The following is a 144,179-nucleotide window of genomic DNA, read 5'->3' as shown; positions in this document are numbered from 1 at the left end:
AACAACATCCTGCCCTAGGACTACAGATGCAAATTAGCTTAATAGCATACTCTGGCACAGCATGGCATGGAAATGAACAAATGTATAAATAAATGAAATATAAAAAATAAAATAACTCTGGGATGGGTCTCTTGCCATTTACCTGTTTAAAAATGAATTCCCGAATGCATTGAGTTTGCGGAAAGGTTTCTTGGGGTCCACAACCAAGGCATTTCCAGGAACCACCCCCTCATTATCGTTGTACATCACAGCTATGAATCCATCTGTTGTTGGTTCTGGGCCAATTCTCATCCCTGGAAAATCCTGCTCCAGAAGATACCTGCAGGATGGAGAGGTTAAGTATTAGCACTCCACTACTTAGTGAACAGGAGCGGAATGATCACGTGAAAGCACATGACAACCAAAAAATGCCTCTGTTGCTTAAGAATAAAAGAATGGAGTAAATGCTTCCTACTTGCCTTTAGGATGAAAAACAATGTAGTTTGGAAATACTGAACCTAAACAGTGGCACCTAAAGCTTAGTCAATTGTGAAAACAGACCTATTCATCAGTCTCACTCTTCTTTAAACTTCCTACAAATGCCACAATTCCTACCACATCCTGCCAAAGGATGAGAAAGTGTCAAAGGTTTCCAGGCAAAGAAACACACATGGCTTGTTGTTAAAACCTAACATAAACATGAGGGAACTATAAATCTGATTACAGTCATGGTTAAATATGGCTCAATTTTTCTTAGTACACATGTGCAGTGCAGACGGTCCTGCATTTTGGGGGGCAGCATGAATGAAATCTATCTTAAAGTGCGAGTAGTGAAAAATACAGTACAAATGTACTGTAAAAATTGCTGACAATTTACTCACCCACAGGCCATCCAAAATGTTGGTGATATTTTTTTAGCAGAAGAAAATTAAAGATGACTTTAGCTAAAAATTATGGTACTTTGTGGTTTAATAACATACAAGTCACTTGCTACCAGTACTTTGAGAGTCTAGAAAACATCTACAGGCAGAAACAAAACAATGACAATAAATCAAGTTCTTACCTAACAGCCAGAGGTGTTCATATTGTTTTGCCTGTATGTTTTTCCTTACTACGCATACCCATTGACTTGGCATGGAACAATAACTGGTTTAGAGGTTTACCGTGGTTTGGAAAAGTCAAGGTTTTGAAACTAAACATTTTCTTTTAAACCCTTTCTAAGGTATATGCAAGTTTTTTTATGTGTGTTTTACAATTTCATTAGGTTTTTTAGGGCAACAGTATCTACCAAGACTGTGCGATTTGGAGAAAATACCAAATTTTGACATATTGCGATTACGATTTGAATTGAAAATAGTCAAGCTTCAGCTCAGTAATCTGTACTGTAGCTTCTTACAGCTAAAAAGCAGTGAGTGTTAGTTAAAAAAGGAACTGAAGAGATATTAACTAACTCCAACATTTATTCAAATTTATTTTTTAATATTCAGAAATGAAACACTCATTTTTCTCTAGAGCAAACAGTAAACAAATAAAATGACATTACCTTTCTGTAAACAATTTGAATTTAAATTAGGGAGATATAGCTTATTATATAGCTTATATACCTATATAGCATATTAGATAAGATGGCTTATTATAAAAACAAAAAATAATAATATTTACAAAAATATAGAACACTCAGCCAACTAACATGGCTGAAACATCTGTGAAATTGTACTTTGCGTTGTTGCTTGCTACAAGATTGAGTGTCACTGGCAATACTTTCTGTTGACTTTTTAGCAAAACACTCATTACTCAGTTGTGCTCACTCAATTGGTTAGTTAGACTATCACACACAGACGGCAGTCACGCATTTGCTATGGGCCAGGGAAAATTAAATAATACAAATATATTTCATTAGCTAATCGCAACGTTTCAAATCGCTATTGCAAATCATTTAAATTGCACAGGCCTAGTATCTACAGCAAAGAACCCTCCAAATTAAAAGCTACTGGTCAGCACATGATTCAGGAATTGTTTGAAAATAAAGTCACTTATACACCAACATACAAGCATGCTATAGAGCTGAACAGTACTTTACTTTATATCCAAAGAAAAGATATCCAAAAATGCCTTTTCAATTTGTAATGAAATTGATGCTTTTGAAACTAGTAAGAGATTTATATAAATTGCTTAGCCTGACATATTTAAAATAAAAAGCTAAAATATTTAAAATGTTTCTTAAAACAAAATATAATGTATTCAATAGGAGATTTTTTTTTAACCAGATATTTTAAAATAACTAATCACAATACTGTGAAACAGTAAAAAAATTATCAAAGGTTATCATGCTGTCAGAATCTTACACCGGCCAATGTCTATTAAGGACTTGCATTTTATGAATTACCAAGGACCACAGTTTCAGCTAATAACTTAAATAAAGAACAAAAAGGTCACCTACAGCCTCTTACATGGCCTGAGGCTGAATAAATGAACAGTAAAAACTTTTTTTCCATTAACAACCCCTTTAAGAAGTCATTATTTCCTTGTATTACCAAGAGCTGAGTTACTAATAAACCAGTTCCAGTTTGAAAGAAGCTCAACATGACACAGATCTATTGGGCTTTCTTATTCATTCATAAACTTTAAATAGCAGGACCTGATGAGCAACATCACAGACATCAAAGCTGGATGATTTTGACCTACAGCAAAAAGTCAATGAGAAGGATAATGATGCTTTTATTAGTTGTTTTCATACACCCCAGCATTCTGAATCTCTTCACAGATGAATGTGAGCTCGCATACGCGCTGTTTTTACACACCCTCAGTCCTCAGCAAGGTTTACAGCAACCACAAAGAGCTGACTGTACTGAAACTCACACGTGTACATGATGCTCTTATGAAATAAAATAACTAATAAGAATGGTTTAACATATTAATAATAATACGGTAAAGCCTTCAAAAGTTGCCTTTCACACACCATCCAGCCAAAGCAACTGTCTTACCTTATAAAAGTGGTCTTCCCAGTGGAGTACTGTCCGACCAGCAGGACCATGGGTTTGCTCTGGAAGTCCGCCTCCTCCAGCGCCGGTGAGTGAAAGTCATGGAAGAGGTAGGTTTCCTCCAGAGGCAGCAGTTTTTTAGTGTAAAGACTCTGAAGTCCTTCGGTCACTGTTTGAAACATGTCGCCCTCCTTGTTCCTTCCACCCTGTTCCTTATTTACCCAAGTGAACATGTTGCCGTTGTTCTTGCAGTCCTCTTTTATACTTGAGGCAACCCTAGTTCCCCTTTTTGTTTTGAAGGAATTGAAAACCGTTCCAATGTTTTTTCCTTTATTTGTCTTGAGTGTTGACACAAGACCGTCCACTGTCCAGCTGTGCGTGTGTCTGACTGCCGCCGCCGTGACCTCACCTGTATCCTTTTATGTGACGCTCTTTCTCATGACGCTCGGGTTGAATATTCATGAGCTGGCAGCGGTAACGCGCGGAGGGTGGAGCTTGTTTGGTTGCTGAGTGTGGCACTGCCTGACTGACTGGCTGGCTGGCTGCTTCTGTCTGTGGAAACGAGCAGGACAGAAAGCTGCTGACATGGACAAACTCAAGACCCACAATTTGAGAAGTGAAAAGCGTTCTTGATTTTAGCGCGCGTTATAATTAGTTAACTTCTTTGACAATGGATATTTGAACCATTTTTGGCAAAGCTGAAAATTTTATTAATTGCCACTCTGTGTGTTATATACAGCCATGAGAGAAAAAGCGAGCCCTTCATTTTTGCAAAGTTTTGAGGTAAAGTTGATTTTATATTCGCACATTCGTTCAGTGACAGCTCCATACAGGGGCGTAGCTGGCCGTTATGGGCCCTATGACAGCATTCTGATGATGTCGCGGACGAAAGTAAACATTAGGGGGGATTTTGGTGTACCTGAACACAAAACATCATTGACATATAAAGGGGAAAATGTGATTGGCTTCGCTGCTTTATTTAGGATACTACTTAAGTGGGAATCGGCAGCCCCACCTAAAGCTTCAAAGTGGATGTGTGATCTGGTTTTATATTTGAAACTGGAGAAAATAAAATATTTAACTAAGGGATTTGTGCAAAAAATGTATGAGACATGGCAACCTATGGTCACATACTTTGAAAAAAGAAAGACTTTCTCCTTTAAGAGATCTATATAAAGAAATTTGTGTAAATGAAATGTGATCACTAATATTGTTTGACTCCAAACGCATGTAAGACCACTCTAAACATGTCAGCTTAATGATTTGTTTTATCAAGTATGTATTAATTTATTTAAATTATTTTTACAATTGATACTAACTGCAAATGTATACAATACTGTAAAGTTTTTTTTCTCACCGTTCTTTTTTTTTATTTAACTTGTTTGTTAATTTATTTCAGCGGCAAGGGTTATTATGGTAAGAAATACAACCTTGACTGTACAAAATGTTTTGTTACAAATAAAATATATGTAAAAAATAAAAAATTAAAAAAGACATCAGGGGGGCCCTAATAGTAACTCTGGAGACCCCAAAACGGCGTGGGCCCTTAGAATCATAAATTTCTGTATTTCTGTAAACATGTAATAGCATTTGTTCCTAATTTCAAAAATAAATGTAATTTAGAGCCTTTTCCATATAAATTATTCATTTTTAGATAACACAATACAAATTTTGTTTAACAGAGAAATTAATATTTCATAACCCTGATTTAGTCACAATAAATAAACTTACTTTAAAAAACTGTGTCAGGTCTTTATTTATATATATATATATATATATATATATATATATATATATATATATATATATATATATATATATATATATATATATAAACATACTAGGTACTCCATAACTAGTAAATCCAGAGAAACAGTATTATCCAATAGTCTGGTGTAGTGATGTCCAAACTAGGGCCCGCAGGCCAAGGTTGGCCCATGGCAACCTTTGATTTGGCCCACCATCCCTTCTGAGATGAGGAGAATGATGGGGATGGTTTTGAGATTGTCAATTTAAATTTTATGTAAACCTTTGTTTGTTTTATTGTTACAATCTACCTGAAATTAGGTTTCAATCAAATGATGTAAATTAATCAGATTTTTAAATGTACACACCCAATCACCCGACAATGCAGAGACTTTGGTGAGCAAATCAAGGCAAAGGCAGATTCTGCTTGACTAGTGTATTCAGCATTGAACTCCACTGTGTTGTTAACGTGACTGTTTGTTTTTACTGCAATGAGTGTTCATTTAAAAAGTTATACTGCATTAGTTAATACGATTTAAAGTTATGTTTTGTTTATTTTGAATTATTAGTAAAATGAACTACAGCAACTTTAATGTAATATAATTTAGTATATTTGCTTTTGGCCCACAGCCCTTCACACTAAAAGGTTTGGGCACCTATGGTCTAGTGTGTGTGTGTGTAAAGGATATGGACTGGCTACATTGTGTCACTGTGACTGAAATTCCCCTGTTATATCAGCGAGATAAACAATGATCATTCAAGCTTGTGCGTTTACGCCACCTAGTGGTCAATCCTGAATAAAGCATTTGCAGAATAAACGCTAGAATAAGATTTGCACTGGGACATTCAAAGTGGGGTTAATAATTCTGATTTCACCTGTATTTCCTTTAAGATTCAACCAATCAGAAAAGACTGACATTTCTGAAATGTTTTTGGTTTTGTGTACATCAGACATGAGTGTGGCGTTTGAGGCTGTAACTCGACCTATTAAAGACGTTATGCAAAATTAAGTTCCCTTAAAAGGTTTATTGGTATAAAACAATATAAACTGAGAGCATTTCTAGCCAATAAATACAAATAAAATGTAAATGACATAAAAGCGCACATGCATCAGTGGTATAGGGGACAGGCATGCATGGCGCAGTTTTTTTGTTGTAAAAATCCTCTTTTTGGAACAAATTTCAGTTGGTGTAATTTGTATCTTAATTTTATTGTATTTATTGTTGGTCAGTTATCTATAAAACAGTTCAAATAACAAAAAAATTACGTTAAAAACAAATGTTTTCGCGACCAGTTATAGCAAGGTGACCTGCATAGGAAGGTCAATTTAAGATTTTCTCTGATAAAAAAAGGACTTCAGTTGGACACATCTATAAGAACAGAACAATTTTATACTGATATATGCATACATATATTACACATTCAAACAATACTTGTGCAAAAACCATTCCTACCATGAAAAATGATCTGGATTATTGTATGTGTCTCTGGCAGCATGGCTGGAGGCATAAAGGCATTATTTCCGACTGTTTTAAAAAATAAAATACAAAAAAAGCACAAAATAGATTTGGATGCATAGCATCTGTTAATTGGAACATTACATTAAATAATGTGTCAAAGTGGTAAACGCAGGGAAGGTTAAGTCAAGTAAGAATAGGTTTTACATGCATTAAAACTGAGGTTTTGCTTTTTTGACAATGGAACCCGTACAGGCTCACTGTTTAGTGCCAATGTAGTCCTTCATGAATGCTCATAGTCAGGTCCTTTATATCCACTACCCAGAAACACATCCACCGCCCGCCCACCCACCCACAGAAACAAGACTTTCTAGTCACAATACTCCTCTTCATGTCAACTGTTCTCATCACACCACCACAACACATCAGATGTCAGCTCAAGTACTGATTTGCATATTAAACACAACCACCAAAAAACCATCAAATACAAATCTTGTCATAATTACCAAACACAAAGGGTTACCTTCCTGACTTTACAATGACTATTAGCCCCAACTGCATTCATACTTAATGAAGGCTAACCCAATGACACACGTATACGGCTTCCTTTCACTTTGGGCTGGATGTTATTCAACTGTGCCAACCATTTTACTGGATGCACACTTAATAGTACGCAGTCTTCCTTACATTTCAGGAGTAGATTAAAAGGCAGACAAGTTTAAAATGTGTACTGTCAGTGTGCCTCCAGGAATGAGGTTGGGAAACTGATCTAGTCACCGTTCACTTTCGTTTTTTCCTCGAGAATCTCTCTTGGATTAGAGTTGACGTCTTACTCTTCGCTGCACTTGAGATGTGGTTGACTTGGGAGATTTCGTCTACTCTGTGCTCCTCTTAAAGGCTGTAACTATCTAGCCCAGCAAGGCACTGTTGTTTCCAGAAGAGCACGCCATCACCCGAGCCCAAACTCATGGTTTGGTCTGTTAGAACCCCACACTTGTGGGATGCTCCTTGCTCAGCACAGCCCTCTGAAGTCTTGGCTGGAAGGGGCTCTGCGTGACTCTTGATTTTAGTTGGACCCGCTGAAGTTGAACTCAAGGGTCAGGGAGGTCTGAAGTGTCTACAGTCACTTTTATAAAGATGGTGTCGTCTTTGATATAGGTTCCATTTTCTAGCACAGTCTGAGCCACAAAAAGCGGACAGCCTGATGCAATGTTCATTTCGCCAGTGGGCCGGCGAAAGCTACTGCTACTGGGGTCCGGTTTGAAGGCATCGCCTAAGTGTTTTCGTGCCGGCCCCTGGTCCATTAGCATTAATGTTACTTTCTGTTTGAACGGCCATGGTAGCAAGGCATCATATTCACCACGCATGACCACGAAGAAGAGCGAGAGATGTGTGCCTTTGCCCATCCCGTCTCCATTGAGATAGACGCGGGCGCACATCTTATAGCCGAAATACCCTGTGTAAAAGGGCTGGCTGTAGAGCGAGAGAGTTTTGGAAATCACAGCTTCCTGTTTCCGCCTTTTGTAGTCCCGGATCTTCCAAATGAGAGTACCGTTGAAGCTGGCCGTCTCCAGCACCTGCAGCTTCAGATCCATCTCTGCCAGCCGCACGTCATGAACGCTCATCAGGTCATCATGGCGTGTGAGCTGCTGCTCTAAGGAGGCTGAAGACAGGGTTGACAAATGTTAAAAATAATCAATGTTGTGGTCACACATCAGTACTTGTATTGGTGTATATTAGGGATGACTCAGTACACAAAGTTGATGGTTGAGTACAAAGATTTGAAGTCACGGTTTGGTATGTTTATTTTTGTTTTATTAAACAGTGGTTTGCTCAACTGTTTTATAGCTTTTTTTGCCTTTCTTATGATAGTACAGTAGCTGGACAGAAAGAGAACTTGGAGAGAGAAAGGGGGTACGGGATCAGGAAGGGTCTGCAAGTTGGGACTCAAACTTGAGTCACCCAAAGCACAATGGCACTATATGTTGCCTACAAGGCTATAGGCAATGTTATTAAAGATTAAAAACTCGTCTCTGCTAATGCTGTCATCTATATATAGAGCCATTACTTGCAGATTACTACCACTTTCACACTAGGTAGTTACAATAACTCAACAAAACTAGCCACCAGGCCCAATTCACATAGAACTAATTTGCCCTGGATCATATTTCTGGTACCAGTTTTCTGGCAAGAAAAAACATGGTCCACACAATAGTTCTAGGAACTGTGAAAAAGGTGTGGAAGCCCCTTTCAGTCATTATTTATTAGTAATAATCAATAATTGGGTCCCAAATTATATTAAGTGACCTTAACTAATACATACTTAAACTAAAATTAATAATCTGTTATAATATACTTATAGTGTAAATGCATGTGTATACATTGTACTTATGATCGATTAAACACTGTTGACCATCCCTTTCAGCTTAATCCATAGTTAAACCTACCCATACCACCAAACTTGTACCTAACCTGACCAAAATCCCACCTCAAGAGCACCAGAAGTGTTCTGCAATCCATTATATTTATTTTTTGATGTAAGTACCTAGTATTTAAGCCCACTTAATATCAAGTAGGACCAATACTTGAATAAAAAAATGCATAAATACATGTAGAGTGCATTGTATTAATGTCCAAATGATAAAAATCTAATTAATTTCTGAAACTGCAATTTATACACTGTATTTTAATGTGTTTCATAACAGATTCATGTTCATTAAATAAATAAGACATCACTGATAGTTCAAGTAAAATATAAGGAATCTATAATAAAGTGTGAAGCTGTTATATTGACCTTTTTACCAAAGTGATTAAATGAGACGAGATCTTTATTCATGTTTGTTTTGTGCTATAACCAGTTGAAAAGGGGAAGCAATTATTGCATTTGAACTGAGCATTCAATTGCCAATTATTGTTTCGTTGTATTGTATTTCCTAATAAAATAGAAATTAAAGAATAAGATTGTTCCTTATAAGATAACAAAACACAAAGCATCTTACAATTACTAGACAGAAGATGCACTATATAATGCCTAGTGAAAATTTATCCATGCATCATCTAGCACAGCATTGACTAAAAGACAAGTTATTTAAAAAAAAAAACAAAAAAACAATGTATTTATTCAGTTCACATGCATACCAAGCCAAAGGCTGACATTTTTGTAGAGTTACACCTCTAATGTATATAAAATGTTCTTACCCAGGGTATGAGAACCAGTAGTGGAACCGACACAGCCTGAGTCGAGAGAAGAGACCACTGAGCGCATGCTCTCCACGGACCCCCTGAGAGCCTCCACCTCCTCCCTCATGGCCCGCAGTGGACGGAGCTCCCGCAGCTCCATCTCCACCTCCAGCAGCTTCTCTGAGTGAGAGCTCATCAACATCTACACACATACAGTCAGAATTATTAGCCCCCTTTGACATTTTTTTTTTTTTTTTTTTTTTTTTTTTTTTATATTTCCCAAATGATGTTTAACTGAGCAAGGAAATTTTCACAGTATGTCTGATAATATTTTTTCTACTGGAGAAAGTCGTATTTGTTTTATTTCGGCTCGAATAAAAGCAGTTTACATTTTTTTTTTAAACATTTTAAGGTCAAAATTATTAGCTTCTTTAAGCAATTTTTTTTCTATAGTCTACAGAACAAACCATCATTATACAATAACTTGCCTAATTACCCTAACCTGTCTAGTTAACCTAATTAAGCCTTTAAATGTCACTTTAAGTTGTATAGAAATGTCTTGAAAAATATCTAGTCAAATATTATGTAAATCAGTTATTAGAAATGAGTTATTAAAACTAATATGTTTAGAAATGTGTTGGAAAAAAATCTCTCCATTAAACAGAAATTGAGGAAATAATAAACAGGGGGCTAATAATTCAGGGGGGCTAATGATTCTGACTTCAACTGTATATAGACAACTGCTCAGAGTGTTCTTCAGCTAACAGATGTTTCATAGCTGGGTTTCTGACTTTTAGAAATTTGTAGAAGTTTGGAGAAAAAGGGGTTTTAAATACATCTTGCACTTATTTTACACATGAAAATAGAGTGGTAACAATGTAATTACAATATGTACATATTTTATAAACTACACAGAACAGAAAGTCTAGAGTCGGTTAAATGTCTAAAATGTTTTTAAAAGTCTCTTTCTACAGTTAATTGATAAAAAACATAGAAAACAGTAAGATAATCATAATTCTCTCAGTTTCTATTTTCATATACGTTTTAATATACAGTGCTCAGCATAATTGAGTAGACCCCATTTTGAAAATGAATATTTGTATCCATTTCTCAGTGAATATAGGCGATGCATTTTGGTGCATTTAAACAAAACAGATTTATTAAACAGATATATTTATTAAATTAATACTTTAATCACCAAACATATTTAGAAATTGAAAGATAGTAGTGGTGTACATATATATGCTGAGCACTGTAAATTCTTTGATATATCGATCAATGAACCAATTGTTTATGCTTTTGAATACATTTTTTCTACTTAAAATTTTTCTTTCTTTCATTAAGTCTACTAAAATATTCAGAGCATAACTTGGATGTCATTTAAAATGCCCCATTAATTCCGGATTCAAAATATTTTGTGCATTTGAATAAATTGTAAGATTTTTATTTCACAATTACAGATGTTGAAGATGTTTTTCTGTGCTCACCCTGTTTCTAGATCTGCTACTGTTATTGCCACTATCATTTTAGCAGCATGTTTTCTTTTCTGTTCTTAATACAAGGTAAAATTGGCTATATTACAGTTATCTTGCCTTATGATAAAATTATCTGGCATCTGTTAGTGTAGGAAAAATAAAATAAAACAAAAGACATATTTATATCTGAGATTTTGATTTAACTTGTAACAAAAAACCTAAATTAAAATTAAAACTATTAATAGAGGCTACAAAACCTATTCATGCTAAAATAACACTGCTTCAGAAACATTTTTTTAAACATTACAAATAACTACTAGATTTATTTGTTAAATGTTCAAAATCCCCTAATTTTTGTTTTAATTATAGTTTCAGACTTTGAGGCACTTTAAAATATGGAAGTGTCTGTCAGACAGAAGTAGTGCACGGTACAGCAGATTTGTGTCACTTTATACAAAGTGGAAGTTATTTATAGCTTCAGCAAATGATTTAACAAAAGAAAAGAAAAGAAAAGAAAAGAAAGTGTCTTGTTGGTGACGGTCCTCACCTGCATGCTGACCAGCTTCTGCTCCAGCTGCCTGTTCTTTTCTCTCATCTCCTCATACTGACGCTCCACCTCAGCAAGACGACTGCTGAGACTCGGCAGAACTTTATAACGCTCCATCAACTCACTCTTCACATCTTCAACCTACACACACACACACACACACACACACACACACACATTAGTCAGCTTATCTGTGACTAGGCTACATGCATGGTAAAAATGTAAACAGTAAAAAGCACATTCATTTTTATACCGGAAGCAACTGGTGTTATTAGAAGAGTCTCTTATATGTGATAAATAAACAATGACATGAAGTTCATGAGAATTGTATTGACTTTTACCTTGGCTTCTAGTGTGGTGTTTCTGACTGCCATCATTCTCAGATGCTCAGACGCAAAACTGGACTCATGTTCCCTCATCTCTTGATTCAGCCCCTTGAAAAATAATTTCAATTTAATAATGGGTCAATATTGTTCACTGCAAAAACGTCATTTTAGAAGACTTCAAATAAATAAATGAAAATTTAAAAAATATTAATAATGACAAAATTAAGAATCTTTTTAAATTCTTAGTATAATCTATATTATGTATTAACAACTTCGGAAATGCTTTAAGATGCTCAAAATACATATTATTATTATTATTATTATTAATATTATTATTATTTATTTATTTTAAATATATTTTTTAAAGATGCACAAACTTTTGTAAAATATAATTAGCCTCACACACTTAAAAGGACAGAATATTGTTTGAATATTTGTTGAATGTTTGGTCATAACATGAAAACTACAGATGTCTATCTGAAAAAAAACTAACAAAAAAAAAACAAACAAAAGTGAATATATTTTGTTGGAAAAAGCTATAATAATATTTCTGTTGTTTTTGTTATTAATAAAATGGACTGTTTTTGAGCTTACTTGTAAATTCAAAAGAAATTATTCAAATGTATTAAAATAAGTATTCCAGTGGGATTAATAATTATACATTTCAAATAAAATGCTCCTAATTTTATTTCAAATATGTACTTCATATATAAGTACACCCCTCACAAATCTATCTTTTAAATTCATATTTCTAATAGGAAGCTGTACAATACTATATTTGTGCATCTACATTAGACAAATCTAAAGCTTATCTAACAAAATAACTTACAATAACAATTCAAAAACTAGTACACCCAAGTTTATATGTTATAGAAAAATATGAAATACCAATAATAAAAGATGAAAAATCAAGAGAACCAAAAAAATTGACTAATTGAGTTGAAATAATTTTTTGCAATATTTTTCTTGAATTTATTTGTATTTTTTTTCAATTTCTAAATATGTTTGGTGACTAAAACATATTTTAATAAATATATCTGTTTTATAAATCTGTTTTGTTTAAATGCACCAAAACACATCGCCTATATTCACTGAGAAATGGATACAAATATTCATTTTCATAATGGGGTGTTCTCAATTATGCTGAGCACTGTATAGAGGAAGCATTGTATCATCAATATTGAAAACGGAGCAAATAGAGTAATAACATGGTAATAACATGGTCGCATTCGATACGTTACTATACACTTCTTGTTATCACATTTATTCATTACTGCTTAGAAGTTGCTGATCAGATACAATATTAATTTATTTTTAAAATAGAAAGTTTTATACAACAATTCATCATGTTTTAGTGTACAGATTTGGATAAAGTAATGTAATATTTAATTTAATTATTTAATGCCACATCAGCATCAAAGGCTATTTTCATGGCAAGAACATTTCAATAATAAATATACAATTTAAAAAAATCAATCAACAAATGAATGCCTAAATTAAATAAGTTGGTAACACTTTAAAATAACGGTCCATTAGTTATTGTTTTTACTAACATTAACTAATTCTGAATAATTTTGTAAAGCATTTGATAATCATAGTTCAACATTAAATAATGCATTATTAAAATCCAAAGTTGTGCTTGTCAACATTAGTTAATGCACTGTGAGTTAACATGAACTAATTAAATAACATTACCTAACGTTAACAAAGATGAATAAATAGCGTAATAAATGCTTTATTAAGAGCTTGTTCATGTTAGTAAATACATTAACTAATTAACCATTATTTTAAAGTGTTACCAATAAGTTATATATAAATAAGTTATGTATAAATTTAATACATTTTATTGCTTATACAAAATAAAATAAAAAATAATCAAAATAATTTTCCTGGAGTCACTTTGCAAAAAAAATGTCCTTAAGAGAGCTTTCATTAAAAAAAATTCTTCTGGAGTCATTAAAAGCAGGACAGTCCAGTAGGATGTGTGTTTTGGAATGTGGAATTGTGCACAGATTTTGATAACACGTTAGGAATTAAATGCTTGTTTTAAAAGGGTTACAGTTGAATGATAAGGTTGAATATTAATATATTTCACACATTTTAAACCCCATTTAAAAAAAAAAATCTACCCAAGTAACAGAGACTGAAAGTCACCTTATAGGAGCATCCATAGCGAATGAAGGAACAGGTCACCTGAGCCTTTGGACAGTCATGCTGGTGACTTGACAGCTAAGAGAGACACATCCACACCATAAATATACATCACAAAAACTAAATCTGCCTAAAATAAATTACAACTCATTTTACATCATTCAAAAGCAAAACACACAAGTTAGTAAAACGCAGTCCAAGCCTACCTCACTTCTTAGAATAGAAGAAAACGAGCAATTATTAGGACATGCTACAGGAAATGCAGGACAGACTGTTTCTTTGTGTTTCTGCAAAAAGAGATGACAAAAACACTGCATTCTGACATGGTTCAAGATGCTCACACTTAACCAAACAAAAAGAAACTGTTAGTGTCTAGAGTAATAATGACAGGATTAACCAGGCGGAAAAACAAAGCATTACTGAAGTGAAAACACACATCGATCATTCTCTAAATGACAGTCTGCATAACGGGAGATTCCCCTAAGTTCCTTGTACAAATGTGAAACTTAAAGGTCATGGGACATTAATGACAGCACACAAGGGGAATACTTCTCATAGAGGAACCGAGATGTCCACTAATTCCAATCAAGGAAAAAAAAAAAACTCAATGACATCTAAAAAAAAAGCTTGCTTGAATTTCTAAGTACTTTCCATGAGATTTCAGGTCCTTTTTATAGGAACCGGGGGATTTTGGGCAAAGTGTGGTACCTGTAATTCAGTGAGGGCCATTTTGAGACTGCAGAATTCACAGGTGATCTCTCTGTGTTTGCATTTGCGGCTTAGGTGCTCGGGCATATCTTTTCTCATCATCTTCTCCTTACATTTTCCCAAAGGACACGGCACCTCGAAATATGGACAAACTACCAAATGCTCCTGTTCAAAGCAAAAAAAAGAGATTAATTTTAGCTAAAAATCTTGGCTACACTCCACATCTTCTTACACTTCTAAAATGATTTACAAGTTCTAGTCTCAGATTTCTCTGCGCTCCAGGCTGGTTCTAGTCTGGAGGAATCTACCATATGATATGTAGACTATTGTGTCTGAGAATCATATGACTTACCATGACCTGCTGTAAACACATTTGTTCTTTACATCCATTTTTCTCACTTCGGCAGTAGACCTTCAGAGCCATGATTTCCCTATTGCAGCAAACATCCCGGAATATCTTGCATGAAAAAAAAAAACAGATTGTTTTGTGTGCTGCCTGTTATCCAGCCTTCATTACTTTCACTTGGAGCTGTGTGAGTGTGATTTAATATGTAACGGAGTGGGTGTGTCCTTGTAGCTTTTGGCTTCACTTTCTTACCTTATCTTCAAAAAGTGGTAGTAGATCAGCTGGACACACTGGGTTAGGCTTACTGAAAAAGAAAAACGGGTCTGAATCCATGCAAACTTTGTAGAAGTAGTTTAAATGACTGACGTTTTATAAATAAAATCCTGGGAATACCCTAGATTATTTTGCAGGGATGTTTACATGAGTGATTTGAAGGTTAGTGTTGAAAATCAGGTTTTTCAACATGAACGGGATAGCTCTGTTTTTATTTGGTGCTTGTTTTTTTTTTACTTTTATTTTTATTTAGCTGATTTTTTTCTTTACAATACAGAACAGTAATTAAACAGAAAATAATCATGCTAACATATATCAGTACATACTGTACACACACATATAACTATATGCACATACATAATTACCTATATATACACCAGGGCTGCACAATATTGGAAAAATTTGATATTGCGGTATTATTTTTGTGCGATATGAATATAGTTTCAGAAGATGGTTTGAATAACACTATTTGATGGTTTTCTGAGGTGTCTAACAGTATTCGGGTACAGAAATTGAATGATCAAAATACAAATAAATGCTTTTCTTACTTTCTTTAGTCTCATCTTGTTTGTAGTCTAAATATCAAAAAAATTCTTAGAGAAAGTAAAAAATATTGTTTAGTTTTCACGGTCAGAAGAAATAAATGAAAAACAAGAGCTTGTTTGCTTGTTTTAAGGAAATCATCTACCAGTGAGGCAAGTGAAATCATAATTTTTACGCTTTGAAATGACTAGAAACGCAAGAAAGATTTCTTTTTTTTTTTTTTGCATAAATCATATAAATTCCATATAAATAAAGTGATTAAAATAAAATTCTGTAGCTCCTGGTCAACTATAATTCAGACTGGACATTGCATATCTTTGCGATGTGACTATTGCGGATGCACACATTGCGATATCGATGCTAAAACGATATATTGTGCAGCACTAATATACACCACATAAACTTGCATGTAAGAGAAGTAAAAAAAAAACACACAAAACAGAAATAAAAAATTGGCATAACGCATAAGATTGCTATATCTCTTCCTTGATGCTTGTTTTAAAGCTTTCACTCGCCCTCAGGCCATTCGAGATGAAGGTGACTTTAACAAAACTTTACAGAAGATTTTTAGCTGGAGCTGTGGTCCTTGGTAATTCATAAAATGCTAAATCAATGGCTAACGGCACTTGAAGAGTTAAAAAAATAGATATAGTCTGAATGTGAATAATAATGGTAATAATTCATTTTTAAATCATGTTCGGACTCTTTCACTTGGAAAAAACCCTCAGAATATCATCTGGTGCAGTGAGTATTCAAAATGATTTGCTCACTTGTGAAATTCATTATTTTTGAAATATATTTTACAAGTAATGTTTAACAGATCAAGTATTTTTCACTGTATTTCCGTCTTGTTTCTTTCAGTTTGGTTTGGAATAAAACAGTTTTTTTTTTTTTAGAAAAGGTCAATATTATTATTATTATTAGCCCCCTTAAGAATTTTTTTTTTAATTAACCAGAAACTATTATCCAGTAATTAACATAACTTGCTTAATTGACATAACCTAGTTAAGCCTTTAAATGTCACTTTTAAGGGCCACAGGTTGAATACTAGCATCTTAAAAAATAACTACAAAAATATTGCTATTATGTCAAAGACAACATAAATTAGTTATTAAAACTATTTAGTGTTTAAAGTGTGCTACAAAATGTTATCTCAGTTAATACTGGGTACATATTTTTAATCTCACACAGTAAAGGCTTAGGCCACCTGGATTTTAACCATCACCAAGGACCACATTTTCAGAAAAAAACATTGTTTTTGTTGTACAGAAGAAAAAAAAAAGTCACCAACACTTGAATAAACTGAGAGTTAATAAATGGCCAGAAATACTTCACTAGTGGGTGAACTATCTCATTAAAGTAATTGGATTTAGATCATTTTAGCAGTTGGCTTTATCACATGATGATCTACTTTATCTTATTAAAATCAAGGTGTAAAAGCACCCAAGATGGACTTTGTAGTCAAACGACTGAATCTACTGTACATTAAGTGGTGGTCAGGAATGCACTCAGCTATCATTTGATGATTGGATTTCTTAATTCTGCACTAACATTGTGAATTTTTTTGGCCTTGGAATACACTTATAGTACACTATTTTATGTTTCTCTTGCAAAATCCTATTTACAATTTTTTTTCTAAGTGTTAAAGGCAAGTTTGGTTAATTTAAAATGAACAACAATGCCACAATCCTGCTGTGCAGCGTGCACTAAACTAGTAGACTAGTGAAAATTTAGGTCACGCAAGCTTCCAAACAAACTCAGGTGCAGTTCGACATACATCAATGCAACAAAGAGAAAACACGTCTAAACTAACCAAAAAAAGCACATGGTGTCACAAGATGCAACCATAAAAAGGACAGAATGCTGAAGCAGTTTTTTGAATCATAGTGCACATCAAAGTTCACTACAGACATCAGAAATGCATCTCCTTCCTGCAGACCATTACTTTTTCTTTGACAAAGGAATACCTAGCTCTGTTTTGACTCCTTTTACACTTTTTATATAGGCCCTTTATAAGGTCTCAGATGATATACCATCGTATATACACTACGAACTCATATAATAGTCCAGCTAGTACTTTTGTAAATCATGTTTGTTTTGATTTGTGTCTTAAAAACGACAATGTGAACAGCTAAAATATAGCTTTTCCTTTCTTTTTTTGGCCAAACCAAACATCAAAACTAAACTGCAAAAATTAAAATAACTTTCTAATACAAATATTAAAGAAATCGTACAAGAAGAATTGTCTAGATACGAAAAAGTATTGTCTGCACTGAAAAAAAGTGTTGCATGCAAAACTGTTGCAAACAATGTATTTGTGTTGAATTTAAACAAACAAATTAAATTGAGCAATGTTCAACTTAATTTGTTTGTTCAAATTCAGCCCAAATAAATTGTTTACAACCACTTAACGTAAAAAAAATTGAGTAAATCCAAGGAATCATCTTTGAATCATTTTTTTCAGTGTGGTTTTAAAAAATTATTTTCCCTTAAAACAAGCAAAATAATCTGCTAATGGTGCAAGCAAAATACTCTTATGTATTTCAAAACGAAAGCAAGATTATTTAGCTTACCTTGCTGGCAGTTTATTTAGCTTGTTTTAAGGAAAAATCACTCAACATTCACATATTACTTCTGAAGACAAGACTATATTTTATGCTTGTCTAAAAAGTTCTTCTCGATTAAAGAACATTTAGATATTTAGGCTATAAACAAGACAATAACTCTATGTAAGAAAAGCATTTTTTAACCAAACTATAAGTGTAAACACACACAAAAACAAATTTTTCTTCCTTTTTTTGTCTATTCATGCAGGTTAGTGCAATCAAATCTCTATCACTGGAGACATTGAGACTGGAGACTTGAAAGGAAGGTATAAATACAATCAAGCTAAACAATATCTGTAAGCATAAAACAGCTCTATGATCAAATATCTAAATCTCACTGGCTTATTCCTTGACTTGTGATAGCACCACATTATTGTTACCTACACATTATATAAAGTATAAACCTCAGTAATAATCATTCACCCACCTGAGCAGGTCACTGATGCAGCTCTCGCAGAAGCGATGTCCACACTCAGTCTGCCGTGGGTTACAGAGAACTAGCCTGCAGGTCTCGCAGCAATACTTGGGCTCGGGCGTCGTGACAAAGCGGTCCCTGAAGCCGCCTTGCAGGGGAGAGAAGCCCGGCTCGGGCCTAGGCCGCTGGGCCATGGAGGGCATGGCAAGAGATGGAGCACGCTGCTGCAGGGGAATCTGCTGTTCCACATTACGCCCTGCGGACATGACCTGAAGAGAGAGAGTAAAAAACACAGGTTAGGGTCTTAACTAACACACCAAAACAATGAAATACACATTTTCTTAGTGTAGTTACTTATACAAAAATGTGTAAACTGTCACTGTAAACTGACATTATGATATCAGAAGGGTTTGGTGGATTTAAGGTGCGACTACTTGAGGTCCCTAAAAGCTTTTGGACATTTACGACACACTTAACAGGCATGTCAGATTATCAAACCGAGAGGCATCCGCAAACAACTGATGCTTGACTTTCAGATGTCTAACTTGACTCTTGTAATTACTTTACTGGTCCCGAGGTGGTTTTAGTGGATGAATGAGTCAGTTCCTCTAAAGGTTACACAGGTGTCCTATTAGAGGAACCGCCACTGTAATTCTTCAAATCATCTGTGGACATTTCATTTCCAAATGCTTGAAACTAGCTTTGCAGACAACTCTGTAAAAATCCTGTCTTCCACACAAGCCATTTGCATTGGGACAACATGAAAGAATTAAGTTAACTCAATACAGATTTTGCAAATTTAAGTGGATTGAACATAAAACAATTAGGTTGCCCTCAAAAGAACTTAAAAATTGTGTTGCGTTAGCTTCTTTTATATAGGTAGTTTGATCAAACATAATTTGAGTATAATATACAATATTTTGGGTGGATCATGTGAAAAAAAACACTGGAGTAATAACTGCATCATACGGGTGTAGTGGATCACGGTGTATCCGTGATTCGTACGGATCAAAGCCCAGGTTTCGGAACACACGTGACCCATGGATTAACAATTTTTTTACTTGTAGATTAATCCTAAATTTGTAACAATTACAGAGAGATTGCCTCTTACATCATTCAAATCACATGTATGAAAGCATTTAGGCTGTCCTGAAAATAAAATGATGACAGAAAAAGCAGTAGGTTATTGGGGATGTGGTGGATTTCTTAGGTTAAAGGTGTTTTCAGTCACTACTTGTTTAGCCTGCATTAATGCATTCAGTGTAAGCTGAACGATTAATCAACAGATCAGGATCTCAACATCCACGCAACATAAATTAGAAATGATGGTTATTTGCATGTTTATTAATCCAAAGAGATTCAGTCTTTAATCTTTTGGGTTAGTTATGAAATTACAAACAGTCAAATAACACAGAAGTACTGGGATAACAGTCTATAGTTTAAATAAAATTACTGATGTTTAAAGATTAAATCATCATCATGTGCATTTAACGACGCTCAAAAATGAAAGTTGTAGGCAGCAATTACATTATTTAACCAATAGGTGGCCATCAAAAATATGCCACTGAATAATTCTTCAAAAATGACACATCTACCAATGAAACAAGCTTTATGAGTGAATAACTGAATCATTTATATAAATTTGACTAAATACACATTTAAATACACATTTTATACTAAATATACACTTCATACATTTAGCGTTATCATCAACAGTAGTAATAACAGTGACTTTTTCATAGTACTGAATATTTTACAATGTATTTTTATTCAGCTGGTTATTTCTTTATTTTATTTTAAATATAATTACAGGTTCTACGTTTTGTTTGTTAAAACCAAAAGTGTCTTGCAGTAATGTTTTTGTAATAAATAGAAAGCAAATTACATTTGTCTCCTCCCCATTTTGGCAGATCCGAAAAATGGTCCGATCCATGACTTAAAAACTGTAACGTGATCCAAACTGTCATTACACCACTACTGCATCGGCATCACATGAATAAAATACATTATAGTAATACACAATCACACATACACAGAGACAGACAGCTTCATTATATTGTAATAAAGCAGTAAAATTTTAGAAAGTTCTTTCAATCTATTTATTATTTTTTAAATCCTACAGTCAACATACGTATCATATATTTTGATTATCTTAATGAAGAATGTAGTATATTATTTGCCTATTCCAGAAGAAAATGGGTAATGCAACAATGTTTTATCCAACACTGAAAATTCAAACAAGCTGATGATTGATAGTTTTATATTATGGATGATAGCAACCAAATAAATGACCCACAAATTATCGAGCATCTAAAAAAATCTCATGTCCTTAATTAATGTTTATCATCATCATACATTTACTTTTAAATCTAATCAGAATGGATTTGGGTTTGTCTATTCACCAACACAAACCTTTCAATCTGACAAACACAACAACATACAATCCCAAAATGATGTCAGCAGTGTCATTTCACAATTGTTTATGAAAAACATGACAGCAAACTCAGCCATGACTGAATCATCCCCGTCTGCGAGTAAGTGACGCGGCCGTCGTCAGACCTGTTAACCTCTAAAATGCCATCCGACATCCATATCTGTTTCACATGTTGATCCAAGCTCAGACAGACAGAGAGGCAAGTCATTTCCATATGCTAATGTCTGCTACCAAGACGACGCTTCGACATTGTGCTTACATTGCCACATCAACAGCTCCTGACCGGCAGCTCTCAGACTGGGAAATCCCTTCATAACAGGCATGGCTCGCTAGCTCTAATAATATCTTTCTATGAAGCAGCTTCATGCTAACCGCACATGCAGGAAGGTCCCGGATCTGTTGCTGAATGCTGGAAGAATTCCTTTAGGCACAGGACACCACAGTTATTCGACAAGAGTGACTGGTGCCCACCGCACATGCCTCTTCTCCAGCGCAGAGACTTTACGACACACAAGAAAACTGGAATTAGGGCTATTTATGGTGCGCTTTGGATCTTGTCCAAAATATTTCAAATTGGGAAATTAGAGTTCTTCACTGTAAAAAAAGATCAATTAGTCCTGACAGCATTTGTTTTAGTTCATTGTAATGTATTAAACTAAGTAATCATGTTCTCATAACTTAAGTTTATAAGTTACTTAAGCTGTTTTAAGTCAGTTTAACATAATATAAGTTCAATGGACTCATAAGGTTAATTTGATTCAGTTTAAAAAAATTAAAAGGCAACCAGGATTTTTTTTCAGTGTATTATTATAGTTGAGTCTAAAAAGCTTAATTCAGAAAAACTAAACCAAATAAACCAATAGTTCTTGATAAGGAAACATTATTTGTTTTGTTGTTTGCTATATAACATATTCGTGATCAGTGATTTAAACTACTAAACACAGTTTAGCAATGCAACTCATCCCACAGTGGACTGGACTACAAATGAAGATTGCGAGGCTTGTTGAATAAAGGTGTGCTACTAATTTTCTTACCAATTAGTTTCATGATCTGCACCAGATGAATGGGTAAACGGTTGAAAAAATTCCCAAAAACTTACAAATCCACATTCCCTTTTGTAACTACACACCTTTGTTTTGAGTCATAAAACCAGCACACTATTCCCCTTGACACAGTTTTGTACACCCCCAATACCCATTTAATACACTTGTAATATCCCAATATGTCATCAAATGATTCTTATGCAAAAACTTTCTGATAAGGTATTTGTGGCATATAGCATTTACGTTTGTGTCATTTCTGTATATGGTGGTAGCATGTTTTGGTAAGAAATGAAAAAAAAATAAATAAATAATGAAACATTAAAAGGATACATTATAATCTAAAAGAAAGATTTAAGCTTTATTTTTAGGAGGCATGGGATGATAACCGGTTTCAAGGTTTACCGCAATTTGGAAAAGTCAAGGACAAGGTTTTAATACCGCTAAAATGTTCTGTTATACCGTTAAGAAACTAATGAGGAGAGCAGAAGTCAATGATTTACTTTAACTATTCAGCCTGACATGTTTACTGCTCCAAAATATTATAAATGTTTCGAAAAAATAAAATAAATTGTGTTCAAGGGGACAAAAAGTTTCTTTGTTTGTTTGTTTTACCCAAACATTTTAAAAAAGCTTATTTTAGAGCAGTAATCACAACACCGTGATACCGTGGTATTTTTATCCAAGGTTATCATACCATCAGAAACTTTCACCCGCCCGTGCCTAATTTTTTTGCAATTTAATTATGTCAGTGCACTGTAGAAGTAGAAGGAGTTGATCGTATTTATTTTGATCCATTTTATGTTTAGGTCTTTCATAATATACAATATAATATCAATTACTTAATCAAAATATGATTTTAAAACTGCACAATGTTTTCAAAGTGAGAAATGGTGTGAGATGAACTCATGATCTCAATCTTGACCAAATTAATCTTTTTATGACATAACAGTGAGTCCCTCAAGGATTATGCGGGGTTATTTTGGGGGGATATTTGTGTCCTAAAATGACAGATTTTTTGATAGCTTTTCTTAAAACTTACTTTATCAGTTTCTATTACAGACCCTTTTTCACATTTCCGGCTTTCTCAGTAACGGAAGGCATCATAGTTTGGGAAACTTAGAGCGCAGTAAATTAAAGAGTACAACAACTATTTTTTTTACAATTCTGTTTGCTGAAATAATAAAAGAAAAACGCCACAATAGTGTTATCAAGACTTTCAGAAAAAGGAAAAAAAAAATAGTGTGAGCAGCCAGAGGAGAGAATAACGTCAAATTTACTCAGCCCCCATAGATGCTGCATTAGAAACACCTCACATAATCGGTAATTCATTTTTTGTAATTTGACGCAAAGGTGATATAATGCATTCATAAATGCATATGAATGTTCATACGCTTTTAAAAATGTAAATATTAAACACTTTCAAGGATTTAAGATTATGATGACCGTAAACGTGTCATGACAGTCTTCTGAAAAGGGTCCATTGTGATTAACTGTGAAAATTCACCAAAAATAAACAAAAAAAGTACAATTTTGATCTCTAGAACCATGCTGGAGGGACACAAAATCTTAATGTATCTCTACTAACAACCCAGAATATACCAGAAAGCATGCTAAAATCTATTGAATTAAATAAAGCAAAAACACTTTTTTTTTTTTCGGACAAACGCCAGTCACCTATAATTGAAACCGTTAAAAGTTTGCAGCCCAGATAAATGGCTTTGGGAGATAAATGACATCCATGTTTGGACAGCCATGTGGGACGCTCATATTTTCACACACACACACTTAAGTCACACCCATCAAATAATTCACACTCTCAGCAAGAAAAGTTAAATCCCATCTGACGTACACAACACATTACAGCCTTCATGACGGGTGTTTCACAAACACTCTCCATGGCTCAACATGCCTTTTGTAAAAGTACAACAAAAGAAAGCAGGCTTTTTCCAGCTCTACACTTACTGGACACTCTATGACTGAACAAAAAAAATCCACTGATAAAATTCAAAGGAAAAGTTCCAATCAAGATAAGTTGGAAAGTTTAGTGGAGCTCCTCCTGAAGTTTGTTTCTGTTTTACTTCAGCTACAGGTACTTCCCTTCCTTTATGTTGTGTCTCATGTTGATGTCAAAAAATAAGTCCACCTACTCCTATCTAAACTGTCCCTGAAATAATCCACAAAAAACAATACTCTCAATTTCATTAACTAAATAAAAGAAATACTCATCAGAGTACAAAAAGAAAAAATGTACTGGTGGCTGACCAGAATGTGCCGTTCTCTAGGGATTTCCAGGAATATTTAAGGGGCTTTTCCACTTGCTGCCTCATCCCTCTCTGTCACTGCTGACAATACACATACACACCCACTCATGAACGCAAACGCACACGCACACACACACACACACACACACCCATTAAGGAAACAAAGTTTGTATGGCACTGCTATAGTTTGCTATTCAAATATAAGTAGGTAAATAAATAAAATAATAAATTATATTATTAAATATATAATAAATATTTTTAAATTAATACATTTATAATAAAGAATATTTATAATAAAAAATTTAATAAAGAAAATAAATATATTAATTTACTGGTATACTGTTATATACTGTTTATTTTTTCCCCAATTTCTGTTTAACGTAAAGAAGATTAACACATTTCTAAACATAATAGTTTTAATAACTCATCTCTCTAATAATTGATTTATTTTATCTTTGCCATGATGACAGTAATGATTGACTAGATATTTTTCAAGACACTTTTATACAGCTTAAAGTGACATTTAAAGGCTTAACTAGGTTAACTAGGTTAACTAGGCAGGTTAGGGTAATTAGGCAAGTTATTGAATAATGATGGTTTGTTCAGTAGACTATAGAAAAAAATAGCTTAAAGGAGCTAATTAAAAATTAAAAACTGCTTTTATTCTAGCCAAAATAAAACAAATAAGATTTTCTCTAGAAAAAAAAAATATTATAGGAAATACTGTGAAAATGTCCTTGCTCTGTTAAACATCATTAGAAAAAAAAAAGATAATACATAAATAAACCATTGTTTATGCCAGGAATTATGTTATCCGTTATTCAAATATAAGTAAATAAATAAATGTATAAACAATATAATTTTTAAAAATAAAATAAATTTTTATTGTTTTTTTTATACATTTTTAACAAAGGCTGCATTTATTCGGTCAAAAATGTAGTATAAAAAGGTAATATTGTAAAATAGTAAACCATTGTTTATGCCAGGAACGATGTTATTCATTTTTCAAGTATAAGTAAATAAATTTATAAACAATATACATTTTAAAAATAAAATGTATTTTGATTGTTTTTTCGATATTTTTAACAAAGGCTGCATTTATTTAATCAAAAATACAGAATAAAAATAGTAATATTGTAAAATAGTAAGCCATTATTTATGCCAGAATTGATTTTATTCATTATTCAAATACATGCAAGTAAATAAATATATAAAAAATATAAATTTAAAAAATTATTTTGATTATATTGTTGTTTTTATATATTTTTAACAAAGGCTGCATTTATTCAGTCACAAAATCTGTATAAAATAATATTAAAAGTAGTATTAATGGTAAAATAGTATTACAATTGGGTACATTATTATATTGAGTATATGAGTACACATTATATACTTAATATTATTAATTTTAAATGACTATTTTGTACGTAAATATATTTACAAATGTAATTTATTAACAGCAAATCTCAATTTTCAGCATCATTGCTCCAGTCTTCAATCTTCAGATTTGATGCTCTAGAAACATTTATTATTACTTAAATATTCTTTTCGATGTTTCTTTGGCAAGTAGACAAAAACATTTTACTTGTGTAACCTTATTTATAACTTTACATCACTCTTGATTAACTCATTATTCTGCAATAATAGTGTGAAGTATTGACTTCTTTTGTAAATAATCGGTAGTGTAAATGTGTCAAACAACACAATTAAAGGTTATTCTAAGAAGAACGCTTGAAATTGTGCCCTGTTCAAAGATATGAATAGACAGTTTACCCTCCAAACCCGTGTGACTAAAAAGTTTAAGTGGAAAAGATGTTTAGCAGAACTTCCAAGCTGCTCTTCTCCACTTTTGGTTTGGAATGAAAACAAATAAATAAACAGGACAGGACAGGACAGGATTTTCACCTGCAGTTGAACTACTCCCATAAAAGCTAGAATTGTTAATTAATTAAAAAGTGCAAACAAAACAAAACAGGCACCTGAAAAACCAAGACTTACACAAGACCAAAGTAAAGCAAGCATCAGTGTCAGAAAGAACATAATAGCAGAGAAACCTGCAGGTGAAAAGTGAAACACAATCCATTCAGACTGTTAGTTTAGAGCTGAGAAGCGTCAAGGTAATACGCTTCTCTTCTTTGAATGTGCTGCAGGAGATCTCATAACAAAAATGAAAGAAAACTAAGAAGGGGAATATCGCCTCTTTCTGGCCTGACCTTTTACTAGAGGAAGACATGTGTGACTTCTACAGGTCATTTATAGGAAGGAATAAAACCCCATTTCAGATGTAAACACGTGATGATGGGGATATAGATAACAATGGGGTTGATTTTTACATGAAAATGCAAAGATGCCCTCTTCTCAGCCATCCTTTCAGCTGAAATCAAGCCTCAGAGGAGCTCTAACGGATCACAACACTTTACTGTGTTATTCTGAGAGTGAAACTAAGCTGAATTCAGTTTTGATCTTCACACAGCAGCACATGTCAGAGATTTTCAGACTTCATTTAGGCCAATGGCTGTTCTTTGACCATCGACTGATGTTTGCATTTTGTCGACCGTCACTTTTTTCGCGACTGACGTTAGCGATAAAATTCGGTAAACAATTTTCATAGTGATGATATTGTGTAATAGAGGGCAAAACCCACTTGCGCAAAACACCAGACTTATAAGTTTGCATTTAGAATTGAACATAATCCACATATTTACGACACACACTTCTAAAAATAAGCAAATTTACATTTATAGTATTTACACGTTACTATATTTGAAATGCCACACCAGTTTATTGGGTACGCTGATGGGGAGAATTTGGATTTATGGTTTAAAAACAGAATAAAACCTAATTACTCAAAGTAGTCCAATAAAATATGTTAAACAGACAGTGCATTTATTCACACTATCGTTCAAATGGATGAGTATGATTTTTTTTATTCATAAATTTTATTCAGCATGTGCGCATTTAAACAGCGCATAAAGAAATTAAATCTGAAAATATATATATTTTAAATTTTTACGCAAATAATCTTGAAAAAAATTGTGATGGTTTGGACAAAAAACTAATTATATTTACCTATTAAGCCTAACTTTTCAGCAGTGGTAATAATAATTCCAATTATGACACACTAATTCATAAGTTCTGAAGGATCATGTGACACTGAAGACTGGAGTAATGATAAGGCATTGGCCAGTATAAGTTTCTGATGGTATAATAACCTTGGATATAAATATCACAGTATCACGGTATTGTGATTACTGCTCTAAAATAAGTTCTTTATAAATGTCTGGGTAGAAAAACAACCCCCCCCCCCCCACCCACCCCCCAAATCAAAACACAAAATATATTTTATTTTAGGAAACATTTTATATAATATTTTGGAAGAGTAAACATGTCAGGCTAAATAATTGAAATAAACCACTGACTTATCCTGTCTTCATTAGTTTCAATAGCACTGATTTCTTTACAACACATAAATAAAAAAACCTTACACGGTTTTGCAGAAAATTTTAGCAATTTTAAAACCTTGCATTCCTGCAATTTTAAAACCTTGCCTTCTGCAAACCACGGTAAACCTTGAAACCGGTTAACCGGTTATCGTCCCATGCCTAGTAATGATGCTGAAAATTCAGCTATGCATCACGGTCATAAAATAAATTTAAATACATTTGAAATACATCATGTAATAAAAAACATTTTAAAATATATTAAAACCAAAATAATTATTTTTAATTAAATGAATACAAAAGATATATGATATTATATATATATATATATATATATATATATATATATATATATATATATATATATATATATATATATATATATAAAAATCACAAAACGTAATCTTTTTAAATGATATTGATGGTTTAGCTGACATTATCATGCTTACAATTAAAACTAATAAAATTAAAAACAATGGTAGTTCCTAAATTCCCAAATTACTGCTAAAAACTATTCTTTTCTGATTAAAACATTGCATATGTAAAAGCAGTATACGCATTCTCTGCCTTCATAAACTGCATCCAACAGTGGAATAGTGTGCCATCATGGTTTTTTCCATCAGTAGCGTACAGGCCTAAATCATGCAAGAATTTAGCAAGTTAGGTATTGCCCCAAAGGAATAAATAGCAAAGAAGATTAAAGAGCACATTTTTTGGTGCTGTGTGAAGGCTACAAAAGCATTAACTTGTATAAAACAAAGCCAAATAACGTTACAGTATGTGGAATTAACAGACCATTAATAGGTCAATCACTTATCACAGTGATAATGCAAGCACAAATTTCTGCATAATAAAAGCATAAATACAAAGTAACGTTTCAAGACACACACACACAAACACACACACATACATCTATGCAAAGGTGAGGAGGTCTTCAAACAGCAATGGAAGCAAAATCCCCTATCATGCATTTCTAAAGAAGCTGTTAACATCTCGACAGACCTACATCTTTCAATAACTAAAAGAATTAGAGCCCCAAAACATCCATATTTGTCCAGGAGAGCAGGTGAACATCTCTAGATCAAAGCAAGACACACTTTAAAGACTGTAGGAGAACCCATAGACTTCGGGTTTGCTTCTACGATTTACCTTTTACTATCTCAAGCTACCGTTGTTCTTTATTATTGTTTTCCATGCGGTTGTGTGAAGTCGCCATCCACTTACATGAATCAGTTGGTCAGCGATGTCGTCCGATGTTCCAACCGTGTTTCTCTGAAGAATTTCACGAATGGAGCAACGGATGGTCCACTCATATGACAGACAGACACACACCGAGACAACAACGTCCGAATTTACGCGGCCACGGCTCCGTCCTCGCTTCTCAAACAGGCTACAACGGCCGTCGGATCAAATCGGGTCATTTTGACATCAGAATGTTCCGAAACGGGCTCGGTTGAGGTGCACGAAAAGGTAGAGAAGCCGCCACTGTGGCAAGGGTGCTGTTGATATCAAGTCTAGTAACTGGAAAGCCCCTGCTCTCTGACTTCCTCAGGAAATCCCCGTCATGAAAAAATGGTAAAAGGACGCTATAGAGAAAGAATTGGACGAGGGGGCTCGTGGCCGCTGGGTGTCGCTAGAGTTTAGTCAATTGGAATCGCTTTCATTTCACCGACTATTTCCCACGTGCTTCTTCCGATAGGTGATTCGTGCATGACTTTTCAAATTTACTGACACATCGAGTCACATACCGAACTCAACTGAACCGCTTCTGTTCCAGCACACATGTACAACACGTTTACGTCATCGTATTTGATGAAACTATACGTGTCTTTTTATCAGCGGCTTCTTTTTTTAATGTTGCATTATTCAGAAATTTGAATATAACTATAATACAAATCAACATTTTACCCTATTAACAGACCCAACCCAAACTAATCCCTAACTACGACTTTAAGGTCCCGGCTTAGCTATCATTAAATACAGTTAAAGCCTTTATCTTTATATAATGAAGAGAAAATTCAAATAAAATACAATAAACAAAAAAATAATAGGTAAGCTGAGTCAATAACATATCGCATTTACACGGTCACTGTCAGTATATTTCTCACACATTACTGTTCCATTTCCAAACAGGTTAAGTACTTACATTTTATAGTATATTATAAAGTATATTTTATATTGTAATTTATAGTATATTATATAGTATATTTTATATTGTAATTTATAGTATATTATGTAGTATATTTTATAATGTAAGTAACATTTTTATAGTATGGGTTTAGCTTGTCCATTTGCTTAAGACTTTTTTAAGTTCTACTGCCCATTTTTGAAGGGAACTGGCATTTTCTGATTTCCAGCTCCTAAGAATTATTTGTCTGCCAATCAGTAAATCTTTTTATCTTTTATTCTGTTGTCTGTCCAACCACCTCTAAACAGTCCAGGACATAGTGAAATATGAAAATCTAAAACCAAGCAAATGTGTTCATGAACTTTTCCAGAAATCCTGAATTTTTGTTCAAGACCATAGAGCATGAACTAAATCTCCATTCTCGGTCTTACATCTCCAACAATCAGGTGTATATTTTAAAACAAAAGTCTGAAAAGAGTCCAGTTAAAACAGTGTATTCTTAAACTGTATAAGGTGTATTTTAGCATCCCTGATGCTGTTTTAACATTCTTTAAAAATTCCATGCCACTCTTCGTCATCAAATGTCAGATTCAAATCTCTCTCCTATATTTTCTTAAGAGCCTGTGAAGTTCCATCACCGAGACTTTGAATCAACCAGGAGTAGTACATGGATGCTTCATGGCCCTTTCTATTTATTGAAAATATCATACAGTAAGCATCTGTGTAATAGAACCACAAATTATACCAAGTAAATGTCTTAACTGTAAATATCGGAAAACTGGGATCTAGGTATATCGTACTGTTGTAAATGTTCAAATGATTTCAAGCTAACATACAGATCTCCTAGTTTAACAATGCCCTCATTTGGCCATTCTTTAAAAAAAATATATATATGGGCAGAAATTAAGGTTTTATAATATTAAACACATATACGGAATTACATATAATAAATAAAATATTTGATTGTATACAGTAGTTAACATTTAAAGTGGTTCATCACCTTTTATCAAAGTCATTCTAAAACTATTTAACACCCATTGTTCTAGGATGATTTTGATCCACTTTGAGTGTGTGTGTGTGTGTGTGTGCGCGTGTATGTATGCATGCATGCATGCATGCATATATATATATATATATATATATATATCACACAATCAATTATCTGAGCTACCATCATGGTAACTTAATATATGTTATTATTCAGAATCAGAATTAATAGCCTGTTATTTAAATTATTGGTATTTGTTCATTTTAGCTAATTGATACTTTTGTCAACATACTATAATAACAGGTTTTGCCTGTTTTATGAAGATGGAAAATTTAAGGAGAAAAATGCGTATTAACACAAGTTTGTACTTATTTCACTTTTTGCTACCGGTGTCCTGACATTTTATCCTACCCATCAGATAATGCTACCAACACTACTCCATATTAAAATTTACACTGGTAGCAAAATCTGATGGGTAGCATATTGAGTCATTAAAATGAGCTACCTACTTTTTGAATGGGAGGGAGGACAATTTGACAAGGTAGAAAAAAAAAAAAAAAAAACCAAGACGACAACAGCAGTCTTCATTATCTTTACAACTAATTTTAGAAATAAATAATAAAAGCACACATATGAAATAACAAAAGTTATTTCAGTTTGAATAACTCCTCTCCCAAACATTAGAATATTTTGAAGAAAAATTACATTCAATAGACATCAGAATTAAGAAAGCTTAACATGTGGTCAATCCATAAGAAAATTTTTTTTTATTAAAATGAAAAAGAATTTTTAATCCCCTTTGACAGATATTAGTTCTCAACCATTAACTGTTTCTCTTAAGTTAACAAACCTTGATTTAAGAGTGTAGATAAGTTTATATATACATCTTTATTTGTATATTTTGAGGTGCATGCAACATTTAACGACAATTTTATTAATGCAAGACTAATGTAAAGAGTTTTTTTGTAGTCAAACTATAAAAGCTTTTTTGAAACTAACAGCTATAGCAATACCACAAAATAATTTATTGCTTCATAAAGTCGTTTTTCTTATTATATATAGATGATTAACCAAACAGCCTTCCAAACATCTCAAATGTGACGTACAAAAGTAAAGACATCTAACAGTATGAATCCCTTAATTTTATTATGACTAATGTGACGCAAACTGTTTACATATACAGGCCAGTCTATGAGCACATCAGCGGCACCCACACACGCAGACACACAGAGTTTCACCCCAACCATATACAGGTTATCTGCACACATAAAATGTTCAAAAGGAGTTCACACTTGTATGGTACCATTACAGCTATTAGAGGGAAAATGTTGGTCAAAACAAGTGAGAGTGCACGTATTTTAAATAACTTATTCCTTTCTCAAATTAAACATACAAAAGAAACAATATGAGTGTATCTACCGTTTATACCTCCAAACACCATAATAATGAAGGATGTATGGGGAAAAAACATCTAGAAGAATGGAAGAGAAGTAAAAATTTAAATGTGCTGCCATATTTTGAAATTCTTAACTACACTTGGCATAGAAAGCTTGACCTCGGTATGAAGGAACTGTACACACATGCAAAAACAGTTTAAAAGAGGATTTAAAAGTTCCAAGCAAGAACAAAACAAATACTCCCATTCCATTACAACCCTTTTGCTGCGGCTGTCGTTACAATCAACATCCGCAGCCAAGAACCCTTTTGAGATAAAACGCATTTCAAATACACCATGTACAAGGGTCCATGATTAAACATTTATATATTATAACCTAATTCTAACCAGTTCGCTTGAATAATATATGAGCTGCTATCCATTTCATTTTTAAAAGTATATTACAATTGCTTTTAAAATTATTTTAATTTCATCTGCACCGGCATTTCCTTTTATCTATACAGTGCAGTTCTTATTCACGATTTATGGAAATAAATATCTTAATAATCCAACTGAAAATCAACTAAAATCTATTTTAAAATAAATCATATGACTAGATCATATGCTACAATAAAAAAAAAAAATCAAATGTAACTGGAAAGGGATGTTGTATTAGGACCAAATACTCTGAATATTTCATGAAAAGGGAAATGGTCAAGTGTCTCCTTCAGACATGAGATCTTTCAAGACCAAGACCATTCAATGGCTTTAGGGTGGGTTTATGGACATGTTATTCCCCCAATTATAATTTGGGGAGAACTGCTGGAGTGCCAGAAGGGTAGAGAGCAGACAGAAACTCTACTGTTGGCAGTGATGATTAAGTGTCCTAGTTCCTACCGTGATAAAGTGTGCGCCCCCATGCGGCAGCACCTGTTACAGAGTCCTGGAATCAGCAAGAGAGTGAAAGTCGGAGGGTTTATTTGGGGCAGGGGGGAATGTCCATCACGAAGAGACTTCGTTTGAGGCCGTTGAAGCCTTAATGCCTCTCACGTACAGCTGCGATTATCAACCGATCTGAGCTCGACTGACCGCTGTTGGAGAACTCAGGAAACCGAAGGGTTCTGTGTTACCATTGGCGTTTGTTCCTGAAGGAGATAATTTGATGATTATTCTCAAATGTGACTGACTGGTAGGACAGATGCAGAAAGGAAAAAAATATTCAATTAGAGTCAGAATTTCCAGCCTGACTGAAACTAAACCAGACTTGGTGGCAAAAGCCCATTAAAGGGATAGTTTACCCAAAAAATGTAATTCTGTCCTCATTTACTCATTTCAATCCTTTGTGTTTCTTTCTTTTGATAAAAACAAAAGAAGATATTTTGATAAAACGCTGAAAACCTGTAACCATTGACAAGCATATCATTTGTTTTTCCTACTATGGAAATCAATAGTTACAAATCTTCAGCTTTCTTCAAAATATCTTCTTTTGTTTTGCAACAGAAGAAACTCACCCTCAACTTTTATGACTTAATAGTGAGTAATTTATCATTTTTGGTTGAACCTTCCCTATAACGATTTTAATTTACTGAGTGGAAACTGAGGTTAAAAGATCTAGTGACCTCTGTTTGGTTTTCTGCAGGCCCTGAGGTCGTCCCGTCTTCAGATGAGACCTCCATCTTCTCTTCATCTAAACTCTTGCGTTCCTCCACACCGTGCTCCGCTTCCCACTCTTGCAGCACCTCGTCCAGGTTGAAGCGACGCCGGTAATTCACAAAAAAGTTTTTGACTTGCACCACAGACTTGTTGCCGATCACATCAGAAATGGCCTGGAAATCCCGCCCGTACTTCCTTATAGCTACAGAGAGAGGGAACAGAGGATTGTTCAGAATTGCACCACTTTAATGCTTGTCATGTAAATATTCATTCCTTATCCCGTAAGACCCACAAACATTTGACAAATGCGGTCAAAAAATCACCTTGCACTGCAAGCAGCTGCTCTTCTGTGGTCCAGCGGGTATTAAATTTCTGATTCGACTGAAGAAAACAAAGCATATTTATATAATACTATTCACATGTAATGTTGTGAAAAGGATAGCTCACCCAAATGTGATCATTTACTCACTAATAACTCAGTTATAAACCGATCAAGTTTCTTACTTCTGTTGAACACTAAACATGATATTTTGAAGAAAGTTGAAAACCTGTAACCATTGACATCTATAGTAAAAAAACAAATACTATGGAAGTCATTTGTTCAACTTTCTTCAAATTATCTTCTTTTGTGTACAACAGATGAAAGTGAAACATGTTTGTGACTGAGTGTAAATGATGACAATTGTATTTTTTGGGTGAACTATTTCTTTAGGATGAGCATCTATGGGATGAGCTTAATGGTAAATCTAAAGAAATATGAATATTGTTACCTCTGATGGCCTGAACTCATCCACACCAGTGTCCAGCTTTTCTCTGAGGGCACTATTGTGCTGTTTAATGCTCTGAATCTGTAAAGAGGTTAGAGTTATTCACATCATTTTTAAATTAATTTATGTTTGTTTATTTAGGCTTTTTTGTCAGTCAGATTTACATCCATCTCTGCCTATAGGCCTGATATACAAGTGTGAAAATCTGCTAGCCAAAGCAAATTTTCCAGAAAAGTCTGGAAAACGACCACTGAACCATGCAGATTACAAAACAAATAGGCTCCTCCTCTGACATTTTTACTCCTCTTTGATACTATAAAATGTCTTGCTTGAAGGCAATCTACTAAATTAACAGCTATATGAGTGTTGAATAGCAGAGTTTGTGCAAACATATCCACATCGCCATTACTGGGTGATTCTGTAACTCATGTTTTCTCAACATTATCCCTTTAGCTGCATGTTTATATTGTAACTGACAACGAAATGCAGCTACATCTTCTGTAAATGTTGCTCTCAGCACTTTTAGGATGTCCAGTAACACTGCTGCTCAACTATTAAATGTCTTTTTACATCTAATCATCACAGAAAATATACTAGGGACTTAAAAGGATAGTTCACCCAAAAACTAAAGTTTAATTAATGTTTACTCACCCTTAATAGCTTTCTAACCATTAGTTTTTTTTGTTCTATTAAGCACCAAAGATGAAATTTTGAAGAAAGTTGAAAACCTGTAACTATTGACTTCCATAGTAGGAAAAACAAATGCTATGGAAGTCAATGGCTTCCAACATTTTTCAAACTATCTTCATTAATATTTGACAGAAGAAAGAAACTCAAAGGTTTGAAACAATTATAGGGTCAGTAAAAGATTACAGAATTTTTATTTTGGGGTGAACTATCACTTTAAAATCAAATATATAATTCCCTGAAAGGAAAGTGAAGTTTTCTGGGATGAAATAAAACTCCAACCTGTCGTTTTATGGCAATGAGCTCCATATCCAGCCCTCTCAGCACACTAACTGCTGCTGGGCCACTGCTGGACATTGCAGTCACATCATCAGCATTTAAATGCATTCCTTTAGGAGGTTTCTTCTTAGCCCTGTTCAGGTTCCTCCCTGCAAGACCCTGGGCCTCCTTCTTTACATGCATTGGCTTCTCTGCAAGATTTGCTGGCTGCAAAATCAGAAACAGTCATTTGAAACTTTGAAGAACAACATGTTTATTGATGTCGATTTGCATATGCATAGTAGGGGTGTGAAAATTAATTGTTTTTTTGATGCGATGCAGACGCAGACAAATTGGTATCGGTTCAGTAATTGATCCTAACCGGTTATTACGCAATGACGTCCTTTATTTCATATGCGCTATGTCGCAGTAAAATACTATGGCAAGGGAGGCGAGTAATTAAAACGCAGAAACTCACACAATTCACTGCATGTTTTGCCTGAACAGTCATTCACTGACACTGAAGTTACAGCAGAAGCCCCCATTTTACTGCTGTGGAGAAAAATGAAAGTAAACTTCATCTCTCGATCTCTCTCCCTCGCTCACTGTGGACCTTTAACTGTGACGTTTCCTCTCCTCTCAGCTGTTACAGCGATACTTGTGGACCCGATCCAGATATAAGCGCAGAGCAAGTTTTTCACCATTGCGACTTATCATGGATCAGCTGTGATTGCCGCTGCCGTTAATCAGTGTCACTTGTCGGTGAACAGCACCAGAGCTTTATAGTCAATCGCAGCCCTTTCTGTGGGGCACGTGTCCATTCATAGGCATTAAACAACTCACTCGACAACGCTCAAAAAGCAAGTGGGATAATATTTACATTTGTTTATTTGCTTTAAACACTCATGCCGTTCTGTGCATGTACTTGAGTTTCGTCTGATGCATTGATGCAAAAAGTGTGTTTTCTTTGAGCAGGTCAAATTAAAGGTACTGTAGATAGAGTTGAAGTCAGAATTACTAGCCCCCTTTGATTTGTTTTTTCTTTTTTTAAATATTTTCCAAATAATGTTAAACAGAGCAAGGAAATTTTCACAGTATTTGCTATAATATTTTTTCTTCTGGAGAAATTCTTACTTGTTTAATTTCGGCTAGAATAAAAGCAGTTTTAATTTTTTTAAAACTATTTTAAGGTCAGAATCATTAGCCCCTTTAAGCTATATATTTTTTGATAGTCTACAGAACAAACCATCATTATACAATAACTTGCCTAATTACCCTAACCTGCCTAGTTACCCTAATTAACCTAGTTAAGCCTTTAAATGTCACTTTAAGCTATTTAGAAGTGTCTTGAAAAATATCTAGTCAAATATTATTTACTGTCATCATGGCAAAGATAAAATAAATCAGATATTAGAAATTAGTTATTATTACTATTATGTTTAGAAATGTGTTGAAAAAATATCTTTGTTAAACAGAAATCGGGGGGAAAAATAAACAGGGGGCTAACAATTCAGGGGGCCTAATAATTCTGACTTCAACTGTATATCTGACTGCTTGTATTATAGGACAAAGATATAAAATTTAAAAATGATACATTTTATACAAGAATTCTTGTGCTGTGAGGTAAAATATAAAATTGTGGATGGAAAACTGAACTGAATGGCATGATAATCTCAACTGAATCAAACCGTAAGACCAGTGTGGGTTCACACCTCTAATGCATCATTAAAAAAATGATCAGAAAAACAGATTTAGTTTCATACCTTTTGCACAACTGCAGGCTTTGGTTCTTGTTTCTCGGTTCCAGAAGTTCCCTTAAAAAGAGAAAGGTAAAAGATGAAAAAATATATTTATGAAAACACATTTTCTTACAACTTTGCAGTGATAATTTAGCAGAACATAAGAATAAGAAGTTTGTTCTTGCAAATAAATGAAAACATAAATAAAAGAATGTAAATAAATCCTGTATATAAATCAATAAAGTAAAAGGTTTTATTTCAGCTTACATTGCCGCCAAATTATGGCCATGCAAAACTATGACACTAATGAGACATTATGATGTGATAATGCACAAAAAAAAACATTACCTCTTTTTTCTCATCCTTATTAGGCTCCAATTCCGTATCCCCTGGAGAGGTGCAACTATTTTCTTCTTCATCACTTCATAAAGAAAAAAAAGTGTTTAAAAAGTGACACTTCCTTTTCAACAACTACAACGCATTCTAAAAATAGATCATGCTAGCATTCCATGACAGCACAACTGATCTCGAGACTCTCAGAACCAACGAAAACACAAAGAGACAGCAAACATCATATTAATATTTTCATGCCACATCTGACCTTTCCTCTCGCTCTCTCTTTTGTTTGCGTGCATGGCGGTCCATCACGCTCGTTTTGCTCCGAGTTTTCTTCCATGAGTAATAAAACCTAACCAGGCTTGCAATTGACTTGTCTGGAAGCTGGTGCAAAAAAAAAAAAAAAACAATTGGAAAAAAAAATTCAAGCATTAAACAATGGAAACATCAGACACACCATAATAATACATCATTATCCATGATCAAAGCTGACAGAGATTCAGTTGTAGTTCTGCCAAAGTATTAGAATTTAGGACTTGACAGAACCCATGTGGTCTTCATATGCATCAGCGACTGCTCATTATTAAGCTGTATTTCTGAGGCTCCTCGTGATCGGTTGTCACTTCAGTACAAGATGCCGATTTTCTCAAGTGCATGTTTTCTTTTAATTGCGAGTGCGGTTTCAGCCATTTCACTTACCATCTGCTGGATGCGGTGAAACGTCTTTCCGTGGAAGCTGAAACCCTGTTCAAACAGCACCTTGTCTTCAACTGTCCACTCGTCTGGAAAAGGGGTGAAGTTGGGGAGATCTGCCAAAGATTTTTCAATGTTGTGTTTGTGCCAAAACAGCATGCCCAATGCCTGGTAAACAAAGAATCACATCGTGAGACAAAGTCAATTTATTTAATGGTGGGAAAACAGGAAACATTTAATAGGACACGTGGAAAGGGTACAACACAGGCCCTACAAATATATAGTTTCCTTAAGAAAAAAAAAAAAAAACAACAACATTGGATGTAGGTGTGTGAGATATTGACAAAATATCAATATTTTTTTCCGAGGCCAGGCTGTTATGAATATATGAATACAAATATGACACTAAAAATGCCAGTAGGTGACAGCAATGACCATCTATAAAAGTGATTCATTGAATCTTCTATTTAATTTAAAATGTTTGTTCAAAATAGCTCTTCAATAGGAAAGTGAATGGCTCCATCTGAAATGACATACTTCCATACCTAACAGTGGGTGAAAAAATAGCATGTCACAAAATAATTATGTCTGATTTCAAACAGCAGGCAAAAAAATACCAGGATGACAACATGATAATTGTACATACAGATTACATATACATATTTATTCTAAAAATTCATTCAAAATAAGTACTTAATCGAGAAAGAATACAATTTCTAGCGATGCAAAAACATTAAAATTGGTGGCCAAATATTTGGTGCTTACATAGCAATTTTGTAATATACTTCAAAAATGGATCATAAAATCAAGAGCTGGCTCAATTAATTCAGAAACCAATTCAGGAATAAAAGCCAACAGTGTTACTCTGACACAAATGTCCTGCCCTGGCTTTGTATGAAACTATTTTCATTTGCGAAAGAAAAAAAACAAAACTGCCAGTATTCTACTAATGTGTAACCTAATCCTCACTCAATGTTGGTTGAAAAAAATCTGAATTACATTTGCGCTTACACACTTACATTCAGAAATTGGGGAAAGAAAAAAAGAAATTGGTGAAGGAAAAAATTGGTGACAAAGAAAGAAAAAAGAAAGAAGAAATTGGCAAAAGAAAGGAAGCTAAAAAAATTAGTAAACGAAAGAAAGAAATTGGGGAAAGAAAAAAATAGCAAAAAAAAAAAGAAATAAATTGGGGAAAGAAAGAAACTGTAAAAGATATTAAACAACAACAAAAGAAAGAAAGAAAGAAAGAAAGAAAGAAAGAAAGAAAGAAAGAAAGAAAGAAAGAAAGAAAGAAAGAAAGAAAGAAAGAAAGAAAGAAAGAAAGAAAGAAAGAAAGAAAGAAAGAAAGAAAGAAAGAAAGAAAGAAAGAAAGAAATTGAGAGAAAGCAGCGTAAGAAATTGGTGAACGAATAAAAGAAAGAAATTGGGGAAAGAAAGATAGAAAGAAAGAGGTGAAGGAAAATAATTGTTGAGAAAGAAAGTAAGAAGAAATTGGCAAACAAAAGAAAGAAAGAGGAGAAAGAAATTGGCAAACAAAAGAAAGAAATTGGGGAAAGAAAAAGCTATTGGCAAAAAAAGACGAACGAAGAAAGAAATTGGGAAGAGAAGGAAAGAAATTGGCAAAAAAAGAAAAAGACAAAAGACATTGGCAAAAGAAAGAAAGTGACAAAAGAAAGACATTGGCAAAAGAAAGAAAGAAAATGACAAAAGAAAGACATTGGCAAAAGAAAGAGGCGAAACAAATTAGCTAAAAAAGAAAGAAAAAATTGGGGAAAGAAAAAGAAATTGGTGAATGAAATTGGCAAAAGAAAGAGTCAACAGGAAAAAAGAAAGTAAAAGAAATTTGTAAAAGAAATAATTTGGCAAAGAAAGAAGCAAAAGAAAAAAGAAATTGGCGAAAGAAAGAAAGAGGTGAAAGAAAGACTAACAGACAGAAAAGGGGTTCTATTTTTCGAAGGTCCAAAACTGAATTTATCATCATCATCAACGATCCCAAAAAATTGGTTATAACATTTTGTTTTTAATAAATATGCCGTACATAAATCCATCTTTAAACAACTAAGTGCCGTTTGCATTTAAACTGGTGAAATGACAAGTGACAATTTAAATGGCAGCATTTTTTATGAACAAAACACCACCAAAGGTGAGGCAAAAGTAACATGGTGCAAAATACAGAGCAGTTTATTTTAAAAAATGACACGGTCTGCATTCCCTCAGCTGCCTAAACTTGTGTTTCATAGTGCCATCTGACACTTCCAATCTTCACAACTCCAACTATCCCAGTACTAATCAAATACAACAGTTTTGTGCTGAATTGGAGCAAAATGAAAGCATACCTCTATGTCCTATCATCTTCAAAAACTTATTTATTCTTTGACATTTATATTCTGGGAACGGAGATCCTCACCCATCCACTGACTAGACATGATGACAACATCCTCAGACAGGAAAACATTAAATAATTGCCTTCATTTTCATATCAGACCACTACTAAAAAGTCATAAAAAACTAAATAGATCACAAGTTTAACATTTGTTTATCAAAGTAGTACATCTACACTTTAAATCCCTTACACACAATTAGTGCCCTCGAAATATGAAATGCAGACGGGTCCAGATTTAATTTTCTTTGGGTCCAGATCCACACCTTGAAAGATAGGTAAGGATAACTTGAATTACAAGGCATCACAGTGGCAGTGGGTAGCACGATCACTTCACACCAAGAAGGTCGCTGGCTTTGGGGTTTGCATGTTCTCCCTCCAACCCAATATATTTCATCTTGCACTTAATAATTTTGGACTCTCAACAGGCTATGTTTTGTTGTTTGTTTTTCCTGTATTTTCATGACTCTGGGCTTAAATTTGATCGCCAAATTAAAGCGGTTGTCAAAAATATTTTCTATCTAAGATCTATTGCCAAGCTGAAGTCTGTCCTCTCTTTCAATGACTTGTAGAAGGTTGTTCATGCTTTCATCCCCTCGTCTGGATTATTGTGTATCTGGGTGTGAGTCAAGCCTCTCTCATCTGCAGCTGGTCCAGAACTCAGCTGACAGGCTTTTAACAGGCACAAAAAAGGAGAGCACATCACACCTGTACTGGTTTCCCTACATTGGCTACCAATCCAGTTTAGAATTCAGAACAAAGTACTATATATTTTAAATCCCTCCATGGCCTGGCCCATGAGTATATTTCTGAACTAATTAATACACACCAATCCGTGAAATCTCTTCGCTCTAAGGATCGACTCTATTTGCATGTTCAGCAATCACGATTGAAATGTCGAGGTGATAAGACCTTTTTCAGTTGCAACTCTAAAACTTTGGAATGATCTTCCACTCTCCTTAAGAACATCTACTTTAGAGTCATTATAATTGAAACACACTTATTTTCTTTAGCTTTTAATCATGTGTTGGGAGTTTATGTATTATGGCCCTTGTATGTTTTATATTATGTGTTTTTATGTACAGCACATTTGATACCCATTGTTGTTGGTTGAAAGTGCTCTAAAAATAAATTGAGTTGAGAAGGAATAATGTCAGCTCACACATTGTTAAAACTACTAAGATATTATCACAGACATAAATATTGCACACTTCTCATTTTCGATACTTCTAAAGCAAGAAGTAGTTTTCGAACAGTGATTTTACCTGCTCCATATTGTACCCATGTTTTTCTTTGGCTATTGCAATATATTCATCCACTGCAACAAAATGAAACAACAATCAGCATATAAATTAAATGTAACTAAAAAATCTTAAGACAAAGAATATTTACATTTTTTATTTCATCATTGAATAGACGAAAAATACGGTTTACAAAAAATAAGTTGTTTCCTCATATAATATAGTTTACTTAATTTCAGTCACTAGATCTCAGGTGTCAACTCAGACTCAATTCCTGGAGGGCTGCAGCTCTGCACAGTTCAGTTCCAAGCCTAATAATTAAACACATCTGATCAAACTAACTGAGCATTTTAGGCTTGTTTGATACCTAAAGACAGGTGTGTTGAAACAGGGCTGGAACCAAACTCAGCATGGCTACAGCCCACCTGGAATTGTGACATACCTGCAATAGATGCACCGAACAGAATGGGGGAAATGTCCGTTTTAGATATTATTAATTGTCTGTGTATTGTAGAACAGCTGCATCTCACATACTGTGTTTATAGTAGGAAGTATTTTATAGCAATAAAAAAAGCTATGACAAATGATTAACTTGTTTTAAAATTCATTGGCTATATGGATGCATCCCTTTACGGTCTCTTAACTGGTTACTGCCCAATGACTCATTTATAAATCTAATTAACAGCCCCATAAATGACTTACATTTGGCCTCTGGAATACTTGTTTTTGGAATCCACACCAGCATTCCCAGATTCTCCCTCTCATGGCTTGCCTTTGCTACTTCTGATGAAAAAAGAGAGACATCGGTGGATTAAACAAGATCAGATGCTCCTATTTGCATTTCAAACTAATAACAACAATTGCATCTTTTTTACTTAATGCCTTTTCCTGCTAAGCTTATAAACAATCATACTAAAAATGTTTTAATAATTTTGTTAACAGAAAATTTTTATAAATTAATTATATGAAATGGGAATGACCACGTGTAGCGATTTTATATTTTAAGTAAAACATTCAAATACTAACATTTCGACAATTATATGAAATGAAACACGTTAAATTAACTAAAATGAATTTAAAACAGAATTACAGAAATACATTTTTAAATAATATGAGAACGGATTATATTAATTTAGAAAGAAAATACACAATGATTGACACTTATCTTTGCTCATTAGCATCACCTCAAGTTTCAAACACTCGTCAACCAACGAAAGTTATTTTCTTTCATCTTTTGATTTAGTCTAAACAACTTTATCTTAACCACTTTAAATACAAGTAAGACACGGAATAAGAAACATTATTCTTTATGAAGATACATTAAACGGGGGAACTATTCCCAACAACGGACAGTGTTTGAGGCTATCCCGACATCCACCCTGTGCTGTCAATGAACCTTCTAACATTCAAAATCCACGAACCGGGGTCATAATCGGGAACTACTGCCTGATACTGCGGTCCAACTCTCATCCCGCCCGCACCTTGAGAGGAACAAAAAAACAAACGAGTCGGACTGATTACATTCATGAAAAGTGCATGAACTTGTGAAGAGAGACCGAGGCTACCACCATGACTTACCATGCTCGTCATCACTTGAGGAACCCGAACTTCCTTCCTCCCATGAATTGTTACTGTTCCCGTTTGAAGTAAAACTTTTGGTCGGATTATTTACAGAGTTCCTGCCCCTCCTTTTACCAGAAATCTCAGTGGTGCCCTTCTCTAACATCGCGGGCATCTTGACAGCGAAACGCAAAGCTGCTTGAAGGAACTTGGGCTCGCTGACTGCTTGCTATAGCTAAGCTAACTCAGCTCAACTGCTCTAATCGGAAACAAATAACACCGTAGTGCACTGATGCAAACTCCTCCAACTGCTAATACGGGGCTAGGAAGATCTGAAAATGTGCGTCGACTGCATTATATTTCCATCGGTCGCGTTAATAAAACAAGTTTTGGTCTTGGATGCAGATGAAAGCACATACGGCTGCAGTGCTAGCAGTGCCGTTGCTCTAGCGTTAGCTCTCTCTCTCTCTCTCTCTCTCTCTCTCTCTCTCTCTCTCTCTCTCTCTCTCTCTCTCTCTCATTGACCTGCTTTAGCAAACGTCAGTTCCTCTTTAAGTCACAAACTGTTCAAACTTCTTCTGAATATTATAAAAACAGCTAGTTTCTCTTGGTCAAGCTGGAAATCATCGATCAAAACAAACTGTAGTCAACTATGAGTAGTTGCACTGGCTGGCACTCTGTACTTTGTTCAGTGATAGTCCAGCTTTCTAATCAGTGCATTAAGCATGATTTCACAGTATAAGTAGTTCATGTTTTATAAATAGTTCTGTTTAACAAGTAAGTTAAACCGTATGCGTCAATTAGACGAAGACACACGATCGATAACATATAAGGAAAAAAGCACCATGACAGTTTTTTTTTTTTTTTTGCCTAACTGCAGCATCATCAGTCCTGATGATTAAAATCAAGAATCCATTCATTTTACAGTTTGTTTACATAACGTTTTTTGTAATGAAATATAATAAACTATATTATTTTGCATATGTGATGTAATTTAGTGTGTATTTATATAGCTTGTTTACTGCATATGGCCATACACCCAAAGCGATTCACAATTATGAAGGGAGGGTCTCTCCACACCACCACCAGTGTGCCGCATCCACTTGGATGATGCGACGCCCAATACTATCCAGCTGCAGGCCCCTACAGTCAGTGTCACAAAAACTCATGTACAAAACTGTTAGCATATACAAGACAAACTCTACTATCCATAACACCAACACACACTTAAATTACATGATTTTATTTCTTTTGGCAAGCAGTGCTCCAAGAAAAATCTGAAAAAACACTCCACAGGTCAAGCCTGAAAACTGTTTAAAATCTTGCCAAGAAAATGGAATCCTATTAACAAGAAATGTGTCACTTTTTACGTAAATGGACTTGGTCTATTAAGGTTTTAATGTGATTCAATGGGGACATTTTTGTCCTAAATGTCCATACTGTAAAAAGTTGTTTGTACCTAGGTATCCAATAGATTTATATAAGAAAATGAGGGGGTGAAATACTATTATTTTAATTTAAAAATACAAGTTTTATGCTGTTATACATGCAATAACCCAGCAAAAATGATAAAGAAGATGAAAATGTCTTCTTATAAAAAGATAAAAATGTCCCTAATAAGAATGCACAAGAATTTTCACTGAAGCATTTGTTTTTGCTTGTACCCTAGCAGTAATAACTATTTTATGGTCAAAATGGTTAATGATTTTATGGTTTAAGGGCAAAAATAGATCGAAATGCATTTTAAAACAAAATACCAAATATTTCAATTTGACATGTATCAAAATAAATTACAAAATACAGCAGCAATAAATGTATCAAAATAAAATACTGTATTTTGAAAATACTACAAAATACATACAGAAAGTCCTGTCTTGAAGATGATCCCTTTAATCACTGTAAAAAAAACATGTAATGCAGAAAAACCATTTGTGTGGCCAGTGAAACTGCAATCAATCCCTTAACAGCCCTATATTTTAAAAGAGCAATATATGAAAAGGTTATTTTATTTTTCTGTTCAATAAATGTAGTTTTTTTGCAACTGAAATCTTTAACACTTAATGTAAAAACACGATTTTGGAAAACTACTAAAATCTACAGTTTTAGACATTTCCATAAATCATGTGTTTTTGCTATTGTACTCTTCAATTCATATTGAACATAAAACATGATGTCTCTAAAAATGAGTTATCTGTTTTTGCAAATTAACTCTTCATTTACATCCTGCTGCTGCCGTGTAACAGGAGTCTGGAGTTTTTGACCAGTCTGTAAACTGGGGTATTATTAAATATTTGTGTCTCATATATTGTATTGTGCCACTTGGACATCTCTCCATTAACTGTACACTGCATCTGCAGATCTCCTACTGGCATCTGAAACAGCCTGAAGTATTGCAGGTATCGCCACTGTATGACTTATTTGTATGTTGTTTGTCTTATTTTCTTAGCATCTACATCAGCAATCCATCTAAAACTACTATTAGTTGTGCAATATACTCATTCTTCCAATAGTTTTTCAGTTCTTCTTTAACTGGAGGAGTCTCAGTTTACCACCTTAGTGAACATCAGTACGCTAGTTTAGTCTTAAGGGGTTTTATATTTCTAAAGTTCCTTTGCATTTCCACCTGCAGCACTGAGACTGAGAATGATTATGTGCTGAATGCTCCTCATCCTGTTCTTAAGGACTGATATTTTATTCCATCTCATTTCTTAGGCAAAGATGCTGATGCATTGTACTTTATACTGCCATTATATATTACTGGTATTAGCATTGTGCGGTATACTATTTTCATTGATTGTTGACTTTTGTTGCCATTTGTCTGTTGTTTTCTTCATGTGCGTTCCATAATTCCCATCCATACTCCAAGCATTGATGACCTGCTTAATCAATTTTCTGTTCTGATCTCAAACAACTGAGAAAGCATCAATCTGAGCCCATATTTTAATGATGTCATTATGTATACTTCTTACAGTGTTTTACAGTATTTTAAAAATACAAAATACAAGACACTAAAGTACTTTGACAAAATATTCAGCTATTTCCAAAAACCCCATCAAATATAAATTATAAAATATTTTGTATTTGAAATATATATTTGCAATACTTGTATCATAAATACTGCCCATCCTTGGTTACTGGTAACATAATAAATAAATAAATAAATAATAATTAAAAAAAAAAAACAGTAGCTGCAGGTACAGATAGACTTCAAACCTCACTTAAACTAGAACATGTGGTTTTGATTCAAATAGGTTGTGGGTATGAATGAGCTCCAAATTTAAAACAAATATAATTTATTTACTTTTTATTTTAACTATTTAGCTTGTTTTATTTTCATTATTATTTTTTTTCTTCACAAAAAAAACATTAATCCTTTAAACCTACAATAAAAGTTATGCTTTCATTTCATAGAACATAAAAGGAGAAAATGACCCCTCTGTGATCAATAGTTTTGCATTTTTGTCTGTTGACCAGTCTATGCAAATACCTAGTTATTAACAATATTAAAATAGCTTTCAGTAACATTTTGTATGCAGTAAAGAGTAAAGTTTCCAATAGAAAAATTCATTTTACATGAATTTTCTGTGCGGCCATTTCTGACCACAAAATAGTGTGCCAGTAAATATGGTGTTTTGACAGCAATGTCACTGAGGAATTATTTTTGGTTCCTCCTCGAAACATGAGGTGAATAAAAAAAAAAATCACAGTTAAAAAGTCCCATGGACGGTAAATGATCTACCTAAAACCATCAGCTCCAGTAAATAACCTTTTTTTTTTAATGCGATCCTTATTTTTTATTCGCTAGATGGCGCACCTGATCCTCAACACATCTCAGTCAGCCTTTGATGAGGTGTTTGACTCTTGCTGCATTTCATTCAAGCACTCTCAAATCTGGAGTCTTAAACCGGATTATATTTCAGTTGTACTTGTACATACTTTTGCCGCTGACTTCCAAAAACCTCTTTTAACAACTCTTATAGGCATTTAATAACGCTTTAATAAAAACACTTAATCAGTCAATCACTGACCCATAACGATAAATCATTTCTGAACCAGAGCGCGCCGACGATGATAAACAGATCAGGCCGTGAAAGCGCGCATGGCTCAGCCTGTGGAATATTATGTAAGAGCCGTGTTGAATGTACTGAATGCGCGAGGGTCACTCGATAGCGCCCAAACATACGTACATGTGGTCTACACTAATAAGGAAAAGTTGGAGCACTTTGTACCCTTGTGACGCGCGCTCGCATCCAATGACAAAGAGCGCAGCGATATGCGCAAAGCAACACGCACTGCCCAGCATATATAAACTCTCGCCTGAGTTTGTAGTGGGGTTTGAAGGCGGCTGAGCGGTTTTAGACTTTATCGTACGAGATTACCGCTTTATTTCTCATATTTATATTCCCACAGATGTCTCAGTATTTGCACTGAGTATTCACTGTTAAATCGCATTTTTTAAAATCCAAACAGCCTCAACAATGCCTTTGGATTTGGGGATGTACGGCAGCCGCGCGGATTATAAATCCCCAAAACAATGTCAAAAAACATCCTTCGCGTTTTACCAGGCTGTACGGGACCTGTTGCCGGTGTGGGTCCTCGAGGACATGCGGACCATGGAGGTGTTTCATTGGGAAGACGACGGACAGGCGTGCGCGTACTCCCCGTCAGAGGCGCTTCTGTACGCGCTGGTTCATGATCACCAGCAGTACGCGCGCTATTTACTCAAAATATTCTCCTCCCGCGCGCTCGAGATGCCCAGTAGAAGTTTCTGCTGCTGCCAGTCATCCACTGCACCACACCTATCCATCGCCGTCCGCTACAACCGCATCAACATCCTGAAAATGATGATGGAGACCATTAAGGATCTCGCAGACTGCGAGAAACAGAGCTTCCTCAACCGGCACGGATGCGTTCACACGGACGGAAGCAAAACGGCGCTGCACCTCGCGTGTGATCTGGTGCGTCCCGAGTGCTTGATCCTCCTGCTGGGTCACGGGGCTTGCCCTTACGCAACGGACCTGACAGGGAACACCCCTCTAGACTGTTTACTCCAGCAGATCTTCCAGAGTGACTTTGACAGGCGCACGAAGCGCATCTGCCTCGGTTACCTCCTTCTGTTCATGCCCACATTTCGCTTCCAGATGAAGAGACAGTTGCAGGACAATGGAGATGTGTGGAGGGCTCTTATAGGAGAGCAGGCCTTCCAGTGGCTCAGCGGATCATCGCCTCCATCACTGTTCGTGCAAGCCATGCAGAAGCTCAGTCAGTCCATTCCCACAGAGCAGCTGGACTCGCTGCCGGACTTCCTGAAGCCCCTGGACTTCAGACTCGATCAGGCTTGATGTGCTGGAACTGAAAAGCTAATAAAGTGCATTGTTTGTTTGACTCGGTTGTTTCTTGAAGTATTCAGGTTTTGAGTGTATGTGGAAGGATTTGTAAATATGTCAATAGTGTTGTACATTAGGGATGCGTTGTGAAACATGTTGTAAAATGATTAAAATATATATTTTTTGCATTTGTTGTTGTCCTAATGTGTCTTATTCGGCTTATCCTGGCTTGTAGGAACTAAAACTAATCTGTCTTTAACACTAATATGTGCTTCCGCCTGTTTATAACATGGGTATGGGCAAATCATTCTTATTAAAATGATAATAAACCATTAAAACTACATTTAAGTAACTGTGATGATGATTGTGCAAGATACCAAAAATCAAAGCTTTTCTATTATTATTTTTTTTTTAATCTACACAAAAGACATACATTCAACCAACTTCATGAGGCAAAATAAATGTAAAGCAGATCCCCTGCATTGTACTTCTCTGCATTTTTTGATTGCAACTCCTCTTTGAAGAATTCATTATTATTTTTTGCAATACAAAAATTAATATACATACAGTTTACATTTGAATTCATGTTTTGGTTTCAAGCGCTATTTCAGTAGAAGCCTTGTTTGCTTATATGTGATTTATATTTTGATTTCCACAACACGTATTCTTTAGATGACAAACATACACTCCCTAAACTTTTCTAATACTCTCAAATGTTGTCACTAGGGCTGCATGATTTGGAGAAAAAAAAATCTAATTGCAATTTATCTGATCAAAATAGCAATTTGCGATTTACTATAGACCATTTTGAGGGATGTAAACAAAAACAATGGTCCCAATGTATTTCCTGTTTTACATTTTTAATTTCTATAGCTTCCGAGAATCCAAAAAGAGCCACATATTGATAAATAATGTTATTATTTATCAAACTGCAGGTTTGATGTGGTGGTTTTAACAGCACCAAAGAAAGACCAAGCATAATCACAAAGTATGCTTCTGTTTATTTAAAACCATATTTTCTTAAGTTGTCAGTTGTGATGACAAATTAAGAAAATAACTACAGCATTTTAAATTCAATTCAATAAAACATATATAAAATCTTATTTATAGATATAAAAACCTAAGAAATAATCAAAATAATAGCAGCTTTTGCGATTTGAAAATTGCACCTTTTTAAATCACGATTTCGGTTTAAAATCGATTAACCGCGCAGGCCTAGTTGTCACTGTTGAAATGTATTCATTCATACATTTAAGAATGCTGTTAGAATCATGATAAGCACTCTCCCAAATATTTCCAAAATGTTCATTAAGATAATTTCCTCTTATTATAAATATTGCAAATGGCTGTGCTAAATCAGATGCGATATAAATATTATAATTCTTTTTTTACAATGGTGCATTTTTGATTCTTTTTTTTTTTATTCTTGCAAATAGCATTTTACATTTTACAACAACCAACAAAACAATCCCCAAATAAAACAATCAACATCTGAAGATTTTTTATAATTAAATAAAAATAAATAAATAATAATAATAATAAATAAAATAAATACAAATACAGAAAAAAACAACAACATACCATTTACAGTTGAAGTCAAAATTATTAGCCCCCCTGAATTATTAGCCCCCCCTATTTACTTTTTCCCCAATTTCTGTTTAAGGGACAGAAGATTATTTTAACTCATTTCTGAACATAATAGTTGTAATAACTAATAACTGATAAGATTTCTAATAACTGATTTATTTTATCTTTGCCATGATGACAGTAAATAATATTTGACTAGATAATTTTCAAGACACTTCTATACAGCTTAAAGTGACATTTAAAGGCTTAACTAGGTTAATTAGGTTAACTAGGCAGGTTAGAATAATTAGGCAAGTTATTGTATAACAATGGTTTGTTCTGTAGACTATTGAAAAAATATATAGCTTAAAAGAGCTAATAATATTATACTTAAAATGTTTTTTTGTAAATTAAAAGCTACTTTTAATCTAGCCAAAATAAAACAAATAAGACTTTCTCCAGAAGAAAAAATATTATCAGACATACTGTGAAAATTTCCTTTCTCTGTTAAACATCATCTGGAAAATATATATTTTTTTAAATTCAAAGAGGGGCTAATAATTCTGACTTCAACTGTACATACATACACATCTACCTTCTCACAATCCACATCTAATGTTTTTAAGTCATTAAAGAATGCAATAAATTGTTGCCATTTTTCAAAAAAACTGTTCTCCTCTACCTCTAATATTGTATTTAATTTTCACAAGTTTTAAAAAGAAGACCAAATCTTTAAGCCACAATGAAATGCCACAATGCCACAATGTCAGCATGTCTCCGGATTAAAGGTTGAATCCAGATTCTTGATGAAAAAATTAAACAGAGTTGAAAATAAGCCACAGAATCACGCTGAGCCACTTACTGTAAACATTTTATTTGGAAGTTTGTCATGACTAAGCATGGAGTAAGACCTTACAAGTCTATAATGTGAGTTCACATGTAGCGGCTTCACCACTTAAACCACACTGGCTTAGCATTACATGCCCGGTGTACCACATTAATCACTTTAATCTGACTTACAAGTGCAGAACTGAAACTACTGGCATACAATAGGCCAAAACAACAGCCAACATAACATACAAAGAGCTAAAACTGCAGCAATGCTTACATGGTCATTCGATGATTTGCATATGATGCATTACTGAGGTGTCAAAAAAAGGAAGATTGACAAACACTTCACAGTCAGACACTAAAGAGAGAGAGAGGTGAGGAAATCAAACATCAGATCTAGCGCTGAATTCATGTTTAGTTGTCTTATCTATGATAGATTAGATGCGCTCTTTATATGGACGTATATGAGGAGGAATGCTTGTCTGGCATTAATAATATACAGTTTATTCGTAACAGACTATGATAGATTCTATCAACCAAGTAGTAAATTCAGATAACTGCTCTGTTAAAAGTTAAAAGTCGAACCGTCGTTTTAAAAGAACTCACATTAAACTGGAACACATGACTACAGTATAGATATGTGCCGAATGCTACTGTGATTTTACTCCTGTCAAGTATTTAACATGATACAAGTGTATTTACAGATAAAGCTCAATCCCTTTACATCCTCAACAAAAGCCAACTTAAGCCTAGCTTCCCTTTCCAATGACGATTAGATTTATAAAACTTTCCAAATGGTCTCTTGTTTGTTAGTCTAACTATATTGTGACATAGAATTCCTCTAACTATAATGATACAGTGAAATGTGTTTGATATTTACATGATCTATTCATCTGAAGCAGTAGCGCACAGCTTAAAATGGATTTACATTAAATATTTCCTTATAGCTGTATACAAGCAAAGTGCTTTAGGATACAATGCCATTCAAAAATTTGGGGTCCATAAGGTTAAAAAATAATCATAAAAATAAATCTGCATTTAGTTGATTAAAATGACAGCAAAATCTAATATTGTAAAATGTTATTATAACTTAAAAGAATTAATAATAATTTATGTTTTATCTGAACGTAGATCAAAATGTAATTGCAAGACATCATGTGATCTATAAAAAATCATTTTAACATTATGGGCCCTATCATACACCTGGCGCAATAAGGCGCAAGACGTGTTTGGTGCGATTTGTTGCCATTTTCAGACCAGCACAACCCTAATTTTCACATTTTGCACCACGTTGTTTAAATAGTAAATCCATTTGTGCTACTGTGTGGACCCATGGGTGTGCTGGTCTATAAAGAAGGTGTGTTAAGGCGCATTGTTGGGATTTTGAGAAACTGAAATAGACTGCGACATTGACCAAGTAAAACCTGGTCTAAAGTCCAGTGCAGAGTGCATTAGTTATGCATCTATGCAGGTCCAAATGCTTAATACACACAGGGTGTCCAGCAATACACAAATATCTTTACATATGAAAAAAATAATAAAGGATTAAAAGTTACAAAAATTATTATTTACTATATATATATATAAACACTACCTCCATGCCTTCATGTCGGGGGGGCTTTTTTCGGTTAATTCATAACAATTTGCATTTGTGTAATGTTTTATTATTATTAGCAGTATTATTTATTATATGCATATTTATATTTGTTTTAATAAAAACAAGCTTAGATTTGTCCACTTGTCAGGTTTTGAAGACGTTTGCATCCACATATGGGGCATAAGATAAGGACATGTGTTTGGATATAACTTTGACCACACTTCCATTATTATCGTTCATTTATTCGTTTGCTAGAAATTAGAACTGAATTTAGAAATAGTTTTGAAATAAAGCTTTGCTCTTAACAAACAAAATTAAATATGTAGGCTAATGGATGTCTTCAGTGGAGTTCGTACAACATCGTTTCTTAATCCACGAAAAGTAAAGGAGTAAAGTAAAGAGCGAAAGTAAAGTTAAGAGAAAGTAAATTGGCCAATGGAGGAGGCTCGTTCTTTATCCTCCGCTGCAGATGGTCTGTTTAACTGTTTTCTCGCTAGTGAAGCGTTCAATTTTTCCATTCAGTTTTTCCACTTACAAAGTCCATCATGTAAATAGCAAACGTGCCATGGTGTGACGCAACTGACTTAAAGGGAATGGGAGATAAGACTCTGATTGGTTTAATGCACGTTATGCTCAAAACACACTCATAACTCATTAAGAGAATAAGCACAGCCCTGTTAGACCATGCGCCTGCGTGCAAAGTGTATTTTTCCATCCTTAAAATAGCAAATGTGGATTCGGACACATCCTTAATGCTTTTGCACTTTAGACTTTGCGCTTAGACCGTTAAAATATGCTCTCTGTCCCAATTTCCCATATTTTTTCTGTTTTTCCACATTTTCAGTATTCAGCCTTTTCTGATTTTAATTCTCAGTCTTAAGTCATCAAACTGATTCAATTTAACAACCATTGTTAACACTTTATTTTGAGGTGACCTTAGTACACATGTTACTATATTAATTACAGCTAATTATGCATGATTACATGCAACTAACCCTAAACACATAGTAAGTACATGTAATTAATGTTACTCAGTAGTTAAATCAATAGTTACACTGTAACAAGGACACCTTAAACTAAAGTGTGACCCAGCTTTTAGACATTTGTCTAAAATGACATTTTTAAGGAATATGTTTGAATTTTCTCTCAAATATGATTTGAGAAAAAAGATCAAGTTCTTAAAATTACATTGCATTAATATCATTTATGTTATTATAACATCATTCATTCATTTTCCTTCAGCTTAGTCCCTTTATTCATCAGGGGTTGCCACAGCGGAATGAACTGCCAACTTATCCAGCATATGTTTTACACAGCGGATGTACGATTACTGTATGATAGCAATATATTTCTGCCCCAGTTCATCAGATTAAACCAAACTTTTATTTTGACAGGCTGTTGTAAAGATGCTTCAGATACTTAATGTTATCTGACGGTCATAAAGTGTCAATTTAGTTCAAACCTTTTACAATTTCTTAAATCTGATTAATATTAATCTGATTTTGATAAGATGTACAGCACTACTTTTAATTTACTCATCCAGAATTTGCAAGGAAATCTGAAGCCAGTTCAGTTTTTATAACTGCTCAGAAATCATGTATCCATCTAATAAGCTGACTGAAACATTACTAAACAGTTCTTGTTATAATAATCAATATTAAAAACCCCTGTGCTGCCTGATATTTTGTTAAAATGACTGATTTCAGGATTACTGACAACTAAAATGAAGCATTTATTTGTAAAACTCTTCATTTTGATCAACTTCATGCATCTTATAAAATAATTAATTTCTTTAAAGAAACGTAAAAAAAACCCGTATTGACCCCAATTTTGAATGGTAATGCATAAACCGAGTCTCCTTCACAGATTAATACAAGTTAAAAATAAAAGATCTTACTGTGAATATACATTTTAAAACTAATCAAATAACGTGCTAGATTAAACAAAATAGGTAAACATTTTCGGGTCACAAGGTGCACACGGTACTGTTTTTTTTTCTTCTTTTTTTTCCACTTACCACACCTCATGTAGGTTTAACAGACCGTAATCTACTCTTACGCATTTAAACAACACGAGGGCGAGTAAATGATGACAGCTTTTCCTTTTTGTCCAGTTGAACTACTCTTTTAAGCAGAAATGAGTAAAGTGCCTAGAAAGAAATGTCACAGAACAGTGATTTCTGGGATGCTTCAACACAATTTGTGGCATTTAAATCACCTCCCACTCTTCCTCCAGCTCCTCTCCGCTCAGAGATCCCGCGTTGACATGGTTTTTGCTCCTATTGTTTTGCAGAGTCTTGGTGAGCCGCTGATTCAGAGCCCCAGTTGGAGAAACAGCCCACAGTTCATCCATCGGGGTCACTGCGAAAGAGAGACACTCGCTCGGTTTACATCATTACCATGTGCAGATATTCATTTTATTATTAGTGAACAAGGTTAAAAAAAAAAAACAACAACTAATAATCACAATAATTTCCTGGATGAGTGTTTTTCTTGACAATTCATTGAGAATTATTATATTACGAGTTTTGTCAAATGTTATGTTTAAATAGGCCGCAGATTGGCATACATTTCTAACACAACGAAGCCCTGAATGGCTTAGCTCCACAGTATTTGAAGGAGCTCCTGGCGTATTATAGCCCCTCATGTCCACTACGCTCAATTAATTCTAGACAATTAATTATTCCCAAAATAACAAAATCAACTGTAGGCGGTAGATCTTTCTCATATCTGGCACCTAAACTCTGGAACAGCCTTCCTAGCACAGTTCGGGAAGCAGACACACTCTATCAGTTTAAAACTAGATTAAAGACACATCTCTTAGCATCTGCATACACATAAAACACAAATGCTTTTGAAATTCAAATCCTCTAAAGGATTGTTAGGGCCTACTCACACTATGCTATCTGAACCGTGCCCAGGCCCGTTTCCCGGATCATTTGAGAACTGTGAGTGCTCTGAATCGGGCACAGGCACGGTTCTATTGGCCCGGTTGGAAGAGGTCTGCCAAAGCAGTTCACTTGGGCTCAGGCGTGGTACGCTTGTGTGTGAGTGCAAAACGCACCTGAGGCCGAAACTGAAAGCTAGATGTGACTTTTACAGGTTTGTTTCATATGGATTTATTAATCATTCTTACTGTTCAATGAACGCAAACTGTTGTAGTTTATTAAAGACGCAAAACCCTCACTGCACGACAGCTGCGCCTTCAGCAAACCTCCTAATTCCTGCAGCACGAGGACTTTATGATTGTTTATGAGCGTCAAAAGTGGCAGATCTGTTCAGCGAAATATTTGACTGAGTGTCACTGCATCCCAAACGACTAAAACAATATAACTGAAGAAATCTCCATTGTGTTGAGCGAGAACGCTTGCTGAACAGCGCATCATCGATGACGTAAACATGCCCAGGCCCAAATGTAATGTGAGTGCGACCATCAGGGGAGACGGGAGGGGGGACAAGCATGCTTTGGCCCGGTTCAAGGCAACTGTACATAATGTGAGTACGCCCTTAGTGTGCATTATTTAGGGCAACCGGAACACATCCCAAAGACATTATAATTTGAACGGCATCTACGCTTATGTTAGTCTGTTTTTCATCATCCCGAGGTCTTCATAATCCTAGACCAGGCTGTATCCTGACCAGCTGCTGTGGTGGTCGTGGAGAGCTTGAGACTGATTCCTGAAAGACCCCAGTGACAGACGAGTCTTCACACTGATCACATGGGCCAGCCTGTAAATCCCCCAGTGACCTACTCACACCTGCAGCTTCTCCACGATGGACGTCCAGCGTTCTCCAGCCCAGGTGCCTAGACTGCAGCTCTGCACAGGAAGTTTGGCCAGAGGAGAAATGGTCATGCCCAACTGAGCCTGGTTTCTCTGCAGTTTTTTTCCCCCTTCACTTTCGTCAATTGATGAAGTTTTGCTCCTCGTCACTGTCCCCTAGTGGCGAGGAACAAACTTGCTTGGTTTGGGACTTGTGAAGCTGCACATCGATGGATTTGCTTTTCAGTGTTTGGACTTTCAGCAGTGAAATTTAAAACACACTGAAATAAGCTAAACTGAAATTCAACTCTGAAAACGGGACTGACACAGTTTCAATTTACTAGAACTTCTATGTTAAGCTACTTTGACAAAATCTACATCGTAAAAGTGCGATAGAAATAAAGATGAATTGAATTGAATGAAATGGGATGAAGTTTAGAAATAATAGAGATTTTACAGAGATTTTTTTTTTGGCAATTTCTTTTGTTTGTTGTTTTATCAAAATAAACTACAAGTATTTAACAGTCTACACTATTTAAGAAAAAAAAGAAAGATTTTTTAATATCTTCATAATTATAAAAATACTGCAAATGGTCAGAACATCTTTTGTAGAATAAAATCTTGCATAAAATCAGGGAAATTATGTAGGAACAAATTCCACAGTTAAAAGTGCCATAGAATGAAAATCTATAATCTATATATACAGTAGACATAGTTGAATAATAAGAGTTCAGTACATGGAAACGGTCACACTGTGAGCCTCAAACACTATTGTTTCCTCGTTCTCATGTAATCCCTTTGAGTGTAAAATCTCAATAAAAATTTGCACTTACCCAAGCCGCATACCTTACATGTGGATATCAGAGAACAATTGAACATATTGTATTTCTAGCTATGTTTCCATCCAATGTTTATGGGCATTTTGGATGTACGCATATAAAATTAAATGTATGCGCATAACTGAGTTGGATAAACCTTTTATTTGATAAGAAAACAACGAACTATAATGTAAACACTTTTACCAAACAAATTCCAGTATGTGCACTAAAAAAGATCATGTGATTTTGTTATAAGAGATCTTGTGATGATAAAAAATGTGTGAATGGACACACCAGCAGGCTGAGCACATTGTTTTAAAGAAATGTTATTTTGGTTATTCTAAAACACCTTAACTATTTCAGTATTAGTGTTATTATATTATTAATTACCTCCAGAACTGTCAAGAGTGTCTGTGCTTCACATCTCATGCCTTCAAATGCCACCATGTGCTTATTGTGTGTCTTCTGATGTGCAAGTAATTTATTAAATAAAGAAAAGATTTACACAGCTTCTCCTACCATAGCGAATTCCATTTTTACTTTTGATATTTGGTGCCAGTTACTCAGGAAGGAATGATTTTGCTCCCATTGGAAGGAAACGCTGTATTATTGGCATGTCTTTTATGCAATATTACAGTTTTGTGCAGAAATTTAATTTGCATAATTGGATGGAAACGTAGCTATTGTATTTTAATGGCTCGTTTCCACTGACTGGTACAATACGGTACGGGTCACCTTTATCAGGCTTGCATTTCCACTACCAAGGGTACCCTTTTGGTGGGCGTGGTGTATGAAAGAGTTTCAGTCGACGTCATTCTTGCTCGAATACATGTCGACAGTAAACCCAATAACGTCAATAATTATTATCCTAAGCTGAAGAAGTTTGTTAATTTAGATATAGACGCGCACGCGAGCGCAAGCAAGAAAGGGAAACTGCTCACACTTCAGACTGGCTTGTAAAAAACTAAGGGGCGCAGGGCTCTTCTTTTTGGCTTTGTGGCTGTTCATCAAGACGACGACAAGTTTTGTTTGAACTCGGGTCAACCATGGCTCGTTATTATATGTATATATATATATATATTTACATGTGTTCTCGGCTGTGTATTTTGAACATGGCGGCTCCTTTGTTTTCATTCTGGCTTGTTGAGCAAGCGAATGACGTTTCTCTGTAAACCAATAAAGTTCAGCTGTGCGTCTAGCTTTGCCTTTTGGTACCCTTTCTCGTGTTTGGTACCCTTTCGAAAGGGTACCAAAAAAGTGGTACGGTACAGTTCAGTACGCCTTTTGACAGTGGAAACGGCCATAAAAGCGTACCAAACTGAACCGTACCGTACCACTCAGTGGAAACAGGCCATAAGGCACCTTTAAAAATCCTTTAGAACATAGATATGAATAAAAGTGAAGTTTGGTGTATGTAAGTGCTGCTGAGCTGAAGATTTAAGGCTTAGTGCAGGAGAGAAGAGAAAAAAAAATCTTTTTCTAAAAATTTCCTTTGAAGATATGTAATGTAAGTGAAATCTATAGACACAAACTGAAGAAGTGCAATAAAAGAGACACTTAAAAAGTTTTTTTGAATGTTTTCTTTTTAAAGGACTGACAAAAAAAAAATGGAAATAGCAAAAAGCACAAAATCTAAAAAATGGAAGGTGCAAGAAATTATTATTATTATTTGTTTGCCTTAATTGATCCTAAAAGCTCACCTGCAAGGCAGCTGGCCAGTCCCGGGATCTTCTTCCAGTAATCTCCAGCAGGGTTTTTCTCTGTAATTCCGTATCGACGAGCCACTTCACCGTTAGCAAGACGAACCCAAGCAGTCCTCATGCTCAGAACCAACTGACATGCCTGAAGTCCTACAAGAAGAAAAACAAAAAACAATACAAGGACCAGTCAGAAAGTCACCTACACAATATGAGGGTTATAGTGTTTTTTTTGTTTGTTTTTTTAATACATTTTGTACTGTTATATATTTTCATTTTCTATTTGTACTGTTATTTTCTCTAATTTTCTCTCTTATTTTCAACACTTTTGTTTGTTAACTGCCAAAAAAATCTGATAAATAAATCTTTAAAAAAAAGCCACCTATGAAAATGAACTTAATTTTGAAAGTCTCAGCCAAAAATAAATAAATAAATAAAAACATTGAATGAGATTATGTAATGGTGGCATACCAGGAATGTGCTCCCAGGCTGTCCCAACAGGCATCTCCTCAGTGATGCCGATACGTACGAGCACATTGCCTCTGTTGTCCAGTGCCCACAGCATGCGGTCATTAGGACTGGTCTGAATCTTCACTAGAAGAAGCCCAGCAGGCTGCTCAAAGAAAACATCGGGAAAAGAAAAGCACATTAGGTTGGTGAACCATTATATAGTGTGTTCAATGGGATAAATGATGCTGAGCTGGATCATTGTAGGAACTGTGTATTAAAATATTACATTTAAAGCTGCAGTATGTAAACTTTCAATGCAGTATGTAAAATGTTCCAATTTTTTAAATCAGTTTTATTAAAAAATACCACTTTAAACAGAATTTAGGCGTGGAAGGGGTTTTGCCTAGTCTTGTAAATAGTGTATATGATTTAGAAAGTATGCAAAACAAATACTTATTTATTTATTTTTTTTCAATAAATTGATACTAAGTTGACATTAAGTCTGACTTTAGTTTGTGCTACACTAACATTCAAATGAAACTAGGTTTTCCTGTTCTCTAATCCTAACATTTTTAATATCAATTTTAAGTCAGTAATTAAAACATAATAAATACATTTTTAAATTATTTCATTTCAGATAGTTTGCCTGTAGAAAATATTGCCTTTTTTCAGTGCTATAGCTTTTAGTTTGTATAGCTTTTATGTTTAAATAGCTCAAATAGGTAAAAATAAAATAAACATTTATTAAAATGATATAAATAATTAAAACACACACTAATGCCAACAATGCAAAAATACTAACTTTTATGAAAATTTAAGTGATGTATTTCAATCAGAAATCTTGTTTACCTGTTCAGGAGGATCGATGCAGATCCAGGCTGGGAGCATCATGCTGGGGTTCAAAGGTTGAGTTCCAACCCGAAAATACACCATTCCATTAGTATCGCATGCCCAAACGTTCTGACTGCCACACGACAAACTGAGAAACCTCACATGACCTGAGAGGAAACAACAGAGATTTGTCACGTCATTACAATCATTTATGTCTGTAGCACAAACACAAGACAACAGCTGAATACAAAAAAAAATGATTAAAACCTCACAACTAATATAAATCTCCAAATAATTTTCCATGATTGTTGATCTTTTAAAGTACTGATCAATTAATTGATCACCTTAATAATTGTCTACTTGAGTGCCATTGTCAAGAGCATAAAATGATATGCAAATGAAACTCAAAATGCAAGAGAGATAGTTTTTACTGTATATAAAATGTATAAAAAAAATGACAACTTAATAGAGCCATGTCATGACTAAATGTAATGTCTAATTTGCAACAGCTGCTGTAAATGTTAGAAAATCCTTGTTAGAAAATAGTTTGTTACTGTAAGTCTGTTATTTTCTTACCAAATATAAAAGGGTCATTAGGCATTTAAAAAAAAAAAAAGGAGAATATTGTGAAAAGGCTAAGACATGACGCTTAAAAGGATTATCCCATTTAGTTATTAGTAGGACCACACCGAATTTGTAGATATTTTTAGGCCATTATTTATTTATTAATATAATTGTGTATAAATATATATCTATTGAGTTTTTTAAAAAAATATCACCAATACTTATGAATAAATAGTAAAATTTTTATACGACTTATTATCTTATGATCTTATCTTTTGTTAACCAAACAATTGGTTCTAATTGAATTTGCATTTTAAACCTTAAAAAAGTGTATTATTACTTTATTTAATTGTTAAAAACCTTATCTAATGTTTTAAGTTTTTAGTTACTATACTCGCAAAATCATTCTGCATAAATCCGCCTTTTTTTTTTTTTTACAAACTTTTTCGCAGAAATAGTAAACAATGTCTGCAGTTTCTGCCTGGATCTGGATATTAGCCCACTTCATCTGTCTTCAAGTATTTTTATATAATACATATTTATATTTATATAATACGTTTTTATGAGCAAAACGTACCAGATATGATATGCCAATCCATTTCAGACAAATAACTATCTGACAATGCTATCCACAATGAATGTGACACAACACCATAACCCCAGATGGTAAACTGATGCCTGAAGAGTCATAAATAAGCTCATACGTGCTCGCTTTTTTCCCCTTGTGTCTGCTATAAATGTTTTGAGTGCACAGTATGCGCAAAACTATGCAAATTAATGACATCCATACATAACGGACCATGGATAAGGTATATACAGTGTATCTGGAAAGCATTCACAACAACTCGGTGAATGTCCTTGAGTGGCCCAGCCAGAGCCCAGAACTAAATCCTATTGAACATCTCTAGGGGGATCTGAAAATGGCTGTACACTGTCGCTTCCCATCCAACCTGATAGAGCTAGAGAGGTATTGCAAAGAGGAATGGGCAAAAATTCCCAAAGACAGGCGTGCCAAGCTTGTGGCATCATATTCAAAAAGACTTGAGGCTGTGATTGCTGCCAAAGGTGCATCAACAAAGTATTGAGCAAAGGCTGTGAATACTTATGTACATGTGATTTTTCAGGTTTTTTTATTTTTAATAAACTTGCAACAAAAAATGCTTTTTTCACATTGTCATTATGGGGTATTGTGTGGAGAATTGAGGAAATAAATGAATTTAATTCATTCTGGAATAAGGCTGTAACATAAAAAAATGTGGAAAAAGTGAAGCGCTATTAATACTTTCCGGACGCACTGTACAATTAGTCAATCAAAACTCTACTCCGAACCAAACAATATTAACACAATGTTCATTTTAAATTACACTATACAAACAATAAAATTTCTCAAATACCAGACTATACTGTAAATATTCTCAGCTGTATGTGAGTGACAGGACATATTGTGTGACTATAGTGAGTTCAGCTTTAAACCATACATCAGTCTAGCAGCATCCCAAGGACATCCAGGGCCTCAAACTGTGTGACCTTTGGAGATCAGCCTACATTCAGCAGGAATGTGGCAGGAGTTTTGTCTGTACACTATGATATGATAGAGAAACCTTGACATGACATTTATACGTCATGGCACATGATGGGGGCTTTGTGCTGAGGACTTTGATAGCAAATCTTAACATAACATGTGATACACTAACACACATTGTCTCCTTATTGTCCGTCCCACTTTCCATGACAGGTCATTACATAGGCTAATTACAAAAAACTAATCAGGTTACTGAAATAACAGGTTTGGGGCAGTTATATTTGTAAAAATAAATCGTTTTATTTAGCATAAAGTTCATCAAAAGCGATACAGGTATTCCTAAAGGACAAAATGATAAATTGTTGTAATACTTTAGAATATTATTTACATTATATTAAATTTATGGTATTTTATTTAATATGTATTTATTCATTTATACATTTTTATAAGAATTATTTTTTATATTTCAGCTGAATTAAGATTTAACAACATAGACACTCAAGTTAAAAAAGTCAGGTCAAGAAAAATATCTAAACAAACTGTTGCATATGTCACCTGATATTGTGTTTTATAAAAAGAAATACATTTTAATCTTAATTGTTAGAATACATAAGTCACTGAAATTTAATCTGAAAAACCTGATCATCCATTTTATCTCCTGTGTGGTGCTTAACATTCTTTCACTGGGTGAGATAGAATGAAACACACTAAATCAAAGGAAAAAAAAAAACACTGTGGGTGCCTGATGTACACAATGAATGAAAACAATAGATTGCTTACATGTCATCACACCCGTGGCCTTTGGCCGCAAGAGCTCTTTGTACACTGTGCTGATTCTTTACTAACAGAACTAGATAAAGCAGAGCTGACGCTTCACTTCACAGGAAGGCCTTTTTTCTGCTTTCAAGAGTTTTCCTGAAATGAGACGACTCATACCAAAGAACATGTAGCACAGAACAAAAGTTCACAAGACTAATCCAGAAACTAAAGAATGAGTATTTCCAACTAACAAGACCTGATGAACTCCAATAACCCTCACAAAGTCCATCCACAGGCCTGAGTCTAAAATGGGTCTGTTGCATAAACAGAAATAAGCAGACACTGTTTCAAATGTGTCAGCGCTTTTGCTTGCACTTTCAAATTCACAGTCACTTTGCTGGGGTTCAAATGCTTGTTAATTGTCAAAGCCCCAAAAAAGATTTTTCGCCTAAGCCCTCAAAACAGACAACTAAAGACAAAAGCCTCAAAAATGCACACTAAATCATCAAAGCACCCAAAACATACAATTAATTGTCAAAGGCCCCAAAAAGCACAATTAATTAGCAAAGCCTTACCAAACCTACAACATATCGCTAAAGCTTCCAAAAATGCTTAATTAATCGTCAAAGCTCACCAAATGTACAAATAATCGTTGAACAATTGAATGAACAATGAACAATTAAGTGTTGAAGCCTCCAAAATGCACAATTAATTGTCAAAGCATAATCATTGAAGCCCAAAAATGTACAATTCATAATGCACAATCAGTTGTTGCAGCCCCTAAAACGCTCAATCAATCGACAATGTCTCCCAAAACGCACAATTAATTGGCAAAGCCCTCAAAACACAATTAATTACAAAGGCCCCAATATATACAATTAATCGACAAAGCCACCAAAAATGCACAGTTAAATGCCAAAGCCCTCAAAATGCACAATTAATTAAGGCCACAGTACATACAAATTATTTGACAGACTCCAAAAAATGCACAATTAATCGTCAAAGCCTTCCAAAATGCACAATTAATCGGCAAGATTTCTCCCCAAAATGCACAATTAATCGTCAATGCCTTCCAAAATGCACGACTAATTGTCAAAGCCTAAAAAACAAAAAACAAAACACGATTAATCGTCAAAGCCTTCTAAAATGCACGATTATCATCAAAGCCTTCCAAAATGCACAATTAATCGTCAAGATTCCCCCCAAAAAATGCACAATTTATTATCAAAGCTTTCCAAAATGCACAATTAATTGTCAAAGCTTTCCAAAATGCACAATTAATTGTCAAAGCTTTCCAAAAATGCACAATTAATTGGCAAAGCCTTCCAAAATGCACAATTAATTGTGAAAGCCTTCCAAAATGCACAATTAATCATCAAGATTTTTTTTAAAAATGCACAATTAATCGTCAAAGCCTTCCAAAATGCATAATTAATCATCAAAGCTTTCCAAAATGTACAATTAATTGCCAAGATTCCCAAAATTGCACAATTAATTGTCAAGATCCCCCCCAAAAATGCACAATTAATCGTCAAAGCCTTCCAAAATGCACAATTAATTGTCAAAGCTTTCCAAAATGCACAATTAATTGTCAAAGCTTTCCAAAAATGCACAATTAATTGTGAAAACCTTCCAAAATGCACAATTAATTGGCAAAGCCTTCCAAAATGCACAATTAATCGTCAAAGCCTCCCAGAAAAAAAGCAAAATTAATCGTCAAAGCCTCCCAGGGAAAAAATATAATACTGCACAATTAATCATTAAAGTCTTCCAAAATGCACAATCAATCATCAAGATTCCCAAAACAAATGCACAATTAATCGTCAAAGCCTTCCAAAATGCTAAATTTATCGGCAAGGCCCCCAAAACAATTAATAGTCAATTATAAATAAAGTGATTGAACTAAAAATAACAATTAATGGCTATAATATACAATTAATCGGCAAAGCCTCCCAAAAATTCACAATTAATCCCCAAAGCCCTCAAAATGCACAATTAAATGCCAGAGCCCCCAAAATGAACAATTAATTGATGTAGCTTTCCAAAATACAAAATTAATTACCAAAGTCTCCCCACACCTACATAGTGGACAATTAATTTACACAACCCCCAAACTGACATATTATTGTAAGCCCATCAAAAGTAAAATTAATCATCAAGGCCCCAAAATAAATATTAATAAATAAAGCCCCCAATTAATCACAGAAACTTCCACAACTGACAATTAATATTAAAAGCCCTTAAAATGAAGCCCTAAAAACAGACAATTAATTGTCAAAGCCCCCAAAAACATACTATTAACTGCCAAAACCCGCCAAACAATTATTTGGCAAAGCCCCCAAAACAGACAATTTATCGACAAAAAATAGAGAACCATAGTCATTAGACAATCAATCATCAGGGTAAATTTCCTAACCCTGGCAGGCCAAGTCTAACAGCAATAAAAACATCATGTGCCCAGTCTGTACCCAATCTAAAAATGCTCGTACACTCAGGACTTGCCCCAGACTCATCTTTCAAGTTGCTGCCCACCCGAAAACAACCCGAGACGGTCAGAGCTACAGCTGCTTCATCACATGCCTCTGCCTATTTGTGTCTCCATACTGTCAAAGCACAAACACACACACCCACACACATACTCAATAAACAAATGACTTGCACTGATTGCACTGAAGTGTAAGCTGTGTAATTAAAATATGTCTGATGTAATCAGATTAGATCAGCCTGCATTGTCATTTCGCAATGAAACGCTGCATTGATTGCATTCAGAAGAGCCTGACATTGTGTCTTGTTACCAAATTTGACTGATTAAATGTGTGTTTAATGCATTCCTGTAGCCTAATCACTACAATATTCAATTCCAAAGGATTGATCTTCATCACATGACCTTTGACAGTTAGCTTACCGGCTTTATTACAAAACACGTTATGCAAGAACCACCTGCTTGCATTAAAAATATAAACAGCTCTCTTAGCAACAGGCAGGATTTACGCACAGAAACATGGCCTGCTTTTCCACCACTTCAGTTCAAGATGTGGAAATTAAGAAATAAAAATGAAGGTTTAGTGTGTCTAATATATAATGAGTGGGAGTGGGCTGGTTATGTGTGAATATGACAGAAGTAGGTCGGCTGCAGAGCGCGTGGACAGCCAGGAGACAAGGGAATCTGAGCTGGGAGAAACAGGAGAGGATCTTCAACATGGTATGGCCAACATGCGTCATTCCCTCACATATGACCAATGCAAACAGCATTCGAGACCTTCAGGAGCGGCAGCATTTGATTTACTTATTTCAATTACGTGTCATCATAGGGATGGCTACAAGTGCTAACTAATGCCTACGTGACTGAATGCAAACAAGCAAACAAAAACAAAAATACGTCTATGGTAGATATTGTCCTTTCCTTGCTGTCAGTAAAATAACTAAAAATAAGTAAAACATCTTGTGAATCTTACATAACTGGTTGAGAATACATCCAGGTCTAATTTCACCCAGAAAAAACTTATGGTGAACTTTTTCATTCAAAGAATTCTAGTGAAAAGCATCATAGTTGTAATAAAAAAAAATTAAAAATGGTTTTATGTATAATTAAAAACATATATTTATTTATTTTTTATAAATACAACCGTAAGGTAAAATATATTAAGATAATAATTAAAAAGTAATCTTCAGCACCAAATCCTCATATTAGAATGATTTCTGGAGGATTACGTCACACTAAAGACTGGAATAAAAAAGGAAAGTTAATAGCCAAAGCCCTGAAACAGATAATTAATCGTCGAAGCCTCATAAACGGACAATTAATCATCAAAGCTTCCTAAAACATAATTGGCAAGGCCTCACAAAACACACTATTAATCATCAAAGCTCTCAAAACACACAATCAATCGTCAAATTAATTGCCAAAGGCTCTCAAAAAACATGCAATTAATCGGTAAAATCTCCCAAAATGTGCAATTAATTGGCAAAGACTTCCAAAATGCACAATTAATTGGCAAAGACTCATAAAACACACAATTACTCACAAGCTCCCAAAATGTACAATTAATCAGCAAACCCTCCAAAATGCACAATTACTAGTCATAGCCCCTAAATCGCACAATTAATTACCAAAGTCTCCCAAAATGTACGAATAATAGTCAGAGCCCCCAAAGCACACAATTAATCACCAAAGCCTCCTAAAACACACAATTAAATTAACAAAGCCCCTAAAATGAACAATTATTTGCCAAAGCTTCCCAAAATGCACAATTATTACTAATTGTTGAAGCCCCCAAAAAGGCCCAATTAATAGACGCTGCCCCCAAAAATAAACAATTAATCACTAAGGCCTAAACAAACAATTAATGGTCAATTAACAACAAAATGATTGAACTAAAATGAACAATTAATGGCCCCAAAACTTACAATTAATCGTCAAAACAAAAACAAAAATTGTATTCACCATATAGTGATTGCTATTTGGCTCATGTACTAGAAGGTGGGGCTTCATTCGCCATATTGTCATGTAGGCCTACTATATGCAAAAAGTTCTGATGTCATTCTATAGTTTAATGTAAGGTACAGATTCAAGTGGTTAAATTTACGTTTAATTCAGCACTCAGCACTCAAACTGCGTGTCGCGTTCATGATGACACAAAAATGTTTCTCCAAGATAATTTCTTCCTCTTAATATAAATAATCAGTGGAGAAATGCATTTAGTTTTGCATTAAATGGGTTCAGTTTGACCTGCAACAAGGACTTTATTGTTTAGATCAGCAGATCGCATTCGCAAAACTGGAGTACAGAGGGTTATAACCTGCACTTCACACACAAAGTAGGTCTACCTGAAATTATAAATTAGAAAAGGCTCAATTATACATTGGACAGATCCTCAACACAATGATTTCTTCCCTTTGTGTTGCTATCTTCTGAAAGTGTCCGCAGATACAGGAGGGCTGCGTGCTGTGTCTCAGTGATGCTTCAAGCTCTTCATTCACGCACCGGTTGCGCAAAATTATTTCTGTTTCTGTTTCTGTTCTCTCATCCTTATTCTTCCGTGGGCAATACTTTTAGTGTTGTGAAAAGTTTGTGAAAAGTCAAAGTAGTTGATTAAATTAATAAAAGTGAAACTGAGCAATATGGATTGTCATTAACAGAAAATTATTTAGCTTATAGGCTACTCAGAAACTGTGAATATTTCACTGTAATTTTATTTACATTAATATTTTATGCAACAGACCAGTTTGTGGTGTGGCGCTGAAGCATACAAGCTGACCTTGTTTTGAACTTCACCTCAAATCTTCTAGTTTATTTTGTAGATAACTGACCAACAAAATTAAGATACAAATTATATCAAACAAATTTCGCTCCAACAAGATAATTTTTCTAAAATAAGTGCAGTATTGGTGAGCAGGAGACATCATTACAAATGCACAAATCTCAAACTTTTGTATGGAGCAGCAAAAAAATAAATAAAAAATTCAATCTAATTTGTTTTTTGTAGTGGGAGGTGATTAATGTTGCATAAAACACAATGCAATTATCTTCATGAAAGTAACATAACATAACATAACATAACATAACATAACATAACATAACATAACATAACATAACATAACATAACATAACATAACATAACATAACCAAAACATAAAAATACAAATACAAATATAATGTATTTTCTATACCATTGTTAGAGGGGGGTTGGTGTTCTCACTTTAAATTTAGCCAGCATGTGATCCACTGATAAAACTATTATCTATAGAAAGAAAGGTCTCTCACCAAGCTGGCTTAGGTCCAGTAATGACCAGTGCATTCCTGTAGAGCAGCTGGCTGATAAAGTGCGAATGTGGACACGACCATAGTGATCTAAACCCCACAATGCATCATGGCAGGCCGAGAGCTGCATCATCTCCACGTCTGGGGGAAACTGAATAGTGAAGGGCCGCATTTGAAGGTCCTGGTCCCAAATACAGAACAGGTCTTTCCTGCTCTGACCTAACCAAAGGAAACTGCCTGTGGAGACAAATTAACACAGATGAAGATACAGGTTTAAACTGTGCAGCCAAAGTGCACAAATATCTGCTTTCTGCCAGACAACAGACAATGAACAGGTGTAATTTGAAGAGAAAGACAGGATTATTACTGTACGGACCCTCTTTGGCAGGAACAGCAGAGGAGAAGACAAAGGCCCATTTAGTGGCAGAGGCGGTTCCTCTGGGTACAGTGCTCTTCCAATATGTCCCTGCATTAAAATGAACAATTTGTTACTTTTAGCAGCTTGCAAATGCACTTTGAATTGATTTTGCACTACTTTATAAGACTGAACGAAGCCACAAACTCAGACATTCACCTTGATGTGAGGGGATTAAAATCTGTGCACATTTCTAGTTTAAAAACAGTAAAAAGACATTTTATTGCTCATAACTAGGCCCATATGGAATCTGTGCGCACAAAAATCAGATTTTCACAGCCTTTTCAGCCCATCATTGAGTCTACTTATTTATTTGTGTAAATAAATGTGTAAATTCATATTTATTCCATTTTAAAATATAGTAATATTATTGGCTAATATGAAAATGTTCAATTGATTTATTTACAATTGCTTGTAAAAAAACATTGTGTTAAAAGCTTGTAAAGTAATATTTTCTGTCTTTTAGTAGATATATTATATGAAAGACTTGCTTTGTTTACCAAATAAGTGGATCTAATTGGATTTGCATTATAAACATTAAATAAAATTCAAAAAGATATTATTTCTTATTTCATTCAGTATATTAAGTTTTAAGTTACGATTCTCCCAAAATCATTCCGCTTAAATCCACAATTTTTTTTACAAAATTCTGCACAGAAATAGCAAAAAATATCCACAGATTCTGTCTGGCCCTACTCATAACTTCTGAAAAGAAAATGCACAGACAATGGGTAACTGAACATGTGTGCATGTGTTGATTTTACACATGCAATAAAATAGATTTCAAGCAATCTTTTTCAATTTTTTATATTTTCTAAATATTTGGAGCAAATTTTGGCACATTAAATATATGAAATGCATAAGAAAACATTTAGATATGAAGAGTTTAGATGCAAAAATGGCTAAACGCCACTTCTGCCAAAAATTAGATAATGACATTGAGTGAATGCTTTAGGCACGTAGTACACCAACAACAAATAGATATGCTTCTAATCATCCAAATCCCAGCGTCGGCACATTCAGAAATAACAGTTTGTTGGCAAAAGCCACTAAACGCTACTTGCCTTTGACAGCAAAAGCTGCTATATCCCGAGAACCAATCAGAAGGCACGAATCAAATCATTTGTTTTCACTGAGGCAGCTCGCTGATATGCCAGCTTTTATGAAGAGAAATATTCCGCTTTTGAGTTTAAAAGACAGAGTTTGATGAACTGGATGAGCCTGTCCGACTGTCAGTGAGTAGCAAATATCATTCCTTACCTCAAAACAAAACCTTTTAAAAACCTTTTCATTACCTATAAAATGAAACTTCTGAACCTAATCAGAGGAGCCTGATAGAAAATGCTCATTTACAAGAAAAGAGGTCTGATGGATTTAGAGGGTTTTGCATCTGAACTCTTCATATATTGTTTAATGTATTTGTTTATATATATATATATATATATATATATATATATATATATATATACACAAAAAGGTTTTCAGACTACTATTTATTTAAGGCTCTTCAGAGTGAAAAACTAATTAGAATTTGTATATTAGAACAAAAAAGAACTTTAACATTTTAATCATAACAGTATGACATTGTCTGATATCTTTTCTGAGATATTAGTACAGATGAAAAAAAGTAAAAACAAATATTACGGTTTTAAGCATTCTGTGTTGTTTTGATAGACACCACAATGAATGAAAAACTCTGAATGATTACTTGAAAACCTGTAAATGAAAGTTTGACTTCCTTTCTTAGTGACAAACAATGCCAGAAACCAGTGCAGCACTCTGTGTTTACATGATAACCCTGGAAACTGCTATAGTTACGCTGTTCCATTACCACCAACAACATTCAGTGTCAATTTACATGTGATTCAGCTTCGCCTTCAATTTCTCTATGTATCATTTATTTTGGAGATGTTTGCAGTGCAAAGGCAACTTTTATGCAGAATACAGGCACTGTTGATAACGTGTTCATAGGTGTGTAAAACCTGCAGCATTTTAAGAAACCGAAAACATATGGGGGGGGGGGGTTCATTTCTAGACAAGCAAAGCATATTGTCTTGTTTTAAGAAATAATATGCCAAAATTAAGTGAGTTTTTGAGATACTGTGATACTTCATAAAAAAAAATAAAAAAAAACAAAGCTAAATGTTTCATACCAATGAGGCTGCCTTTGGCAACGTGGAACTCATTACGTCCAGACGCAATCCAGACACCACTGGTGTTGACACTGATAAGGCTGGGCTGGCACTGGGAATGCTGGGAGAGGAAGGCCACACGCAGACGTTCAGCTACCCGCTCTACTGGCGCTCTGGTGACTGTGGCCACAGTCTGCGTGGCCTGGATCAGAGTCTGGAAAAGACTGCCCTGATCAAACACCACATAGTCTGTGATGCTCACCTAAATGAAAACAAAAGGACAAGAACTTTGTAAACTTTGTAGTTTCACAGCAATTATGTAAAAAAATAGCCTTGAAATTGAAGCTCTTGCAATAATTAGTATTTTTACACCAAAAATGTGTGATTTGTCTACAGAGAGGGTGTTAAACAACTCGCTGTAAAAACTGATCAGCTCTGGAATAGGATATATTGTGCATTTGAATGTTACTATATGTACCTGCCACCAGTGGTCATCTTCACCCTGGGGTTTTTTAGCAGTCACCCCCGTTCTGAACCATAGGTTTCCACTGGTGTCCAAAGCCCAGACAGTGTTGTTTTCACCCAGAGCAATACAGATAGGCTCCAGACCTTGGCTCTCACTATGGACACACATATGCAATATCTCAATGCTCTCAGGGTCCAACAGGCCACATATAAGCCATTCATTAATTTTGTGGTTCTAAACTTGTAGATTGTGACCCAAAATGAGTTGATCTATAAACAAAACAATGCTACATGCAAACAATAAAATGCAACTAACCATATATATATATACATTGTTATAATAATAAGACAAATAGGCTCAATCAAACTCAAACAAATAGGTCAAGATGTAGTCATTCAATAATGATTAACAGATCTATTTAAAGTAACAGGCAAATGTCTTAAATTAAAACTAATTAAAAGTGCCAACAATGCATTAAAACAAGACTGTTGAGTTTTTAAGATACATTTGAATAAATTACTCCTACTTGATAAGTTCCTACTTACAAAAGTAATATCAAAAACTAAATTCCCTTTAATTTACAACGTCCTGGGGACACGTTACATCTGGTAGCAACGGTGAATTTTGCGCTAAAGTTAAGTTTAAATGCGCTAAACTAAAATGTAACCTCATATAAAGTACATGTAATCCACTAATATTACTCACTATTGACATGTACAATTACAAGTATCCATGAGAAACAAATTACAATGCTTTTAAGGACATTTTTGTCTACTTTTTCAAAAGCTGTAATGCTATCTAGCTATTTTAAGAGCTGATGCAGACTTTGGTAACTTAAATGTGCAAAGCTTCAATTTGTATATGCCTTGATATCCCAAGCTGGTATTTGCTATCATATTTAACTAAGTCAAGTGAGCTTTACTGTCATTTCGCTGGATATGACATACAGAGAAGCAGTGTTATGTACATCCTCTATGCTACATATATGAAACCTACATACAGTATACTTTACATATTGGATTATCACGACAATAAAATTTTGAATTGTATGATAAAATATAGTCGAAAAATTTACTCCGCAGTGTAACAAAGTAATTTGCACATTCAATAAAAAAGCTTGGCATTGCAAAATAATCTGGATAGAACTTTTATCCTGGATTAAATGGCAACCTGATGTCCAATGTCAAATCTGGGTGCTGAATTAAACCTATTAGAGAATGGTTGCTTTACTTTTAGCAAGCTGCTAACAGAAAATGAGGCCGACAAACATACCTGACAGTGTCATACTTCCAGTGCTCCCCCTCTGCACAGTAGCTGTTGAGACCCTCTCTGTAAAACACACCCCTCTGCTCGCTCAGTGCCCACACCACACTGCCCCGTGCTGCCATCTGTGCCATGGGACACGGACAGTCCACCTTCACTGACCTCGCACATGGCCTGTCCGCACTCAGCCCTGAAGACACACACGCACAGTGCTATTCCAGCTGTTTTACACTTCTAGTAAAGGTTTCAATTCACAGTTAACCCAGAAACTGCCAATAGTGGATTTATAATAATTGTTTTTTTATCATTTTTATAATGTATTTATAATAATTCTTAATAATTTAGTATGAAGCAAACATCCCTCATACACTTTTAAATGTGTCTTTTGTTGCACATAATTAATTTGTGTCTGTAGAACTCAATTACATAAACAATTTTAAAAAGGTCATTTTCTCATTGTTTCTCCTGCACTAAGCCTTAAATCTTCACTTCAGCAGCACATGTATTCTGAAGGCTTTGACAGAGGTATACGTTCATAACAGTATATATTCAATATATAACTTTTTATACACTTTTTTTGTTGTTCAGTCATTCTGAAATATAATGCAACATATCTGAAAACACCCTCTGTTAAAAACATTTGACTCAAAAAAAAAAGAGCAAATAAAAATTTTGAACTTAACTTCATTCGGTGTTCATATTTTCATGCGATAAAAGTATGCAAATTAGTGTTTATTTAATGAAATAATGACTATTTTGCATATCTAACATTTTAGAAACGGTGAACTACAAAAAAATGTTTGCATTCAACAATCTACTGGGGAAGTACATTGATTATCATTAGTTTTTCCCCCCACTTCACCTCCACTGTCTTGCCTTAAGAGAGCTGCAGGTAACAGGTAAAGCGAGAATGAGTTTAGCCTAATATATTGTTCATTATTGCATAAAACAAAAGCAGTGTTCAGCCCAAAGTTGCATTCCTTTTGGACAAAAGAATTTGTGATAACACGAACACACCTACAATAATTACACAAAAAAGGGCACATAATTTTACTTTTGCTTTTGTTATTGATAATATTTTAAAGGAATAGTTTTTCAAAAATGAAAGTGTAATTTAAATAATGCCCACAATACATTATACATTCAATTACACTGTCATACTAAAGTCAGTGTGCTGTGAATCATTTTTAAAGGGGTTACAGTGTTAATGCACATTTTTTATGCTTATGCTATGGCCAAAAAAAAAAAAACGTGAATAGCATTTTGTGATTCATGGAAGAAATACAATCTCAGAATGTTAGAAATAACAAGGCTTTGCAACAATATATGTGAATAAACATTATTTTTTTTTAACAAACAGAATGAGGTACTTTTCAAAGACATACAGCACCACACAGTGGTCAAATAGTGCAATAACAGAAAGCAGATTTCTCACTGTGGTCTGTGGTGATGCGGGTCATTTCTTTAAAGTAAAAATAAATTTTATAAATATACACAAATTTACGGTTTTCCCCCTGAAATGTAAACAGCATCTGGTTCAGCTAATGTTAAGAGTTTGGGATGGGGACTATTTGTCCAACCAGTATACCTTTAAGAAAAGAATCATTTTTGCATAATTTAAATGTTTTATTCGATTACCATCTTTTCATGATCCTTAAAAAGAATATATATTGCAATGCAATGTAAGGGTTTAGTCTCTCTCATACCTGTCTGTATGTACAGGTCTCCATTAGTACGAATGATCCAGGCAGTGTCATCACCAAGCGCCACGAATGCGGTGTCATCCAGAGCTTTGTACCAGTGTCTCTTTCCCTTGATTGTCACTTTCCCACAAGCGTACGCAGTCATGGTCTTCTGCTCCACCTTCCACAACAATGAGCCTAAAACCCCACCAAAATCAGATCAAAACTGTACTTTTGTACAAAACAAAATTTAAGTAATAACTTAAATAAACACTAATGTTGCTGACTATGTTTGATACCAACAGATTCTAAAGAAAATCTCTCATGTTTATTTATTTGGACTAAAATACAGTAAGAATGTAGTAGTTTAAAATATTATTGCAGATCTCGCTGACTGCTTTGTATTGTTTGTTAGTACAATTAGTAAATTAGGGGCAATGCTGTAAAATGCTTAGTCGAGGACACTGTGTACTAATAATTTATATGTTTACTTAATATCAAGTGTTTGCCCTTTACCTGATGGAGACAGAGCAACCTGATGGACATTTTCCTCAAATTTCTGCCAGCTCAAGCCACCGTTAGGAAGACCACTACAGAAGAGGCTTCCTTTAAAGTCCAGACACCAGATGTATCTGTCTGTCACCAGTAGACTGAGGATGCCACAGCCAGGCCCACTGTAACCCATCCAACTTTCAGCCAACTGCAAACAAAAGAGAAAAAAAATGGTTTGAACATAATATACAGCTGTGGAAAAAGTAAAAAGACAATTTAATGGTTATTAACAGTTACTAAGATATGCCATTAATAGGTACCTGTTCAGAGTAGAATACATATTTTATAAATTACTGTTAATGTGAATGTCAACATTCAAAATGGAACAGGTCAATATAAAAAAATCCATGCTTTCAGATCTGAAAAATATGTCTATATTCATATCTGTAAATTTAAAACAAATATATATGTATATATACATATTATTTGCCAACAATTAAACATGATCTGTTTTCATTTTCAGCATATGAATGCTCTAAATAATAACATTATTATTTGAAAAAACACATTATCAGTAGTTAATAAAAAAAACACACAAATGTACACTGAACAAGTGGCCTCTTTATTTACTTTTCTAAGCTATATATATTGTGATAAAGACTGTCAACAACATATACACTACCATTCAAATGTTTCATATTGGGCAAGTTTTTTTAATCTTTTATTCAGTAAGCAATAATGAGTGCATAAAGCCTCATGGGTAGTGCACCAACTAGGCATAGGGTAGTATAAGATTCAGACAGTATTATGACCTTGGATAAAAATATCACGGTCAGTTTCATGGTATTGTGATTACTGCTCTAAAATATGGTCTTTTCAAATGTCTGGGTAAATAACCAAAACTTTTTTTCTCCTTAGAACACAATATATATTTATATTAAGAAACATTTAATATATTTTGGAACAGTAAACATGTCAAACTAAATAATTCAAATTAATTATTCACTCAAAAACACTGATTGCTTTACAATTTAAAATGGCAACTTTGGATATCTTTTCTGCTAAAGATACTGTAGTCCTAAAAAAATGTAAAAAAAAAAATAAATAAAAAAACTCTGGTGGTTTTAAAACCCTGACTTTTCCAAACCGCAGTATACCTTGAAAACGGTTATCGTCCCATGCCTAGTACCAACATATAGTGCCACTGCATTTTGGACATTTCTCAATCCTACCCCTCTCTCTGTTTTCAACTTCATTTGCTATCTAGCTACTGGTCCTGTTTTAATGAAGGCAAAAGCACAAAAAATAAATATAAAAAACGAAAATAAAAAGTTACAGTAATGGCAATTAAACGTGGAACCCGGAGAAATGGCTACTGAAAATTCAGATCTGTCATTAAATAATAAATAATATTTTAAAATATATTATACATAATAAATAATACAGGACTTTAAGTTGATACTATTATTGCTTTTACCCTTTTAAAAACCCTAAACCTTTTCAAAGTAGTGTATTTTACACAACCTTACAAAAATTAAAGGTAACAAGTAGGTCTCTTAATCTGCTATGTTAGCTCTCTGACCTGGTCAGCTTTGAGGAGCTGTGTCTCTTCATCCTCCTTCTGCTGAGCAGATGAGCTCTGCAAGCTCAGAGCATTCAGTCCATCCCCAAGACTTGCACTGGAAGGCACTCCATGAGCATAGATGTCCTCCTCATCACTGGATGGCGATGGCTCAGGCTCCGGGGAGTAACCCAGCGGCCTTATGGGATCATAAGACAAGTCCAAATTAAAGTCCTCATGTAAACTCTGCTTAAAATGTTCCTCTGAATCCTCCAGGACGTCTTTGTGCTCCTTCACATATTCCTTCATGATGTCCTGCTCATCAGACGCCTGCATATACGAGAAGGTACATTCCAGCAGCATGTCCACATCAGGTGTAGCTGCGATTTGCTCATTTTCTGCAAACACATTTTCACTGTACACCTGACACTCCATGTCTAGTGACAGAGACGCAGGGCAAGGTGGTGAAGCCTGTGCTGTTTGGATAACTGCAACCGGACAAGGCTCTTGGTTCAATAAGGGCTCTGATGGGCTCTGAATGGGGAAGGCATCTGAACTGTGGTATTCTCCATCCAGGTCAAGGCTGCTGCACAGGAGGCTGGTGTGATCAGAAGGAGGTTCACTCATGGGTGTGTTCAGAACGTCACTGCCTGCACCGTCCTGGCTGCAAATGCTCTCCGACCAACTGCTGCGCTCGTTCATGCGATTCCCACTCTCTACAGTTACACAAAAAAGTTTAGTGGATATGTATAATTAAACTTATACACCACATCATTAAATATTACTGAGGCACTTACTAGAGGTCATCTGCAATAAAAAAATTCATACTGATTTTGATTTAGTTTGTGTCCCATTACTGGAGAAGCTGAGAAAAATCTAATGACATTATACTGTACAAAAGTGGATGCAAAATCACTGGCGACTCGCAGTGTCTTTTTAGACTCATAAAACTTTACAGTGATTAGAACAAGACAAGAACAAATTGTTCAATCTTAAAATAATGTCTCTAAAATAATGTAAGAACATAATGTAGAACAACTCTTAAATAGATGAAATCTACTGCTCTTGTTCTTGTCCTCCTGTTGTCTAAATCCAAACTTTAAGTGTTCTTTAAGTGTTTAAAACAACTTTAAGTGTTCAGGCTGCTCCACCCACTCCCTGCCAGTGGAACCATCCAGAGCAGGGATGTCCAAACTCGGTCTTGGAGGGCCGATGTCCTGCAAAGTTTGGCTTCAACCCCTCTCAGACGCACCTGGGCTAAATAATCAAGCTCTAAAGCTGCGGTCACACTGGACTTTTCCCCATAGACTTTTATTCATAAGCAAGCGAATGCGTCAGACCGGAAACGCAAGCTCATGCTACAAGTTTCGCAGTTTGCTGCGTTGCAAAGTTTAAGCTTGGTGAACTCTGACCTGCGTAATCACATCACTTGACTGTGTAAGACCAATCGAGAATCAAAGCATGACCTCTCTGGAGAGAAATTTAAAAGATGGACCAATCGCTCGCTTTTTTAAATGTCTAATTATCTTGTTTAATTCCACCCCTTTTCGCAACGCTGTACTACAGAATTTCGCAAGCTCAAACTCTAGTGTGACCATAGTTTTACTAAGCTTTCTAGAAACATTCTTGCAGGTGTGTTGAGACAAATTGGAGCTAAAATCTGCAGGACAGCGGCCCTCCAGGACCAAGTTTGGACACCCTTGATCTAGACATATATAGAAATGCCTATAAGTGGAACTGCGCAATCTGCTTTATAGTATACATCACATATTTTAATCAAAGCCTAGGTGGAGCTAGCCAATAGCTAACTGTAAGATTAAAAAATCTAATATGCAAGTCTCAAAATCAACACCAAGGCAGAGCTAGCAAAGAAACCAAAGACAAAGATAGGGGGATCGGACACAAGCCTGACCAAGTATCAATATCAGTCAGGTGTATATTCTGTCTACTTCACATCTGAACGGTTAACATTATTCAGATTAAAAAGCTCAGTTACTTTATATCCTTATAAACATATGCATTATGTTTACCACAGGCTACTTTACCTGGTTTATGAACATGGTTTACAAACAGGGTTTCTGCATTCACCAGATCCATCAGCTTATTGTGAACAAATTAATATGTATTGCGCTACCCATGGGGAAGCTTATACAACTACAGATTCACAACACTGATATCAGGCAATTAGCAGGCTTAATGACCACATTGCGCACAGTACTCACTCACTTTCTCACTGTACTCGTAATTTCAAACTGGTAACACTGACCAGATCTTATTACTTGCACTTCCAGTAGACAAGTTAGTTATTGCAGCCTCATATTCAACACATCATCTTATCTGTGGAGCATATTAGCATGATTTTCCATACTGGGCAAGTGCCAATGTTTATATTTAGGCAAAGCATTATGGAATGAATATTCAATAATATTATGATTCTTTCTGCAAAATTCGCTATTGTCTGAACTCAACTTCTTACCTTGTCGTCTCCTCTTGCCTTTCTTCTTCAGCTTGATGGCCTTGACCACAAGCTCCTGCTGGAAGTCTTCTTGGGTGATGGCGCTGTATCTGCTGGAGGAGAGCTCTGAAGCGGAGGCCTCGGTGGTGGTGAACATGCCTTGCGCACTGTCCCATGAAGTGATGGAGCTGCTACGGCTGCGAGACTCTACTGTACCTAAACTGGCCCGCTGCTGCTCCAAGTCCTCTGCCACTTCCAGAGCCTCAACCGCATGACTGAACTCCTCAGGATGGTGCTCCTCTTGCACCTCCTCTGACTCCTCTACCCCATCATGCACCTCTTCTGAACTGGGACTGGCCTGAGTGTCCTGCTCTGTGATGATGGGCATAGTTCTGATCGGCTGAGCAGTTTCTACAGCGCCATTAGGAGGCAGCAAAATAGTGGGTGGGGAAAGAGGAGATGTAAAACGGTAGGAGTGGTCTAACACTGAGGAGGAAAAGGAAAGATTGGTATGAAACAGTGGCTCTAAACTGTCAAGTCATATTTAAACATGCTTTTCAAACTAAACTGTAACACACAGAAGTTTGTTGTCACTCTTGGTATTAATAGAATTTATACTAGATGCATAAAAAATACAATGGAGTTATTTACAAGTAATGTAAACATGAAAGCATAATTTCTATAAAAATCCAGCTTGGTTGCTGATACTATACAGTACATTATGCCATCTTGACCATAAAACAATAAATGTTACCTGTATTTTGGGGCCGCTGATGGCACATTTTATATTTTAATTTAGCAGCACAACAATTTCTGCATTAATTATGAACAAATGTTGCTTACACTACACTACCAGCAAGATGTTCAATAATATTTATTAAAGATTTACTTATTATTTTATTTATTCAATATTATATTATTTATTTAATAAGATTATTATTTATTTAATAATATTATTTATTAAAGAGTCGATCCCGCAACACATGATGGCTGGATAAATGAAGTGATGTCTTATATTCAATTGGAAAAGATTAAATACATGATTCGAGGCTCGAAATGCAAGTTCCTAGACAAATGGTCCCCCTTTATTAAATAATTTGAAGAACTCCCTGGCTTTTAGAATAAATAAATTTATTTATTTTTATTTTATTTATTTTTTCTATGTTATTTCTATTTTGTAGTCTTTGAATGTTACCAAGCCCTTCATGTCAAATAATAACATATTGACTAAAAACATAATGTATTCCTCACATAATGTATTCCCTCACTGTTAACTTTGATACATTATATCTGAAAGGATTTGGGATTCATAATATGACCTTTTTTTTGGCGGTAAGATGCACCTCTTTTATATATTCCTTCTTTTAGATGTTGCCAAGCCTCTTATGTTAAATGATAACTTATGGACTAAACAAATATGGTACACTCTGTTTTCTCACTGTTAACTCAGAATGACTGGAACGATATATTTTTTATTTTTAAGTTTTTTTTTTCTTTTTTTTTCTTTCAATGCCGAAGTTGCGGTAGGGGAGGGGTAATGTACTGCTTTAAATAAAAAATGCAAAAACTCAATAAATAAATATTCCAAAAAAAATTATAAATAATGAATAAATATTTCTTAAACAGTAAATTAGCATAGAATAAGAAAATTCCTACTACACTTACTGAATAATAAAATCACAGGAATAAATTGAATTTGAAATTGTAAAATATGTTAGAAAAAAAAAAGTTCTGTGAGAGTTATTTAACTTTCACAATATTACTGCAGATGCTGTATTTTTTATCAACAAATATAATATTAGAGAACAAAATAAATATTACAAAAACATACTGACCCTAAATTTTGAACAGGAGTCTACCTGATAAGAACATAAATATTAACTTTTTGTTGAAATCGAGAAAGCTTGTTGTTGAAATAACAACAATAACTTGTGAAGTTGTTCAATACTGCTGAATAAAAACACTTCAGTTAATAATGTGCCAAGGGCAAAAGTGCTTTTTCCTCAATTTCAAAGTAGTGATGATAGAGTGAAGTGAATGACTAAAACTGCCATTATGGCAACAGAACTGCAACTCACAGTTGGAAACCAATCCCTCAGGGCAATTTGAGATCCTCAAAATGTCCCGATCTCCTTTCAGAATGAAAATTTCATTCTCTGTGCATGACACAGACACTATATCTCCACTGCTTTCCAATCCTCCAATGATGACCTTAATCAGCAAACAAAACGACAGCACAAATTATGTTTCCATTATCAACATTTCAATTATGCAAATAATATAAACCCAAAAGTGTCCATTCACACCTGATTGGTGCAGTCCACAACATAAACACTATATTCGTTCCAGCTGAGGACCCAGCCCTCCTTCAGGAAGCAGCTGATCATTCCCAACTGTCTTTCTGAAGGTCTGTATCCACCAGTGGGACCTGAGCGTGGGAACAGCTCAAAGTGAGGTACATCCTGATTAAAAAGGGGCTTTAAGACATGAGTCTCCCCGACTCGTCCTCGCACATCTGTCCTCCACAGACGCAACCCTGGCCTGGCTGCGTAAATCACCAGATCGCTCTGCTTGCACAGAGCTGGCTGGAAGCAGGCTCCAAACTTGCCATTGCTATAAAAAGGAAGACAAATATCCCAAATGGAGCTTAAACTCAGTAGTTTAATATTTAATAATAATTCCGTTTCATGTCATGATGAACTGAAGATGCGGTACCTTTTACGTGGTTTACTACCCAGCTGCTGATGCGACTGCTCTTGTGTGTAGAAAAGCATTGAGCGTTGATAGGATGAAACCAGAAGTACTTTTTGACTGTATTCTAACTGTACTATTGCTGAAGGCTCTTCGAAGAGGACCACTGGATTACAGACTCCCTAAAAAAAACAATGTACACACATATTCAGATATTCAGTCATAATATAGTAACTCAAAATCAAATTTCTTTACAGAGCCTCATAATCCGTCTTAAATCTTTTTTAATCCTATCCAAAGCCAAAAATACCTTTATCATAAAATTTGATGCAACATTTAAAGCCTATTTTCTCACAGTGCCTGAAGAAGTTCCAATCAATTCCTTATTAAAGGCTTACTTGGTCCAAGTCCACAGCAGAGTACACCACCTTCCCTTTATCATCGCCAGAGAAGAGTTTCATGCCATTAGCACTCCACGCTAATGCAGTAATTGTGCTTTTGTGCAAACCCACCACATCAAACCTTCTCAGCTGCAACAACACAACATAATCACATAATCAATTCGACAAGTCTCTCTATGCATTTCCTCGACAGACCTTAAATAAAGTTATGCAATAATATACAGAATTATATTAGTGATGTTGCATATTTATTATACATTGTTGATATGTATAATACATAATAATCAATACAATTTATATGAGAGTTTTTCAAAACCCCTAGCTTTGGAGTCAGTGACAAAATCAGTATTTGATTAAAATAAATAACAACATAGAAGTATATAATGTATAAATTAATAAATAGAGTACTATAATAAGCAAAAGAGGAATTCAATAGAAACTAATTATTAAATAAGCTATTTAGTTAATGAAAGTCTTACTTGAAAACTGTAATAAGAGATGAAACTGTACCTGTTTATTTCTTCCAGGTAATGGTGACACAAGCTGAAAGAAAGCAACCCGGCCTGATGCCGTCCCAACAGCCACAAGATCATCAAAACAACTCAGCAACTTCACAGCAGTAATAGCCTCACATTTGCCCTATTAAAGAACATTTTGAAGAAGTATTGCACAAAATCACAAGATCGACAGTGAATGTGCAGAAAAGAGAAGAGGAAGCGCCACGCAGACTTACCTCTAAATTGTATTTGTTCATCTGATTTACTCTCCTGCAGTAGAGGTACAGCATGCCGATGCTGCTGCCAATGGCTATATAATCACTGTTGCTGTCCAGTGCAGTCAAGTAGACCAGAACTGAACGGAAACCTTTCTGGACTTTAGCAGGGATGGCATTGAGAAGATAGTAGAGCGGGCAGAACTCCCTCAAGGGCAGTGCTGCTGGATGGGTGGCCATGATCACCCGTGGATCTGAGCTCCCGCTGCTGCTCAAATCTGTACAAAAAACAATCCAAGTACGAGATTATATAACGTTTATGCTTTGTTGATCACAATAAAAGAGGTTTTTGTTGAGTTTTATTGCTTATTTCAATCACGTGGACAGTCAGAAACAAAGCCAGTTATTGATCTTTCCAACACAACATGTCCAAACATCTGTTTAGTGAACTAAATAGTGAACACACCCACAACCACAAGTCAATATTAATAACATTAACCACGCCTCAGATACAATACAACAGAGCTTATTCTTATATTTTTCTACATTCATCGTGCTTAACGTTGTTAAGCAGGACAGTACGCTTTTAGCCGGTGAATTTACGGGTTGGAACAAATAACAAAGGCTATAACACAACAACTATCTTTTACAGTTAGCTGTGCTGACAGATGGGTAACGTTAGGTTCTAGTTAGCACAATCTACGCTGCAAATTACGCTAGCTTTTCAGTTTTTGTTGCCTGTAAAACTTACCAGCGGGAAACGTTCACATAGATTCTGAAGCCTACAGGATTTTATAGTTTATATGAAGGCTATCTGTTGACATTTTTGCTGCTTACGCTGAAAGACAGCTCTCTTGTTGACAGGCTCGTGTGTTTTCTTCGCTCTGTTTGGGTTGAAACAGAAACGTGACGCCAGCGACGCCTGCAGGAGCGGAAGCCACTTTATCAGGTATACCTTGCTAGTACCGTGTATGTTTTCCAACAGAATGCTTTAATTCATGATTAAACTGATAGAACAAGGTGCTGCAAATATTCCTCATAGGCTTTTTTACAAATTGAAATACTCTGCAGATTTGTTGTCTGCACATTAATGGTGTGGATTCATTGCCTATTCAACTACGTCTAAGTGATGACTGTGGTGACTTTAAGTGAACTCATTAAAGGATTCACCCAAAAATGCAAATTTACTCATTATTTACTCACTCTCAAGTGGTTATAAACCTTTATGGGTTTCTACTGAACACATGACAATTTTTGAAGTAAGCTGATAACCATTGACTTCTATAGTAGGCTAGGCAAAACAGCTCACAGGTTTTCAGCTTTCTGTAAATTATCTTCTTTTGTGATCAACAAAAGAGAGAAACCCAGACATATTTGGAACAAGTGGAGGACGAGTAAATGATGACAGCATTTTCATTTTTAACTATCCCTTTAATGTTGTGTACAAGAAACCAGTCATATTGGATTCGAGCTATGTGACATGGAACATTAATCTGCTACAATTAGCAGATTAGCATTGTGTTCAGATGAGCACACACATTCAGTCATTAAGAGATGGACATGGTCAGCAATAACACTTATTTAGGCTGTGGTGTTTAAACAATGCTCAATCAAAGCCAATGTGAGAAAGAGGCCAAAGTGAGAAAAAAAAAGTAAATAAAAAATTTCCCCCTTCTGACACCATTCCTCTTACAGTCGATACAGTGGGATGGATTCATGCTCCAGTGTTGTTGTCCACATTCTGACCATATCATCCCAATATGGCATTAGACCAGGCAACATTATTCTCATGTTCTATTGTTCAATTTTTGGTCAAGCAGAGTGAGTTGTAGCCTCAGTTTTCAGCTTTATGAGTGTTATCTGCTGCTAGCTCATTTGCCTGAAGGTTTGACATATTGTGTATTCAGATATGTTCTTCTGCAGACCTCAGTTAAAATGAGATGTTATTTCTTTTTCAGAGAACTGCAGCTTATTTGATAGTTTTCCTTTGTCACCATTCTTTAGCAATGGTCATGTATGAAAATTCCTTTAGATAAGACATTTCTGACATTCTATTATAACTATTTTTATTAATCAGTTCATATAGTGAAATATTCTTTATTCACCAATATGTTCTACCTAAATATTTAGATATCTGTTTTTAAAACTAACATTACAATTCTCGTATAAAATGAAATTATGTGCAGCTAATGAAATAATGATATTATCAGTGTATGGATGTATTATGCTTGCAGAGTTACAAGGTGCATCAGCAGAAATGTCAGTACAGTATGTATTTTATTAGCTCTGATATGCATGCAAATGTAGGCTATTGAAAAAGACAACTAGGGAGACAGTGGTTGACTTAAAATTAAAAAAAACTGTAACATTCACAGATCATGTTAATAATACATTTTACACTCTGACAAGAATGTCTGCTTGATGGACAGTAGACGAACATTATGATAAAACACAGTGTACTGTATCTGCTAACTGAGCCTGCAGGCAAAAAGAAAAACAATCAACGATCAATGCTATTTCCAGTCATTATTTAGCCACAGCATGATCATCTAGAACATAATGTTGTTGCATACTGTGTGCCATACCTCAAGTGAAATATAGGTGAATTTACAATTTATGTGCAGAATTGTTGAGAACAATATTGAGGAAAAATGAACTTTTGGAACATTTAACTATTTTACTTATTTATTCATTTTCTTTTCGGCTTAGTCGCTTTATTAATCATGGGGTCGCCACAGCGGAATGAACCACCAACTTATCCAGCATATATTTTATGCAGCAGATGCCCTTCCAGCTAGAACCCATCAAACTCTTATTCACACTCACACTCATACACTACGGACAATTTAGCTTACTCAATTCACCTTTACCACATGTCTTTAGACTGTGGGGGAAACCGGAGCACTTGGAAGAAACCCACGCCAACACAAGGAGAACATCCAAACTCCACACAGAAATGCCAACTGACCCAGCCTGAGCTCAAACCAGCGACCTTCTTGCTGTGAGGTGACAGCGCTACCCACTGTGCCACCGCGCTGCCCTTATATTATATTATATTATATTATATTATATTATATTATATTATATTATATTATATTATATTATATTATATTATATTATATTATATTATATTATATTATATTATATTACATTACATTACATTACATTATATTATATTATATTATATTATAGACAGTTTCTGCTTTCCCATTTGTTCTTAGAATCATTGGACCTGTCCTGTCTGTTTTCATCATTTTCATTTCATTCATCATCATACCAAAAAAGATGCATCATAGACAGTTCCTTAAAAATAAATATTTGTAACTCTACATACCAGCATTAGAGTTTAAACATTTAGAAGTATATTATATGCATACATATTATAAGTATAAATATAAGTATATATAAATATTATATTTAGAATAGCTCAAAAACTGCAAATTTTAAATAATAGTTTACATTTTTGTGAATATAAACATACATTTTAAACCAAATATTTAGCAATGTCTAATATTTACAGTACACGTAGTATTTAGAATTTTGAAATTTAGTAAAAAAAAAGTATCACCTTTTTAGCAGCCTATTTACAACATGTTATTAAAAAAATGTTTTAACAAATCTGAAACGTTTTTCTATTTTAAAATCATTAAATATATATCATATTTTTTGTTATATCATAATCCAAATAACTGGCGGTGTTCAGTAACCGAATTTAGATGAATGTTTTTCCCACTTTTTGTGCGTGACGCACCGGCGGCGCATCATCATCATCATCATCACACAGCACCGGCTCGTATAGAGGAGGGACCACAGACACCATTCCGCACAGCATCCTCAATAACCATCAGCACTGGATTTTACCAACGCTTTTCATGGACCGGGGCACCAAACTGGTAATGCTGCAGCTATTACTAAATGACATTTGTGTTTAAATCCATTTATCATTTGCGTGGCATTTCTGATTTCGAATAAGGGAGCTAAAGCATGCATTTTGATAGCCATCTTTTCGATAAAAAGCAGTTGTTTTTTTAAACCGCCTCGGTCACGTCCGTGATGCCAATGAGTTGATAAAATAGAAAATAAAATCATTATGCCATCGCACGTTATACTGGAATTAACATGCAAACACAAGGTTTCGTGAACACGGTTTGCGTTTGTTCGTTTTACACTGCAGGCAATTACTGTACACTGAGTAATTGAACGATTTGTTAACAAGGAGAACAGTGTTATTTTTGTTTCTAAACCAATTTCATTTTTGAAATCTCGCACCACTACAATGATACAAAAACTGTTTTATGTTACACACGCCTATAATGCTCAGAAATGCTGTCTAGGTAGGCAGCACGACCAGTCAGACAGAGATTAACCCTTAAATCGCTGCTCTATGCATGCATGGGGTAAACAAGTGAAGAGTTTAAGTAAAAAAAATACTCAGTACAGGTTAAATGTGCCACAAAATCATCTTGATTTAAAAATAATATGGCTGAATATTTTTACATTCTGATACATTAAACTATGTACTGAAAATTAAAACGATATAAAAACATAGAAGTCCTAAAAATAAAACATCTACGTTCAGTTTTTGCTTTAAATTAATTTTAATGAATTTTTCAAGGGTTAAAAACTGCACACTGTCCAGTGTTTTTACATTATTCTATCAGCATCCTTTGTTTACACTAATATATCATATGCATGAAAACAGCTGACTGACCTTTTCATCACTTCTATTTATGTTCTCCGTCTATTCATACATTAGTGGAAGATAAAACATATAGCATGAAGCAGTTGACATGAGGCTGTTTGTGTAAATGTGACATATGGAAAAAGAGGCTGATAGATTTTGCCTTGAGGGTGAGACAGACAGAGAGTGATGATGGTATACCCATCTTCATTTTTCTTCCATTTGCCAGATTTGTTTTAGAGACACTATAAAGTATGTTTATATGAAAAATTAATTAAATAAATTTAATATTATCAAATCACTTTGATTCCGTTAAAATGCATGGTCAAATATAATTAATCTATTCAATATCTTTATGATTGTAAAACAAACTTTTCAGTCTTAGTTTGCACTTGGAATTGAAGGCTGATCAATTGTGATACATTAACATTAAAGGCAATTATTATAAAGATAAAGATATATAGTTTTTAAATAATAGACAATAAGAGCATATCTGTGTAATCAACACAGAAAATTTACAGTATTACTGGCATTTTTTACAGTATTAGTGGCAAACTTTACAAGCACACTGTTACACAATTACAGAGTATTTTTACAGCACAATTGTATTGTTAATTTACAATTTTACAGTATTACTGGCTGTCACAATCACCAGCAATCTAATCCTTGCAGATTGCTGGTAAACACGCAGATTGCTATAGAATGCCGTTATTTGGACTACATATCCAATCATGCACCGCTCACACGCACCTTCCAGTTTCCATTGATTACACACACACAGCTGGAAGATTACAAGGACTATTTAAACAGCACACACACGTACACAGTCTTGTTTATCTATTTGTGAACATTGCGGCACGGTTTCCTTGCCTTGCTGTGTTAGACCCTTGCTTTGTTGTATTGTTTATTCCTGTCTGCTGCCTCCCTTTTGACCATCCATCTGTTTTACTGACCACGACTCTGGATTTCCTGTATACATCTGTTTGTCCTTGTGTTGATCGTTGTTTATGTTGAATTAACCCTGCAATTGGATCTCCACCTCCATTGTCAGTTATCTCGTTACATTACACTGGCAACCAAAATTGCCAGTATACATTTTACTGAATTTTTTTTCCCAGGTAATGAACATTTATTCTGCTTTAACAATATTGAATATTTAAAGTGTTTAAGTGAGTAAACTGCAGTGCTTTTTAAATAAACAACACAAGGGCGTAAATTTGCTCTTGACATTGGTGGGGACTATGAACGTGTTTTTTCACTGCAAAATCACTTTACACTCTCAGAAATAAAGGTACGTGAGCTGTCACTGGGGTGGTACCTTTTCAAAAGGTACAAATTTATACCTAGAAGGTCTATTTTAATACCTCAAGGGTACATACTAGTACCTAAAAGGTTTTTGGAACTAAAAAAATTTACCAATAAGGACCCTTTAAGTACAAATGTATACCTTTTGAAAAGGTACCACCCAGTGACAGCTCTCATACCTTTATTTCTGAGAGTGTACATTAACACTAGTAATGCTGTTCAATTTATTTTAATCCACTCTCTATACAATACATTAAGTTAAATTAAGGAATAATGTAATGTTAAAAAAGCTTTATAACTGACAGAGTTTAATAAAGACTTCTATTTATTTTAGCCATCGTGCAAATAAATGTGTCTCATACATCAGTATTAATTAAAGTAGATGGAGCACAGGCTGTAGTTTTTCAAACAACAGTTTCAACTGAAATTCGACATGCTGCTCTGAGAGATTAGGAGAAATGAAAGATTAAATTATTGGTGGGAACATTGCAATAGTTGGTGGATATTGGTGGGGACACATCCCCTCCGTCCATGCTAATTCTATGCCCCTGAAACAACATTGGCGTGGATGCTAATATTGGTTAGATGGCAAATGGTTCTTTAAAGGAGCTAGTTCTCAAATGGTTTTGCTTCAGGACCGAGATTCATATTGTTTTATACATCATGTGGTGATCCGTTGTGCTGAAGCAAACAAAGATGTCATTGAAATCAAACTTTAATATGCTAATTGTACCATGAATAACTATTAAAGTGGTACTGTATAAGCAAAAGTACACTGGAATATGCAAATGTCTTTTTAGTTGCAGTAGTTTTAGTAGAATAGTCTTTGACATCAACAACAAAAGAAACGACAAGCTTTTCTCTGCCCTTTTAAAAGTTTCATTTTATTACTTGCACTCAAACCTGCTCTTAAAACCTAAAGCCATTGTTATTATTTGCAATTTATACAGACATCTTTTGCACACTGAGATCCCAAAGCTGGATTCAAAAGCATTTCCATAGAAAGCATGCTGTATTTAAATCCTATAACCGTTAAGAATACATGTTTAAAAATGGATTTTAATAATATTAGCATATCTCACAGATGCATTTTTCTGAAGGTTATGCAATATGTATAACAATTCTGCGATGTGACCTTATTTCTACGAGAGAGAGAGAAAGATAGAGCGAGAGCACAGTAGCCTGCAGGATTAAAGCAACATGCGCTTAAATGGAGATTAATTTCATAATTACTTATGCACAGCACTCTAAGCTGTCAGCTTAAGATGTTGGTAAACACTTAGGTTTAAGACCGTCATAGCGGACAAGGCCAGGAGGTCAGTATAAATGAAATGGCAGATTTAAAAGACTTACTGAAATCTGATTCATGGTCTGCTCCCGTTCCATAATGTAATCTCAGGTAGTAGATGTTTCGCAAGGAACAAATGCATCTGACCTTTTCCACTGAAGTGATTATGTTTCAGGTCTCTCATCGATTTAATCTAATTATAGGACATTCGATTGGATGGGAGTAATGTAAAGTTGTTACAAATCATTTTGCTTCTAGAGATTCAGCCAAGATTATGGATTTTCGCTCTAGATCGGTTTAGGAGTTGTTCGTTACTGATGCGGTGAACCACATTTGTGAAGGTTAAGTGAATTTTAGTTGGATAATTTATAGACTGTAAGTCGTAGGCTGGTAATGCGCATAAGAAATTAATAAAAGTAGAAGCTCTCATGAGTTTGTGAAGGGGCTTTTTAGCATGCATGAGCTTTTTGCGTTTGTTCTGTGTTAAACACATCTCTCTAATACTTGAAAATAAACACTGGCAGTCAGATTCTGGCATAGAGGTCAGTGATTGTGCAGAGTCAGCCTTCTGTGTGCTGGTCAGCATCTCTCCATACGCAGTGACCACCTCCATCTAATCTGCTTTCAGTGCATCAAGAGAGCACATTGATGCTCGGACCAATACTGTAGTCATTAAAGTGCCCCTATTATTCTATTTTTAATGTTCTTAGTTTTGGAAGTCTACTGCAATAAATGTACATCCATCAAAATAATAAAAAAAGAATTCATATTCTTATAATATACACTGCGGAATCAGCTTTTATCCCAGTGTCTGAAATAGTTTGTTTACAGATCTGGTTTCTTCAAAAACCTCCTTTCTAACAATCTGCTCTGCTCTGCTTGGTCAAATAGCCCAGTCTGTTGTAACTGGCCTACCACTTACATCATGTGTTGGAAACTACATAACTGTTTAGACAACTGAATCTAAGCTTCTGCACAGTGATACGTGATTAAAGGGATTTTGCTTACATAGCTCAAAAATGTAAAATCTTCTTGACATGTTCACAACACTGACAGGAAATTGTAGGACCTCAGCTCAAATTGTTTGAGAACGGGTCAAAGATGTTGTTAAAGACTATAGGTTTGCATTGTGCAAATTTGGGAAAAAGACTGGAATTACAGATTATCCTTTTCAGGCAGTTTGGAGTTGGTTTTCTTTTTTTGAGAGACACTAATTTTGTTTATCATGCAGTTTAGGGTTTATTAGACCTGGTAATTATAGGAACAAAGTTATAGGAACTAGTCAACAGGGCAGAACCCTGAAAATTTGTAAGCCAATTGACAACAACATCATTTCTATACAGAGTTCAACAATGTCAACAATTTAAAAGATAAAGCATGCCGTGACCGTGAGTAATTCTGCAAGGCTTTTCTTTAAGATTGGGGGAGCGAATACACATGAATGGTAATATCAGAAAAGGCATAGTAGGAGCACTTTACAGTCCATTTAATCATTCACTTCAGCGAATATTTCAGTTAAGTAAAAATCATTGTTTTTAATTTTTTATTTTTGGGATGTACTCCAAATGTGTTAGTGCACTAGGCACAAAATGTACACACTTGTGGTTTGCATTTAATCCTGGCATTGACAAGGTTCTGAGTGTACTGAGAGGCTCTTTAGTAGTAAAACAAAATATAACACTATGTTATTTGAAGAGCAGTGAGTCTGAATGGACTGTAGTGTAACAACAGGGAGCAACAGGAGGCAACATCCTGGCTGTAGATCTAAAGACCCCCATTAACACAGGAAGTCTATTGGATTTGAAGGCTAAAATCTTTTCCTGTTTTGTATTCAAAAGTTCGAGTCAGAGAAACATGAAGAGGTTATTTAATCCATTAGAGAAAGAAAAGGGTTCTGCTTGATGTGATTTTCCTTTCTTTTCTGGAAATGATTTAATTACAGCTAAAATAAAATCTTTTTGATTTTAGGTTTCAGGTCATTATGGCAGTTTCAATGCAAAAAGCATAGATTTTGGATTTTTTTCATATTTTTCCCACATTTCCTTCCCTTAAGTGTTTTACACTTACAAAAACAGTTTCACTCACAGCCTTTTGGACAAAAATGTCCACATTGAAACCCATTAAAACTGCAATATTTCTAATAATATCCCAATTCCATTTTGGCAAAAAATAAATAAATGAAATGTTAAAAATTTCCACAACCTTCTGATTTTGAGGACTGCAGGGAAAGTGTATTAAAATGATGTTATTAATATTATGCGGGTGCGTTGGTGGATATCAGTATTTTTGCATTTTTGTATTTACTGAAAAATTTGTATGTGGTAGAATTTCAATGTACAAAAATAAGACGCTGATTTACCAAAGAATAAAATAATCTAAAGTATATCTGCTTAGCCTTTGGTAAATGGAAGATTAATTTAACCAAAATGTCTGTTAAAAATACAAATTAATTAATTCATGATTAATTAAATATTAAAATATATAGGCTGCGCAGTGGCGCTGTGGGTTACGCTATTGCCTCACAGCAAGAAGGTCGCTGGTTCGAGCCTCAGCTGGGTCAGTTGGCATTTCTGTGTGGAGTTTGTGTTCTCCTGTGTTCGCATGGGTTTTGGCTGGGTGCTCTGGTTTCCCCCACAGTCCAAAGTCATGCGCTATAGGTAAATTGGGTAAGCTAAATTGTCCGTAGTGTATGTGTGAATGAGAGTGTATGGGTGTTTTCCAGTGATGGGTTGCAGCTGGAAGGACATCTGCTGCATAAAACATATGCTGGATAAGTTGGTGGTTCATTCGAAAATGAATGAATAAATAAAATTTATATAATATATTTATTTATAATTTTTTTTTAACAGATATTTTCGGACATATGTAATGTTTTTTTTGTTAGCATCATTGTTCAGGGTAATAAAGAGAAGCAGAATCGGAATTCAAGTTTTAATGTTGCAGCCTCTGTCTCGTTTTTATTCATTAGCCTCACATTGTTATTTATTCAAAGTATTAAGCACTAACAGCATGCACTCAATTTCCATATGAAAAATTTGCAGAGCGCAGCAACATGCTTTTCTCAAGGTCACGACTTATTGACAGTCAGATCAGGTTTTACTCCTTGAGATGCTGCCTGTTTCTTGCTGTGTGTCAGTGTGTTGTTTCATCTTTCTGGTGACTCAGAGTTTCATTTGGTGTTGTCTGCATGATTTTTTCATCAGAATTTGTCATGAAGGCCATTGAGTCATACGTTAACAACAGCTTTCAGACTCCCACAGTTGTGGAAGCCCCTGTGTTGACTGAGTAATGTAATCCACAGTCAGCCTTCAAGAAAGAGCATGAAAAATAAATGCTGGTTATACAACTTAAAGATTTGACAATATGCACAATTTGTACTTGACTTATTTTTGTCAAATTTTAAGTGAATGTACATTTGTTTTATTAAATGAAAACGTATGGTCATCTAGAAATGAATGAAAGTCTGCTTAAGTCTGAACCATCTCTTTACTGGATGAGATGGACCCAATATGAAGCATAATTAAATGTCCGTGTGTAATAATTGACTGTAGACACTGTCATGAGTGACGATAATGTGCATTTTCAGATAGCCTGAATAACCATCGCTTGCTTTTGATTGACAACATTACAGATTTGATTTGCTTTTAAGTGATGGCTATAGTGCTTTGAGATGACCAACAGCAACTGACCCAGTTTTAAAGGCGTTGTTGTTAAAAAAAATTTATGGGTGGACCTCTTCTTCTACTTGCACATACTTAGAGCTTTCAAAATGTGGAAAAGACCCATTGAAAAAACATGCTTCTATTAACTATTAATGCTTATATAGTTCGAAAAAGTAGGTTTTTGACTTAAGGCTAAGTGGCGAACAGGAAGTTCAGTAAATTAAGTCATAATTGGTGTCTATATTTTCAGGACAACCTAAGAAATCTATCAAGACAAGTTTCATAACAATAGACAAAACTAGTCAAACGTTCTTAGCGTTTTTAGAAATATTGTTATAACGTTTGATCAAAAGGTGGCGCTGCGATGAAACTCAAAGAATCATATGGACACATATCGACTTTCACAACAATTCGCAAATGCGTCCGTAACAAAGATATTTTTGACAATTGAAATTGGCCGACGGCCAAAATGGCTGACCTGTGAATAGCAGTCATCATTTGACTTGGCATGCTCTGCCGGATGTAAACAGACCAATTTTATGAATTTATGGACAAAGGGTTGAGAAGTTACAAGCAAAAAACACAATTTTTTTGTATCTCCAGACCACTAGTCGCAGTGCTCCGAAATACAGCAGCTCACTTCAGACCATGTTTGTGTTCGCCTAATCAAGTCAAATTTGAATCAAATGTGATTCAATTTTGCTGAAAATTGGACAAATGGCCTAGGATGAGTTCGTTCAAATGGGATTTACAAAAAAAATCGAAATACTGAAAAAATGTTCATGACCAGAGCGGAAGAAGAAGAAGCAGCCGGAAGAAGAATAATTAGAACCAGAATAGATAAAAAAGGTGCACTTTCAGTGCTTGGCCACTGAAAGATAATTTTCTAAAGGATAAAAAAATCACCCCCAATGCTAATCCTAACTAATGCTACTGTGTAATATAGCAATAAAAGCTACAGAACAGAGACCATCATATTACATTTCATTGAAATAAAAAAATATATATGATAATCAACACTTTAAAATTTGCATGTGAGCGTAAATAATTATTTTTACATTAACATTTAAATGAATTACAGTATAAAAGAGTGGTTCATTGTCGTCACAGTTTGGAAACTAAATGGTTATAATGTGTGTCTCTAAAAGATTTATAATGTGTGTCTTACACTAATGTGGTCCTACACTGAAATTAATAATTTGTTACAATGTACTTATTGTGTAAATACGTGTTTTTGTATTGTACTTATGCTTGATTAAATACATGCATGTAATTACAATGTAATTAATTTCTGTCATTTCACTTATAATTTCACTCTTGACCCATCCCTTACACCTTAACCCATCCCTAAATCTACCAATGCCATCAAACCTTTTCCTAAACCTACCCTCAATAACACCACAATACTTTATGAACACAGTAAGTACATTTTTTACAAGTAGTTTTTTGAATGTAAGTACATGTAATTAAGTTAATTTAATATACGGTGGAACCAAATATTTATTTTATTAAAAAAAGTATACAACCTATGCTAAAAACCATCCTAAAATGAACCAATAATGTAAAAATACCATTTAGTTTGCTTTTACCTAGCTTTAAACTCATTTGCCAAACTCAAGCACTCCACATTACAGTTTTGAACTTTTTGGTTTGACATTTTAATATGAGTTTATGAAAAAATATTAGTAAGAATAAACAAGAATAAACAATTTCAGTACAGTATAATAAAATTAAATTTTATGTGTCATGAAATGAAAAAAAAGTAATGAAAGCCACTTTTGTACAATATTGAGAAGAACCAATGTCAAAAAGCATTGTCACAATCACATAAATGTTTGAGAAAGCATTGAACATGATTTTTAGTCCCACTTACGCTGGACATTTGACATTGAAATCTAAATACAGCCTGCAAAAAACATATAATATTTACAAAAATTATGCCAGACTAAGAGCCCTTAATCTGGGATGCGAGTAATTTTGCTCGTTAATTCATCACAGACTAAAAATATATCAATCCGTAAGGTCTATGAATAAGGTGTGACTAAATTATGGCATTTTTCAATAGAAATAGATCTTCTGAAATGGATTTTAGTGGGACAGTTCAACTGGCACAATAAGAGGAGATATTTCTGTGCATGTCCAACACATTTCGTGAGGAAAAAGCACAAAAAAGGACAAAAAACCCTCCCTCTCCTAATGTATCCTTGTCCCTTGTTCTTTGCAGGCAGTGGCTATCTAAGGATAGCCCATCCAGAGAGGACAATGAAAAAATCTGCAATCTTACATTATTGAAGGACCGAAGTGCCTTCACAGATATCATGACTCCTGGAGACCTTCTGGAAAAGTCTCATAATAATTAATGTCTTCTGTCTTAAAAGCCATGGACTGAAAAGCTTTCATATTTGTGAGTACACTTGTGTGAATTGTTTGATTTTCTAATCTCCACAGACAGAATTCATACGTGTTTGGCTGCATGTAGATTTATTCCAGCTTTTGAAAGGATTAATATCTGAAATCCCTCTGTGCAGCCATTGATAAAGTCACACAGGTTCAGGCGTAGACAGAACATGTGACAGATTTACTGTACTGTGTGTAGCTATTTCTCAAAGGATGGACGTGTAATAATACAGTTGGTTTATTGGTAACACTTTACAATGCGGGACACATAGTTAATATATTTACTAACAAGAACAAATTATGAACAGTGCATTTATTGCAGTATTTATTCATGTTTGTTAATGCTAGTCAATGAAAATGCTGTTCATTCATAGTGTGTTAACTTATGGTTTATTAACTAGTGTCAACAAGCATGTCTTTTGATTTTAATAAGGCATTAGTAAATGTTGAACTGTGAGTTGTATTGTTCATTGTTTGTTCATGTTGGTAAACAAATTAAGTAACATTAACTGTGTCCCACATTTTAAAGTGCTTCTGTTTTAGTTAGTTGCTGCATTTAAAATAAATTGTACAAACATAAAATATACTCACCGGCCACTTTATTAGGTACAACTGCTCGTTAATGCAAATTTCCAATCAGCCAATCACATTCCAGCGGCTCAATGCATTTAGGCATGTAGACATGGGCAGGACATGGTCTTTTAAATGTGGCATGGTTGTTGGTGCCGGATGGGCTGGTCTGAGTATTTCAGAAACTGCTGATCTACTGGGATTTTCACGCACAGCCATCTTCAGTTCTGTGGGTGCAGATGCCTTGTTGATGCCAGAGGATAGAGGAGAATGGCTCAATTGGTTCAAGCTGATAGAAAGGCAACAGTAACTTAAATAACCACTCGTTACAACTGAGGTTTGCAGAAGAGCATCACTGATGCACAACAGGTTAAACCTTGAGGCAGATGGGCTACAGCAGCAGAAGACCACACCGGGTGCCACTCATGTCAGCTAAGAACAGGAAACTGAGTCTACAATTCACACAGGGTTGCCAAAATTGGCCAATAGATGATTAGAAAAATGTTGAGTTCACTGTACTCAAATGCCTTTACAGTCACCATATCTCAATCCAATAGAGAACATTCGGGATGTGGTGGAATGGGAGATTCACATCATGGATGTGCAGCCAACAAATCTGCAGCAACTGCGTGATGCTATCATGTCAATATGGACCTTTAATATATGTTGAATATTTTCAATACCTTGTTGAATCAATGCCACAAGGGATTAAGGCAGTTTTGCAAAACGGGGTCCAACCTGCTACTAGTAAAATGTACCTAATAAAGTGACCGCGTTTATTTAAAACTTTGTGTTTTTTAGTTGCACTGTGATCCTTAAATATAGTTACACTTTAAAATAAGGTTTCATTAGATAATGTTAGTTAGCAATGAACAGTATTTGTACATTATTTATTAATCATAGTTCAACATTTACTAATGTCTTATTAAAATCCCAATTCATGCTTGTTAACATTAGTTAACACTATGAGTTAACATGAAATACTGTATTTTCATTATCTAATATATAATTAATACTTTAATGAATTGTTTTGTTCATGCTATATATTAACTAACATAAACAACCTTATATTGTAAAGTGTTACTGAGTCTTTTAATAAATGATAACATGCATTTTTGACATTTTTAAACTACTGTCAGACTGATTTATATTTTAGTGTAAACAGGACACATTCTCATGTATGGCCAACAACAACTTTAAACATTCATAGTTGTAATGTTTGATTCTTTGTCTTTGACCCCTTTACATTTTTAGAAAATATTTTCAATCTTGTCTTTTGAACTCCACTCCATCCAATTTGATGTTAATTATATAATTATATATGTTACAGAAATAGCCATTTGCAAGATGCATTTCCACACAGTGCATTTGTAGATATAAAAGTGTGATCATATCTGGGTTAAAGAAAAAGAAAAAGTCTTGGCCTACTTTCAGAGTGTCTCAATTGCTCCTGGTTGTGTGCAGTAGATGGTCTTGTATCTCCAGAGGCCTTTTACTCTCTGGACCATTAATTGAAGTTAATTTTAGACTCGCTCATGTAGAGGGAAGATTTTGACTGAATGGGATGAGATGAAGATTGATGTAGGTTAATACAGGTTAACAGAATTTCTTCTGAAGCCTTTGCACGTTTGAGTATGTCTCTTTTCTGACTGTACGATACAACTTACAGTCAGATTGAATAGTAAATTGTTAGTTATTTAAGGCAAATATTAAACATTTTCAAATCTTTGTTTGTTTGTTTTCTCTCCTTATGTAGCCATGATGGTCCTGTTTCTAGTTTCAGCAGCTCTCATTTCAAACAGTTCTTCTCATGGAAACCTGACCACAGGTACAGTATATCGTCTCCAGATATACGATTTTCACTGAAAATGATTCATAAACATGATTTTTTTGTTTAGTTACCCCAACTTACTTTTTCTAGTTACCACATTTTAATTGTTCTAGTTTTTATAACTCAATTTTTCTATTTCTCATAACTTTATTTTTGCAGTTGCCTAAGTTAAACATTTCTAGTTCTTGCAACCTAATTTCTCCAGTTACCCTCATCTTAATACATTAAGCCGCCCCAACTTATTTTTTCTAGTTGCCGCAACATCATTTTCTTGTTCTTATTACTTAATTTTTCAAGTTAACCCAACTTAATTTTTTTCAGTTTTCTAGAAAATACATACAAGTGTTATCATAAAAAAGATTAAGTAATGCTTTACAGATGTGTTATTTATTGTTAATTCATGTTAACTAATGCAGTAACTAGCTAATACAATCTGACTGTAAAGTGTTGCAGTAAAAGTTTGATTATAGTGAAGTTATGACATGTTTTATCGCATTTAAATTCATTCTACAAAACTGTGTTTCTTTCTTCTTTTAAAAAAGTCCCAGTTTCTGTCTAGGTTTTCTATAAAGTCTGTAGACTATCTTACCTGACTCAGTCCCATTGTCTTTCTTTATGTTCAGAGTCTCCAGCGCCTCAGGGCTCACATGTTTTAGCCTCAGGCCTTGTCACCTCTCTGCTGCTCGTCATCTTTCTTCTCCTTGTTGCCTACATTCTGAGGTAAAAACATATCTGTAAAGCCAGTAAGAGAAAGGGATGGTTCACCAAAAATTCTAATTTCCTCACCATTTGCTCAAACTCAAGTTGTTCTAAACTTTTATGACTTTCTTTCTCCTGTTGAAGACAAAACAAGATATTCTGAAGAATGTTGGCAAATAGCAGCTACTTACTTCCATAATAGGAACAAAAAATATGGTTGTCAGTGGCTTTTTTTTCCACAACATTCTTTAGTATATATTTATTTGTGTTGTAAATGATGTACATCATAACCAGAACCAGAAAGAGCTTTATTGCCAGGTATGTTCACACACATACGAGGAGTTTGTTATCGTGACAGAGCTTCTACAGTGCAACTGGATTACAGAGACAGGACAAAAAACAGATAATAAATATATTTAAAAAAATAGAAGTAAGTAGTGAATGCAAATATACAAATTGACAACTGTATGTCCAGCTATATTACTATATACAACGTTAAATGTGCAGCTGTTATGTGCAAATTGGCATGTAAAGTGTGTTGTTAAATAAGTGTATAGCAAGTAGTGATGTTGGTTCCACAATTATTATCATCAAGTGTTCATGAGATCATTTTACAATACATGTAATGGAAAATAGTAAATGTGCAGATTTGTCCAAAACTCCAATTGCTATTATATGATCAGCTCACCAGTTTTAAATGTAATGTTAATCATCAAATCTATTAAAGATTCACTTCCTTTAGGACTCCTCTACATCTTCGTTGAAGTTGAAAAATCTTCCCCTTCACTGTTCCTGTTTCCAGAACTAACACATTTTTTCTCCCCAATGTTCTTCTAAATTTAAATCTAAAGTGCAAGTGATTGCAGCGCTACATTTTTCACACCTATCCAGCAGCATCTTCAAAAGCTTAAAGAGATCATCCCAAAAATAAGACTTTTCCATCTTTTACTCATACTTCACTAGATCAAACCATATTTGATTTTTTTTTTGTCTTCTGTTGAAACTAAAGAAGATATTTAAAAAAATATACTGGTATACTCATTGACTTCCATAGTATTTTTTCCGATAGGTCTATAGGTGCCAATAACCAGCATTCTTCAAAATATCTTCTTTAGTGTTCAACAGAGGAAACAAACTAATAAAGGTTTAAAACTGCACAAGGAAGAGTAAATGATGCGGTCATTTTTAGTGGGTGAAGTAATTTGATTTGTGATGTCACAAAAGATTTTACTGCAAATAAATGATTATTTATTTTAATATATAATCCTGAAAAAAAAGTATTGAGCCATAAAATAGAACAGTTATTTAAATGAAAACTATTCCACATGATAAGTTTTGCATTAGTGATTTTTTTTAAATGCTGACCCACAACATGGAAAAATAATGACAGGTTTTAAAGAGGATTTCTGACACTTTCCATGTCTGCCATTATTTAGTCCAACAGAAAACAAGCAATTGGTTAAGATGAAAAAAAAGAAAAGAAATGAAAAACAGATTGTTTGCAGGTTTTGAGTGATTCAGCCTATGGCTTAGTTGTTGCTGTCACCGCCTTTCAAGAGAGTTTATAACATACTCAAGTGTGCGTGTGTGTGTGTGTGTGTGTGTGTGTGTGTGTTTATGAGCTGACCCTGTGGAGTTGCTCCAGCAGCAGCTGCACATGTAGTGAAGTGATTGAGCAGTTGCGATAGTGTGTCGGAGAGTCATTCTCTCTCAGCTGCTCTGAGGAATCAGAGACCCAAACAATCTCCCATGAGAAAGACCTTTAGATTTTGGTGTGTATTGTGAACGTTGTCGTGTTTTCTTTACATTTTAAATTAGTTTTATCCACCGGTGAATGTCTTGCATGTAAATCCTGCAGGTTTAGAGAGCAAAGGAAGGATCTTGTGACCTCAGTTGACAAGAAGCTGCCAAATGGCTTTCTGGAAGATCAAGGTAAGTTTTGCCTAACTGTAAAGCATGTATTTTTAGAACAAAGTTTGACATCTGTACGTCTTTTCTTATTCTCTTTCTGTCAGAACAAACAGTGGTGCTCCTCCCCAGATCACCGTCTCCATCAAAGCGTTATTTTCCCATCCCGCTGGACTCCCTGGAGGAAGAGTTTCGCCTCCGCATGGCTGATGATGGCAAACTGTTCAGAGAAGAATTTAATGTAAGAGCTTAGACACGCAGACTTCATCATTCTCCACACGCACACCCTCGCAGTTTTGTTTTCTTACACTCTTCTTCCACCGCGTTTATTTTACAGTCTTTGCCTTGTGGTTTTGGCTGTGGGACCTTTGAGGAGGCAAGCAGAGAAGAAAACAGAGAAAAGAACAGATACCCCAATATTCTGCCATGTAGGTCTTCATAACTTCTTCACAGACACTTTGCTTTAACTATCTACCAACACTGTGGACTATACACAATTTAATGTCAGTCAAAAAGTTAAGGTTTCAACTCAATTTTTAAGTTATACAAAGTTTAATTTATTATTTTTAGTTTGATTTCTGTAAGTTGAGACGACTAGAAAAGTTTTTTTTAGGTTTGGTCTGATTTTTAACAACACAATGGGTTACTAACTGCATGGAGGAATTTAGACAGTGTTAATAAAACAAATCTGTATATTATTTCCTTCACAGATGACCATTCAAGAGTGCTGCTTTCACACATAGATGGATATATGGGCTCAGATTACATTAATGCATCCTATATAGATGTGAGTATTTTTTGTATGAGTTGTCTTGTATAGATGTGAGTATTCATGTGAGGGAACAAGCCAAAGTCAGCCTGATCTCACGAGGAAACGTAACAATTTTTTACGTTTTGTCAGTTTAGTGGCTAATTCGTACAAATTCGAGTTCAGTCGTACAAAAATGTATGATTTTAAAAAGGAGGCGTGGCCCCTTAACCCCACCCCTAAATCCAACCATCATTGGGGGATGAGCAAATTGTACTAAGTTGTATGAATGAGATCATACAAATTCATACAAATTAGCCACTAAATCAAAAAAAGTTACGAATTGCCATGAGATTGTGTTGAATAAAGTATGTAAAATGTTGTCTTTATCCCTTAATAACATTGTGTTACAAAATTATAAATTTAGTTTTGAGTCTGTGGATGGATTTGTTTATCTTTCCAACAGGGCTACAGAGAAAAAAACAAATTTATTGCAGCTCAAGGTATGTTTTCATTCTTCAGTCCTTCCCATTTGCCATTGCCTCAACTAATATATACTAACAATGAGCAGTTAGATTTTAGTTAATAAAATACATCTATTATTGTTCATTTGTCTGAGCGGTGGTCCAAATAAATAGCACTGACAGATACAACTTTACATAGTAAGTTTGTTAATATTGGAATTAACATTAAACCGTCTAATAAATACTATTTCTTTGTCTCTCCATCTTAACTAGCTATCTGTCTATATGTCAACAAGTGGCACTATATTGTAATGTAATTTTAACGTTGTTGAAAGCCTTATATCTCATATGTCAATATCTTTTTCTATTTTCAGGCCCAAAACCAGAGACAGTGGGAGATTTCTGGAGGATGGTTTGGGAGCATAAATGTGCCACTATAGTCATGTTGACCAACACAAGAGAGAGAAAAGAGGTGAGACAAGATATCTCAAATGCCCTGTTTACATTTGGGTCTATCAAATCACGAGTGGACAAGGAGACACATTCCTGTTTATAGCTAGCATTTTATTCCATCTCTTTTGCCACTTTTATTTTTTAAAGCATTCTCTTTATTGTATTTTTTACATCAGTACAAATTATAACTTTTACATATGTATACTTTTTTAAACAACAAATTGTAACATCGTGTTACTATTATAAGTATTAGAAAACAAAAAAAATACACAGAAAAGTGGGGGGGATAAATAAATAAATAAATAATGTTTCTACTAGGGTTCAGTCACTGCTCTCTGGTTAAAGTACTCAATAAATGGATTCCATATTACATGGAAATTCTTAGTTTTATTGTTAAGGGAAAGTCTTAGCTTCTCAAGTTGCAGGCAGGGGAGGATCTTTTCATTTCCAACTCAGTAAAATCAATCTACATGCCAAAAGGGTAATAAATCTAATCATGTATTAAATGTATAAATGTAATCATGTACACCATCAATGTATGTTGATTTTTAGATAATCACTGACACCAAATATAGCTAAAATAGGCCCAGGGTATACTTGTTTTCCCACCACTTCTGATATTAATTGAAAAACCAAAATCCAATAATGAACTATTTTAGGACAACTCCAAAACACGTGACCGAGCGATTCCGGAGTTTGACTGCATCTATCACACAGTGGGTCTACGAAAGGGAACACCTTAGAGAGCTTACATTTAGACAAGTGGATGTCCACTTATGTTGATGGAAAATGAAAACAATGAGATGTAAATATCATTGTCCAATTCTGATTGGAAAAACAAAATTTATCTTAATACCAAAAGTAAAGAATGCCAAACTTACAGCAGACAATATAAAGTAAACAGCTCAGAATTAGGTGTACATATAAAATATGAAACATGTTAATATAAAAAGAAATCCAAAACATTCCCAAATATCTTGCAATAATATAATATTTGGCCAAATAAATTTTGCCAAATAGCTGAAACTGTGATTTGTGTGTTTGAAATTCAGGAGAAGTGCTATCAGTACTGGCCTGAGCAGGGCTGCTGGATCTATGGCTGTGTGAGGGTGGCAATGGAAGATTTTACTGTGTTGGTGGACTATACCATCAGGAAGTTCTGTGTGCAGCACGTGAGTGGTCTTTTCCCACAGAAACTTTGTAGCATGTGTATTTAGTAGCTTGGAACATCTTATACTCTTGTTGAGTCATTAAATTGTGTTAAATGTGGTGTGGATTTTCCAGCACGCCGCTGAAGGCTGCAGACCTCCAAGGCTGGTCACTCAGCTGCATTTCACCAGCTGGCCTGATTTTGGCGTACCCCTTTCTCCTATTGGCATGCTTAAGTTCCTCAAAAAAGTCAAGAGTGTCAACCCTGCCCATGCTGGACCAATCATAGTGCACTGTAGGTAAGACTACAGACTATTCTTAAATTATGAATATACGTAATGTACAGTGTGCGTTCACACACTTTTGTGCTTCAAAAATTTAGTCCAGTCATTCCAATAGGAAGTTGTGGATTGCATGTGAGAGTGGTAAAATACAAACTGTACACTACCTGACAATAGTCTTGTTGCCTATTCAAGTTTTAGGAACAACAAATAATAACTTAACTTCTAGTTGATCATTATATAAAAAAAGGCAAAGGCCTCTAGATTACGCTTATTTAACCAAAATAAAATATTATCATGCCTTGATTTTTAATTATTTAATTAGGACAGTAAGGTCTGACTTTGCTTAGACAAAAGCCTCGTTACTTAACAGAAATAATGTACAGTGTAGAATATAAAGTCATGCTGCAGTGGAAAAATAATTCATATTGTGTATGACTCTAATGAGCTTGGAGGACTGCATTCATACATCTCTGCAATGTCTTAAATAACTTATTAATAAAGTCATCTGGATTGGCAAAGAAAGCTTTTTTGCAGGACTCCCAGAGTTCATCAAGATTCTTTGGATTCAACTTCAATGCCTCCTCCTTCATCTTACCCCAGACATGCTCAATAATGTTCATGTCTTGTGACTGGGCTGGCCAATCCTGGAGCACCTTGACCTTCTTTGCTTTTTAGAACGCTTGTTTGCCATTCCAGATGACTTTATTGATAAGTTACAATATATGAGTCATTGCAGAGATGTATGCAGTTGTCCAAGCTCATGGGAGTCATACACAATATTAATTCTTTTCCCACTGCACCCTGACTTTATATTCTACACAGTACATAAAAGAATAAAAAATGAGTGAATTTTTGGGTGAACTATCCCCCCATGATGTGGTTTGATGGTTTTTTAAACACACATTTTGTGCCTCTTTCAATCGCTTTTCTATTTTTATTTTTTTTGGAGAGGAGAGTCAATGGGCATTTATATCAGCCGCAACACGATCTCACTGCAATTTGTAACTTTTAGATTTTGGGGCTAATTCGTATGAATTCCTTTGATCTCATTTGTACAATTTAGTATGATTTGTTTATCTGCCAATGATGGTTGGGTTTAGGGGTGGTGGTTGGATGCCAGGCCTCTTTTTAAAATCGGACTGAACTCAGGCTTGGCTGGCACACTTTACCAACAAGTCCCATAATGCTTAGGAATTCAGTAGGCTGATGTGTTTTTCCTATCCTAATACATTCACCACATGAGAATTCACACTGAGAGAAAGTGATTTCTCTCGAAATTGGACATGTTTAAAATGTTCAGATCATTTGCACCTGTATTTAGCATAGTGTGTTTGATCAGACTGACCAAAAATCATCTTAATACCATGTATAAACACAGCCAAACAGCCTTGAAATGTAAATGCAGAAACAACCACCGACGCAGATGTCTTGAGGCTCAGCTGTTAAACAGCCTCCGCATGTGGGATTGTTAGCACCTCAGCCAGAACAACAGACTTTCCCATTTGCTATGGTGTGAAAAGCCCCTTACCGCAGTGAAAGACAAACTGTAACTTCTCTACAGTAGGTGCACTACACAGTAAGACCCTGCAATATAAATATTAAATTAATGCCATGTTTAATTGAACTGAAAAAAATATATAATAATTTTGCCTGAAATAGTCATTCAAATGGAAAGACCCTGCAGTTTTGAGTACATGATCTCATTATCCCACATTTCATGCCCTACTTATACACGACTGATCTCACCGCTCATTTCCTGTCTGTGTAGTGCCGGGGTTGGCAGGACCGGGACCTTCATTGTGATTGACGCCATGATGGATATGATGCATGCTGAGGGCAGGGTGGACGTGTTCGGCTTTGTGTCCAGAATCAGAAAGCAGCGCTGTCAGCTCATTCAGACAGATGTAAATGACTTTCCGCAGTCCCCCTGCTGTATTTGACTCATCATTTCAGCAATGACGGGCCACTGATATTCCCCTTTCCCACCCACAGATGCAGTATTCATTCATTTACCAGGCAATTTTGGAGCATTACCTGTTTGGGGACACGGAGTTAGACATCGCTTCCCTGGAGGGTCACCTTCATAAACTCCACAACACGCACATACACATGGACCGCGTGGGCCTGGAGGAAGAGTTCAGAGTAAGACACACATCAGTTTATTCAGCTTAAGGGCAAACATGAGTCAGTATGAACACACACAGTGACAAACGTGAATGACTTTGTTTTCGTTTTGATCATGTTGTTTTGTTTGGACTCTCCTCAGAAACTGACTAATGTCCGCATCATGAAGGAGAACATGAGAACCGGAAATCTGCCCGCCAACATGAGAAAGAACAGAGTTCTGCAGATCATCCCATGTGAGAAGATACAGATACACAGATTTAGCATTTATAAACGTTTCTCTTTCTGTTTTTTTTTTATATTTTCATCTTGCTCTTTCTTTCTTTCTTTCTTTCTTTATTTCATAATTTTTTTAAGTCTTTTTATTTAATTTTAAATTTTTATTCATTTGCTTTAAGTTTTTGTTTAGTTCTAAATTTAGTTTTTTATCTTTTCTTTTTACTTCTTTCTTTCTGCTTTTTGTTTTCTCATTATGTTTTATATTTTTCATTCTCTTGTTTTTCTTTTCATAATTTTTCTTTCTTTCTTTTTCTTTCTTTCTTTTTTTCACTTTTATTTTTTGGCACTCTCTTTATTTCGTCTTCCTTTCTTGTTCTTTCTTTAGTTTTCTTTTTTCTTTTCTATTTTCTTGCCATCTTTTTATTCCTTTTTTCTTTTTATCCTTTCTTTCACTTTTTTCTGCCACTCTTCATTTTGTCTTCCTTTATTGCTCTCTTTCTTTCTTTCTTTCTTTCTTTCTTTCTTTCTTTCTTTCTTTCTTTCTTTCTTTCTTTCTTTCTTTCTTTCTTTCTTTCTTTCTTTCTTTCTTTCTTTCTTGTTTTTTGCCATCGTTTTTCTTCTTTTTTCTTTCTATCCTTTCTTTCTCTTTTATTTTCTGACATTCTTTATTTCATCTTTCTTTATTGCTCTGTATTGTTTTCTTTCATTTCTATTTTCTTGCAATCCTTTTTCTTCCTTTTTTCTTTCTTACTCTTTTTTTCTGCCACTCTCTTAATTTGATCTTCCTTTATTGTTCTTTTTAGCTTTCATTTTCTCTCTCTCTCTCTCTCTCTCTCTCTTTCTTACTTGCCATTGTTTTTTTTCCTTCTATTCTTTCTTTCACTTTTATTTTTTGGCACTCTCTTTATTTCGTCTTCCTTTGTTGTTCTTTCTTTAGTTTTCTTTTTTTCTTTTCTAATTTCTTGCCATTGTTATTCTTCATTTTTTCTTTCTATATTTCCTTTCTCTTTTTTCTGCTTCATTTTGTCTTCATTTATTATTCTTTTTTTAGCTGTCTTTTTTCTCAATTCTTTCTATCCTTTCTTTTTTATTTTATGGCACTCTCTTCATTTCATCTTCCTTTATTGCTCTCTTTTGTTTTTTTTCTCAATCTTTCTTCCCTGTAACTTTTCTTGTCTGTTTTTGTTCTTTCTGTTTGTTTTTTTACACTCTCCATATTTTCATCTTTCTTTCTCTCCATTCCTTTCTGTTTTGATTCATTCTTTCCAAATGTAATCCTTATTTTGTCTTATTACTAGATGACTTCAACAGGGTAATATTATCAATGAAGAGAGGCCAAGAATTCACAGACTACATTAATGCATCTTTCATAGATGTAAGTATTCTTCACAAATATTTGTAAATAATGCTTATAATAATAATTCATTCATTTTCTTGTCGGCTTAGTCCCTTTATTAATCTGGGGTCACCACAGTGGAATGAACCGCCAACTTATCCAGCATTTGTTTTACACAGCAGATGCCCTTCCAGCCACAACCCATCTCTGGGAAACATCCACACACACTCAATCACACTCATACACTACGGACAATTTAGCCTACCCAATTCACCTGTACTGCATGTCTTTGGACTGTGGGGGAAACCGGAGCACCCGGAGGAAACCCACGCGAACGCAGGGAGAACATGCAAACTCCACACAGAAACACCGACTGACCCAGCCGAGGCTCGAGGATTATTATTATTATTATTATTATTATTATTATTATTATTATTATTATTATTATTATTATTATTATTGTTATTCATATTACTATTATTAGACCACATGTCAACTTACAAATTCTTTACCTTTGCAGGGTTACAGGCAGAAGGATTACTTTATTGCAACTCAGGCACCTTTGGCTCACACTGTGCAGGACTTCTGGCGTATGGTCTGGGAGTGGAAGTGCCACTCTATCGTGGTGCTGACTGAGCTAAAAGAGAGAGAACAGGTACAGTTTAACGCTTTATATTTAGTTACATTTCACAGTTCAACGTCTGGCACATTCCCTTTTTCAACGACTTTCCCTCCAGGAGAAGTGTGTGCGTTACTGGCCAGCAGAGGGCAGTGTTTCGTTCGGAGATTATCTACTGGAGCTGAAAAGAGATACACTTTGCGAGACTTTCAGTATTCGAGACATGCTGCTGTCATATGCATCAGTGAGTTAAATGTTCAGTCAATTTGATGGTCCATCATACGCTTCACTTAAGAACTTTGTTGTGGTAAAAATGTTGACTACAACAAGGCTAAATTGGGCTGTTTGCAGGAGAAACAGACCCGTCTGGTCAGACAGTTCCACTTCCATGGTTGGCCAGAGATTGGAATCCCGTCAGACGGAAAAGGAATGATTGACATTATTGCCGCAGTGCAGAAACAACAGCAGCAATCTGGAAACAACCCTATAGTGGTGCATTGCAGGTACACACACACACACACACACACGCACAAACACGTATTGTTAAAAATGTTGTTTGTTTGTAAAAGTGAATGCAAATGACTAAAACAAATCCTAAAAGTGTTTATTACTATTTATTTATTATTATTATTATCAGTGCTGGGGCTGGACGGACTGGAACCTTCATTGCTCTCAGCAACATCCTAGAGCGGGTCAAAGCAGAGGGATTACTGGATGTATTTCAGACCGTGAAGAGTCTACGAACTCAGAGACCACATATGGTCCAAACTGTGGTAAGAATGTGAAACACAATAGATAATTCCCTCCAATATTATTTAAAATATTGATAATATTGAATAACACAATAGAGAATGAATATGTTTATGCTAATATCAGATAAATGATGATTTTTATTTTGTCTTTTCAGGAACAGTATGACTTCTGCTACCGAGTTGTGCAAGATTTTGTTGATATCTACTCCGACTATGCTAATTTCAAATGAGTACAGATAACCAACACACATTTATATTTAAAGAAAAGCTATTACTGTGGCTTAGTGACACTCCATGCACTTGACATTTACAATATTTTTCTTATTTATATGCAGTACAATTTTGGATATGACCAAACTCCAGTGGCTTAAACACATCAAGTTGTTTGCATTCATTTTTTAACATTTGTGTGTGTTCTTTATGAGCAAAAATGTTTTATTTTTCTTTTAAAATGACCATAAGACAAAATTGTTTTTATTTAAAAAGTGTGTTCACATCTGAAGTGTAAAGCATTCCATTCTCAGTATTTGTTCCTTCTATTTATCCGACTTGCTTCCCCCCTAAAAAAATTTGCATGGTTATTTGTGTGTACTATAGTGTACTAAAAGTAGTTCTTCCAAATTTGAATTTTACAGCCATCGATGGCCAGACTCTGATTTGCATCAGCCCTGATAAGTCACTTGTACCATAGACGTGTTCTTCACCTCTCACTTCATCTTCATAACTATAATGAAACTTTAGCTGGCTTTAAAGTTTCTTTGATGATAATGCTATTTATTACCATGACTTTCCAAGTCAATCATATAATCAGGAGGCTAAAGATGGGACAGATATATGTATTACAGCATAAAAGAAATCAAAGGATGTAATAAATTCATAATGATATTAGGATGTGTGGAATATATATGGTAAAAATAGGTCAATTGCCATTGAGATGACCAAGAAAAAGTGTCCCAATTGACCGGAATTCACCCCTACATGCTATGAATGAAACTTGTTTAACAATAAAGGAATAGGTTCCTTTAATTATTCCCTACAAACATGATTGATACATCAATAAGTTGTGTTTGTCTGCTTGTTTAAACAAATAAACAAATTCAGGGGAAAAACTATTTGTGCTGTCACTGCAGTGTTCTTACAGCAGGGTAATGAGGAAAGACATATGCCTTAATCCTGAAAAACACCATTTTCTGCAATAAATGTTTCAGTCAATACTGTGTGTGAAATGTGTCTTATATTCTTCAATAAAAAAGTAAATCTAAATATGTTTTACTTGCTGAAACTAGTCTTGCAGTACATTTCATTGACTGCATACCAGATTTACAACCCCAATTCTAAAAAAAAACCTTTAGGATTTATGCCTTTAACAGGAGTACAAAGAAAAGATATCTGGTATTTTCACTGACGAGTTTAAATGTATTTCAAAAGTATTATGTAGTGATGGCATCAAATTCTCAGTCTCAAAGATCAACTTTGGCCATCCAGACATTCATGAGTGATTAATGCAAAAACTAATGTGTCATGGTCATAGACTGTATAAAAACGGTCATGCTATGGGGCTGCTGCAGCGTAAATGGCATGGGGGACTGCCATGCATGATTAAAAGACATCAATTGAGTAAAAGTAAAGAGTAAAATAAGTAAAGTGACCCATACTAAGAATTTATGGTTTGCAATTTAGTGTCTAAGTGCACACTGATTGTGAACACACAGAAGGTAAATACACAGCCAGAGTGCGGACTGCCATATTGTTTGGGGTTCGGTGCTCAAAGGTCTCAGCTTAATGTTTTTCATGGAAATTAAGTGCTGCATGGCTATTCATTGCTGCTACTTACAACTTGTAAACTTCAGGTTACAAGTTTGATGCTTAACCATTAGGCCAATATATGCTTCTATATATCATTAGTATACTACAGAGACTTGTGAACAGCCTTCATTATAATGTCTTTCATAGGAAGTCTTATTCTGCACAAGCTACAACAGTGTGATTTTATAGACTGAGTCAATGTACTGACTGACCTGCAGTCCAGATCTGCTACCTCTAGGAGAATGAAGACTGTTGAGCTGGTATCATGTCAGATTGGGCAAAAATTTTCTTGTAAAATTAGTATTCTCAGTTCCCACATAAATAAACAATGTAGATAAAAGGAAAGCTGATGTGACGTGAATGTTAAAGGGATAGGCTAGTTCACCCAAAATTACTCGCCCTGAAGTTGTTCCAAACCAGAGTTTCTTCTGTTTAACACAAAAGATGAAATTCTGAATATGTTATAAACATGTAACCACTGACCTCCATAGTATTTGTTTTTCCTACTTTGTAAGTCAATTTTTAGAGGTTTTCGACGTTCTTCAAAATATCTAATTTTGTGTTTAACAAAAGAAGGAATTACAGGTTTGGAATCACTTGAGGGTGAGTAAATGATGTCAGAATTGTAATTTTTGGGTGAACCCTTTAAACAAGCCTCTGTCCCAACTTAAGACTATTGCAGATTTACAGAATACATTATTTGGTCAGCAAAATCATTAGAAATCTTTCTTTAAGCATTTTTTATTCAATAAAATGTAGGTTAAAGAGGTTGAGTCACATATTGTATGTGTTATTTATGTTTTGTAAAGCACCTTGAGCATTGACTGAAGGAATCACATTAGCTGTAAAAGGAACCACCATGGAAGCCTACTCATGAGGGGTCGACTTGCTTTCTGTACAATAAAACAGTTTTTCTAGAAGACGAAACCCTGATTCACATATTTTTTTCAGTGTGAAAACAAAAACCTTTGGAATAGCTTTTATCTTTTTATAGGTAATTACACTGCTTCTTCCAGCTCCTTTCAACTACAATATGTTATTTGTTACTATAAAGGTAAACCGATATACCAGAGAACAACATTATTAACTTTTATTTTTAATGGAAAATATTTTATTCACAGACAAAATTCTCGAGTTCGCAGCCTTCTTTTCCACATTTTTTAATTCAAATTGTTGTTTTGTTAAATCTCTTAGACTGGTCAGAAACAAGAAAAGTGATAGATTATTGGATTATTATGACAATTATTTTGGAAAAATCACAGATACGTCCTTCTTTCCTCTTGCTGTATTTGTGCTATTTATCCATCTCTGTTTAATTTTTCACATTTTTTTCCTTTTTTTACTGTTTTATATGTGTTTATAATATTATTTAACCTGACCTGTTATGATTGTTACTGTTATTGTTTATTGTTGTGTAAGATCGAATTTTGTATGTTTGTTATTGAAGTCAATAATAATAAAAAAACAAAACCGTTTAAACAACTTTTTAACATTTTATCCAGAAGCCATGCGTCCTCACGTGATTGTATTTCAGTCTTTTTATTGATATTTTTCAGGAGTGCTGGTCGTATTTTAATTTTTTTAAACTCTCGAAAAATACTGAGTGCCCCTTTAAAACTGTAGCGTAGATACGGAGAGAAGTCCCCCTGCTTTCTTCTCAAGACACACTCCCAAAACACTAGGCGGGGCTTGCGTCCAGTGTCAGAATGACGCTCTCCGATTGGCTGACGCTCCGACGAGTCCACTGTGTTCCAGCATCGCTCTATGGCGCCCACAACACAGAACAGAGCGATCCCGAGTCCACCAGGTTGCAGAAAGGGGCCTTTGACAGTCGAAGGCCGTGTTTTGAGTAGTTTAAAAAAGCTCTGAATATGGACAACACTGTGTACGTACAGCCCCATCTCACTCGTTTCTCTCGGGACGCGTAGTTTATGGGTTCGCAGGGTCGCGAGGAAGAACAAGGAGAATCCCGAGGACTCCAGCTGGATCCATGAAGAATCTGGATCTTCAAACCGCCCGTTTTCCTCCTCGCTGAGCGTAAGGATTTAGACAGGATGGCTGGAACTGGGAACAGCTCAACATCTGGAATGGGTGACATCATCCAGCTGAATGTTGGGGGAACGAGGTACGCTGACGTCATGACCTTTTCTTTTTGCATAAAGTCGGAGTCCAAACTGTTGTAATTTGGTTTAAAGACTACGTCACTACGTGAGGTAATATTCAGTATTGTGTAGCTATAACAGTGTGTCCAACAGTCATAAACTATAAAGCGAATGATTTTGAGCTCAAGACTGCACGTCTTGAACAGGACTGTTGCATAACGGGATCAAGACTATTCTGCTTCTTATTTCATCCAGTTTCTACAGGGTTTCAGAAAAACAAAACAAAATAACACATCAGAATGGGAAACGGATTAGTTTGGAATATGAAAAACAAATGAAGAAATCCCCAACAAGAGATTTCTAAACTGGGGTCCGCGGACCCTCAGGGGCCCATAGAGGTGAAGTTGGTTTTATATTTGGATATTCAGACTTTCTCCTTAATAATATAATTTCAGAAAGGCATTCTTTGCAAATTCTAAATAGGGAAACCATATTAGCAGCCAATGACTATCAAAGTACAACATTGCTCACAGTAAATTATATAGTGCTAATGTTGTTTTGAAGTAATACCTGCTAATTCAGACTTAATATTCAAAGTAAACAATATAGAGACCACTAAATGAATGAGTGTGCGAATATTAAAAAACAACTTTACCTCTATCAGGGGCCCACATGACATTGCCTAGGGGTCTGTGGAAACGTTTGGAAACCAAAAATGTAAATGACAAATATTTAAAAATGCATCAGTTGATAAAGTAAAAAATAAATTTAATTAAATAACAGCATAGAAGAAAAAAAGCATTGACATTAGCTAATAATGGTATTATAGCTAATATAATCATAAAAAGCACAAAATCATTAAATAAGATTCAAATAAATAAATGACCAAAGGGTTTATTAAAGTAACTAATAAAAAAACAGAATAAAAAACACAAATAAATACAAATGAAATAAAATGAGTAAAATAAAAAAATTGAATTAATATATAATCTAATACATACACTACAGTAATACGTAAAAACATAATGTAATAGGAGCTAAGATATAACAATATTTTCTAACGATATTTTAAACACATTTATTATGTTAATATTTCACTGTATATATTAAATATTTAAAAAGAAAACCATTTAAATGCTTTTTTCAATTTTATGCTAAAATAAGGGTGGTATATAATAATAATAATAATAATAATAATAATAATAATGATAATAATAAATACAATGTTACAATGACAATGTGTTTTAAATAGACTTGGTCTGTAAACAGCCTTTTAGCTCACAGAATGAAAGAGAAATCAGTGGTGAATTGTTTGTTAGTGTATTGTGAATCTTATCTACATGCTTTCAGATTTAGCACATCAAGGCAGACTCTGACATGGATTCCTGACTCTTTCTTCTCAAGGTAAGATAAGATGTCTGAAGCAGCACCCACATTGCTGTTGTTTGATTGTCTGCTCACTGTCAGTATTTTTCTTTAGACTTGGAGGAAGTTTCAAGCTTTCTTCAGTCTTGATGTATATTGAAACTGATGTAGTCATTATATTATCAACATTACATAGCGACATTACTTTTTTGTTTCCTGGCCAGTTTACTTAGTGGGAGAATATCAACACTACGGGATGAAACTGGAGCTGTGAGTAGATGTGTCCTTGCACTGATTTAACCATGAAGTATACATTTGTACTTGTAAAACTGTATATATAAAATAAAACTAATATGTAAATATATATATATATATATATATATATATATATATATATATATATATACATATATATATATATATATATATATATATATATATATATATATATATATAAAATGAAAATAATACAATACTATATAAACTCTACATAAAAGTGATCCAAAACAAAGATTAATCATTAATCAAGTGGCTTCAAACCTTCATGACTTCTGTTTTCTGTTAAACAGAAAAAAGATATTTTGAAGAATGTTGGAATCTGGTAGCCATAGTAGAAAACACTATAGAAGTCACTAGCAGATTACAACAATCTTCACAATATCTTTTTGTTTTCAGCAGAAGAAACACAAAACAGACTTTAAACAAGTGGAAGCTGAATAAACAATGAGAGAATTAAAACTCCTAACTAGTGAACTAACTATTTAATATGTATTGTCGATTTTTTTTTTATACAAAATAATCTTGAAATATGTTCCACATGCAAAAAAATTAAAATTGTGAATTAGATGGTTTTTCTTTGCCTATAAGATATTCATTGACAGAGAAAAAAACCCAAAACATGCACAGTAATCATTGTATTTTTTATTTTTTTGCTGGAAACAATTGTCGTTCTTGCATATCAAAATGTATTTATTGGTGAAAAGTGACTGTCTACGTATTTGTTGAGTTACAAATGATTTCCAATTTAAATAGAGGGTGGTTTTTAAGAATAACATAAGAAATAATAATAAAAAAATAAGAAAGAATTAGAAAAACATCACAAAAAATATTAGCAGCTATAAACTATTGGTCAAAAAGATGGAACCATTTCTAGTTTAGTCCTTCTGACATAGTAGTGATTCACATATAACAAGAATGGCACACTTAACACAATATAAACACCAACACTTAACATCAAGTACTGTACACAATAAAAATCAATAATAATGATAATTTATAAAAAATATATAATAACTAATAATAATAAATAATAATCCATCAATTAACTACATACATAACCGAATTCTTCAAGCACAAAAGTACATTTATAATGATTTGTGGAACATCTTATTGTCCTTTGACGTCGCTCAAGGGACATCCACCTAAAATAATTAAGACTTTAAAAGCATTTGAAAGTTTCTTTTACAGAAAATAACTATCTAAAAGTATTATGATTTTAAAAACTGCTTTCTGTCTGAATACAGTTGTTTTATTCTTTCTCTATAAGATCTTCATTGACAGAGACCCAACAGCATTTGCACCCATTTTAAACTTCCTTCGAACTAAAGAATTGGACTTGAGGTAATGATACTTGTCTTTGTTATCCATTACATATTCCAAAAACATGTGCCATCAAATGGTTCCATGTGTTTAATATTTCTGTTTTCACTCATAGAGGGGTTAACATAAGCATCCTACGACACGAAGCTGAGTTCTATGGTATAACACCTTTAGGTATGAATATGTTTATCATACAATATTCTGTCAGTAAAACCCAAATGAAATTAAATAAGGCGGCGCAATTAATTATTTAGTGTGTCTTACCTTGTGTTCCTATTTTCCCTGATATGGTTAGTGCGACGCTTACTGCTTTGTGAAGAACTGGAGAGGTCCTCTTGTGGAAGTGTGCTGTTTCATGGCTACCTCCCTCCACCAGGTGAGAGTAAATTTGTAGAAGAAAAAGAAAAATGATTATTATTGCCACTTCCTTGCTATATACAGCTGAAGTCAGAATTATTAGCCCCCTTTGATTTTATTTATTTTTTTAAATATTTACCAAATGATGTTTAACAGAGCAAGGACATTTTCACAGTATGTCTGATAATATTTTTTTCTTCTGGAGAAAGTCTTATTTGTTTTATTTCAACTAGAATAAAAGATGTTTAAAATTTTTTAAAGCCCATTTTAAAGTCAAAATGATTAGCCCCTTTAAGCTATATATATATTTTTTTGATTGGCCTCAGAACAAACCATCATTATACAATAACTTGCCCAATTACCCTATCCTGCCTGGTTAACCTAATTAACCTAGTTAAGCCTTTAAAGGTCACTTTAAGCTGTATAGAAGTGTCTTGAAAAATATCTAGTCAAATATTATTTACTGTCATCATGGCAAAGATAAAATAAATCAGTTATTAGAGATGAGTTATTAAAACTATTATGTTAAAAATGTGTTGAAAAAAATTGCTCATCGTTAAACAGAAATTGGGGAAAAAAATAAACAGGGGGCAAATAATTCAGGAGGGCAAATAATTCTGACTTCAACTATATATATATATATATATATATATATATATATATATATATATATATATATATATATATATATATATCTTTAATGAGGATGTATGTATTATTTTTGTGATCAGCTCTGCCGGTGCGGAGCAGTGCTGTTGGACAGGCTTCAACTGTTGTTGGTCCAGAGGAGCGCTCGGGTCCCGCTGGTGCAGAGGGGGGTTACCCTCGCTCCTGCCAACAGTCTTCTCTGCCTGGACCCTCTGGGGCAGATGGACCACACAGACTGGGTGAGTAGTCTGTGAGGACTGTCTAGTAGTGTTTATCTGACCAAATGTGGTTGCTCCGAAATTGTTATATTCTGCTAATTTGGCACATAATCTTTCTATTGTAATCCATGCTTTCTTAGCCAAAGTTTGTTTTGCTTACCATAACAAGTAAAAACAGTAATATTATAAAAAAAACTATTACAATGTGAAAATAAATAAATAAATAAATAAAAAAATCTACATATATATACATACAGTTGAATTCAGAATTATTAGCCCCCCTTTGAATTTGAAAAATATTTCCCAAATGATTTTTAACAGCAAGGAAATTTTCACAGTATGTCTGATAATATTTTTTCTTCTGGAGAAAGTCTTATTTGTTTTATTTCGGCTAGAATAAAAGCAGTTTTTAAATTTTTTTAAACTCATATTACGGTCAAAATTATTAGCCTCTTTAAGCTATATAATTTTTGATAGTCTACAGAACAAACCATCATTATACAATAACTTGCCTAATTACTCTAACCCCCCTAGTTAACCTAATTAACCTAGTTAAGCCTTTAAATGTCACTTTAAGCTGTATAGAAGTGTCTTGAAAAACATCTAGTCAAATATTATTTACTGTCATCATGGCAACGATAAAATAAATCAGTTATTACAGATGAGTTATTAAAACTATTATGTTTAGAAATGTGCTGAAAAAATCTTCGCTCTGTTAAACAGAAATTGAGGAAAAAAATAAACAGGGGGGCTTATAATTCAGGTGGGCTAATAACTCTGACTTCAACTGTATATTGTTGTTCAATAAACATTGTATTCTTTTTTGAAAACAATTGCGGTTCTTAGTATTTTTTGTGCAAATATTCAAGTTTATTAAAAAAAGGAATAAACATTTATTCAGCAAAATACATTTATTGAGGTTAAAGGATCATTATAAATTAACATAGTTACAAATTATTTCGGCTATATTATTATTTATGAAAAATGTACTGTATATATACAGTTAAGCCAATAATTATTCAGACCCCTGGCATATTCTGACTTAAAGTTTTTGTTTAAATGTAAATAAAAGCTGAGAAATATTTTCTACAATGATGCCTCTTGTACCTTGTCTTACTATCTTTTGGGAAAAGCCAACCAAGCAAACTTGGTGGTTTAATAAAAGTAACTTTAAGTGAGAATTTATAATTATAAAAGTATATAAAACATAATAGCTATATTTTATTGTACAAAAAGATGGAATACTTCAAGTTTGTAAAGATTTGTGCTTAAGAAATATTTACTACTATTAATATTTTAAAAAGTGAATCATTTTGTGGAATATATTATGCATTATACTTTCATCAAAAACAGTCTTTAAAAATATTTAAAATATTTAGAAATAAATTAAGTAGCCAAAAGTATTGTGCACATTAAGCAGCATTAATAAGATCCTATGCAATATTAACATCAAGTTTTGTTGTAATTTGAAAGCTGTATTGTATGTAGCAGTGAGAGAGCAGTAGAGCTGGGATGTCTATAGCTCTCTTAGTGCAGACTGAACTATGAACAGAGCGAGGGGTGACATGAAGACAAAGTGTTCCCCTTACGAGCTGTAGTGCAGTGGGCAGAGTGAGGTCATTTTAAAAGGCCTTTTATGTCCTTGTACCCAGTGAAGTCATGTGAGTAGAATGATGAAAGAGAGAGGGAGAAAACAAGTAGATGGAGAGGCCTGCTATTTAACCAGTTTAATGCATTCTTGTGCATTTACAAAAATATCAATTTTAAATATTAAGTAAAGTCGACTTGGATAATGCTTTGGATAATAATTAGGTGATAACTGACAGAAAATAATCAAATAAATATGAGTTTGCAGATGATTTGTAGTAATTTAAAAGTTAGTATAGTCACCAATAACAGACAATGACTTGTAGTTTAATAATATAATTGTTTATAAAAGAGAACAAAATAAGCCCGTTCCTGCCACTGGATAAAAAATTCAAAAGATTATTGTGATTTTTGTATTTTATAATTCTTTCTTGTATTTTATTTTTATAATTTCTTCTATTTTATAATTTTTCTGCCAGAAAGTTTAGCAAAAGTTGGAAATTGTGTGAAAAGCACGTTTATATCTCATAATTCAGAACAGTAACTTAGAACAGTTTTTCTGAGATAAAACTAGATAAAACTACTCCAATTAGATTAAAAAGTCAGAAATGCGAGATGGCAAAATTATAGAAATCACGTATACCTTTTAATTTTGTGTTCATCTTTTTATTTCTATTTATTTTTAACTGCTGGTTGTTGCTCACAATTAGTGCTTAGAATAAAATAATCATTATTATTCCATGACAGAAACAAGCTTTCGTTTTATTATCATATAATTGAAACATATATATTAAACAAGTAGTACAGGATCAAGGGGAGGGGGTGGGGGTGGGGTGACAAGTTCGAGCACTCACTCTGATCCCCCAGGCTCTGAAAAATCGGGTTGGGGAAATTTCAAATTGAACCATTAAGCCATTACAATTGACTTAGGATTGGCAATGAAAATTCCGGACATTGCAACCTGCAGAACCTGGAAAGTAAAAAAATAAATAAAAGTAATGTAAGTAATCCTCTTTTATACTATATCAAATATCTAATATAAAAATGTATTATAATTACTACAATTACAATTTAATCCATTGAATTGTAATTACTCTGTTACTGAGTTATTTAAGTATATTCTGCCACATTTTGACACCTTGTGGTGTTAAAACGTACTGTGTATTCTGTGTGTTTAATGCTATAACAGGATCACCAGTGGACCCTAGGAAGGTGCTAATTGTCGCTGGCCATCATAACTGGATTGTAGCTGCTTATGCACATTTTGTCATTTGCTACAGGTAAAGCTACCCGTCACATTCATTCATTTTCCTTCGGCTTAGTCCCTTATTTATCAGGGGCCACCACAGTGGAATGAACCACCAACTATTCCGGCATTTGTTTTATGCAACCGATGCCCTTATAGCCACAACCCATTATTGGGAAACACTCATAAACTCTCACATTCAAACATGCACCCATACACTACGGCTAATTTAGTTCATCCAATTCACCTATAGCGCATGTCTTTGGACTGTGGGGAAAACAGGACCACTTGAAGGAAAACCACGCGAACACGGGGAGAACATGCAAACTCCACACAGAAATGCCACCTGGCCCAGTCGGGACTCGAACCATCAACCTTCTTGCTGTGAGGCAACAGTGCTAACCACTGAGCCACCGTGCCCCCCACCTGTCACATGATTTTAATCATATAGCAATAACATGGGTTATACTACTAATAATAATACAATAATATTGGTTGTTTATTGTAGGATAAAGGAATCCTCAGGCTGGCAGCAGGTGTTTTCCAGCCCTTACCTGGACTGGGCCATTGAGCGTGTGGCTCTCAATGCTAAAGTTGTAGGCGGACCACATGGAGATAAAGACAAGATGGTGGCAGCGTCATCAGAGAACAGAATTATATTGTGGAGCATCCAGGACGGAGGGAATGGAAATGAAATAGGTGGGTGGACAGCAATGTTTTCAATACTGGAATTTCTAACTTTGATATAATATTTTAAAAATATCCATACTCGATACCATTTTCAAAAACACAGGGAAATATTGCCAAAGCATTCATCAAAATTACAATACACATGCACGCCTTAAATTCTTCAAGTGCAACTTATAAACTGGTTTTTACTCATACTCCAGTCATGCCAGTGGTTCAGATTTTCACTCGTCCTGCCACAATGTTCCCTGGCCAATCCAGAAACAAAAGAATAAAAGAAAAAAGAATACAGTGCCTTTAGAAAATCATCATACCCCTTTGAAATAATGACTTTATTTGTCAACCAGCCTGAAATCAAATCATGCTCTAAATAACCTCCCCAGCCTTTGAAATGGTTTTGCCTCTTTTCCTAATCTGTGCCTTTCTACATCTTTATCCCGACAGTCTTTTGAAAGCAGGGTGTATTGTGGGTAAAGGTGGAGATTTTCACATGGTATGATTTTCTATAGGCACTGTAAATAAAGGATTAAAATAAAAAAAATTGTCGTTTTCATTGTTACTTTAAAAAAGTGAGTAAACCCATTGCCTTAAAAGCAACTAGTTGATTTTACTTTTAAACTTACCTTTTATAATTATGCAGTTTATTTACTTAAAAATTATTAGGCAACAAGTTTATTCTCTCCTGCAAAATCTCTCGAGACTTTAGAATAAACATGGCGAGCAAACAAACAAATAAAAATTAGTGCTGTTGCCTCAAAATCGCCAAGCTTTCACTTTCACGTCCATGTTTGCCTTTTCACTTTGTGCCACCATGACTGTGCTTGTTATGCTTTCGCCTTCTGTCTCCTTGCTTTCTGATTGGATACAATTTTGTTATAATCTCTGGCTCAAATGCATGTTTGTCCTTGGGGTTCCCACACACACGTGAACAGTCAGTAAAACACACATAAGCAAATTACCCCCAATAACACAAATAAATACAAAAACACAAATATACCACTGTGCTTAACATGCATAAGGTAGGTCTAACGGTACTTTTGAATTTTGTTGCTGATTAATGCTAATGACATTAGGTTGCTGCTGTCACTGTAAGAAATTAACTGTTTACTATTGAAAAATCCATTTGACAACACTAGTAGACAGAACAGAAATGAAATCCCAAATTACCATTTGTGTGTCAATGTTTGTCTGTGTTTATGAAGGTGTGTTCAGTCTTGGTGTACCTGTTGATTCTCTATTTTTCATCGGGAGTCAGCTAGTCGCCACCAGTCACACGGGGAAGGTAGGAGTGTGGAACGCCGTCACACAGCACTGGCAGGTAAACAATTCAGATTTTCAACATCAAGTATATCTATTACTTGTCAAAGCTGTTTCCGAGTCTAAACTCTCTCATCAACAACGAACAACAAATGCACAGTGTGCTGTAATACTGTTTAAATCACAGGTCTCAAACTCTATTCCTAGAGGGCTGCAACCCTAATCAAACACAGCTGATCTAATCAAGGTGTTCAAGACTACTATAGACTATTAAGCAGGTGTGAGTTGGAGGTGTTTGGAGCTGAACAATGCAGAGCTGCGGCCCTCCAGGAATTGAGTTTGAGACCATTGGTTTAAATGATCATAATCATAATGTTTAAATCCATGTCTAATCTCAGATGATCTTTAATTGCGTGATTGATCTTTTGAAAGTTGTGAAAATATTTAGTGTTTGGGATGCAGCAGATAGTGCGCCGTGTTTTTATTTATTCACTTTAATGTGTGATGAGACAAAAAAGTGATTATAAAGAACTATTGAGATTGAGTTCTCAATTCAGATGAGTAGAGGCTTGGACCCAGAAACAGTTTTCCATACATCATCACAAATTAACGGATTATCAATGTTCATATTTGATTGTGTTGTTTACAATGTATTTCTTTGTACAGGTGCAGGATGTGGTGCCCATCACAAGCTGTGACACTGCTGGCTCTTTCCTCTTGTTGGGCTGTAACAACGGCTCCATTTACTATATCGGTAAGCTGCTTAACTTCTCCTAGATTGAAGTGAATATATTTGTATTTGACACATGTATTTAATGACGTTTAAAACTGGCAGAATAATGGCTGTATTTAAAATTGCATGAAGACAGTGATTTAATTCTAAATGGGTTACAAATCATATCCTCTGGAAGGCTGGGGGCGAAATGACAAAAATCTCACATCACGATATGTCATCTCATAACGATATATACCACAATGTATTCAATCTGTTAATATTGACCACATAAAAAGACTATTTATTCTTGAATATGTACTCATTCATACAGAACTTCTGGCCAAACTAATGATTGCAGGCTCAACAAAACAATATGAATAAATAAAAAGCAAAATGTAAACATTGTACTTTCAAGCTTGCAAGTTTTTCACCATGCTGTTATTCATGTTTCTGCCTGTATCCAGATTGGTCATCCAAATGATGAAAAAGTATTACTGTAAACAATGTATTTTTTAGAAGATGCACGCTGCAGAGCCACTTGGGTAGTGCTCACCTCCAATGAGGGGAAGCTTGAGCTCCAGCTCCTTCTCATATAAGCTGTTTTAATGCGTACACCCTACTCCGCCCCTAACCCAAACCCCAGTGACATCACTTGTATAAGAAGTGCTGGTAACACTTTATTTTGATGGATCTGCTGATACTGCTCCTTCAACAGACATTTAACTGACTATAAGAAACTAACCGTAACCCCAACCTAACAGTCTACTTATAATCTAATGAGAATTAGTTGGCTTGTAGATGCAATGTAACTTAAATTCAAAATAAATTATGACCGAAGTGCTCAAGCTCCTCCTTGCTGGAGTTCAGCTCTGCCCATGTGGCTCTTGTATTTTTTGTGACACCATAAAAAAACGATTGAGCATATTATGCATCAATAAACTTTTTATTTCATCCTTTATCATCGCACAGCCCTAATACTATATAAAATTATTTAGCGAGGATGTATTAAATTAGTCAAAAGCTCAAAAGGCAGTAAATACATTAATAATTTCGGGGTACTTATCCAGCATATGTTTTACACATCGGATGCCCTTCCAGCTGCAACCCAGTACTAGGAAACATCCATACACACTCACACACATACAATACGGCCAATTTAATTTATTCAATTCACCTATAGCGCATGTCTTTGGATTGTGGGGCAAACCGGAGCACCCGGAGGAAACCCACACGAACACGGGGAGAACATGCAAACTCCACACAGAAATGCCAACTGATCCAGCCAGGACTCGAACCAGTGACCTTCTTGCTGTGAGGCGACAGTACTAACCACTGAGCCACCATGTTGCCCTTCTTGAGATTTATCTGTTACACAATACATTTATATCTATATCTACAGCATGACTATATCTATATAGTTATCTATATATCTATATTTATTTGTTTATATATCTATATAGGAAAGAAAAAGTTTCTTTCCTCAGGCCATCTACCTCATGTACAGTTAAATATTCATATTCTGCAATAAACATGAGCAATACTTTCTCATACGCACTTGTACACAGCACCTTATAACAATATATAATGCAATGCGTTCTCATTTGCATTTGTACACACCACCCTATAACTTGTATATTTATAACAAATTTGTACATACAATTCATCATCTAGAGCTCTTTGGCTAATTGCATCATTGCATCTCTGTCTAAGGTTTGTCATCTTTTCTCATATTTATTTTCGTGTATTGTTACCTGTATCTTGTCACTTTATGTACACTGGAAGCTTCAGTAGCCAAAACAAATTCCTTATGTGTGTTAAGCACACTTGGCAATAAAAAAAATTAAACATTCCGATTCTTATATTTATTCCTTATCAGTATTGTAAAAAACATTCCAGAAAAATGTAAACGACTAATAATTACTATTTAAATATCATTTTAAACACCTATTTTTTCTCCACTTTTAGACATGCAGAAGTTTCCGCTGAGAATGAAGGACAATGATTTGCTGGTGACAGAGCTTTATCACGACCCTTCAAACGATGCCATCACAGCCCTCAGTGTCTACCTGACTCCTAAAACCAGTGCGTCCAATAATAGTTAATTACACTAACTGTATGATCAATGTTGTGGTGAGTCTCTCTAGTCACTGATCTCTCTGTTTGTAGGTGTGAGTGGGAACTGGATTGAGATCGCATACGGGACCAGCTCAGGGGCTGTGCGTGTCATCGTACAGCATCCAGAAACGGTTGGGTCAGGTCCACAGCTCTTCCAGACCTTCACTGTTCACCGCAGCCCCGTCACCAAGATCATGCTCTCGGAAAAGCATTTGGTTTCAGGTAATGCTGACAATATAATTATAGAATGTGTACTACATGCTTGAATTTCCTCTCGGCTAGACTGCTGTTACTGTATGAATATTCTACCTCAGTCAACACTCTTTTGGTTAGAGATGCTTTAGAATGCAGCAGCCAGATTTTTAACAAGTACTAAGCATCTAAGGATCACCTCTGTCTTTGATTCATTGCAATGGCTTCCTATAAAATTCAGTTGATTTTAAGATCCTTGTTTTTACATACATAAGTTCATACATACGTTTACATAGATACATACATACGCACATTTACATACGTTCTTTTTACGTATGTATTTTATATACAAATAATCTATATTTGTGATCTTATTAGGCCAAATATAGAATGTACGCCATTAACATGGTTCATACGGTCATGGAAAACCTGGAAAAGTCATGGAATTTTTACATGGCATTTTCCATTCCTGGAGGTTACTATGGGCCAACTTTTGCCCGCGGGCCCTAGTTTGGGCATCTCTGCTCTAAACCATTCCCATCATTCTCCCCCTCTTCTCAGATGGGATGGTGGGCCAAATCAAAAGTTACCATGGGCCAACTTTGGCCCGCAGGCCCTAATTTGGGCATCTCTGCTCTAAACCATCTTCATAATTCTCCTTCTCTTCACAGATGGGATGGTGGGCCAAATCAAAGGTTACCATGGGCCAACTTTGACCCGCGGGCCCTAATTTGGGCATCTCTGCTCTAAACCATCCCCATCATTCTCCCCCTCTTTTCAGATGGGATGGTGGGCCAAATCAAAGGTTAACAAGGGCCAACTTTGGCCCGCGGGCCCTAATTTGGGCATCTCTGCTCTAAACCATCGTCATAATTCTCCTCTTCTCAGACTGGATGGTGGGCCAAATCAAAGGTTACCATGGGCCAACTTTGGCCCGAGGGTCCTAATTTGGGCATCTCTGCTCTAAACCGTCCTTCTCAATTCTCCTTCTCTTCACAGATGGGATGGTGGGCCAAATCAAAGGTTACCATGGGCCAACTTTGGCCCGCGAACACTAGTTTGGGCAGCTTTGATCTAAATCAATTTTACATAGATATAAAAATCAATTCAACCTAAATAGATTGTTGTGTGTTTTACGATATGGTGTAACAATATTGAACGTGCATTGTTTTTCTCGTTATTTATCATGTATTTGTAGACATTACATGAAAAATTAGGTCATAAACATTTACTTGAAAGTCCTGGAAAAGTCCTGGAATTTTAGTAGTAAAAATGTGTATAAACCCTACATTAAGATCCTTTAAAATTTTGTTAAGTATAAATTTCTTCAAATTTTTACTGCAAAAAAGAAGTTTTATCAATTTCACTGATCTCCACTGTGCAATATCTGTGTTGTTTTGTTGAAGTGTGTGCTGACAATAACCATGTACGGACATGGACGGTGACACGATTTAGAGGCATGATCTCCACTCAGCCAGGGTCCACTCCGCTGGCCTCATTTAAGATCATTTCATTGGAGGAAACAGAGAGCCACAACAGCTATTCCTCTGGAAATGACATCGGTGAGGGAGTAGTTGTCTTTCTTAGGAGGAACTGACAATAGAAGTAGAACCACCTGCTAATGTTCTTCATTATTCTATGAACTGAACTGCTGTTGTGAGCAAACCAGTGAAATATAACTTCATGTTTGCATTCAGGTCCATTTGGAGAAAGAGACGACCAACAGGTGTTCATTCAGAAAGTCATTCCCATCACCAACAAACTCTTTGTTCGTCTGTCCTCTACAGGAAGGAGGTACATGTTGAAACTAGATCTCACATTGCAGTGTTTCCTCAAGCATTTTTTCCAGCTGTGGCGGCAGGCCCTTTGCACAGATCTACCACAAACCTATGGCGTTATTTCAATGACTAATGTCGGGCGTGTTGTATTACAAGTTGAGATTTCATTTATGTAATACGAGAATGCAAATCTCTTTGCTTGCGTGCAAATTTCCTCTGTTTGTGCTCAAAACTTCTTGCATGCCCTCAAATATACACAGCTCAAGTGCAGATTTTCTTGTGCGCTCTCAAATAAACGCTGCTGAAGTGTGATTTAGTGCGTTTATGTAACAAGTATGTCTCCAACATTTATAAGATTTGCAAGGAATATTTATAAATGTCTCCAATAGACCTACAGAGAGGCATTAATGTGTCCTGAAGTAAAGTGAAACAGCCATAAACTCCAGCAAGATAAAGTCATTGTATGCAGGCAGGCAGGTCTATGCCTTTATCTATAAAGTATAATTATGGAAACTGTACATCTCAACTAAAAGCTACGTCATGTTTGCTGGCCTCACGCACCTGTCAGTCAGTCAGTCAGTCATCATGTCACCTAAAAGGGTTAAACAAATAACGCACAGCACTACTACGGTTACAGAAAAGTCTGCACTGTAATAATTCACTTACTTTTTAAAACATTTTGGTGCGATTATAACCCGCTATTAAAAACCCGACTGGATGTTTTGAATGCGAAGCTGTAATGTTGCCGTGGCGGGATTAATTTTGATGTGGCACCCAACTATGGAAGAATGAATGTAGCAGAAACCATGCATTGATTGATTAATCATCTGATTGTTGTTATTTGATTATTAAAGAATAATAATTATTTGAGATAACTATTTATTTGTTGAAATTATGTGAGATAAGCATCAAAGCTATGCAGTGTAATAAAAAATGTATGTACATTATAAGCAACACACAACCTGTCTTTTATTTGCTTGCATTTTCTTAAAATTACAGTACATCTCAAAATGATTCATTTTAACAGTTAAAGGATTGGTTCACCTAGAAATGAAAATTCTGTTAATTACTCACTCTCATGTTGTTCCAATCCCGAGACCTTCGTTCATCATTGAAACCTAAATAAATACATTTTAGATAAAATTCGAGAGCTCCCACATCCTCCATAGCCAGCAACAGTCCAGAAAAGGAACCAAAAGCATTGTCAAAGTGACTTTGGTGGTTCAACTGTAATCATACGAAGCTCCAAGAACACGTTTGTTTGTTAAAAAAAACCAACAAAAAAAATGCGCTGGAACGCGCTGCCGTTAAAGCTAGAAGAAGGTTTCGCCACTGCCTATTTTTAAGTCTAATTTAAAGACTCATTTATTTTCTACGTCTCTTGAAGCATAAGTCCTTCCCTTCAGGGGGGGTTTGGGGTGGGATCAAAACGGTCTTGTTCTTAATCTTGTCAGTGTGGTCAAATGTGGTAGTATCTTTTAATTAGGCGAAATCTTTTCCGCTATTTTATGTTACACCTTTTATGCTCTCTCATATTATGTGCCTATTTCTGTTAGTTTATTATGCCCATACTGTTTGTTTATTTTTTCTCTGTAAAGCACATTGTGCAGCCTTGTGGCAGTTGGAAACTTACTATATAAATAAATTGAACCTGACCTTGAAATAAACACTTTGTATGCCTACGTATATCTTTTCTCCTGCTAGATTAGTGCGAAAGTTTACCATAAGCAATACACCTAATCTAACATGGAAAACTTAGCTGAACAACTAGTCTAGACTTTGAAAGTCTCTGGAAACTTCCTGTATATGGAGGATGAGAGAGCTCTTAGATTTAATCTAAAATACCTGAAGTTGTGTTGTAAAGATGATTGTAGGTCATAATAACATGACTTTCATTTTATTAACAAAATAAAATGCAGTCTTTTTTTCCCACACACATAGTTTATGACCTGTTTTTTTAAGGATATTTTGTCCCTGTAATTCAGGATCTGTGAGGTGCAGTCAGTAGATTGCACCACTATCACGTGTTTCACAGTCCGAGAGTGTGAGGGTTCGAGCCGCATGGGCTCCAGGCCACGACGTTACCTTTTCACCGGCCACGCCAACGGGAGCATCCAGATGTGGGACCTCACCACTGCCATGGACACGGCCAACAAAAGTGATGACAAGGCCAAGCGGGAGACAGGTTTGATTATAACTATGCAGAAAATAAAGAAAAGCGGTTCAGTTTCTCTGGTTAACTGATAAAATAATCTTACCTGTTTGCAGAGGTGGGAGGTCCAACAGAGGAGGAGCTGCTGAAGCTGCTTGACCAATGTGATTTGAGCACATCTCGCTGTGCCACACCCAACATTAGCCCCGCCCCCTCGGTACTGCAGCACAGCCGACTGCGAGAGTCCTGCTCCAGGTACTGGAGTCTTAAATATTATGAAGAAACTGCAATACAACAAGTCTGAAATTGTGCAGTCCAGTGACTAATGACATTAGATTAACTTTCTTCTAGAGTGCTGCAGGAATAAATTATTTTAGTGGAAGATTGCGTCACACTCATTCCTGCAAAAATAACTAATATGATTTTACCACTGGCTTTAGCAATTTATTATGATAAACTTATGAAATACATTCAAAACAACATTTAATATTTTTGAAGTATATAAAAGTGCTATAATGAATAGTATTTAAATAGGCCTTAAAAATTGTAGTAAATCAAAAAAATTAAAACTCAATATTATTCAATGGTGAGCTTTCAGTTTTTGGTTTTACTACACTTTTTAGGGTCTATTACCAGGGCTTACTTTGTGCAAGGCACCTCTGAAATCTGAACACTGAAATTGGCACCACATTCTACCGATCCCCGCTCCCCACTCTTTACTTTCACCCGTGACAACATCACCCCCCCCCCCCCCTTTTCACTTTCACTCGTGACATGTCTCCCTCCTCTGGTAACATGCTGAATCCGTTACCCGATCTGTTCCGGGAGCTTGCAATTTTCAAATTAAGCACTGCCTATTACAATGCTATTCATTATAATGACGGTGATCAAATTGTATAAGAACCAGAAAACCATATATGGTTGTTTTTCACCTATAAATCAAATGTACATGTTTTTTAATACATTTACTACTTCACATATAAAACATGCTGTTTTGGCATAGTTGTAAAAGCCCAAGAAAACCAACCAACCAAACAAACAAACAAACAAACAAACAAACAATATTATGAATAACTATCTTTTTTCAGTCTGTTCTTTTAGATGGTTGAGCACATGCTGGACAACTTTTATCACTTTGAAGACTTGTGTCGTTAATAAGAACTATTGGTGTAGAAAAGAGCTGCGAAAGTATCTGTTTTTAATGAAAGAATATTATAATTAGGGTAAACGATTACTCCTGTGTTTTTAAAATCAACATGAAATCAAATCTAACCATATGATTTTGTTAGCTCACATTGTTAGTATTGTGGTGAACAATTCATCTGTGCATTTTATTAAGAAAAATATGTTTGATTTGTAATCTTTAATTGAAATCTGAAACTGCACCTCCTGTTTCTTTTAGTTAAATTGTCAGATTATGTATATTTTAGCAAAAGGGCGTGGCTAATGTGTTTAACCATGCTGTTGCAACTGCCAGTTTTGACAACAAACAGAAATGGTGAGCGGGAGGTGTCTGTTAGGTTGAAATAACTCTCCTCAAACACTTTCCCTGGTTTTTCTGAATGAAATGCCTACTTTACTACATCCATTCAGCTTACAGTAGAAAAAAACAAGCCACGCCCACTGTTTTCTCATTTAATATACTGTTTCTCTAGGAACTGCGTCACAATACTAAAAAAATTTGCAGTCGTAGCTTCCGGTTTATTGGGACTTTAATGAATCAAGAGACTCATTGCAATACAAAATGTTATTTTGCCATTTTTTGCCAGTCTCCAGCTTCAGGCTCAGGAGCCCATCCCTGAGACAGCCACCTATGGAGCCCTGAGGCCATACCGTGAGAGCCCTCTGCTGGCCCGCGCTCGGCGAACAGAGAGCTTCCACAGCTACCGGGACTTCCACAGCTTAAACCTGACCAAAGCCTTGCTGGAGAACCACGGCCAGTGTGCATCCACCGAGGATGAGATCCGGCAGTCTGTGGGGGAAAACATCGCTGAGGACGCAGACAAACGATACTCCACCATTGATCTCAGTACATCAAGAGCATCTGAAACACAGCCTGCAGTTACGCGTAAACCTCCCGACAGCCCTGGAGACCAGAGGCGCAGAGCTCATCTGACGGAGGAAGGAGCTTCGGACTGCAGGAGGAGAGGGACGTTTGAGGCCAATTTTCTAAGCAGGAAAAAGGCTCCTCTAGTTCCAGAACTCAGTCCTCCACCTGCGGGAGCTGATGGAGGCGGCAGTGACTCGTCCAGCACCGCTTCACCCTCACCAACTAAACTTTCTACTTCCCCACGCCACCGAAAGCCACCCGACTCTGCATGTGAGTGATGGTTTACAGTGATTCGTCATCACACCAAATACAATAATCTCTGACAAGGAGAAGAAGGTAAATGAATGGAGGATTTCAGAAGAGAAGGATTTGAGGATGTAGATGTGAAGATCTGACAGCTGGCAGCTAAAATAAAAACTCACTGTGGACAGATTTAAAGGGAAAATGCACACTCACAGTACAAATGCACCACACTTTTTTTTACGCCTCTTAAGCTTTTGTCAGCCTTTAAATGTTGACTTCATTTTTCTTTTCACTTTTCCAAGCTTGAAAAATAGAATCATTTGCCTAAACTTGTCATCCTCTGGAACAACTGAACAGTATATGCAATCAGTTTAATTCAGTCATTTATAATTGGTTTTATTATGCCTGCAACCTTAATGCTAAACTTAAGTACATCTTAAAATGAAAATGTGATCAATTTAAACGAGCTTTTTATTCATTTTAATGCCAGTTAAAACCTAAAGGAATGTCTTTCATGGATCAAAAAAGGGAGAGTTTAACAGAATGTCTGACCTGCTTCTATAAAAGGAAAGTGGACAGAGACTGGGGCTTTTCAAACTCCAACAAGACTAATTAAAGCACTATTTATATAGTATTATAAGCACTGATTACAGACGCAAATGCTGTAACGGCCCATTCACACATGCTTCCCATTCACTTTGAATGGGTGACGTAAATCATTGCTGAACTGAATTGTGGATCCGTCGGCGCCACTTCAGTGGCATTGCTCACTGCTGAAGTTGGGAATTTCTCAACTTTTCAAGCACCAACAGACGCATCAGCCACTGAGGGGCGCGTTTCCCAAACAACGACATAACTCGCGGCTGAACTATTATAGTACAATGCATTGTTTGGGAAAAGAACGATGTAGTGACGAGTGTTTCCCAAAACACGTAGTTTCTCTTTTGCAGATCCATCGTTTGAACCACGTTAGTTATAACGTAAAACCTCCATGATGACGTTCTAAACAGGGTGGAGTAACAACTTCTTTAGAGAAAAAAAACATCATTTTTTGTGCAAATTATATTGTTTTACACGATAACTAAAAATCTAATATTAGTTTTGGTAAAAACATGCACTCGCTTTCCATATTAATTGAAATATATATAAACAACACATATAGGACCTATATATGTTTCTAATCTCATATATAAATCATATACATCTTTAATAGTTGTAGGTAAAATTTACAGTAGACTTATTTATTAAGAAATTTAAAAAATCCTACTTAATAGCATTATTAATATTATTATTTAAGTAGGCTATTGTTTATTTATTTTTTTATTTACTTTCTTTTTTTTTTTGAAAGTCTACTTTTACAACACATTCAAACCACTGCAGAAATGTTCCTAAAAGGCCCATGTCTGTATACAATACAGATTCATTTCTTAATAAATAACCTACTAAAAATGTAACATAAATTCCGCTTTTAAATAAATGTTCACCTACAGCTTTCGTCATGAGCCTCGCCTGTGTTCAAAATGGCATAAATGTTTTCAAAGAGCACTGCGAAGGGAACGCAATTTTCAATATGAAGATCGCTAAAACTGAACTGTAAAAATTCTTTGAAAGCAAATTACACCTAAGAGTGATAACTTTAATGCTTTTTTATTTAAAATCATTCTAAGTTTAAATGTTGGAACATTCTAAATGAATAGGGCATAGGGGGGATAACAAGGAATAGAACACAACCAGAAACTATGCGTCTAACTACAGCACTAGAGATTAGTAGTTGTAAGCTTACAGGTTTGTGATACAGTTTGCGCATATTCGTTGAAATGACGGATTTGGGAAAAGCCTAATCAACAAACTATCTTTGTAACAACGGAACTTGCGACCTTAGTTAGCTAGCTCAGAAAGTAGCTAATTGTGGACTAACTTCATTGGCTGACGCTGCTATGGTGATCGCATCAGCCCCAACTTCAGATACGTTCTCCCTCAAGCGTTGATACTGAAATCCTGTGTGAATCTGGCAAAAGACAGAACTAATCCATTGAATAGTCAAGCTTTGAATAGGAAATGATCTTTTTTGATATTTGAGTGAAATGCTAATGGTCCAATCCGATTCAAATATTTATGCTAAGCTAGGCTAAAAGGGCTTCGGCTAGACACAGAGATTGGCTGAATAGATTTAACATTTTTGGAACTGTTTATCTCTAGGGAACTTAGAAAACTAGGAACTTAGTAAAACGTAGTAAAATTAGCCTATTTACAAAAAGTGGGGTGTTCCTTTATACACCAGCGCATCTTAGAAATAATTGAGTTCCCTTTTGAGGTATTGATGATAGTGGCCTTTAAAAATATAGGGACGGATTTGCTATCATCACCTCTAATGGAAAAGTCAGTCTAGATCAGAGGTCTCAAATTGCCGGCCCGCGAGCCATTTGTATATACAATTATGGCCAATATATAGTACTATATTTTCCATCTTTGTTGTAGTTTTACTAAAAAGAAAGATAATGAGAAGAACAATTGCCAGTAAAGTCAATAAACTTCTGCTTTCTGCTGTCTTATGCTATCTGTTAAACTTTTGGCTAAGCAACAATTGATTGAGACAGAATAATAATAGTTATTATGCCTATTATTATTATTAAATTGAAGTATATTCATAGCACTTTAAACTACCCCTACAATAACAAGAAACAAAAAAAGGAGCTGTGAATATCTGAGTGCATCAGTTACATCAGGTTTCCACTTTTTTACATCTGCTTGAATGTTAAAGCAGGCCTCCTCTAAATTGTCAGTCACTGATATGGCCCCCCACCAATTTGACCCTTGGTCTAAACACTCTGCTCTCCTTTTTGTACCATGGAAGACAACAGGATGAAAAGCATGCAGTAATACCTTAGGTGAACTGTTGCTTCAAATAAATGGCTTGCTATTGTCTTATAAAATTAGTGTAGTAGTAAGATTAGCAAACTGATGCTACTGTCCATTAGCAGGACCTTCAAAACACTCTGATGCACTTTATATGTCTGTCTTTACACTCATCCCTTTGTAAAAAAAGAGCCAAGCCGAACCGTGAACTTCTACAAGAATCATAAGCCTTTGACGTATTCCATTTCTTTCTTTCTTTCACTGAGCCTTGCAGACTGTACAAAGTCTATGAACCTCCAGCATGCATCCGTTTTTAGCATTTATTCAGTGCCTTTTGCTAAACGTGGATAGCTACTGCTGAGAAATCAAAACAGATTTGTCTTTGTCATTCTAACGTTAGAGTTAGTTGGATTATTATCACATTATGCAACTGATTTAAGTGAAACAATTCAAAATGTTCCCGCAGAATAAGACAGCATTTAGATGAGCAGTGGTAGATTTAGGCATGGACAATATGAGCGGTCGCCCAGGGCGGCATCTTGCTAGTGGCGACATGGAGATCCCCCAAACCCCCCCACCACTCCGGTTATCACTTTTGTTCGTGAAATACCCCCCCCCCCCCCCCATCACACACACACAACACACCTCCAAAACCCATGCCACGAACACCGCTAGGGCGGCACGATCATCATTTGCCTAGAGCGCCAGCTAAGCTTGCGACGGTATTGTAGATAAGGACATTAGGGAAAGGAAAGGAAAGGAACATAATGTTTTAAAAACAGCTGTCAGTTTTACTGGTAGAGGACTAACAAATTTACTATATATTTAAAGTGCTAAAATGAATCAAGAAGTTGTCAATAATGTCCTTAAGTATACTTTATCATTTGCATATTAAGAATACATGGTAAAGGATTATTTATATTTGACATGAAGTTCATTTTGAATTGTCATATGATGAGCATGGTCACTTATTCCACAGCCATTACTGTTTGTGCCCAGTTTTGTTTACCTGAGAAATGTAAAGTACATATCTAACTGTCAATGATACATATCTAATGTAGTAGTGGAATATTGTAGTTAACTGTTGCTATGTGAGATTATCATTTTAATTGTAACTAAATGAAAGCCTTTACCCAAATACTTACACTTCATATGAAGGAAAAAATGAGATTTGATCAATGCTATGCAATCAGTGATTGTTCTGACAGTAGGCCTGAAATCAATGAATGAATGAGTAGTGGAAAGTTCAATGGACTACAGCATGAAGTTAATAACAACAACAACAGCATAAAGTTAATCAAATAAATGCCACTGCATGTTTCAGGTGACATTTCCAACAACGACGTTGCTCATAAATCTATCAAATCTGTCTAAACGTCTTTTTAAAAATGTGTTTTGTTGCTTGTTTGCTCCTGTGTGTGGTGATCTTTTTAATTACTACAAAATGGTGTCAAACTGGATATGCATACATGTGTTTTGATCACATTTATTTTGCACTAATGATTTAATTTTCGCCTTTCTCCTGACATAGCAAGCTAAATGAAACTTTTATATTTTGTTAATAATGTATTTCGTTTATGTGCTCTCTGAGATGTTTCAGCATTGGGGAATATCACATTGACAAGAGTATGACACTTTCTGCTTGCTTTTAGAAATATCGTCATAATCTGATGTGTTTTTAAGCCTGTTTTTGTATCGGGTAAGAGATTATTTTGTGTTTTTTTTTTATCTAATAATACTTCTCAGATCATGACGTGGCTTCAAGATCAAAGTACAGATCATACTTTATGAAATAAAAAAATTAATAAGTGAAAATGGTACATGCACTACAGATCGGTACTCAGCTTCTGTACGTCTCCAGTGGCTCAATAAAATAACCAAATTCAGCAGCGTTTCAGACTCTCTTATTTTTTAATAAGTTTGAAAACATCAATATTACAAACACAGCTTTCTACAATTATCCATATAAGCAATCACTTTACAAGACAGCATAAACACCACGCAAATCTCTGCCTGATCTTAGCGAAAGCTGTTTTACAAAAAAAGTACAAATAAATTATTGTGACAATAAATAATACTGACAATCTTTATCTTAAAAAAATCATGTAAAAATATGCTTTTTATATCATAGTGCTGTTCACTAATATCTTTGTGAAATAATAACAACAACAACAATGCATGTATCATTAAATATATTCGCACAGTAACACTTTAAAATAATGGTCAATTAGTTCATGTTAATGTATTTACTAAGATGAACAAACAACTGTTTACACATTCATTGCGGTATTTTTTTAATCTTTGTTAATGTTAATTTACACTCACCGGACTGCACATCCATGATGCAAATCTCCTGTTCCACCACATAGCAAAGGTGCTCTATTGGATTGAGTCTGGTGACTGTGGAGGCCATTTAGTGAACTCAACCAGTTTGAGATTATTCACGCTTTATGATATCCTCTACTCAATTGGTACTAATGGCCCCAAAGTGTGCCAAGAAAATATCCCCCACACTATTACACCACCACCACCAGCCTGAACCGTCGATACAATGCAGGATAAATCGATGCTTTCATGTTGTTGATGCCAAATTCTGACCCTACCATCCGAATGTTGCAGCGGAAATCGACACTCATTGGACCAGGCAACATTTTTCCAATCTTCTATTGTCTGATATTAGTGAGTCTGTGTGAACTGTAGCCTCAGTTTCCTGTTCTAAGCTGACAGGAGTGGCAGCCGGTGTGGTCTTCTGCTGCTGTAGCCTATCCACTTCCATTGTGTTGTTGATCTCTGGCATCAACAAGGCATTTGTGCCCACAGAACTGCCGCTTACTGTATATTTTCTTTTTTTCAGACCATTCTATGTAAACCAGTGATGGTTGTGTGTGAAAATCCCAGTAAATCAGCAGTTTCTGAAATACTCAGACCAGCCTGTCTGGAACTTATAACCATGCCACATTCAAAGTCACTTATTCCCCTTTCTTCCCCATTCTGATGCTTAGTTTGAACTGCAGCAGCTCATCTTGACCATGGCTGCGTCTGAAACCGCATACTTCCAAACTATACAGTCCACTAAAATCAGTATGCGAGCCGAGTCGCATGTCCGAATTCATAGACTTTGAAAACCAGTATGCGAGAAGTACTCGGATGACCTACTATTCCGGCGAGATTCTGAAGTGCACATCCCATGCACTATCCCATGATGCGCAGCGAGAGAATTCATGAATGGAAGTGAAGCAACGCAACTGACGCAGGTAGGTCACGTGACCATGACAAAATGGCGGATGTAGTATGTCTGAATTCCATTCATACTTCTCACATTCATACTGTATAGACGTACTTTTCTAATGGCCGAGTAGTACGTTTAAATTCAAATGCAGTACCTACTGTGTAGTAGGCGGTTTCAGACGCAAAGAGTTACTGCCATGTGATTGGCTGGTTAGAAATTTCTGTTAACGAGCAGTTGGACAGGTGTACCTTTTAAAGTGGCCGGTGAGTGTAAGGTAAATAACATTAGTGCATGTTAACTCACTTTGCATTAACTAATATTAACATGCGCAACTTTAGATTTTAATATTGCGTTATTTAATGTTGAACTATGGTTAATAAATGCTTTACATGATTAATCATAGTTAGTTAATGTTAGTAAATACATTAAATAACGGACCACAAATCAAAAGTGTTACCCTTCACACGTAACAGGTTTAAAACAACCTCTGACAATGAAAAGCACATCCACATGTGACACCGATGACAATTTTTGGAGTTTAACGAGAACATTTAAGACACTGGATCCATTGGCATCATCACGAATGCGTATCCGCTATTGCTCAGTCTAACAGGCACAACAACAACTCAACATTTTCATGAATACAGACAGCATATGAATGAGACTACCTATTCATGTGTCTGTGGAGACCGAAGTGATGGACTTCCTCGCTATGTTGGCATGAATAATTTGTAGTCTCAGTTCATTAATACTTTATGATTGCGGTAATATTTCATAGCTACACAGCCAGTCATAAGACTCCATTTAGAGCTATAATAATACACAGCTATTTCAGAACAGTCTGCAAAGATAATCTTTGTCCAATAATATGAAATCAAACTAAAGTAACTATTAAAACTAAGCTAAACTAAACTTCCAACCAGACTATTAACACCAGTAATGAGTGGCTCACTTACAAACCAAAGGGGAAAAACTTGAAATTTCTTAATAGTGTACAGCAGGGGTTCTCAGTCAGTCCTGGAGGGCCGATGTCCTGCAAAGTTTAGTTCCAACCTCAATCAGACACACCTGGGCTAGCTAATCAATCTCTTACTAGGCTTTCTAGAAGCATCCTTGCAGGTGTATTAAGGCAATTTGGAGCTAAAATCTGCAGGACTCTGGCCCTCCAGGATCAAGTTTGAGAACCCCAGGTGTATAGTATGGTATTAATAATTAATTACTAAATAATTCAAGTCAAATGTAGTGTTTTTACTAGTTAAATAATTATCACTGTATTATTAATATAATCACTGTATTATTATTTAAATTATTATTATTATTTATATATTATTACTTTTTAAATTAATAAACATAGATAAATATATCTATTAATAAATGCAAAAAAGATTTATAATTGTAGCTTTGACATTTTAATAACTGTTCCATTAAAATAGTCTTAAAGGGGTCATTTTATGCTTTTTTTTTGCAAAAATGTAATGCAATTCTCAGAATGTGTATGTGAAATTTTAGCTCAAAATACCAGCTGATCATTTACTATGCCATGCAAAGCCTCAAAACATTGATTTGTTATGTGTCTCTTTAAATGCAAATGAGCTGCTGTACTCCGCCTCTTTCCAAAAGAAGGTAGGGAATTTACAACTCATGCTTTGATTACTCTGGCACCAATAAACATAACTTCAACATTTTGAAGTCTTGTCAGTTTAAACTCCTATACGTTTTTCTGAGTGCATAGATTACACAAAACATGCACAGAAAGCCAGCTGTCACACATTGTGTATTAAACTATTATTAAAAGTTCTTCTCTCTAATATCTGTAAAATATACACACAAGGTTGTGGCAAAAGCACTCAAAAACAGCTTCATGTAATATTGGTTTGTCTGTGAATGCAAACCATTACAATTGCTTGTGTATCAGTATATTAAACTGCATTTACAATACCAGCAACAACAGGTTATTAATGTAAATTAACCAAGCCTAGACCACTTGGTCATGCCTTGGGTGGGAATTATTTAAATTTGGGATATTGAGATATGTACGTTAAAACAAACAAACAAACAAACAAACAAACAAACAAACAAACAAACAAACAAACAAACAAACAAACAAACAAAAAACAACAAAAAACTTCAAGCTCAATCAGCAATATTACACAATAAAGTATAGTATGTGAAAAGTGTAATTAGCATAATAGGACCCCTTTAAGAGTTTTGGGCTAAATTATGCCAGACTTGTAAAAACATCTAATAAAAATTAAAAGCAAAGACAAAAGCTTTTTCAAATGTCTGATGATTTACCAATCACTTTTTGCACCTACAACAATACTGAAATATAATGAAATATGCTAAAGAATAATTGTTAGGATGTAAAAGAAGAATTGAACTTAGTGCGTGCATGTCTGAGTGGGTATAATATGAGGAAATTAAGGTTTGTAAGCATTTAAGCAAGTACAGTGAATGATAAACATGATATTCAATAAGATTTCTCTTATTGAAAGCAGGCTGTAACACAAATAAGTCATTCTGGGATTCAAATTGAAGCAGTTAGTTGATGTCAGAGGTAGTCAGAACTTACATATAAGCTAATAAATTATCTTCCCATCTCTGATTAATAATAATAAAAAAAAAAATCAGAGAATAATCAAGCATCATATAAAAAATATGGATAATCTCATGTTACATACAACATTATTTAAAACAAATAAAAGTGATTTCCTAACATATTTTTTATGTATTTTATACTTGTGTATATTTATAAAGGTTAGTGCCTTATTTTATTGTTATAAATGCGATATTGACTGAGCTACGGAATGTGCTCAAGGAAAAAAAACATGGGTGTTCTTTACACTTGTGGGTGTTTGTGTGAAAACTTCACAAGTGAGTGTCTGTAAACATGGTTTGCTCTTTCTTAACTGAGCTGTAGCTTTTAATGGTCTCTCCAAAGTCCTCATCCCCCACATACTGCAAAAAAGAGAAGAGTCAGCATCAGTTATGATGATAAGAAAGCACAGGTCAGACATGTTTACATTAACATAAATGTACATGTTTGTGGACCTTTTAATGATACATTCACACTTGTCTGGAATACTTGATTGGTCATATGTGGCTTCCTGCTGTCATATGTACAGAATACATTAAATATTTCTGTTAAATTCCCACTGAAATATATTATTAACTGTTTGATAACTAATTGCCTACTAAACTGTTTAAAAGTAAACTTAGTTTAAGAGTAAAAACTAATATTGTGAAACATCTTTCACTTATAAAACAATGTATTTCTGTAGAGGTTAAGATTGGATTTCAGCATCATTATTAGTCTTTAATGTCAGATGGTGCCAATTTGTGCAACTATTTTCAATTAGTCATAATAGTCAATAGCAGGGGCGTTGCTAGACGTTGCTAGGGGTGTAGCTCTACTGGGGCACAGCACCCCCTCCAAAATAAATAAATAAATATATATATATATATATATATATATATATATATATATATATATATATATATATATATATATATATATATATATATATGTGTGTGTGTGTGTGTGTGTGTGTGTGTGTGTGTGTGTGTGTGTGTGTGTATCTATAAATATATATATATATAAAAATATATACAATTATAAATAAATAGCAGTACTATTGTTGTAATCCAATTATTATTCTAAATACATAACAGAAATTAATCCTAAATGTAACTGGAAAACAATCTAAAGACACAACTGGAGAGATGCTAAGATAATTTAAGAAATCTTTTGCATGAATATTAATTTTATAAGAATAAAATTCTATAGACAATTCAATATTATACAAAAAAAGATGTTTTATAGAATTATCTGTTGTGTAATTCCGACTCAAGGCTGAGAATTAGGTTTATTAAGTCTAACCTCCCTGACTTCATCCGTCCTTTCTGCTTCATATCAAAAATAAAACTATCAGGAGCCATGCAGTATAAATAAGATCACCATTATATTATTTAAACTTTGTTTTGTCTACTTGCAAAACTCACTGTGTGCCTGTTTTACAACACATGAGCAGCGCGGCTATTTTTTCGCCGTGCATATTCACCACCGGACCGGGAGCAGAGCGGCGCCTCAGCGCCAAGCAGAAGCGGTGTGCGTGATGCGCGCGGCGGCACAGGTATGTTTTTTTTCTGCGCACATGCTCAGTTTGTTCTTTGATTAAACTGCATTGCTTTCATCAGAGTTGGTTTGGTTGCACATAGAGAATAACGTCTTTATTCTGGGATTACCACTCTTAATAAATGCACTTGCATATAAAGTAAGTCATATCTCAAAGCATTTACTGGGGCACTGGCGATTTATACTGGGGCACGTGCCCCAGTAAATGGGGTTTAGCGACACCCCTGGTCAATAGTCATACTTGTTGAAATTGTGGAGTTTGGTGTAAGTAAGAAGTGGTAGAAAATTTATCAGAATTCCAAGATAGAATAATTGATAATTAATAGGAAAAAATTACAATTGCTAGAATAACAAAACTGCAAATATAAATTCAAAAAGGCCAAAGAATTAATATAAAATTAGTCTGAATTGCCCAAATATATTCCCAAAATTGCAAAAATGTCAGAAATGCTGGAAATATAATGTGAGATTTAAACTTACAATTGCATGAAAATACATAATATTTTATAGAGAATCATCAAAATCTTCAAATATATATGTATATATATATTTTTTTTTGAGCAACTGCCATTTTCTTGCAATCATGACTTTTTTATTCTGCAATTCTGACTTTAAAACAACTGAGAACAAAATTAATACCTACAAAATTAAATTTATTGTCAGAAATATGCTTTCAAAACATATAGTATTTGTTGCTTAAAGAGCCCCTATTATGGGTTTTTGATAATGACCTTCCGTGCAGTGTGTAACACAGCACTAAGTGACGTGAAATATCCAGCAAAGGGTTAAATCTGAAATTGCACCGTGTTTAAAACAATTAATTAATCTATAAAAGAGTCGACTCAGAGTGGTTTGAATGAATCACCGCTGTAACGAGTCTTTAGCTGTGTCAGCATGACGTTGATATGGAACTCAAGCCCGCCCATTGTTACAAGCGCAGACCCAGGTATAACTGAAACCCCCGGCCCTGCCCACAAACACTGTAGAAAGAAAAAGAGACAAACACTGCAGACAAACACTGCAGCAGATGCCGGTTGAATCATGTCGCGAAGACGCTGTGCTCTGAAGAGTGCGGAAAAGTTAGTGCTGTTTTCCCTACTTAAAGATGAGGCTGTGAAGAGTCAGTGGTTGAAGTTTATTTTTGCAAAAATACCTCAGCATTATAGCCTCAACCCTGTGCCGTGTTCCAGTCATTTTTCTGATGAGTGCTTCACCAATCTACACCCTTACAACGGGGGATTCATCAGCCGTTTGTTAAAGGAAGGATCAGAAAAGACTATTGATGTATGGGACTTTGTCAGAGCTTGACAGGAACTTTACAGTACACAGTTCATGGATCAGTTCCTTCCTCCATTTCACAAGTGGAAGTAAGGGTGATTACAATGGTTGCAAATTATGTATTTAATTGTGTTTTGTTACTTGCAACCGCTCCACACAGCTTTTACTGTATCTGGTTAACTCTTTATATTCTCATATTGCGTCTAAAGCTACGTTGAAAATGCATTGCGTGCCGAATTGTTTACGGATTTAAATGCGATTATGAGCTCGCGATCCTCTGTCGTTTGTCATTGCTATAGCCACCATTAGCTGTTCCTACACATGTGCAGCGGTTAAGTTTCAAAATAGTTCAGCTTTGCCATTGTGTAGTTAAATACTGAATGTGTGTCACTGTTTTTACTTATGGTTAAGAATAGAGCAATATGCTGCTGTTCAACTGCATTGCTTTAATGCACTCCTGCTTTTGGCTCACACATACACTCTGCACTCTGACTACTTCAAAATTGTTGATAAGCCATGGTGGGCATTTCTCTCTGTCTCGTGCTGAATGCAGTCGACCAATCACAACAGACTGGGTCATCAGACCAATCAGAGCAGATTAGCATC

General features: G+C 34.9%; 8 protein-coding genes across 10 annotated transcripts in view; 3 read left to right on the top strand and 5 right to left on the bottom strand.

The window, feature by feature from the left end:
- ehd4 (EH-domain containing 4) overlaps positions 1-3,375 on the bottom strand; it is a 19,630-nt gene extending 16,255 nt beyond the window's left edge. Inside the window, exons 1-2 of the mRNA XM_056476483.1 lie at positions 2,964-3,375; positions 143-319 (exon numbers count right to left, since the gene is read on the bottom strand). Of these exons, the coding sequence (XP_056332458.1) occupies positions 143-319; positions 2,964-3,193 (407 nt within the window). The 5' untranslated portion in view covers positions 3,194-3,375. The remainder of the gene's footprint in view (positions 1-142; positions 320-2,963) is intronic.
- A 2,704-nt stretch (positions 3,376-6,079) lies between these two features.
- On the bottom strand, positions 6,080-29,488 carry traf3 (TNF receptor-associated factor 3). Its single transcript, XM_056476481.1, has 11 exons — positions 29,136-29,488; positions 18,746-19,002; positions 15,149-15,200; positions 14,903-15,007; positions 14,551-14,715; positions 14,049-14,129; positions 13,846-13,920; positions 11,707-11,799; positions 11,366-11,506; positions 9,362-9,545; positions 6,080-7,826 (listed from the first exon to the last, which is right to left on the bottom strand). The coding sequence occupies exons 2-11, from the start codon at positions 18,997-18,999 to the stop codon at positions 7,255-7,257; spliced, it is 1,722 nt and encodes a 573-aa protein (XP_056332456.1). The 5' UTR covers positions 19,000-19,002; positions 29,136-29,488; the 3' UTR covers positions 6,080-7,254.
- A 2,662-nt stretch (positions 29,489-32,150) lies between these two features.
- On the bottom strand, positions 32,151-44,199 carry rcor1 (REST corepressor 1). Its single transcript, XM_056477207.1, has 13 exons — positions 43,735-44,199; positions 43,578-43,637; positions 42,859-42,939; positions 42,181-42,233; positions 38,542-38,703; positions 38,108-38,226; positions 37,855-37,927; positions 37,531-37,581; positions 35,792-35,995; positions 34,826-34,903; positions 34,379-34,436; positions 34,022-34,257; positions 32,151-33,547 (listed from the first exon to the last, which is right to left on the bottom strand). The coding sequence occupies exons 1-13, from the start codon at positions 43,889-43,891 to the stop codon at positions 33,506-33,508; spliced, it is 1,374 nt and encodes a 457-aa protein (XP_056333182.1). The 5' UTR covers positions 43,892-44,199; the 3' UTR covers positions 32,151-33,505.
- A 3,844-nt stretch (positions 44,200-48,043) lies between these two features.
- Positions 48,044-49,231, top strand: ankrd9 (ankyrin repeat domain 9). The gene has a single exon (XM_056476834.1). It carries the CDS (start codon positions 48,195-48,197, stop codon positions 49,056-49,058), a length of 864 nt encoding a protein of 287 aa, XP_056332809.1. The 5' UTR covers positions 48,044-48,194; the 3' UTR covers positions 49,059-49,231.
- Positions 49,232-51,467: 2,236 nt separating this feature from the next.
- On the bottom strand, positions 51,468-84,346 carry tecpr2 (tectonin beta-propeller repeat containing 2). 2 transcript variants are annotated; one of them, XM_056476612.1, is made up of 20 exons: positions 84,221-84,346; positions 83,491-83,747; positions 83,268-83,396; positions 82,755-82,886; positions 82,381-82,538; positions 81,972-82,278; positions 81,744-81,876; positions 79,687-80,151; positions 77,232-77,926; positions 75,674-75,857; positions 75,182-75,355; positions 73,485-73,665; positions 72,225-72,366; positions 71,768-72,008; positions 69,576-69,665; positions 69,203-69,436; positions 60,612-60,760; positions 59,784-59,925; positions 59,316-59,465; positions 51,468-55,397 (listed from the first exon to the last, which is right to left on the bottom strand). In XM_056476612.1, the coding sequence occupies exons 2-20, from the start codon at positions 83,707-83,709 to the stop codon at positions 55,246-55,248; spliced, it is 4,077 nt and encodes a 1,358-aa protein (XP_056332587.1). In that variant the 5' UTR covers positions 83,710-83,747; positions 84,221-84,346; the 3' UTR covers positions 51,468-55,245. The 2 variants fall into 2 exon arrangements, with proteins under 2 accessions (XP_056332587.1, XP_056332588.1); XM_056476613.1 differs by having other exon boundaries at positions 83,491-83,723.
- Positions 84,347-87,274: 2,928 nt separating this feature from the next.
- Positions 87,275-111,172, top strand: ptpreb (protein tyrosine phosphatase receptor type Eb). Of its 2 annotated transcripts, XM_056477493.1 has the most exons (21): positions 87,275-87,362; positions 96,630-96,809; positions 99,129-99,200; positions 99,827-99,923; positions 101,761-101,834; positions 101,918-102,051; positions 102,148-102,238; positions 102,521-102,597; positions 103,025-103,061; positions 103,397-103,494; positions 104,528-104,647; positions 104,760-104,923; positions 106,677-106,812; positions 106,901-107,050; positions 107,175-107,268; positions 108,550-108,626; positions 109,108-109,242; positions 109,325-109,450; positions 109,558-109,709; positions 109,844-109,979; positions 110,114-111,172. In XM_056477493.1, exons 3-21 carry the CDS (start codon positions 99,131-99,133, stop codon positions 110,186-110,188), a joined length of 2,043 nt encoding a protein of 680 aa, XP_056333468.1. In that variant the 5' UTR covers positions 87,275-87,362; positions 96,630-96,809; positions 99,129-99,130; the 3' UTR covers positions 110,189-111,172. The 2 variants fall into 2 exon arrangements, with proteins under 2 accessions (XP_056333468.1, XP_056333469.1); XM_056477494.1 differs by lacking the exons at positions 87,275-87,362; positions 96,630-96,809; positions 99,129-99,200; positions 99,827-99,923 and adding an exon at positions 99,940-101,674.
- Positions 111,173-113,506: 2,334 nt separating this feature from the next.
- kctd3 (potassium channel tetramerization domain containing 3) lies at positions 113,507-136,817 on the top strand. Its single transcript, XM_056476667.1, has 18 exons — positions 113,507-113,889; positions 115,217-115,270; positions 115,456-115,501; positions 116,778-116,851; positions 116,946-117,004; positions 117,126-117,206; positions 117,919-118,074; positions 120,830-120,920; positions 121,395-121,585; positions 122,776-122,891; positions 123,497-123,584; positions 125,511-125,627; positions 125,712-125,882; positions 127,259-127,414; positions 127,550-127,646; positions 129,616-129,815; positions 129,899-130,037; positions 131,552-136,817. The coding sequence occupies exons 1-18, from the start codon at positions 113,819-113,821 to the stop codon at positions 132,108-132,110; spliced, it is 2,466 nt and encodes an 821-aa protein (XP_056332642.1). The 5' UTR covers positions 113,507-113,818; the 3' UTR covers positions 132,111-136,817.
- A 4,200-nt stretch (positions 136,818-141,017) lies between these two features.
- The window catches only part of ush2a (Usher syndrome 2A (autosomal recessive, mild)), a 445,979-nt gene continuing 442,817 nt past the window's right edge, over positions 141,018-144,179 (bottom strand). Inside the window, 1 exon segment of the mRNA XM_056477496.1 lies at positions 141,018-141,118. Coding sequence (XP_056333471.1) covers positions 141,029-141,118 — 90 coding nt within the window. The 3' untranslated portion in view covers positions 141,018-141,028.

The sequence above is a fragment of the Danio aesculapii genome, chromosome 17 (genome assembly GCF_903798145.1).
Source record: "Danio aesculapii chromosome 17, fDanAes4.1, whole genome shotgun sequence".
NCBI classification, from domain to species: Eukaryota; Metazoa; Chordata; class Actinopteri; order Cypriniformes; family Danionidae; genus Danio; species Danio aesculapii.
Note: the sequence above shows the minus strand (reverse complement) of the source record. Positions and strands in the feature narration are given on the sequence as shown.

Excerpts from the sequence above, each read along its gene's own strand:
- traf3 (XM_056476481.1), bottom strand. The coding sequence starts at position 18,999 with ATGTCCGCAGGGCGTAATGTGGAACAGCAGATTCCCCTGCAGCAGCGT. Across the intron at positions 15,008-15,148 it reads TACCACTTTTTGAAGATAAG|ATATTCCGGGATGTTTGCTG; the intron begins GTAAGAAAGTGA and ends TTTTCATGCAAG. Across the intron at positions 14,130-14,550 it reads TGGCCCTCACTGAATTACAG|AAACACAAAGAAACAGTCTG; the intron begins GTACCACACTTT and ends CTCTTTTTGCAG.
- ankrd9 (XM_056476834.1), top strand. The coding sequence starts at position 48,195 with ATGCCTTTGGATTTGGGGATGTACGGCAGCCGCGCGGATTATAAATCC.
- ptpreb (XM_056477493.1), top strand. The coding sequence starts at position 99,131 with ATGATGGTCCTGTTTCTAGTTTCAGCAGCTCTCATTTCAAACAGTTCT. Across the intron at positions 109,451-109,557 it reads TGCTGCTGTCATATGCATCA|GAGAAACAGACCCGTCTGGT; the intron begins GTGAGTTAAATG and ends GGCTGTTTGCAG. Across the intron at positions 109,710-109,843 it reads CCTATAGTGGTGCATTGCAG|TGCTGGGGCTGGACGGACTG; the intron begins GTACACACACAC and ends TATTATTATCAG.
- kctd3 (XM_056476667.1), top strand. The coding sequence starts at position 113,819 with ATGGCTGGAACTGGGAACAGCTCAACATCTGGAATGGGTGACATCATC. Across the intron at positions 113,890-115,216 it reads CTGAATGTTGGGGGAACGAG|ATTTAGCACATCAAGGCAGA; the intron begins GTACGCTGACGT and ends ACATGCTTTCAG. Across the intron at positions 125,883-127,258 it reads GGAAAAGCATTTGGTTTCAG|TGTGTGCTGACAATAACCAT; the intron begins GTAATGCTGACA and ends GTTTTGTTGAAG.
- tecpr2 (XM_056476612.1), bottom strand. The coding sequence starts at position 83,709 with ATGGCCACCCATCCAGCAGCACTGCCCTTGAGGGAGTTCTGCCCGCTC. Across the intron at positions 72,009-72,224 it reads AAGATGACCACTGGTGGCAG|GTGAGCATCACAGACTATGT; the intron begins GTACATATAGTA and ends GTTTTCATTTAG. Across the intron at positions 60,761-69,202 it reads ACTGGACCTAAGCCAGCTTG|GTCATGTGAGGTTTCTCAGT; the intron begins GTGAGAGACCTT and ends GTTTCCTCTCAG.
- rcor1 (XM_056477207.1), bottom strand. The coding sequence starts at position 43,891 with ATGCCCGCGATGTTAGAGAAGGGCACCACTGAGATTTCTGGTAAAAGG. Across the intron at positions 43,638-43,734 it reads CTCAAGTGATGACGAGCATG|GTGCGGGCGGGATGAGAGTT; the intron begins GTAAGTCATGGT and ends GTTCCTCTCAAG. Across the intron at positions 37,928-38,107 it reads AAGAGAGAGCGAGAGGAAAG|TGATGAAGAAGAAAATAGTT; the intron begins GTCAGATGTGGC and ends TTCTTTATGAAG.